At 47.4% G+C, this 123,542-nt stretch overlaps 1 protein-coding gene and 1 pseudogene across 2 annotated transcripts; one reads left to right on the forward strand and one right to left on the reverse strand.

Moving 5' to 3' along the window:
• Positions 1-10,241: 10,241 nt before the first annotated feature.
• Positions 10,242-87,678, reverse strand: BAALC (BAALC binder of MAP3K1 and KLF4). Of its 2 annotated transcripts, XM_024572221.4 has the most exons (3): positions 87,345-87,678; positions 25,243-25,409; positions 10,242-13,059 (listed from the first exon to the last, which is right to left on the reverse strand). In XM_024572221.4, the coding sequence occupies exons 1-3, from the start codon at positions 87,502-87,504 to the stop codon at positions 12,949-12,951; spliced, it is 438 nt and encodes a 145-aa protein (XP_024427989.2). In that variant the 5' UTR covers positions 87,505-87,678; the 3' UTR covers positions 10,242-12,948. The 2 variants fall into 2 exon arrangements, with proteins under 2 accessions (XP_024427989.2, XP_071078322.1); XM_071222221.1 differs by lacking the exons at positions 10,242-13,059; positions 25,243-25,409 and adding an exon at positions 85,524-85,707.
• Positions 49,947-51,076, forward strand: LOC128781508 (CCR4-NOT transcription complex subunit 7-like; annotated as a pseudogene).
• Positions 87,679-123,542: the final 35,864 nt, after the last annotated feature.

The raw sequence follows: 123,542 nt of genomic DNA on the forward strand, positions 1-123,542 counted from the left end.
TTTATTTGCTGCTGCAAGAAATGCAAGCAGCATAGTTTTTTTCCAACTTGAATTTGGAGTAGGAAACTGAGCACAAAGACCCAAACTGTTTTCTCCAGGTTGCCTCGGTAGTAAACAGAGAACTTGGCAGGAGAATAAGAGAATTCTGAGCCTTTTGTGCAATCCCAGAGCCCCTCTGCTTTTACTGCCCGCTGCCTGCTGTGAGCTAGCAGCTTGAGTCCATAGCACCAGGGACAAACACATCTTAAAACTGGGACAAGTCAGAAATTGCTTCCCAGGGACAAGTAGAAAATATCTTCAGCACCCATGTTTCTGAAAGACTTAGTAAAAGCAAAGGAAATGATGCCCCAGCTCGTCACAACCATTTACCGAGAAGGAAGAGAGGACTAACAAGTTCTGTGAACTTCGGATGCATGGAGCTGAAGGCTGGTTGCAGGAGAGCCGTGAATGACTCCTCAGAGGCAGGAAGGTGTGAAGTTTCTCCCATATCATCCTCTTCTTCAGATCTTCCAGAGGTGTCAGGATGTAGGAGTCAACAACCCTACCAACAGCGCTGCAGCGTGGACACATCAGGCAACAAGAGTTTAGATGAGGAATTACTGTGGGGAAAGGGAAGAGAGCCAAGAAGACTCTTTCTGAAGGAGCAGAGAACACTCTGCCAGCATCCGTTTCTCTGATTGCCCTTCACTCTGCAGGTGCCAAGAAGGGACAAAAAGCGTTTAGAAGAGCTTGGTCTTCACGTGGAGTAAAGGCAACGCCCTTCAATTTATGTCTCCTAAACTAAAGAAGTAATCTGAGGAAGGGGAGAGCCTGGCAACAGCAGGCTGGTGAGGAGCAGGGAGGGTCTCCTAATTGTGCTCCAATCATCTAAGTGGGATCACCTGCTTCATTTCCTTGGCTAGCCATGGGTGCTTTCAGAAGCAGGTCCCGGGGCTGCTGCCTTCTCTCTTCTCTGGGTGAAGGACGAACACCCAGGTGGACAAGCTGAGTGAGAGCCATCTTAATGTGCTAGAAAAATGGGCCTCCCCTAACTGAGGTTGTGTTTCCAAATGGTAAGTTGTCCCTGCTCCCAATAGCTCAACATAAAACACGCCAGTGACTCAAAACATCAGCATCTTGATTTCCCCGGGAGAGAAAATTAGTATTTGTAACTGTCAGAAATACAATAGGTCATAAAAGCTAAATAAATTGGGCTATAAACAAACACTTTGAAAGGTATCTTTGTCATTGAAAAAATCCATTGGTTTTAGCTTTTTTGTTTTTAGAAGAGATCATTTAGACTCAACAAAGCAAAGACTATGAGTCCATTTTGGGGAGGGACCTACCTAGTCTTTTCCCACAGTAGTTTCTAGTACCCCATGCCCTCCCCACCCCTCCAGTCAGGCTTTGGAGTTTGAAAGGTGTGATCCTGAGAGGGAGGGGTCAAGAAAACCCTAGGACACATTTGTAGGATTGAAGTGAGACAACCCGGGGACCAGAGGCTCTTTCCCAGGTGAGCCCCCAGAGGGAGGGCAGACAGTGACGGAGAGGGAGCAACAAGGTCCGTCCAGGCTGGAGGGCTGACCGGTCCCCCCACCGTGCTGCTGAGCCCAGCCTGGCACAGAGCGCTGCAATCACCTCACAGGCCCCCAGGCTGCACCAAAGCACGCAGGGTCTTAGCAACACAGTTTCCTGTGCCCAGCATGGCTTACTTAGACACCCCAGAATGTTTCCTGGGCACCCAAGAGTATGAGGAGAACCACTGGGTAAGAAAGGACCTTGCAGACTGGAGTGAAAAATCACGCAGCTCAAAGCCCCTGCACTCTCTCACATGAACTGATGGAGATTACATTTCTTTCACCTGGATGAATGAAGACTAAACTGTAGTCAAAACTAGAACTTGATAAAAAAAAATTGTTACATTTCTCGAATGCCTGAGTGTGCAGATTGATCTTCATACCAGCTGCGGTAACTCAGAATCTGTCTGTGTATACAGTTATTATGATGTCCAGCTAGTCTGGCCGCTTCTCTGCCCCTCCCTGCCATGGAAAACACATGTTTAGTGGAATTTAGAGGTCTTTGGGTAAAGACAGAAAAATACGAAGTCTGCTCTTTACCTCCTTACATTTTTATATACAAATGAGAAAACATTTTCACATCATATCATTTGTTTCTGTCTATTTTATGGTGTAAACATCTGTTTTAGGCATTAGTACGTTTTATTTCCAGAAATTCATCTTCATAATCTTTCCACAGAATCTTAAGAATGCTTTGCTCCTTTTTCCCTTTAAAATCACAGCATGATGCTCCTCTTTATGAGACTCCAAATGGCATCATCCTGAACTTACACTTTCCTTGCATTTCCTTGCCCTAAATAGTTGGATGAAAGCTGAGGTGAGTGGATAAAAATGCAGACCAGGAACAGGCCGAAAGAGGCAGGACTTCAGGGAGGGCACTTTGTGTTCAGACTTCAAAATGGTCCTTTTTCCCTGAGTCATCACCTGGAATATCGTACCTGTCCCGGTTGAATGATTCCTCTAGGTCTTCCTGTCTCCGGGCCAAGTATCTCTGCTTCCTTTGGGGTCTGTCTGGGTCTTCTGGCGCAGAGGCCAATTCCCACAGCTCCACATTAGTAGTTCAAGCTCCTAGGAACCTGTGCAAAGTGCAGGCTACCCGCAGGCCCTCAGGTAGCTTGTTGCTGCCTGGAAAGTTGGGACCATAGGCCAGTTGATAGCGGAGAGTCCTGGGTTTAAAAACTAGCTGAGAACTTCTAATTGTATGACCTCCCCCAAGTTATACAACAACTTTTTAAATATAATTTATTTCCTTTTCAATTTCAATCACAGTTTACATTCAACATTACTTTGTATTGGTTCCAGGTGTATAGCATAGAGATTAGACAATCATCTACTTTGAAAAGTGCTCCCCTGAGATTTCCAGGACCCACCTGGCACCGTTAGGCAACAATGCCAGTGGATCACTGCCAGAAACAAGGCAATCTCAAACATGAGCTTATCTCCCACTTCCCACTGAGAAGATTCAAAAATGATTTTCTCATCTGCCAGAGAAACTGACTAAAGGTGATGGAAGGAGCCCGATTCTGAAGCAGGTATTTAGCAAGCCAGTCTTATTGGAGTCTGTTTTGAGGGTAGCAAGTGCTCTTGAGGCAGGCAGGATAGGAAGGAAGCTAGGAAAATCCCTTGGCTAGTGGAATGGGGAAACTGAGACACGGAGCTGAACGAACTGGCAGAGCAATTTACAGCCAAATACAGGTCACCCAGGCCCTGGGGCGGGGAGCCCCAGGGTGCCTAGCAATTGGCCAAACTGGTGCCAATTTCCTTCACTGGCATATTGCTGAGCATTTGGTTTAGACCCCCTGACCTAACCTCTCTAGAGCAGGGGTGTCAAACTCATTTTCACCAGAGGCCATATCAGCCTCTTGGTTGCCTTCAAAGGGCCAAATGTAATTTTACGACTGTATAAATGTAACTACTCCTTATCAGTTAAGTGAGAGCTCAGTGCTGCCGCCAGGTAGAAACAAGGTGCCGGGCCGGATAAAAGGTGTTTTATCCCTGGGCCTTGTGTTTGCCACCTGTGCTCTTGAGAAAACATCTAGGCTTCTGTTGTATTTCAGCCCCAAGCCCAGAAAATCAGCAAAACCAGGCGGGCAACACCCAGGACCAACTGCTATAAATAATGACCCCCTTGCCCTCACCTGGAAAAGCTGATGAACATTCTATTGAGATCTGCCCAAGACTTCCACATCCCAGGCTGTAAAACCCTCAAGACAGAAGACCTGAGCATGGCCTCTTTCCCATGAGCATGCCTGTGCCTTTCCCTCCCCTCTCTTCTTCCCCACCCCACAGGGATGCATCTCCTAAACTCTAAGGGACCCACGAGACTTGCAACCAGGGGAGCAATGGGCAGCGGCAGCAGATCCTGGGCTAACCCTCCGAGCCTCCCTCCAAGGCCCACTTTTCTCTGACTTTTCACCGAGCTGACAGCAGCCCGCCTTGGCTCACTTCTTTCCCGTAATGCTTCTAGGGAGCCAAAGCAGCCCAGCCTAGGCTGTCTTGTTGCTTCTTCTATCGTAGACCCTTTCTTGTTCCACTGTCCCCAGCTATAATAAACAGGCTCTCAAAATTACCTGGACTCGTATTGTGAAATCTTTCCTACACGAAGTCAAGAACCCACTTACTGCAGGCTGGCCCAAGGCAGACCTGCTCCGGGCCAGTCCCTGTCCAGTAACACTCCGATCAGATTTGCATTTTAGAAAGGCAGTTTTGTCAGCAATGTGGAGTCTGAAGTAGAGGCAGAGTGGGAGGCAGAGAGGTAAGGAGACTTCTGCAGAAATCCAGCCTGAGCGAAGGTGGTGGTTGTGAGACAAGAGCGGAAAAGGCGGGTGTGAGGGACAGCTGGACAGTGTGGGAGGCAGGATTTGATAAGAGAGGGAGACGGAATAGTCAAAGGCAACTCCAGGTTTCTGCTTGGAGCCACTGGGTGGAGAGTGGGCCCTTGACTGTGAGATGCAAGGCATGTTGATGAGAAGAAATTTATACAGCAGGAGGTGGTGGTAGGGAGGGAGAGATAAAGGCAGAGGGTGGGAGAGAAAGGATATGCCGCAGGATCAGCAGAAGTCAGGAGGAGTGGCTGAGGGGGCGGGAGTGGCAGCTGTGCTTGTGGAACTTCACTCTCTCCCGCCCCTCCTGCCGGCGTAGGCTTCAGTGTTGTCTGGAGGGTTGAATGATTCTCTTTGTTGCTCTGATTATCCAGGACAACATGGCAATCACAATTTCCTCTCAGGAAAAGCTGTATCTCCTTAAAAATGAACATATTTCATTGACACGAAAAAAAATCGAACAGAATGAGAACTCTCTTCCTTTGAAGACAAGAATGAACAAAGTCACTGCCTGTGCTTGCTTCCGTCTCAGAGGCCCTCACCAAAGGAGACAACGGCTAGGAGATCGTGGGTCCAGGGGTAAGGTGACCAACTGGTCCTGGTTGCCTGGGAGTTGCGTGGTTTTAGCCCTGAAAGTGCCACATCCCACAGTCCGTCAGTGGTCACCCTCCCCGGGAATGAGACTTGGCTTCTAATCCTGATTCTATTGCTGATTGACTGAAAACTTGGGACACGGTTTTTCTGAGCAGTTTTTTCATCCTTAAAGTGAGGGAAAGAACTCTTTGTCAGTCTCTCCTGAGAGGAGCTCATGTAGCTCCATGAATTTAAATATCATGTACTGCCAATGAGATATCGTGACTTATAATAAAAATATACATTTGGTCTTTGTCAGATTCTTGGCACAGAGCTCTTAAAAGCCCTGGAATTTCCTAAGAGATGACAGCAGGTGTGAAAAGTGTTTTACATTAAGCTAATGAGGTGACATTTAGAAAGTCCCTAGGTAACCTAAGGTTGGGGGCTGGTTCCCAGGGAAACCAACCCTGTGATTAGGGGGTTAAAAGTTTCTGGTTCCACCTAATGACCTCCTAGGAGGAGACAGGGACTGGAGGTTGGGTTTAATCACTAATGGCCAATGATTTAATCCATCAAGCCCACGCAATGAAGCCTCCATAAAAAGTAGGGCTCGGAGAGCTTCCATGTTGATGAACACGTGGGGATGTGGGGAGAGTAGTGCCCCCGAGAGGACATACAAGCTCCATGCCCTTCCCCCATACCGAGCCCGCTACATATCTTCTATCTGGCTATTTTTGAGTTACATCCTTTTATAATAAATCAGCGATCTAGTAAGGAAAATGTTTCCCTGAGCTCTGTGAGCTGCTCTAGCCAATGAATGGAACCCAAAGAGGGGGTGTTGGGAACCTCTGATCTATAACCCTTCAGTCAGAGTCAGAAGCGCACACAGAGCTTCTGTGTCTTGCAACTGGAGTCTGAAGTGGGGGTGGGGGTGGGGTGCAGTGGGGCAGTCTCGTGGGGCTGAACCCTTAACCTGTGAGACCCGGAAAGAGCTGACTTTTATCTGCCAGGCTTTGCCAGTGTCCTGAAGATTTCGGGGCTGGATCACAGTTCAACAACAACAAACAACCTCACGTGTACATGCTGGGCACTGTGCGAAGTGCTTTACATGTACATCCTTACTGAACCTTCCTGCCACTGTGAGGTGCCATTGGCAAACAGGAGCATGGCGAGGTTAAATGCTGCGAAGGCCACAAAGCTAGTAAGTGGTGAAGCCGGGATTCAAACCCAGGGAGTCTGATTTAAGACCCCATCACAGAGTCTTACAGACACTGATTCTGGTGACCTGCTAAGTCAGTGGTTCTCTACCCTGGCTGCACACTAGAGCCTCTGAGGAGTTTTGAAACATCTTGATGTCCAGGCTGCACCCTAGACCAATTAAACTGGCATCTCTGGGGCCAGGCCCCAAGCACGAATAACTTCAACAGCTCCCCAGGTGATTCCAGTGTGCAGCCTTATTGCAAACCATTGTGCTAAACAATCACAATTACTTCCAGCTGCTAATTGTCTTTAACTACAAAACAATTCTATTCCATTTCATTCCTTTCTGCAAGCAGTGGTTGAGGCCACTGTGTGTAAGATGTGGCGCTGCCCCCGCACCGACGTGTCCCTCCTCCTTGGGGACCCAGCCAGCACAGGCCTTCATTTCCCTACTTCATGGAGGAAAGAGTGGTCACTCTGGTAATCACTGCTTACTCACTTAGATTACTGTTACTAAATTACATAATACTTAGGTTTGTAACACATTTCAGAAAGACTCAATATTTTATTAGTATTACCTTCAAAAGGATTGTACCATTGTGGCACAATTCAAAAGACAGCTATTGCCTTTGTGGTTGCTGAGGGGAAAAAGTTAAAAGAAACAAAGGCGAGCCCTGGCAGATCTGTATCAAGGCTGCTGTCACGGGTCCTGCCATTAGCATTGACGACTTGGAAGTGCTGAAACATGGTGCTGTGAAAAGAGCTGTGAAATCACTTGCTACCCATAGCGACAGGAAGGAAATGAACATTTACAGAACACTTAGAGCATGGGTTTTTACAAACAGGCAGACCTGGTTCAAATCCCAGCTCTGCCCTTTAGTAGCTGCGTGGCCTTGGGCCTTTAAGTCTCAGTGTCCTCATCTGTACAGTGGGCCTGACAAGGCTCACCTGGCAGGACTGCTTTACTGACTAGAGACCACGTGTGAGGCACCTAGTACTGTAGCTGGCGGAGGGCCATAATTATTATTATGACGGCAGGCACCATGTTATCTACATTTGATATCTCACTTAATCCTCACAACCTCCTCTCAAAAAAAAAAAAAATGCTGTTATTTCCACCGATAGGAAATGAGCCTCAGAGAGGCCCCTCTATTTGCCCAGGGCACACAGCTATTAGGGGCCGGGTTAGGGTTAGTCTCCTGCACCTGAAGCCTGTGTGCTCTGTCTGTCCTGGCTGTCTGGCTGCCGCCTCCTGTTTCATAGGCCACCCACCACTGACTTATCTAAGAACAGAAGGAAATACACTCTGGATAATGACCTACAATTAAAAAAGCAAACAAAATCTTCGGCTATCTCCCTGGCACATGGCAATGTTATGAAAAGCACTATTTGGATCAGAAAGGGCAAGAGTTACCCTTCCCCTTGTAAGTGGAGTTCTGCCTGGGAAGGCCCAGCCAAGGAACTGAGGCTGCAGAGCTCCCTGTGGCAACGAGTGTTCAGACTTAGCTTTTTGCTGGGTGATCTGCTGTCTGATCATGGCAAAACCTTCTAATATATAGTTCCATATTCCCAAGAGAATTACGTATGCATTCCTCCTGATTCTGGCTTTATGCTCTTCTACTGGGGGGTGCGGGGGGAGGCTCTGGAAACAGTGTGAAGTAACTTAAGGAGAATTAAATATTGATGAAATAGTTCAGGAGCTCACTGCAAGGGAGACTGGGAACTATAGCCCAGCCAGGTGGACCGCCCTCCCCACCAAAAATCACCTTCTCTCACCCCATCTCACCCTGTCTTGCCAAGAACCCTCTTGACCAAACCAAAAACATACAAATCCCACTGATCTCTCCCTTCCCTTCATTTTCCACACCTGATCTATCAGCAAATGTTAATGTTTCCATTTCCAAAATGTACTCAGCACCCGCCCACGTCTATCCATCTTCACAACTGTCACTAAGCCTGCTCCTCGTCACTGACATCTCTCCCCAGTGCCACTGCGGCAGCTTCCTGAATGGTCTCCCGCCAGCCCAATCGCCTGTTCACATTCTTTTCAGCGTTCGTCACCATCTTACAACATTGTCGTAATTTATGTCCCTATGTTGCGCCTATTTCCTCCACGAGGATGCCAACTCCCTGAGGGCAGGGACCAAGTCTGTTTCATTCCTCCCGTTATCCCAACTGTTGACACAATGAAGCTCCTTGAGAAATGTACATGGGGTAAATGAAAGAGGGTGTCAACACATCATTTTAAATATTAAGTTATATCTGAAATTTGCCAGCTCAGAAGTTTCTCCAGAGATTGACTTCCTAGGCCAGTGGGAAAAGACTCCTGGAAAGAACATGAAAACAATACATTGGGAACAGTCTGGAGCAGGGCTTACAAACACAAAGGTCTCAGGGCTCAAGCAGGGAACAGGAACGGGGAGGCTGCCTTGTGTAAGCCACAATGACTGGGGGGAGCTCACAACCTGGAGACCCCCAGCTTCAGCTGATGCAGCTTTATCAGCTCCAGCTGACTGTATGTGAGTGGCAACAGGGCCTAAGGGTGAAAGATGCTCCAAGTTTTGAAAAGAAGATGGAAAGTTTATGTATCAATTAGAATTAGGTTTAGCTATGAGTAATGAAGCAGCTTAAATGAGGTCAAAGTGTATTTCTCTTTCTCAAAAAGATGCCTGGAGTGTGCAGTTCTGGGCTTATAGGGACTCAGTGGAATCAGGGACCCAGGCTTCTTGTAATTTGTTTCTCAGCATGGCATGTCTTCCATTCCAAGAGTCACCTCATGGCCTAGTAGGCTGCTGTGGATCCAGCCATTGCCTTCTCATTCTAGGAAGCAGGAGGGAAAAAAGGAAAAGAGAGAGCCTGATCATTCTTTTATAAGGAGACTTCCTGGAAGCTTTCATGCCTCACTCATTTCATTTCACTGGCCAGAGCTTAATCATGTAGCTACTCTTAGCTGCAGAGGAAGCTGAGAAGCGTACTCTTTATATTAAGTGGGCATGTGTCCAGCTAAGGAAGAAGAGGAGAATGGAGTTCCAAACTAGGAGTCTCTGCCAGAGCAGGCTCTTTCTGTAAATCTGTCAAGTTTTAACACCACTACAGACAAATAAAGCATGTCTGTCATCTGGTTTAGCGGAATGGAGTTTTGGGAACCCTGCTTGCAAGAGCAAATTTAGATGGGGTTAATTTCTACAGCACGTGGTAAGCCAGTGAGTGCAGCTAGTGAGGGTCAGAGACAGGTAAAGGTTAGCAGGGCTCAGACAGGAAGGGCAAACAGTTCAGGGACCCTGGGAGGTAGGGATGAGGTAGGAGTGCTGTGGGGTGGGGGCAGCAGGAAAAGGGTGAGGATACAGTCCTCCTGCGTGTCCATGAAGTGCTTGGGGTGCTGGCAGAACAGGGAGGTCCTGGCTGCTATGGCTCCCCTTGCCTTTAGGCCTTAGCAGCAGGTGCAACTTCAATCTCCTCTGAATTGTGTAGAAGTCTTTCTTCTCTCTGACCTTCACCAAAGGTGCCCTGTCACAGGTCAGAGTCATCCCTCTGGGGGAATGAGCCACACCTAAACCCCCCAAGAGCTCACTGGCCCTTTCTAGTTACTGCCACCACCTTCTTAGACTTGGGCTCAGTGTTGTCTCAGGCTCCAGGACATTCCCCCTCCGAGTGGCTGAGTCTCCCAGCCATGCTAGGCCTTCTTGCCAGGAAAGGTACCACGTTGCTTGGTGGAAAAAGCACTGGATTTGCAGACCAAGTTCCCTCGCTTGGATTGCAGTGCCATCACTTGCTGGTTGAGGGGACCACAAATATAATACTTTTATGACTATAACTTGGTGCTAATAGTGTTCTCCTTACTTATTTGACGAAACTTTTTGGAGAATGCATGGGGTCACTTATGTGAAAGGTCTTTGCTTAAAAGAAAAAAATCTAAGCAGCTCTACATACAAATTTAAGGTCCTAGTAAAGATTCATTGTAACTGTCCGTATGTTTGAAATTGAGAACTTTATTGACATAAATTTTGCAATAGAAAGTGTTATGCTAATAAGAAAGTAAGAATTAATTCCTATATCATATACACATGAAAATTTGTCAGATAAATTTCCGATAACATTGTTTAGCTTCTGGTCACTGTCTTGGTGAAATCCAGGTTGTTCTGCAGAGGTGCAGATCCAATATGCCCTTTATTCCCTTCTCCCCCAGGAGTGAGAAACTATTTCTTTGTATTGGGTTGGCCAAAAAGGTCATTTGGTTTTTCCCTAAGACGGCTCTAGTAGCGCTTAGTTGTCTTTAATTTCATTCAAAATTATTTTGTTAGATTGTATTGTGACAGCTGCCATATCAGTGTACATGTAAAAAAATCAAAATTGGTTAATTTTTGTGTAGCCATTTTAATATTGAAGATGGAAGAAAATATGTAACATTTTTGGCATGTTATGCTTTATTAGTTCAAGAAAGGTAGAGATGCTTTGAAATGCAATGAAAGATTTGTGCAGTGTATGGGAAGGAGCTGTGACTGATCCATCATGTCAAAAGTGGTTTGTGAAGTTTCGTGCCAGAAATTTCTCATTGGATGACGCTCCATGGCTGGGCCAACCAGTTGAAGTTGACAGCGATCAAATTGAGACATTAATGGAGAACACTCAACGTGATACCACACGGGAGATAGCCAACCTACTCAAAACATCCAAATCAATAAAGTTATTGGTGAAAATGAAAAATGTGTCTTTTGTTTTATGGAAAACACCATACTGACTTTTTGGCCAACCCGATAAAACAGAGACACCCTCTCAAGTTGATAAATTCCGAACAGCACGCGGCAGCTAAGTGATGGAAAACAAAGCTGTAAAGAGAAGCGAGGCTTAGCCTGCAGCAACAGCAGTGACCAGGGAAGGAACCGCCCACACAGAAACACAAGCACGCCCCTGGGAGAGTGAGCCCTTGACCTCGCAGGAGCAACGCCAACCTTTGGCAGTGGGGGGCTCCCTCTAAGTAATGCCAGTGGGGACACAGGAGTCACAGGTTTTGCTTTTATGTTATTGTTATTTAAAATTTCCAAACATAAAGTTCCTGGAAAGCCCTTTCTCAAAGAATCAGAAAATGATAGAGGGTTGGGAAAACTGTAGTTTTGTGTATGGGAAAAGCCTTGTACGGTGATTAGGAGGAAACCCAGAAGTTAAGGCAGAAGGCTGCCCTGAATATAAAAGTGAGGTTACGCTGCCGGGCCATGCAAAGCACAGCGTCTCAGTCAGTCTCCTCGTCATGAATGAAGTCCACCATCAGATTCTGGACATACAGAGGTGACCCGCCAGACTCCGAATCTCTCAGCATCCGCATGGTGCCTGACACAGGGCTGGCATTTGATGTTTTATGAATAAATAAACAATCTACTGAAGGCAGGAAGGAGAGGAGGAAGGGAGGGAGGGAGAGAGGGAGGGAGGGAGCAAGGAAGGAAGACACTGCCTACTTGTGTTGAAGGAATAACGGGGCTGGCAGGTAAGGAGACGCAGTATCTGGGTTGTAACCTGCTGATGCCAGTTCTCTGGACTATGTGTACAAGCACACACCATCAGGCTGCCTGTTTCAGCTGCACATGGAGTTTATTGGTATCATTTGGTACAACGTTAGTCCTTCCTTTCCCAAGCCCATGCTACATTACTTCGGAGGAAAATACTTCCACTTTATCATGTTTAAAGAAATGCTAGAAAAATTTAATTCTATTAAAACATATTAAAACATATGGTTGGGTTGTTTTTTTTGGTTTTTTTTTTTGCTGTATCAGCTACCTGACTCCCAACACAGTGCACGTCAATCTAACGTCAGTGTGAATGCACGTCCACCAGGCACTGACTTTCCAAAGCGATTCCTTTGCAGATGCCTAAATGGCATCATCCTGGAACTGCGCACAGAGAGGGTAAGGGAAGCCATGTGTGCAGCCAGCATGTTCTGAATTTCTCTCCCTCTCATGACCAGTGTCCACTCTTTGACTAACAGTTGCAAATGACCTGATCAGAGAGGGCAAATACTCAAGAACACAAGCAAAGGGAACTGGAAAGCTATAAAAAACACAATGTCTGGCTGAGCCGTTGGGAGCGTCCGTGATTGGATGCACTGACCACAACTGCGGTTTTATGGCTCAGCAGCCCACGTGGATGCCAGCATGGGGTGGGGGCTTTACAGGGGAGGAATGGGTGTGACTGCATCCCAGAGACCTCCCAGAGACATGCCATGGGTGTTGGCGGGGTTAGTCTGAGCTCAGGAAACAAGAATAACAGGGAGTTTTCCTGCTTCTTGATTTCTCATATATCTGGGTTTAAAGTTGGGTGAGAGCCAACTTGTAAGGGAACATAGTACACTTTGTGATGGCGGCATTCAAAACGAGAGGATGGAAGAGCAAGCTGGCCTGAAACAGCACGCCCTAAGGTGTCCAGGAGAGCTCAGAGCTGACGCATGACTCTCTCATCCCCGAATCCTCCGCTGCTACTTTCTCTGCATCGTAAATTGGCCTGTGGCTTTAGCTCAGCACTTCTAAGTCAGACCTACGTGCAGATGCTGCAAAGAGGCAAACTGAACGGCTCTTTTTCAGTTTATTACCGTACGTGAGTACATGCCAATACGTTTATGTGAAAAACAGGAGGCTGAGAATGTTCCAGCAGCTCAGGCAGCTGTTGGCTGCTGGGTAAGACAGTCTCTCAAGGCACTCAGCAGCGCTCGTGAACTGCACGGGGCACCTGCTTCTTCAAGGTTCCTTGGTGGGATCCAGTATGTGAGGGGCACCAAAGACGTCCATCTGCCCTTCCAGTTAGACGCTCCGCTAGTCGATACAGTTCTTTGTGATTCTTCGACTTCTGTCCACCTGCCGGATGCTGTCTGTAACATTAATGGTGACTTCTTTTGCAGGCATTCGCTTAGCATCTCTTTTAGCCTGTTGAAAAATTTAATGCAGTGAATTAGTTACTAGGAGGTATTCAAAGGTCCTCACAGTTGCAGTCTCTCGAGATTGTTACACACACGTGGATGGATGCACACACGCACGGAGGCAGGAAGAATGACCCACAAGAGCACATGTACCTGGGCTGCTTTTCATAGGCTTCTCTGTTGAATCTCTAATACCAAAAACCAAGCCTAGCACACAGCCTGGAGTAAGGCATGCTCAGTAAAGCTTTGTCGAATAAGTGGGTGAATGAATGAATGAGCTAAGGTCCATCAACGTGTAACGTGAAAGGTTTCACAGGTGGTTTCAGTAAAGTAGTTAAGGGTTTTTGATCTTTGGAGTCAGACAGACTTTGGTTTAAGCACTGACTATATAATACTATGGGCAAATTTTTTTTAACCTCTCCAACCTTTAGTTTTGTATTCTGTAAAATGGGGAATAATAATAATACTTTCTGCATAATGTTATTATTTAAGGATTAAATAAGGTAATGCATGTAAGGTACTTAGTGCAATCCTGTCACTGAATAAAAATGAAAAAAAAAAGACTTAGTAAGTATAAGTAAAAAATGGAATAGAGTATCCACTCCGAAGTGAAGATACACCAAAGATAAAATTCCAAAATTCATATTAAACCCTAAAGCATTGACTTAACTGTAGGTTCTTCAATCATATGTGTCCCACCCCCCACACTCCCTTAAGGGAAAACAGCTTTAACTAGTGAGGGCCAATTGTGTGCCCCTTCCACTCAATGACCACATGCTTGGCGTGAGCCTGAGAGGTGCCCTGTGAGTTGCCCCCATAGTGGCTGGACAGAGACATGCCACCAACCCCCATTCCAGGAAGGGTGTGCTGCCCAGCCGCCGGGGGTGCAGTCAGCAAAGAGCCTCCAGCTGTCCCTTCAGAGTGGCTTCAGCTGCAGAGAGCCACCTCACCTGGGGCCTTGCCCTTCCCAGGGTGGCCCAATGCGGGTGGTGAATGCAGGGGTACAAAAGCTGGCTACTTGGCCCAAAGCAGACTAGCTCCAACAGGCCATTTCCCTTCGGAGTTCTGCATGGGGTGTGGTCAGCCAAGGCTGTAGTCAGGCCTGCACTGTGGCTCAGCTTCCCCATCTGCTGGCTCCTGCTTCCAGCCCTCCCTCCCGCAGGTGGTGACAGGGCACTTTCAGTGAATATCCCACCTAATGGCATCTCAGAGTCTGCTTCCTGGGAAACACACCCAGGCTCTGATCTGCAGGAGCAGCTCCCAGGGCTTGAGTATCTCCCTATGCTGGCTCTGAGTTTCCTGATGACAAACCCATATTTTTAATATAATACAGCCCCCGAACATAAGGCGACTCCTTCGTCTGCAGTGCATCCAAAGAAATGGTGGGCTGTCGCACCATGGAAAAAAAGAAACTGCTCTGTTGTCTTTATTAACAGATTACAAGTAGGCTTCTCTCATGTCACACAAGCCCTGTGTAGACGCCCCTCACAGATTTCCTTTACTTGGCTGATGCATCCATCCCCCAGCTGCTGGGAGTTCGCTGCTAACTGCTCACAGCAGCACCTTTCTTTTGAGAATTGTCTTCATCTGATTGGAGTCACTTTGCCAGAGATGCCCAAGAGGTTACATCCTAATTCCTGGAGACAGCCCAATATCAATACCTGATTGTAGGGGACACAAAAGGCTGGCCCTTTTGTCTCAAGGGGTTATAAATCTAGGATGCCACTCATGCTCCGGAGTTCCCTTGGGAGCAGGCCGAGGCCCTACTACAGCTGTTCAGCTGGGCTGATGTGTTTGCTCAGCTGGGCCCCTTGCCCCACCCTGCTTCCCGCACTCCTGACAGGTTTCACCTGAGATTCTTTCAATCGCTCACTTGTATGAGAATCCTGATGCAGGCTCTGCCTCTGAGGAAATTGGTCCAATGTAATAGTCTCTAGGTAATTTAAGGATGTTTAAAATAATTTTGAATATATGCAATTTTAGCCTTATTCATTGACTGTATGCAATAGGATTTCCTCTTCGTGTTCCCCCCAGTGCCTAGCACCGTCTGAGACATAGTAGGCTCTCTATTTAACTTCGGCTGAGTAAAGAGATGAATGAACACATAGCACACCGTGTCTGTCCTTGTCCCCTTGCTGTAACAATCTGTGGTCAGTGCTAAGGCATCAGTCTGCCACTCAGCTCTTTCAAACCCGAACTGGCACCAGGGCTAGCAGCGATGTCGATGGGGTTAGCTTTCCCTGAAAGCAGAGAACTCATGAAGTCCCACAACCAATCTTGTTTCCCAAAGAAAAGTGTGGCAGTTGTGAGGCTAATTCCATCCGATTTCAGGTGCTTTGCATACAACCTCTGACTGGGGCTGGAAGAGAGACACAGAGGCCTCATTGAACTAAGCCAGGTTGATGGCGGCATCCCCCTTCAACCTGGGGGCAGCGGAGAGCCTTCCGGAATGGAAATGTAAATTTTCCAAGCTGCCTAAATGCTTTCCTTAGAGTATTGGCAAGCTTTCACAGCGGCTGTTAAAGATTATACACAGAAAATGTTCTGCTCTACATTTCAGTCTGTTTTTCTAAGCTTAAAAACCTGAGCAAATATTCAGCAGTTGGTTGATTCCTAATTTTGCAACCTGCCTAAGTAAAGAATCAAAGGCTATAAAATAGGCATTCCCAGAACAGCCACAGAATACGTATGGTGTGCATCTCAAGTGCAAGGGGGGCAATTTCTTAAATCTGTATAACCGGAGGACAACTTGGGGGCCAGATAGACCTAGATTTGGCACAAGGCTTTGCCACCCACCTGTTTGCTGGCACAAGACCTGTTGCTTTGACTTCTGAATCTCAGTCCCCTTCCCTGAAACTGGGGCAATAATGCCTGTTTCTTGAATTGTACCGAGGTAATGAACATGTCACTTAGTATTGATAGGGTGACCAACTTCTTCCCGGTTTTCCCAAGAATGACCTGGTTTAAAACAAAGTCCTGCATCCTAGGAGCCTCCCCAGGAAGGCTAATCACCCCAAGGATAGCCATTAACATTAATTCTACTCACAAAATGATGTCAGCCCCACACACCAAATTTACAGAGAAAACTCCAATTCTGCTGAAACCGTAACTATTGGTCCTTCTTTTAAACAACGTCACTAATGATAACTCTGTAAGACCTGCACTTGGATAAAGGACAAACTGGACTTCTGTCTTCCAGTGATGGGCACAGGTTTCATGCCACAAGCAAATCCATTTTCAAATAATTAAACTCTATTACATTTAGAAAAGTAAACAATTGGAACAACCGTGTGTGTTCCTGGAAGTGTTTTATAAAAAAGAAGCTTTCGAGTCTGAGGCATCAGTGGGCAGGGGCCCACCCCTTTTTATAGCAGCTCCGATATGCAGGGGGTCAGGGTCACTGCACTATAATTACCACTTGGAAACCTCAGGTTTCGAGCCCAAATGAGAGGGAGAAAGAAGACGAGAGAGAACCATGATGCCAGATTATTTTCTATAGGAGTCCCAGGGAGTCGCTTTGACCTTCGATGAGAAAAGGGCACTACAGACACGCAAGGCAATTACACCATTTTGTTCCTCAGGGTCTATGAATTTTTTTAAAATGTAGAGGTTTTCCCCTCTGATGTGGCTTTCAACCAGCCAAGCTTTTTTATTTAACCCACTCTCTTTATTCAGTGACAGGGAAAATAAACAAACAAAAAGTGTCCTTATTGCAATTACTGGCTTAAAAAAAAAAATCTTATGGTTCTGAACTCCATGATGACGGAGCCTGTTTGGCACCTTTAGCTTTTTTGGCTGCCTGCTAAGTCAATCCTTCTCTCACTTCTAAAATTCTTGTTTTCTGAGTCTTATCACCACTGACTCTTGTTAATGGGCTACCTCTTATTTCTCACCCAGTTTTACAGCTTTTCCATTCTCTCCTTGCCTCATTTTAATTTCTGCAGGTTTGGTACTCTGTGAATCATTGATTTTAATCCTGTTAACGCTGCCTCTTTAATTAGAAGCAATTTATTGGCTGCTATTTCTCAAGGGTAAGCAGATGGACTGTGATATCTTCCTGGCAGCCTCAAACCCAGATGGACTTGTTTCTCTTGGGGTTGAAAGTCAACGCCACAGGTCATTCCCTGCAGAAGCGGGGACAGCCGGCTGCTCCAGGGACGCCCAGACTCAAGAGCGTTGCCAAATCTGCTTGGCCTTTTCTCGCTCTCCCCCCAAAATGGAAACAGATATGTTTCCACAAATACATCTATACCTAACGTAAGGTTGGATGATCCTTTTCACAGTTCCTTGCAAACGACAAAGAAAAAAACAGCTGAGATTATGGTTTATCAGATTTTCCCGTATAACTAGTATTTTAAGTGTACAAGCAGTGCATAATTACAGTAAAAGAAATCCAGAGGAGAGAAGGGCACAGTGGAAAGCGACACTTGCTCCCACGTGCTGGCCATGCCTGTGCTTCTCCCAGCGGTTATGGGTGAATGACTTCTTTTGGAATGTGGCTGGAGTTCCTAAGCACGTTTGAGCAGATGGCTACCTTATCCTCTCTCCCCGCACTAGGTATGTTCTTCCTGGACTTGGACTGTGGCTGGATTATGTATCTATTTGCTTGCTAACTTGCTTCTTTTCCACACCCTCATGAGATTATAAACTTTAAGAAAGTAGGGACCCAGTCTGTGGTGTTCACCACAGAACCCCCCGAGTCTAACTTAGGGCCTGTCACCCAACAGATAATCTGTTGGGGAACACATGGTTGACTATAAATCTTCGGGGGGGGGGGAATCTCTAGAAATAGAACCTGTTTCCATTGCACTGCCTAAACCTCAACTTTCCTACAGGGTTCAATTATGTTCCTAATTGATTGTTCCTTGCACTGTCCCTGAGAGGTGACTGGGGTTGTTACTGTGTTCCCATTCCTGAGAGGTAGCTGAGGTCACTCAGGTCATACGATTTGCCCAAGGCCAATGCCAATATAGGTGGTGTGCTGAACTAAACACGGGGGCCCCAGCTCCCCCAACCGTCACAACTCACTCAAAATCCTCCACCACTTGGTTTCAGGTCATGGGAAGGGAGATCATGGGGTCCTAGGCAGACAGACCTGGGTTTGTATTCCGGCACAGCCCAGTCTCCACTCCATCCGCCATGTTGGCCAAATACCGCCTTTCCAAGCGCGTTTTCCCAGGTGGGGAGTGACGCTTCTTACCTCTTATAGAGTGTGTCTGGCTCCTAGTAGACACTCTGAAAAGGCTAGTTTCCTCCTCTCCTCCTTCCCAGAAGATTAAAGACTGAGACTTGTCAGCTGTAACTGCAGACACTTTTCTTTTCAGTCAAATCCCATTAGAGAGAGACAGACAATAACAAACTTGTATCTGTCCCCAAATTCCATGATTTACTAGCTGCTGCTTCATACATTTTATGGCATTCATTCAAGGTTAGTCAGGAAAAACTTTCATCTCAGCAAGGACACACCTCCAGCCCCACGCTGGAGAACCCCCGGGGCCTGGAGCAAGTCCCCTGCAGTCCCAGCCCCACAGGCACTCCTCATCTATCAGGTATCCCGTGCTAAAAGCAGGTGTGGCTTTGCAACTTGAACCTCAAATAGATCAAACGCTAGGAAGGCAGTAGAACCTGCTCTGGAAAAGCACTGGGCTCCCACGGATAGTCATCAATCACATGACCAGTGGTGCTGGGGCGGGGGCAGGTGGAAGGGAAACCTTTCTCATTTTAGTGAAGTATTAGGCCAGTCTCATTCAATCAGCAGGTAGTTAGTGAATGCTTACAAGGCCCCTAACCCTGAAGTCAGCTCAGGGGGCAAGGGAAGAATACAAAGAAGGTTTCCGCCCCAAGAGGCTGCTAATAGAATTGGCTTTTCTGCAGACCCTTAGATGAATAGTGAGTCTTGCCATTCTTCATCTACATCAGGCGGCAGCCAACAGAAAGATGCCTGGTGGAAATCACTACACGCGCACACACACTCACACACCCTAGACTGCCAGGATCGAACTAGGGAGTACTTCGGTGCCCTTCTAAGAGGCCTCCCTCTCTTCGGTTTCCCCAGTAGTTTATTTGATTCTCTCCCTCCTTTTAATGTCATGTTTTCATTTTTCTGGGAGAACTTCACATTTACTTTGCAAACTCCTCTCAGAAACCTCATATGGCTGCCGTCCAGGAGAAATTCTGGGCGGGCCCGCGCCTCCTTTCTGGGTCAGGCATCGCGCTCTGGCCACAGCCATTTGTGTGACAGGCTACACCCGTCATTCCTGGACTGGACTGAACCTTGCCAACAGTCAGACACGGTGGGGAGGGAGAGTAGAAGGAGGAAGCTGAGCTGAGAATCAGCCCAGACATTGGCTCATTCGCTTAGCGTGGTCTGGTCACTTTGCCAAGAATAATAAAGCACCTCGAAAAGACGCAGCTTCTGAAGACACAAAGCTCCCTGGGAGGCCAGCCACCTGCGTGGAGCTTCAGCGTCCCAGAGCTGTAGCCACAAATGATTTCTTCCTTAGCTGAATGCCTGAGGAGGTAGTTCAGGGAGAGAAAAACACGAGTCCTAAGCCTGAGGAAAGGGCTCGTGGAGGCTGGAGAGAGATTTGGAGGCGGACAGAGGTCCCGAACAACTACTTAGCAGGAGAGAACAAGCAGCTATAGAGCTTCCTTTCGTGTTGTGGGCTGCACTAAGGAAAAGAGCTGGGGAAAACAGACCGAGTCAACAATCTGTCACCGATGTAGCGTCGAAGGGGCCCCAGGTGACTAGAGCGAAGAGGTGCCACAGGAAAAGAGAGCTCCCTACTAAGACAGCCAGTTCCAATTTGTGAAAGATCGCTTTGGTCACATGTTTTTGCCAGTTAGCACCTATTAACACCAGGCAAAGACAGGAGCCAGAGGGAACTGACAGAGGAAGGCCTGCCGGCTTGTTCGATGGAGCAGAACTGAGCCCTTCGGCTCAGAACACGAGACGCTGCTGTTTGCAGGCCTCGCAGCCCCTCCTCACCCTTCAGAAAACAATCTGAACTGTGGTGTGGGGCGATTTTACCTACATGAAATGGAGTGGTTGCTACCACCTTCCAGTGGCCTTTAATTTCTTTCAAAGCACCATTTATTTCATATTATCTGGGTTCCCACTCTCGCCCGCATTCGTGTTGGCAGCTGCTTCAGAGCAAAGGATACACATGCCTCTTCCACTACCGGATGGTTGGAGCCTGGTACCTAGACGGTTCTCAATAAACAAACAGTAGATGAATGAGCCCAAAGACTGCTTCTGGGAACTGGTGAGGAAGTCTCCGGGCCTAGCAAGGGTCAGCTTTAATGCACAAATGTTTTAAATGTCTGAATGGGGATACCACAGTCGGCATGTGTGTGACGATGCATGCTTCGTGAAAGGGTTCTTCTGGGGAAGGGAAGCTTTAAAAAAGGGCCAAAGACCCATCAGCCAGGTGGCCCAATGACATACAGGGGAATACTGTGCCACGCTAATGCTCATCGTGGGGGAGCAAAGGAAGACAGGAAGAGGCGACGAGAGAATGCCCGAGCCAGACACGGAAAATGTGGGGAGCTTTAGCCCAGAGCATGAGAGACAAGCTAGAAAGAAACAGTACATCAAAGCCCTGGGGGGAATAGAAAGAAAACTGACTTCCTTGGACAGGGTCTAGGCAGCTGAGAGCTGGGTCGGTGTGAGTGCTCTGCTGACCAAAACTGAAATCAGAGGGAAGCTTGTGCTGTAAACTGACACCTTGGATAGAAAACCTTTGCCACAGCCTTTCAGGGACGTGGGACATCGATGTCTGGTGGGGTCTCAGCATAGGAAGCCCACTGATGAGCTCCAGCAACAGTCTGAACACTTACAATTAAAGTGATCTGCTTCCTGACCTTATTTTGGAAACAGTTACAATGGAGCCATTGTTCATTGAATTGTGAAAACAAAAGCTGCAGGGGTAGCTTATCAGCATAGACCATCTGCCTGTGGGGCTTTGTTGGTCAGGTGTGGGTGGTCCTCACTGCCTGAGACACAGTGTCCAAGGCTACTGGAGTCTTGGGGTCTGGATCTGCTTTAATTACCACCCAGGACCCCAGAGTGTGTGTTAGTGTGGACTGAGGGGGGTGCCTTCCTTAGCTATCTACAGGTCTCCATTTTCATCTGTGGACCGCAGACAACAATATCAACATTTTAGAGTCATTGGGCGGATTCAGTGAGATGATAGAACAGTGCACTGAGCACCCCACGCTATGCCTAGGACAGGCCCAAGGAAGAAGAACCAAGCACAACTAATTGGCTTGAAATTCTTATGTTCCATAACCAGAACTCATCACCTGCTGGCTAGCGTGTAAACTGCTATAACCACTTTGGAGCACTATTTGTCAGTATCTATTAAAGTTGCATACATCTGCACCCTCTGAGCCAGCAATTTCACTCCTACACATCGAGCCCAAAGAAGTGAATTTCCACAGACGGGCATGCGCAGGAGTGTTCCGTGGAAACAACCTCAGTGTCCTCTGACAGACGATAAGATAAAGAAGATGTGGTGCATACACACAAGGGAATACTACTCAGCCATAAGAAAGATGAAATGCTGCCATTTGTGACAACACGGATGGACCTGCGGAGTGTCAGACAAAGTGAAGTCAGCCAGATGGGAAAAGGCAGGAACAGTATGATTTCACTCATATGCGGGATATAAAACAGAAAGCAGAATGAACGAACAAACTCTAGATACAAACAACAGAACGGTGGTTAGCAGAGGGGAAGGGATGCGGGGCAACGGAGAGGGTGAAGGGGGGGCAAATGTATGGTGATGAGAGGGCACTAGATTTGGGGTGGTGAGCACAATGGAGTACACAGATGGTACGTTACAAAGTTGTATACCTGAAATATAATGGGATTAACCAATGTTGTCCCAATAAATTTAATTTTTTTTAAGTTTAAAACATTTTTTAAAAACACACATACAACCAAAAATCTGTTAGTGGCCGTACTGTTCACAATAGCCCCAAACTGAAAACAACCCAAATGTCCTTCCAATAAAATGAAATATACATGATGAAAATGAGGAAATTCCTGCAACGCACAACAACACGGAGAAGCCTCACCAGCATCATGCTGAGCGAAAGAAGGCAGACACAAAAGGGTACATGCTGTGTAATCCCATTTACGAAAATCTCGAGAATAAACAAAACTGGTGTACAGTGCTGGACGGGCACGCTGTGGGTGACACGTGGTGACCGGGCAGGGGCACAGGGAGGATTTCTGGGGTAGTGATGATGTTCTGTGTCTTCATATAGAAGATGGCTACATGGGCGTGTCACTTATAAAAATTCACTGGACTTAGGACTTGTGCATTTTTCTGTATGTATGTTATGTGTGGTAGATTACATTTTTGCTCCTAGCTATCTCTCCACTGGGAACAGAGTATACTTCCTTGCCCCACTGATGTAGAGCTTGTCCATGTGACTTGCTTTGGCCAATAGGAGGTTGGTTGTTATGATGTGAGCAGAGACAAGGAATGTGCCTTGAATAGTTAGGTTATGGCCCTCTTGGGTTTCTGCTCTCAGGGAGGAAAAAATTTCCCTATGCCCTTCAGAGTTCTGCTGGCTGGTTTAAGAATTAAATTGACGTGAGCCAAATGAACAGGAGACAATCAAGTTTAATTTCATACCTATTGAGGTCTCAAAGATATGAGACCTAAAGAAATGACCTAAATAGGAAGCTTTGATACTTTTCAGACAAAGAAACCATAAATTCTTGAAGAACTGACAAGACTAAGAAACCTAGGCTTAGGTGATTAATTAGTGAGGAATCTAGGCAAAGTTGGTTTGCACAACCTTCCCAGCCCCAAATTTCCTGACTCTGGAGATAAGGGGATCTTTCACACAGGAGATTATTTCCCGCTTTCAGAGAGATAAAAAACAGGGTGTCCTTTTCGCACCAGCTGTTTCTTAAGCCACTTTAACTGAAATTAATCAATATGCTCAAGTGGCATATTTGGGGGCAGCCTGCCTTGAGTCCCAGCACCGTCATAGTCACAAGAAGAAGATACCTCAGAACGCTGCTGCCCTTCTGGCCTGATTCCCAGAATAACACACGTGGGAAAGAAGGTTCCGCTCGACCTGGAGCCGGAGCCCGGAGCCTGAAGTCAGGCCCAGCTCATTTGAGTTGCAGCTGATTATGAAGGGGGAACAAAGATTGATGTTTTAAGTCAGTGAACAGTGATGTGTCTTCCAGCTTTATTATGACAACAGCTGACTAATACACGTAATTCTTCAGTAAAGAAGTACTTTATGATCGGTATGCTCCCCCTTTGAAACAGTCACCTGTTTCATTGTAAAGTTACTGACACCCACCTCCAGCACTTAAACGGCCTATTCATATCATGCAATTAAATGAGCCTCAGTTTCTCTGTTTACATGATGGGATGATGCTTATTTCCCAGTGCTCTTGGGAAGGTTTAATGAGCCAGTAGATCTAAGAGCGCGACTGTAAAGTGACCGATGACAAGGGCCGCAAGTGAGGCGGGAAAGCAACTGTGCGGGCCGCGTCTCATGCCAGGCAAGGCTGCATCCTCCCTCCCACGGTGCACCCTGGCTCAAAGGGTAAGGTCACAGGTGTGGAGAGTGGCTAGGGGACAAATGTCAGGGCCCATACTAGCACTTCTGAGTGTAGTTCTGTGGGGCCCAGTCTGCCTTGGGAGATAGCAATGATTAGGCTTCTAGAAGGCCAGCTTATACACAGGCAAAGTAGGCATTAGGAATCCCAGGGGGGCCACTGAAATCTTCCATCTGCTCTGTACCCATTACCTTCTACAGCATCCATCAGTGTTTCATTTAATTGGGTTATGGCACCGTGTGAGTAACCATCCCTGTGAATTCTTACTGCCTTTCTTTTTCTTCTCCGTGTTTTTAAATCCTTACCCGAGGACATGCTTATTGATTTGGGGGGAAGAGGGGGAGGTGGGAGGGACAGGGAGAGAGAGGGAGAGAAACATTGATGTGATAGAGAAGCATCGATCGGTTGCCATCGATCGTATGTTCCCCAACCAGGGACTGAACCCACAACCTAGGCATGTGCCCTGACTGGGAATCGAAACTGCAGCCTTTCGGTTTACCACATGATGCTCCAAGCAACTGAACCACACTGGCCAGGGTCTCATTGCCTTTCCTATGGCACTACTCAGTTTACAAAGAGCAGGCCCATCTGGTCTCTCATTTTGGTATTATTTCCATTGTGTGGATAAGGAACTTGAGATTCTGAGAGATTAAATAATTCCTGCAGGTCCACTTAGTTAATGAGAGATAGAGCTGAAGTTGCAACAGGTTTTTTCACCAAAACTTTGAGTGGTAACTACTGACACGACCAGGAATCCCATCATTAGATGACCAGTTGTACCCTCAGAAAACCAGTAGCATAGGCCTGAGGGGACAGGACCCATAGGTTTTGACAGGGGAGAAGGGAAAAATGGGTTTGGAGCATCCGGGAAGCAGTGGACTTTGAATGCGGGTGGGGCATGGGCAAGACGAGGAAGAGGGAGGGAGAGATGGAGTGGAAGGAGAAAGCCTGCAGAGCCTGAGCTGGCCTCCTAAGGGTGTTCATTCCCACGGGAGGAGCACTTCCCAACAACAGAAAGGATGCTAGCTACGCCAGGGACACCTCAGTCCTGCTTCCTTTCTAACAGCAACAGTCTGGGGGTGAGGCTGCCACCACGTTCTACAGCGAGAGTCCCCCTTGGGGATTCCCACTGCCCACCTGTTGGAGGGTCTGAGGTAAAATGCTAGGCTTTCTCCCACCACACTGCCCATCTCTCTCTCCTTCCCTGCCTACTCCCCACCCTGCCCACAACCCCTGAGACTGGCCGACTGTCTGGCCTGAGACTGGTTGCTCTAGCCAGCACAGTCCTCATTGTCAAGGCGGCTAGACCTGAGCAAAGCTGTGTTTAAGCAAACCCACTTTCTTTAGAGTGCAAATATCAAGGACCCACTTCAGCTGATTCAACAAACAGCGCAACCCTCAAGGCAGGAGTTGCGTAGGTGTTGGGTCTTGCTATTTTGTTTGCAACAGTTTTCTCATGGGTGAGGCAGAGAATTTCCTTCAGCAAGGTGAGTCTTCTATGTTCCTTCCCTGGGTACAGTCTCAGCGGGGCCCTGCCCTGAAGCTAGCTTCTCTCCCTTTGTCCAGTCCCAGGTTGTTTCTGTGGCTGTGACCTACCTCTGTGGTTCGAAAACCGTTCTGTTTCTGGGTCTGGGTGCCTGAGCTGAGGCTCTGAGGATTCGGGCACTGGGTCCCACAGCTCATCTTCTTCTCTGGGTTGGACACTCCACCTGGGGCTGTAGGTCGGGGCGCACCATTGGAAGGCAGTCCATCTTCCAGCACACCTGCGAAGGGAAGCAGAGAATGGCGCTAGAGTCTTGCACGTGACAATTGCTACGAACAGCCCCCAAGAGCCTGGGTAAAAATACAGCCCAAGAGAAGAAAGAAGAGTCACCAGAAATCCCGCCTTGGCAAGTTTCCCTTTTCTAGAAGAACATGTGTTCATTTTGTTTTGTTTTACAAAAATGAGATTTAAAAAATAATTTTGTAACCTGAAAATTTTACCTACTACCTCAGTGGCATTTTCCCATGCCATGAAATATTGTCATATTATTTTTTATACATAGTTTGCTGTTGTGTGGAAGGGTCACCATTTATTTTGCTAATCCCTTCTAGTTGGACATATGTTTTCACTTTTGCAAAATAAATGTTACTGTGATGAAACTCTTTGTAGTTAAAGCTCTACTCTTAATTACTTCCTTAGGATGAATTCCTAGGAGTGGATTACTGGTTTGAAGGTTATACAGTTTTTTGCCAGAATTCCACTTCAAGGTGTTGACTATGTCTCTCCCATAACAAATTCCAAGAAATGATAAAATAAGGTTTAAATAGCCTGACTGCAACACAAGAGTGGGACTACAGGGAGGGATTCATGCATAAACAGTGTGTGATGGAAAAGAGAAGCATAAAAGCACGAGAGTGAGCATCAAGAGGGAGACAAGAAGCAGGCTGAGGAGGTACAACAGCCACAGGGAGGCCAGGAGCAGCCGGGTACGTGGGCCGCTCCAATCCACCGGATGAGGACGGTCAGCATGGGGCAGCCTGTGAGGGAGGGATACAGTGATATCATAAGAACTATGTATTTGGTCTTCATCCCCAGTTCCTGGCACAGAGCTTCTGAAGCCCTTATAATGTCCTAAGTGATGGGGTGATAGGAGCATCTTTTGTCATGACCTTGGTCTTTGCTCCTGGTACGGGACACAGAGCTCCTACACCCCTTGGGACTTTGTGAGTGACAGGAGAGATAGGAGCACCATTTGTTCTAATGAGGCAACTCACGCCCCTCTTCCCACACCCCAGAGAGCTTCAGGGGGAGGACTGGTTGCCAGGGAAGCTTAACCTTGATGAGAAGCTTGGAATTTTGTCTCAGCTCCTAACCTCTGGAGAGGGGAGAGGAGCAAGAGACTGAGTTAATAGTTGATCATACTACATGATGAAACCTCCATAAAACCCCCTAAACGAGTGTTTAGGAAGCATTAAAGTTGGTGAAAGTGCCCGTGTGCAAGGAGCGTGGTGCCCCCCAACTCCACGAGGACAGAAGCTCCTGCCTTTCAGACTCTTCTGGGCCTTGCCCTACGTACCTGTTCCTCTGGCTACTCATCTGTGTCCTTTGTAACGTCCTTTACAATAAACGTAAGTAAAGTGCTCCTGAGTTCTGTGACTCATTCTAGACAAATCTGGCTTAAGTATTTCTCAGAACAGAAGGATAATGTGAAAGTGAAATATCCTTCCAAGTGCTAAGCAGGATAAATAAAAAGAAAACCAAACCTAGATAGATCTTAGTGAGATTTCAGAATGTCATTGATAACAAGAAAAGCTTCAAAAAAGGGGGGAAATCGAGAATGAGATTGACTTCAGAGCTTTCATCAACAGCCAAAGGACGTAAGAAAACTGAAGCAATGTATTCAAGATTTCAAAGAATGTGCACATTTTAAGGTCTTTTGCAATGTATTGCCCAATTTATCCCTGTACATCTCTCATTACCCTATTGCCCTTTTGCTAACAGTGTGCGAAAGGACAATATTCCCCAAATCCTCACAAACACTGAATATTTCCTTTTTTGTTTCTCATCTTTGCCACTTTAAGAGGCAAAATAAAGTATCTCATTGTTTGGGCTCACACTTCTTGATTTCCTAGAGCCATTACATTATTTGCATGCCTGTTGGCTAATTGTGTATGCTTTTAACTGTCAAGTCGTTTGCCTATCTTTCCTTTCGGGGTGTTTGCCTGGGTTTGCTTTTCATCGAACTTAAGGAACACAAACAAAATCCTTTCCCAGAGTGTTGAGAGATCGTTGGCACGAGGTGCAGCACAGTGCATCTGCTGTGCTGAGGGCGGGAGGGGTGGGTGACTAGGCAGGGCCGATGAGGCTCCAGGCCCAGCACAGCTGAGAGAACAGTGAGCCAAAGGAGGCCTGTCCACAGGTCACCCCCCAACTCTGCAGACGCTGAGAGGCTCTCACCTGGGGCCACAGACAGAAATCAGAACCCAAAACGTTGAAAGTAACAACAGAAAGTGTCTGGTTCTGCATTTCCCGACAGGCAGGCCCTAGTACGTGGGAACACTGTGAATGGCTTCCAGATATGCAGAGAAATGGGCTCCTTCGGCTGGGCTGACCCCAAATCTTTGTGCCCCCTTCCTCCACCAGCTGGGAGCTTGCACCCCTTTTCTTCCCATCTCCCCTCCATCCTACAAGGGCCTCCAATGCATGTGTATGACACCCCAGCACACACTCAATCTTTATCTCCCCTTCTTCCTTCAAACAGCTGCCTCTGGGCCGTGCGCAAAGCTGGAGAACCTGGGAATAGGCATGGTGTAATTTGGGCTGCTGATTCCAGGGTCCTGGCACCCACATAGAGTCTAGAGCAGAGCTTCTCAGTGTGGTCCAGGCTCCACACAGTTGTTACTGGTCTGCTGTGGGGTAAGAATAAAAAACGCAAGCACTCAGAGATTTCTATGGCAACTTGACATTGCTGGAACATCCGAGGGTGAGCTTATTTGGCTGAACTCCTCGGATTAAATAAGGGATAGACCAGTTCCAGAGCTGTCCAACTCACGTGGTGAGTCACAAGTGGTGTTGCTGTGCATTAGTCAGGCCCGTCGCCACGTGCTTATCTGTGATGGATGGGAAGGGAAAGGCAGCTGGCCCTGAAGGAGGGTGCGGGCTTTGGCGGGTGTGTCCCTTGGCCCCTAGATATTCTGCCCTGTGGGGAAGGGTGGGGTCAAGGTGGGGACAGAGAAGGGGACTTCTAACACACAGACCCAGCTTAATTAAGTCTAGGGCACAGCTGCCTCGGTCCTGGGGTTAGCCAGTGCTACCCTGGCCGTTTACCAGTGTGCCATACGCTTGTCACCCTTTCCTTTTCCTTAAAAAACCCTTTAACTTCCTGTTACTGTTATTTATTTGATAAATTAACAGATTTATTTGATATTTGAACCAGGTCAACAAGTTCAGACCCCCAGGTACAGATTGCTCAGGGTTGTCAGAGGCGAATGTCACCATTTTCTATGTGGGCCATGACTTGGAAACCGGGTCAAGGGTGGGTGCAAGCCCTCAGTGAATGCCCCACAGTACTTCCAGCCTGGGTGAGGATGGCTACCACCTTTCCACCCGGAGACACTTCGAGACATGCCCCTGACCCTAACCCTTCCCATGCCCACGGCCAGGCCCCATGGGGGTTAGAGGTCAGAGATCAGAGCTCCCTTTCCCTCCCCACCCCCTCCAATGCAACCGGTTTCGACCCAGGATGAGGGCAGCAAGGCGGGAAGGGGAGGCTGAAGGCACCAGGGGCCAAGAGCAGGCAGCAGAGAACACCTCCCAGGGAGGTGGACAGACAGCAGGGAGTGGGACTGAGCATCACTCAGGGCTGCAAGCCCCAGGCACACGCTCCACTGTTCCACCAGACGTCACTTACCAAACACAAACTCAAGAGTTCAGTTGCTAAGAATTTCAAGATGGTGTCTAGGAGCATTAACTCCTAAGCACTGGGCCCCTTGGAGCCTGGGAGGCAGGCCGTGCACAGCTGCACCAGCTGCAGACCCAGGAAGGCGGCCGACACCAGACAGAGATGGAGGCAGAGCTGCTGTGGTCAGGTCCCAGCGGCCAGTCCTCCCCTCTCAGCGGCAATCCATGCTTGCCCCTCTCGGCTCAGCCTCAGGGCTCCGCACAGTGCGGCTTGACCAACACTTGCTCACTCAGTCCGGTGTTTTCAGTTTTTCATTGGCAGCACGACAAAAATCAGAGCTCTAGTCTCCTCAACCCTGATCCAGGGACCTCTTCATCGGTTATACACGAACAGCCATGACTACTTCATGGGGCTGTTTAGGGATTAAACAAGACGCCCCGTAAAGGTCCTGACCGTGTCTGGCACATACATTGTACTTATTATTATTTATGGCCCAACACCAGCTGCCTTGTCTCCTCATGGAGCCCCATCCATTAGCCACAGTCCTGATTTATGAGTCCCATAGTCAGAGTCCCTTAAGTGCTTCAGGGCTAACGAAGGGCCCACTGAGCCTGATGAACAAGAAGAGAAGCTCTGATGACAAGTGCCATTGCCAAACAGTGAGCAGGGGCCATCTGCCCAGTGTCAGGTGTCAGCAAGAGATCATCGCAGGGGGTCAGGAATGGGGGGTCATTTACTGTTACTCTGCCTGTAATGAACCAGGTGATTTTGGTGCATGGATTTAATTGAATTTGCTTTTTTTCTAATTCCAAAATTAGTAGATGCAATGTTAGAAAACTTGTAAACTACAGAAAAACACCAAGGGAAAATAATTTTTACCTCGTCACCCAGAGAGATATCCTATTAACCAGGAGGTGCATGTCCTGTCCTTCCAGCAGATGCTACCAGAGCCTGCCAAGGTCCACTTACTTGACCCGTTACCCTGCCCCCAGTCCCCTAGCTGCCACACTATTAGTGGCTAATGGCGAGTGTCTGCCCCCTTCTCCCAAGTCTTGCCCTTCCTAAAGGAAGCCCTCTCACCAGGAGAGACTGGCCAGCCATTCCAGGGGCAGCCCATGGCCAATGAGTGACTAGAAGTATGTGTGTGATAGGGGTGGGTGGGGGGTCTGTGTACAACAGCCCAGCCCCCTTGCCTCTGAGCAGCACAATTTCTGTCTCTCCACTCTGAAGTACGCCAGGAGATCAGGCTGAGCCTGGACTAATTCAGAAACCACATCTTTGCCCACTTCCTTCCCCTGGCCCATCCTGCTTCCCTCCCTCCTCCGTCACACAGTTCTCCCAGGACTCTCTCCAGGAGTCATTTGCATAAAATGCCCATCTCAGGCTCTGCTTCCGGAGAACTGCACCTAAGACAGTGTATACAGATACCCCACATTGCTGGAATATTCCTTCTGCACCTCCACACTCACTCTCCCCTCTTCTCTCCCCTGCTCTGTGTCTCAGGACACTGACCTGAATGCACCTTGTCAATGGGCTCCTTGCACTCTGGCTTCTACTTGGGTTTGCCAATGGGCATCACTAGCTATTGAGGGGAGGGGTTGGCAGTAGCAGACTGAGGCCGTCTTTATTGCCCTGGTTCCCTCCCTGCACTGTTGCCATGGGTGCTGTATTCTCCATACACTCCTCCACCAGAAGAGCACACAGAATCAAGAGAGGTTGTGCATTGAGGAGGTTCCTGATGACTTCAGGGAGAGCTCAGAGGAGTGGTGGGAACAGAGGACAGATGGCAAGTTGTGAGTAGGGAGTTACTCGATGCTGTATTGTCAGGGTCTTAGCTGCAAGCAACAGAAGTTGAGTCCAGTGAATTAAAGTAAAAGCAATTCTTTTAAGTGATCTGGGAAGCTCACAGGCTTTCCAGGAGGGCTGGAGGTTGAGGCATGAAGACCATCTATCAGGGAACATTGTCCCAAACCCCTCCATGGAGCCTGGTCCCCCGCCCCTTGACCCTGGAAACTGACCTCAGCATTGCTTCTACGGTTATTCTACAGAAGTTACCGTTGTTTTTCTGAAATTCAAGTTTAATTAGGTGTCCTGATTTTATCTAGCTATCTGTCTGGGGGAACATGGTTGTGAAAGCCACATTGTACCTAGGTGCTGAGCTCCACCTGCCTCTCTACCCCATGCCACCCCTCTCACGCCTGACCCATGGGACAGTGACCTTCAACTTAGGCAGAAGAAACTGCTGTTCAACCCAGGTTCTGTATGTTTCCAAAGCTTGTGGTTGTAGCAAATGTTTACAGTTCCTTAGCAGAAAAACTCCCAAGTAGACAGTTTTCAAATTTTAATGTACCTGAGCCCCACCTGTGATCTCTATTAAAATGCAGATCGCTTCATCCAACCCCCAAAACTTCTGATTCAGTAGGGGCCCCAGAATAGGCATTTTCCCAGTTCCCGCTACCCCATGCTACCCGCTGTGATGCTGAGGCAGGGAATTCTAAAGAGGGTGGTTTGAGGCTCCCAAGCCCTCGGGCAGGTTTTGAGGGTTGTGTGCAAAGTGCCCATCTACATTTCTTCCCACCGTGAATTCAGCAGCAGTAAATCGAGGGACGTTTGTGTGCTGTTAGAGTATGTCTTTCGTTGATACTCCTCACGATATTTTCATTCCATCCAGAAAACAAGCCAAGTCACTGATTTTTCCCAAAAGATAGGAGACAGCTGTGTCCAAAGTATGCTGAGTGTTTTGCTATTTTGGAAGTGGAGCTTGGAGAGGGCGGGGAATGGAAATTAACAATGATAGCTGGAAACCATGCAGAGGGCAGACCAAGGGGCGAGTCCTCCTAACTCTAGTACCTGGCTTTTTCTGATGAAGGTGATCACAGAGTCTGTCCAAAGTCACTGCAACCGCCTGAAAGTCATTCCCCTAATGACTGAAAACCAAAGTACAAGACATTAGCAATCTGTCTGGGAAGAATCTCTTAAAGTCAAACCACAGGAAACTCTGGCTCATCCAACACTGTCTAGGCTCAGGCCCCGAACAAATGGCTGATGGTAATTTTGTCTGAACTGAGGTGTGTATGGAATGAACTGCAACTGCAGCCAACTACTGAGAATTTGTCTCCTTGTTTTTCAGAATGAACTAGGATGGGAAGGTATTTGTCATTTCAATCTGATGAGTAATCTTTGAGCTCACACTGTATAAAATGGTGGTATGTGGCTTTTTGTATGGCTAAAAAAGAAAACCCTTTAAAAATGGTGCATAACCATTACATTTATGCTCAGTTGATTTTGGGCAGAGATGTTAAGACAATTCAACAGGGAAAGAATTGGTTTTTCAACAAGTGTGGAACAACTGGATATCTACATGAAAAATAACGACATTGGACCCCTACCTCACACTCTATACAAAAGTTAATGAAAATGGATCAAAGATCTAAATGTAAGACCTAAAACTATAATACACTTGAGAGAAAACATAGGCATCAACCTTCATGACCTTGGGTGAGTCAATGGTTTTTAAAAAATTACCCCAAAAGCACAAACAACAATAAAAAATAAATAAATTGGACATCATCAAAATTTAAAATTTTTGTACTTCCAAGGACACCATGAAGAAAGTGAAAAGATAATTCACAGACATATAATATATAAATTATATATCTGATAAGGGATTCTTATTCCCAAAGAACTCTTACAGCTGAATAATAAAAAGATAAATAACCAAATTAAAACATGGGCAAAGGATCTAAGGAAACATTTTTCCAAAAAGACATGAAAATGGCCAATAAGCACGTGAAAAAGTGTTCAACATTCTTAGCTGTCAGGGAAATACAAATAAAAACCACAATGAGACACTGCTTCACAGCCACTGGGGTGGCGATAATAAAAAGACAGATAATAACGAGGGCAGGCAAAAATGTGGAGAATCAGAACCCCTCAAACCCTGCTGGTGGAGACATAAAATGGGGCAACCAGTTTAGAAACCAGTCTGGCAATTCCCCCAAAGGTTAAACATAGACAGACCATATTACCCAGAGATCCCACTCCTGGTATCTACTCAAAAGAAATGGACATGAATGTTCACAGCAGCATTACTCATAACAGCCAAGAGGCAGAAACACCCTGAATACCCATCAACTAGAGGATGCATAAGCAAAATGTGGTATATACGTACAATGAGATACTATTTGGCTACAAACAAAATAAAGTTCTGATACTTGCTACAGCATGGCAGGCCTTGAAACATTATGCTAAGTGAAAGAAGCCAGTGACCAAAGGCCACCCATTGTATCATCCCATTTATATAAAATGTCCAGAAATGGGCCAATCTATGGATAGAAAAGTTGATTAATGGTTGCCTGGGACCGAGGTTGTTGGGGAGAAAATAAGGAGTGACTGCTATTGGGTAAGAGATTTTTTTTAAGGTGACGAAAATGTTCTAAAATTGATTGTGGGGATGGCTGCACATTTAATTGTACACTTTAAATAGATCAGGTGTATGACATGTGAATTATAGCTCAATAAAGCTTCAATTTAAAGAATGGTGAGCAACACAGTTTAGAGTGTTAAATTGACTCAAAAAGCACATTTGAACTTGAACAGCAGTAGTTGGGCAGAGAAACTGACTAATGGACCTATACAGTCTATAAGGACAACTGCAGTACTAGCCTAAGTGTCCCCAAAGGCCTTGGGTCCTAACGAGGAGGGATTGTGCTGCCTGAGATGAATGTCAGCCTGTCACTTCTGCGCTTGGCCTTGGGAGTTGGTGGTGGAAAAGGCTTCCCCTGGTACCCAGCAGCGTGCAAGAAAGACACCTGCTGAGACAGCGGCTGGAGCAGAAAGTACGGCAAGAAGAGGCAAGCAGAGTCCTGTCTGTCCTTGGTGAAATCGGACCTGAAGTCTTTTTTTTCCCCAAAGAGACACCCAGGAGGCAACAAACAAGCCCATGAACTGGGAGTCAGCCAAAAAGAAGAGTCAAACTCTCACTTTCCTTTTTCCCACTGATACCCCTAGAATCTGTCTGGGTTCTCGGAGGGCTCACGTACCCTTCCCTGTCCCCTCCCTGTGACGGGCTCAGTGGCACCTTCCTTCCTGGAAGTTTTCACCTGCTCCAAGGTCACCACAGAGCGGGGCAGGTACTGGCCATATGTCTGTGTTAATTTTTGAGGGGCTGCCCTGCTCTGTGGTAAAAATTCAGCTCTCTCCCTCACCAAACATTCTTCCTGGTCTACCGTGTCTGTGGTCGGCAGCACTGCTACGGGGATACCAGTACCTCGTCCTCTGCCAGAGCCTTCCTCCCCAACGGCTCAGATGCTTCCTGTACACTTCAAAAATATTTACCTTGTGTATCAGTGTGTAGGTCTGCTACAAGAAAGTACCACAAACTGGGTGCTTTAAACAACAAAAACGTATTTTCTCACAGTTCTGGAGGCTAGAAGTTCAAGACCAAGGTGTGGAGAAGGTTGGTTTCTTCTGAGGCACAACCTTAGCTTGCTGATGGCATTTCTTCTCCCTGTGTCTTCACACGGCCTTTCCTCTGGGTATCTGTGTCCTTATCAGCAATTCTTACCAGGACGCCAGCCATGTGGGAGTGGGACTCACCCATCTGACCTAGATTTACCTTCATTACGTCTTCAAAGGGCCCATCTCCAAATGCAGTTGCGTGCTGAGTTAGTGGAGGCCAGGGCTTCAGCATCGGAATTGGTGGTGGTTGGGGTGGGGGAGCAGGGGAAAGGAGTTCAGGCCCTACCTTGTTTTTCCTTTTATAAATAATGTTCATGTATTTATTATATAAGAACTAGATGATTCATGCAGGGAACCTGAGTACTGGTAAGAAAACAATTAAGAAATGAAAACGATCCATAATCATACCAACGATGGAAAACTGTTCACTGACACTTTGCCTGTTGTTCCCCTGAACCTTTTCCACAGACACACATGGTTTTTAAACACTGAAGTTATACCACAACACCGTTCCACTTCCCCCTCATCTATCCACATTTCTGCTCGGCTTCTCTCCTCCCTCATCCTCTTCTTCCTCAGCACAGGTCACTCATGCCTTCCTTTAGCATTTGTTTTCCAATCCGTCATCTGAAAAGTGTTCACTCAGCACCTACTAGAGGCCAGGCACTGCGTTGCAGGTGCAGGCTCTCCTTGCACTCACCACCTTTTTCTTCCTGACTGTCCCCATCTTTACCTCCGTCCCCCAATTTCACACCAGAGAGGATACCGGGAGGTGGAGGGCAAAGACTGACTTCTCACTGGAGGGAGGAGGAAGACAAGAACTTGAATGAGCATTGGCAAATGCTCTTTGAGAGAGGGAGAGAGAGGCAAGGCAGAGAACGTTAAGAAGATTGTACATCTTATCTGTCCGTGTATCTGACTTCTCCTTCCCCTTTTTTTTAAAATTTATTTTTATTGATTTTAGAGAGAGAGAAACATTGATTTGTCATTCCACTCACATATGCATTCCCTGGTTCATTCTTGCCTGTGGCCTGACCGGGGACAGAACCCGCCACCGCGGTGTACCCGGATGGCGCTCTAGCAAACTGAGCGGCCCGGCCAGGGCTGTCCTTCCTCTTTCCCGTGACTTAGTTGAGATTCCCCCTCTTCCTCAGGCTGAAACCGCCTCTCCAGAGGACTGTGTACCTGTGCGCTCCGAGGCATTCTGACAAGCGTGCCATTATCATAGGCACTTTCCAAGGGTGATGCATGGCAGGAGAGGGGTTAGGTGGGGGAGAAGGGCCCTGTGGGTCACACTCCTGTGGCTGGCATAATCCACAGCCCAGTCCACCATGGCCCCGTTTCTGCTTGGATGGGCAGGCTTACTTTGATCTTTTCTTATCCCACTTCCTTCTGTGTCCACACCAGGTATCTTGCTTGTGGCCTGGCTGCTTTCCACAAAGTCGGCAGATCTAATCAGTCAGGGATTTATACAGCTCCAAAGTTGCCTGCCCCTGTGCTAGGCTTCATGCCTGCCCTTTAGACTCATTTGCTTAGTCACTGAAACTTTTCCATAGGGAGAGTCTTCCAATGCAATTTTCCTCCCTGTTTTCTTTTATTCCTTGGTTCACTTCCTTTGGGGGTGGTAGCCCTTTAAGAAAGTGGCAGCTGGCATCCTGGTTGTGTTTTCACTCCTTGACATTTTCTGAATTCAGTACAACCAGCTTCTGCAGCAGGCTCTTCCCAAGGGTGGCTGTAGCTGGCACTGGACTGTTCTCTTGGGTGGACATTAGAAATTAGTTGGTATGTCTTTGTTAGATATAAGAAGTCTATTTGGGCCAGTCAGAATTAGGAGAATTAGGTCAATTGAATTGTTTTATTTCTTGAAATTTTAAAAATCATCCAAAGCAAGCAATCAATCAATCCTCTAGCCTCTATCTGCCCTGTGCCTAGCACTGTGTGTTACTAGAAGATACGAAACGCTTACCCAAATTCTTTATGCTTCTGTAATTTAATGGGCCACTGAACAGATTATTTAAGAATTACTGAAAAATGGAGCTATGCAAAATTTCCATAACAAGGGACTTTTTCATCTATCAGAATGGCAAAGTTAAGAAGTCTGATAATATTAAATTTTGAAAGGGTGGGTGGGTTAGTGGGTCCTCTCATCTGTTGCTGGTGGGAGTACACAGAGAACTATCTATCAGCGGGGACAGCGGCAGACTCTATTCAAGCATAAAACGCGCACTCCACAACTCCAGTCCTCAGTGTCTACTGCAGAGAACCTCTCACCTTTGCTCAGAGGCAGGAGGAGCACGCTCTTTATCCCACTAGTAGTGAAAAATGGAATCGATGTAGCCATTCATCAGCTGGATAATTAAATAAGCTGTGGTTTACCTGTGTTATGAAATTCGATTGTCAGAGCCCAAAGCAGGCTACCCCCAAATATCCCGCAGTGGGATCCTGATAACCTCCGTTTAAAGTGACTTCACAAGCAGCCGGAGAGGGCAGGCTGACCCTCCCTTGTCTCCTTGGACGCGGGAAATAAATCTCCCCTGTGAAGGTGCCCTCCTTGCTCCAGGGGCCCAAGGGAGTCACCCTTGTTTCTAGAGTGAAGGAATCCAGGGCCAGAAAGCTGACATAAACAAAGCTTGTTACCCCTTTACTAATTGACTCCCCAAGCCTAAACTTTGTTTAGATTCCTCGCTAGTGAGCGCCCAAGCCCAAGTGTCTCTGTCCTATCGGTTCTCCACAAACCTATCGTTTCTTTGTCTAGAAAGGATATTTCTCTGAGCATGACTATGACCTCCTGTGGGCGTGTACTAAACTGGTTTTCCTTCCGTTAATTTGGTCTGGTGTAAATTTTATTCTTAGTCAAGAAGGGTAGGGGGGGACTTCCCCCTGCCCAACACTATACAACAATCTAAAAGTATAAAGTAGATTTATACAGATGGATGTCTAATGTATCACAATGAGCGAGAAAAGCAAGTAGATGGTAAATATGTGCAAACCACAGCTTTCATATAAGAAAGAAAAACTATGTTACATACTATGCTATAATGGCTATGTATTTTTCACAGGGATACATACGTGTGTGTGTGTATGTGTATAAACACAACAAGTTGACAACAATGTCTCTGGGGAAAAGGCAGGGGACCAAGGTCAGAGGGAGGTTAATGGGGCCTTGTCTATAACTTTCTACTTTTAAAATATTATTACTTATGAGATAAAAATGATTTTTTAAAAATAAAGCTGTCATATTCTGCCTTTTCTCATTAGTAAAGGTTTTGGACCCACCCAGAGTATTTGCCTCTGTAATTTTTAGTTATTGGATCACATTTAATCATCATATACACTATCAAAATTTGTAATCAAATATAATGACATACAAGAACAAGAACATACAATAATGAACACCTGGCTTTTAGCTTATTTTACAAAGGGAGTTCGGTCATTTTAAAATGAAGCGATGCCGGTCTCTCTGCATGGCAGTCAGCAAAGTTCACGGAGACACCCTAATAGGTCAAGGGGATGGGATAAATTATAGTTGTTCCTAAGAACCCAGGGGTCGCCGACATGACTGGAATCAGGCAGGGTTAGTCCTCCCCGAGGAGCAGTGCTTCAAAGGAAAGCCTGGGGGTGGCTGGCATGGAGGCCGATAGAAGGAATGAAGTGAAGGTCACATGTGTGGCTCCTGCTGAGTGCCAGCCCAAGCTCAGGGGTAAGGCCACAAAGGACGACTCCTGCAAAAACGGGCAGCTAAGAGCACAGAGTTGGAAATGGGTTCCCAGCTCCACTGCATCGTCACAGCCCCCTGTCTGGTGATACTGTCCTCCTCCTGCCCCTCCCCTGCTTTCTCAGAAGAGGAAACTGAGGTCCAGACAGGCGAAGTAACCTGCCTGAGCTCCTACAGCTGCCGCCAGAGCCGCTCCCAGCCAGGTCCGCCAGAACCTGAAACCTTCACTTTTACAGGCATTTGTGTTGACTTGCATCATTTAAAAAACAATCTTCAATAAAGCATACTCTCCCTTTTCAGGGCTAGGCAATAATGAGATGTATGATGTCATCAAAACAAATGAAAGTCTTTTGTTTGTTGTTTCAAAGATAATCCGCATCTCAGAGTTTATTCCCCAGGGTGGGGCCGATCTTTACAGTAATTTAGAATCCTTGCCAGCAGGATTGGGTAGGTCGCTCTGAAGTGCAGACAGGGAGATGGGTGCATTTAATTAAACTTCCTTGGTGCGTTTTGTACCCCTCAGTGCCCTGACACTGTCCTCCTGCCAGGTGCTCAGCCCTCTGGGTTACCCCTTGAAGATTCACCACTTGTCCCCTAACCCTCAGAAGCCACTGGCAGGCCTGCTTTCCCTACAGCTCCAGCTCCAGGGGTGCGGCCGGTTGGCCTCTGCTCCAGGCAGGATCACGACCACTGCTCCAGGGTGGAAAATAATTCCAGAGAAGCTCACAAACCCAGCGTGTGCAGGCATCTGGGGATCCAATGCAGGACACAGCGGGAGGCTGCCAAAGCACGAGAAAGGAAGGCAGACGTGACTCCCAGTCTCCCCGGGGCAGTCAGAACAGTCTTTTGGCACTAAGAGTCTGATCCTGGCCCACACCTTCATCAACTTCTCAAAGCTTTGAGGGTAAAATCCCATCTCCCTGTGTGCACTGCACGGCTCTGTGACCACTCCTTCTGCTTCCACCTTCCCAGGTCTGTGGTCCCCGTCTGGTCTCTAAGTCCCAGTCTTACTGGACAGCAAAGGGACCTCACTGCCTTGACAATGCTGTCCCTTCCACTCAGAATGCTCTCCTTAGCCTGGCGAATTCTCTGTCTCCACATAAATATGGCTTCCCTAGGGGCCCTTCCCAGACTCCTCCTCCATGCGAGTTGGGTCCCCTGATCCCCTCCTATAGCACTGGTATGCCTCCTTGGAGCACCCATCACTGTTGCAACATTTGCTTCATGCCCACCCACCCCACTAGCCTGGCTGCTCCATGACGACAAGGAGCCTGTCGTGTTGATTACCATGCCTGGCATACATTAGGCATTCAGGAAATGTCTGGCGAAAGTCTTGAACCATCGAGCAGGTGGCCAGAGCTGCATACAGACCTCTACGTGTGAAGTGTTTTCCCCCTTGAAGTACAAAAGGGCTGGAATGCCAAAGGCAGCCGTGCAAACATGAAAGGAGCTTGCTGTTCTGTTCTCTGGGGTATCAGAGGGTGGAGGGAAGAGCTCACATAAACAGTGACATCTGCCCCCAACAGAGACCTGTCCTGTGCCTCCAGCCACCTGCCCCGTACACCTCTTCAGGTGGCTGTGGCTCCCAAAGGTTCCCAACAAGGCTGGTGTATCTCCAGGACTCAGGGCTGAGTGCAGATGCGCCCATAGCTCTGAGTCTTCCCAGATTTCACTTGCCCTCTGGGGTTTGTGCCGCAGGAAGGAAGGATGGCTTCTCGTCGTGAACATCACAGCCCTCTGGCAAAAGCAGTTCAACAACCTCGGCGCAGTGAAGGTCATCCTGAAGCCATCTACAGAAAGGGCTGGGGACAGTGCTGGGCATTGCTGTCCGTTGGAAATGGGTTTGGCAAGAGGCAGTCATGCTGGGCTTTCCTTTCCTCTGTCCACAGGTGGCTGCATCGCTGATGGGAGGCAGAGGCTGACCACGGGGCCCCAGAACGGTGCTGAGAGCCGGACCCCTGGGCCTTCCATTCCAGGCTGGAAGGGTTACAGAGCAAATGTTGTGTAAAATGCTCCCTCCTTTCCACTGATCTTGAAATTCCTAACTGGGGTACAGTATCTTTACACTATGATTAGCACTAAGGCTAAAATTTAGTTAGGATTCTTGTCCGTGAGGGTGACCCCACAGCTTACTTCTGGGTGGAAGAATCCAGGTAATTAACCACTGGAAAGAAAGTCAAAGAAAAGGGAGAGATTAAGATGATTTACTTTAGAGGGTTTAGGTAGAGAAAGGATGGGAAGGAGAAGTGGGGTATCAGGAAGAGGAAGAGGAAGGACAGCGACTTGAGGGGAGGGAAGTCACAGCCTGGTCTGTGAGAAAGTCTCAGTCACAGGATTTCAGAGAGGTTTCGTGTGTGCCAGAAGTAAACTCCTTCCAAAATCGTGCCGTCTGCAACAGCATGGGTGACCCCGGAGGGCAAAGTAAAGTAAGTCAGACAGATAAAGACAAATACCGCATGGTACCACTTACATGTAGAGTCTTAAACAAAGAGAGAGAGAGAGAGAGAGAGAGAGAGAGAGATTAGAAAAGTGGCTGCCGGGCAGAGTGTGGGGGAATAGGAGAGGTTGGCCAAAGGTAGAAGTCTGAGCTGGGAACAAGGTCTGAGGATCCGTGTATAACCTGGTGACTAGATATAGTTGATCACAGTTATTATATAAAGTTTGTTAAGAGAGTAGAACTTAAACGCTCTCACCTAGAAGGGGTAAAAGTGTGTGGTGGTGGACGAACTGGATTGAGGGGATCCTTTCACAAAGTGTACATATATCAACTCCCAGGGCACACTTTAAATCTCTTACAATTTTATTTGTCATGTAGGTCTCAATAAAGCCCCCAAATAGTGAAATCCTTCCTTTGTGATATTCTCCTTGGGAAAGAGCAGGATTTGAATCACTTTGGATTCTTCATTCACTGTCTCTGAATCTGACTCCACCTTGAGACTGAACCTCTTGGGGCTCTGGTTGTGAGTTGAATGAGTCAAATTCATGTTCACTCCACAAGCATCACCGGTAGCCAGCGTGCTGTGTTGTGCGCCTGGGAGGGCGCTCTGGTGGGGCAGGCGCTGCCCTTGGAGCCAGGCAGGCCTGGGATTCTGTTCCGGCCCCAACCCTTGCAAGCTCTGCGACCTTTCAGAAGTGACTAAATAATAACATTTACTTTTTTTTTTTTTTTTCAGTCTACCATGTGTCAAACTCTCTGCTATGATTGCAACCATTTTACAGACCAGGACACAGTGTCTTAAAAAGGGCAAATGACTTGCTCAAAAGCAACCAGTCAGTGGCGGAGCCAGGACTTGAAAACCCAGATCTGTGTGACTCCAAAGACACCTTGTGCCCACCTACCGTCTCTGTCATTGCCCCACTACTTAGAACAGTCCGCCCCACTTCCCTTCGGTACAGAACAGGAATAATGCTATCCGCATCACAGATGGGTGATCGAAGAAGAAGAGGAGAGCCTGGCTCTGAGCCTGGCACACAGTCGGGGTTAATTTCACAGCTCCCCACGCCAAGCACAGCAACGTGCCAACAACCGACTTCAGATCCTTTCGTGACAGCAAGGGGAGGGCACCAGGTGGGTGAAAGGAAATGGAGAAAACACACAGAAACGAGCAAGTATCAGCAAAGATCAGCTTCGCCAAGTCCACAACTCTGTCCCAGATCTGGTCAGGGTGTAGCCACCCCCGAAGGGCCTAAGACCCAGAGACCAAAGGGCCCCAGGAGGCCGATCAAGAGGTCAGAAGGTTGAGCTGAAGCGGGAGCCCCGGGTGACAGAGCAGATCGCTGCTACCTAGGGTCTGTTCACTGCCTGTCATCCGAGGGCTGACACGTGTCAAGGACAAAAGTCAAGGCATAGTATCTACAAGCTCTCACCTTTGTTAGAAGGACAGATCATTTGGAGCTCAGCCAGCCACGGGGCCTTTGTTGGGCCCAAGAGAAATGGACAGAGCCAGAGAAAACCAGGCCGTGGCGGGACGGTTCATGTGGTCGTGAATATTTATTCATCGCTCAGAGGTGCCCAGCTCTGTTCCAGGGCTGGGGAGGCAGAAGTGAAGAGAGAGACTCCATCCTTGCCATTTGGCAGTGACACCTGGGACGTGGAGCAGCGAGATGTCCAGGAAGCATTGCTGGTGGCAGAGTACAAAACAGGCCAAAGAGAGGCAGAGGCCAAACCATGGGCGGCCGTGCACTTTGTTAAGGAGTTTGGGCCGTGGCCTGTGGGCAGTCGCAGCCTTGGAACAGTGTGGAGGATCCATCTGAAGGGCTCAAACCTGAAGGCAGGGAACCCAGCAAGGAGAGAGCTTCGGCCTTAGGGACCTGCCTCCGTTGAGTTTCCCTCAGCGGTCTGCGTGCACTTTTGAAATGACTGTCTTCCCAGGTGGACCCACCAAACTGGAAACCACACTCAGAAGGCTACAACTGGAAATTGTGTCACTTCAGAAAGGTGGTATTTGCCAAAATACACACCTGATGAGTGCAACAGAGTATTTAGAATGGGCGGGAGAGGGGAGAAAACCAACAGTAAATTAGAATAATACCTATAACCACAATCTAAAAGGTGTTCAGTGACAATTCCAAAAGGACACAGCCAGAATGAATGGGATTAAGCTCACTGTGTAGCTCACTGTTAATGTTTAAGTAGTCATGGTATCCAAAATCCCGTCTGAGGCAGCCACATAGGAGAGAGATGCTGGGGGCTTTCTAGAGGAAGCATAAATAAAACCTTCAGCTAGACTGATTTGATTTTGTGTTTCTGTAATGCAATAATTGGCTCTCAAATCCCCAGTTCCTCTCTTTGCAGCTTTGCCTGGATAGCTTTAAAAGCAGGGTTAGGCTTCCCTTTTTTTTTCTTTTTCTGAGAAGTCAAGTTCAAGTTCCCTCCTTTGACAAGTTCCTGCAAGGTTCTGGGAGTGGGTACATTTGGCTTTGATTTAAATCATATTACTGTTCTTGATATTTGCGAAGGGAGGGGCCTTTCTAATGGAAGAGTTTGGACAACATGCTCCGGAAAGCCAATAGCTTGCCCGTGAGGCCAGACCCCCGCCAAGTGCACAGGTTCCCTCGTGAAGCAGTTCTGCTGGGCGTGGCTTCATAGACCCAGGGGATGGGAAGCCTGAGAAAAGTCAATATCCTTTCTGGGGATTTTGCTCCATGGCAGCTTTTCTTTGGTGCGAAATAATAGCAAAAGTGATTTTCTCCTCAAGTTTCCCATTCTAAATATCTAGATCAGACCTTAGGGGTATATGAGAAGGGAGGTAGCCCTGTGGAAAACTTCATGAGCCCAAGGTCACGCAAGGATTAGATGATGCACATGCTACCGGGCCTTGGCTTTGTAGTTCCTGTCCCGAAAAATCAGGACACGGCGCTCCAACATCGCTGAGGAGAAGGTGGCCACTCAAAAAGTCTTGTTCCCCAGGCTTTGTTCTAATATTGTCCTCCCTCCGAGAACACAACCATCTTCACTCACTAGCTCACAGCTGATACCCACGTCTGTGCTGCTATCCGTTCATCTCACCCAGTATTCGCTGAACCCCAATACACGCCGGACACTGCACCAGGCTCAGGTGACTCACAGCGGCATTAAGGACGGTCTTCGCCCTGCAGGTATCCCATCCAGTGAGAGTCGGGAACAAAGAGCAAGGCAGTCCTTGTAAGTCAAGTCAGCCCTTGGCCCAGGCTCACAAGTGACTTGAGATGGAAGGGAACAAGGTTCAACGCTCATAAACTGTCAGAGAGGAATCTAAACACTTTACATGCTCTTTCCGGAGAAAAAAACAAAGGGAGTTTGACTCATAATCCCCTGCCACACTTTGTAATATCCCCAGATAAATACTGAATTAGTGATCTGGAAAGCAAAATTACGGGCAAAATTAAAATGCAAGGAATGGTTTGAAGACATGGCAAGGGATGGATTGAAGAGGAGCAGATTGGAGGGAGGAAAACGGGTTAGGATGATTCACTACCTGAAGGCAAGAGGCCGTGAGGACCTCAGCTTGAACAGTGGGAGGGAGGCGCATTGAACAGGATGGATTCAAGAGACAGTGCGGGGAGCAGAGAGGGGGAGATTTAGGACAGGCTGCGCACAGTCCTGCAGAAGCAGCTGCAGACTCTTTCTTCCACCTGGAGGCCTCTCAAGTCACTTTGGACCCAATACGTCCAAACGCATCATGTTCCCCTCAGCCCAGTTCCCCTTCCTGCGTTTCCCATACCATGCCAACAATTTTCTAGCCTCTGGCCTTAAAAACTTGGGAGTTGTCATTTCCCTTCCCTGCTCCTTCATGCCCTATAATCATGAGCCTGACAGAGCCCTGAGCTCTGCGCTTCTTCCTTTCACACGTCTTCCCAAAGGGCTCTTCGCCCTCCAGCTAGGTTCTGTAAAGAGGCCCAGGTCACCCTCCCCTCCAGGCCGCTGCAGGGGCCTGCCGCTGGCCTACTTGATCCCCTTTTTCCTTCATCCCAGGTTTCAATGGCCCTAAAAATAAACCCAAGGAGGTTTCTATTTGTAGACAGCCCGGTACCAGTCAGGCACCGGACGGTTGCTCTGTTAGTTAAGCTTTACTACCGGACTGAGACAGGCACTTTTTCCCTTGAAAAGGGATTTTTATTTAAAAGTTATGCTTAGAAACAGTCCTTGCATGTGAAGTTGAAATGTACTTTAAAGTCTACTGGAAATTAAACATACTTCCATTGCCATATATTTTGACTTTTCAGAGAAAATAATGAAACATTGTTTTAGAAGGTTGCCAGTTAAAGAGTGAGGTTTCACAAGCGATGTTTAGGAAAACTCTGACACATGAATAAATTAAGATACAAAAAAACTGTAAGTACTCATCACAGTCGAATATATCTTAGCATACTGTCGAACAAAAATCAAGATGTTGGTAAGTTTCTGGTACTGAAAGGCTGAGGAAGAGGAGGGCGGGCCCCTGGGGAGCCATGGAAACTGTAACCGGGGGAAATGCAGGCAGTGTTTTCTAGTAGAGGTTCTTTTAGAACTCTCTACACTCCCCGGCCCTCCTCCTCCCCACACCATGCAGTTCCGATTTGCTGAAATGCACAATTATCCATCCTTTCTTATTTTGAAAGAATATTTTCCTCGTTAGACACCCCCTTCCTGACCTATCTAATAATGCCACAGGCCATTGTACACAACCTAACATTCTCCAACCATATGCCCCCCACAGTGGAGTGTCTTTTGCCCAGTAATCTGCCCCCCACTTTCAGACCAAGTGGTCTGGGTTGGAGCATGGTACCAAGGGCAGGGCCAGTTCCCACTCTGCATTCTCAGGGACCGTGTAATTGGTTCAGAAGCATCACCAGACACGAGTCACCAAATCTCAGGACCTCTCAGGAGCTACTGGAAAAGAGCCTCTCTCTTTGCCATTAGGACTTGAGCCTGGCAGCTGTGAGGTGGGGCTGTGGCAGTGGTCTGGCCACCGTGAGGGGCAAGCCTCTCTGACAATGGAACCCACCCAGGAAAAAGGGCTTGAGAGATGAAGAAGGGTCAGGGGGTCCTTGACAGCATCTGAGCCTTGAACCCTGCCTCACCCTGAGCCAGCCTCACCCTTGGCCTTTCTGTCCCCTGAGCCAATACAGCCCCTTCTCTCTCTCTCTCTCTTTTTTTGCTGACAGTTTTGTTTTTGTGGCTGTTGATTAGTTCATTACTTACTAACAAGAAAGTCCCAGCTGACACACAGTGCAAACCACAGCTATGTCCTTCAACAGCACTCATCCAAGCTCTCTATTCACAAAAGATTCTCTCTCTCGCTGGAGCTTAAGCTGGGATCTGCCCGGAGTGCAGACATGTCAGGGCGAACGGGTGGGTGCTAGCAGCGTATCTGCATTGGGAACGAAGGAGCCTCCCCAGAAATAACTCGCCTTAAGGGAAGGGAGCCAGGCCCAGCAGGCCTCGCCCAGTAATGAGGAGAGCCAAGCCTCAAGGTCGGAGGCGAGAAACAGCTCTAAAGAGAATCAGTGTCTGTCCCTCAGAGCTGTCTTCTGCCCAAAGCCTGACCCCAAGGAGAGGAGGGGGCCCTAAGCGAAAATCTCAGAAAGCTATTTGCCACAAATGATCTAAGACATGGGAGATAAGCAACACGACTTGGGGGTCCCCTCTAAAATTACCACATAAAACAAAAAGGGGAGAGGTCTTCTCCCTTCTTTATAGGATAACCCTGCTCATTCTGGGCGTGTTGGTTCTACAGCAGGGCTTCTCACCCCCAGCACTATTGACATTTGGGGACGGATAACTCTTCGTTGTGGAGGGCTGTCCTAAGCATCTCTGGATGGGTGGCAGAACCCCTGATCTCTCTCCTCACTAGGTGGCAATAGCGGGCACCCCCAAGTTATGACAACCCAAAATGTTCCCAGACCTTGCCAAATGTCCTCTAGGGGGCAGAGTCGCCTGATTAAGAATCAGCGCTCTAGAGCAGCTGTGTTGATCATGGACAGTGCAGTAATCCAGGGCCCACTGGAAACAGGCAAAATAAATGCTGCAAAAATAAATGTGCGTGGACCACAGGCCAGTGCCCAGAATGTGCGGGGGTGGAGGGCTAGCAAGGGATGGGCAGTTTTTTAAGTAGAAAGTTAAAAACCGAAAAGTAAAAACAGGACCCCATGGCAGCAGAACAGCAGCTGGTGGGACTTATCTGTGAGTCGAGCCCTGAGGACCCATGAAATGCTTTGAGACACCTGCCAAGGGCTCGGGTCCTGAGAGGATAAGTTGTGGCAAGAAACGATGCAACACGCTCTTCACTTTTCAGGTGAGCCCATCTGTACCCAGAGGCCAGTGAGACCCAGCAACACCTGGATTGACTTTGGAACATCCCATAGCCTTGAACAGCACTAAATAGCCTAGTCCTCGATTACCCACTGCTATTCTCTTGGTCACAAGTCAATTTGCCAACGGCTACAGAGTGATAAACTGCATTTCTGGGGCACAGGGGACAGAGGAAGGAGGACGGTGTTACCAGGGCAAATGCAGTCGACAGTCTCCAGGGCAACAGGAAGAGGAGGCATGGAGGCAGACAGAGATTAATTCCTGTGGGCCATGGAAGTGGGGTGTGATGACAAGAGGCAAGCCGTTGGGATTTTTAAGAGGAACTCCATTCATTTAGTCACCACATTTTTTTTTAATTTGGCCTGTTAGGTGTAACACTGAGGTGCTAGAGTATAATGAGAATTGGCTTTGCTGTCAGACAGAGCTGGGGTCCAAGCCCCTCATCCTCTCCTTCTTGTTACGTGATATTGGGCAAGTTGCTTCTTAAAAAGCGGCTAGAGCAGGCCTAACACTTAGTAGGTGCCTTACCATGCTAGCTGACCTTCCACGAAGGGAAGCAGGAGCTGACTCCCAGACATTTGCTGAGTGGACAGTGATCATTTCGTGCTGTTACCTGATGGCCCCTGTGGGGGAGTCACAGACAGATGAGGTTTGGTCCCTGCCCTGACGGGGCCTGGCATTCACACGTCAATCCCATCCATCAAAACTCTAGATTATCTGCAAGTACAGAGCCCGGCACGTGGGCCACACTGAGCCAAACACAATTCCCTGGCAACAGGTAGAGAAGGAAAAAGAGGTCTCCTATGAAAACGAAATGGAAGGCCTCTAGGCATGTACTAAATAGCTGAGGAGACAAAGCAGCGAACCCAAGTTCCCAAATATTCACTCCCACCGTGCAGTGCGTCTCAAGTTCAAAGCCCTTTGCACACTTGTGACTACTTCATTAATGATTTGGTCAATGTTTTCTCTGGGGTTAGAGGACAAGCCCTGTGAAGGCAGGGACTACGTCTGACTTACTCTCCATTACACCCTTAGCAACAGCACCGAGAAGACCCCCAGAAATAGTGCACAGTCACACGCCATGTAAGGCTGTTCCAGTCAAAGACACACTGCATTTGTGGTGATGACTTCATAAAATTGTAACCTCAGTACAACCTTTTATGCCCTATTTTTACTGTGCCTTTCCTATGTTTAGACACACAGATACCTACCGTTGTGTTGGAGGGCCTACACTATTCAGTACAGTAACTGCTCTACAGGTTTGTGCCCAGGAGCAACAGGCGCTACCAGACAGCTTAGGTGTCCCATAGGCTGTGTCATCCAGACCTGTGTGAGTGCGCTCTGTGATGTCCGCATGGTGACGAAATCACCTACTGACACATTTCTCAGAATGTGTCCCCATTGTTAAAGTAGCACATGGCTGTACGCCTTGAATTTCAAACATCACATTTTTGTTTCTGAAATTAGAGCACAGTTTTAAATTGATGTGCCTACTTAACCTTCTCAGTGTCTTTTCTCCTAAAAGCTGTTATTAAAATGATTTCACAGCCTGCAGAGTTCCTGGAATCACAGAAAGGGGTTTTCCAGCTAACTGAGCAAGGGAGGCAGTGCCTGGTCAATTGCCCGGGCTCCTCTGCTCCCATTAGAGGTGAGGGATGGGTTTCCCTTCCACTGCTAGAGCCCAGAAAGTTCAGGGAGCGAGATGCCCCATCATTCAACCATGTCTAAGGAAGACACAGTTTGCCACAGGTGTAACAGGAAGGTTAAAGAAACAAACACAAGTTTAAGGTAGGGGCACCTAATAAAATATACCTCTAGGTGAGCACAGGTACCTATGGAATTGCCGTATAAACTATCCCCCGGAAATGAAGCGTCTTCCATGGAAATGCAGTGAACGGCAGTGAACGGCAGTGAACGGTGCACACCTGGTGCTTGATGGAGGCCACAGTGGTCTCCGTTCTCCCAGACCACCTGTGAGGCAGTGAGGCCGGCTGGCTGCGGAGGCCTCTGCATAGGGTGTAATGCTTTCTCAGGGGAAAAGATAGTCTCTTCAGTAACGGTCTTGGGAACACTGGTTATCCACAAGCAAAAAATGAAACCGGACCTCTCACAAAACTCAAAGTGGAGTAAAGGTCTCAGTGGAAGACCTGAAACTGTGAAACTCCCAGGAGAAAACATAGGGAAAAGCTCTTTGACGTTGGTCTTGATGATGGTTTTTTTGGATTTGACACTGAAATCATGAATAAATAAGCAACAAAAGCAAAAATAAATGAGTGGAAGTATAGCAAACTAAAAAGCCCAGCAAAGGAAAACCATCAACAAAATGAAAAGCAATCTGTGGAATGGGGGAATCGGATATATATTTGCAAATCATATATCTGATAAAGGGTTAATATCCCAAGTATAGAAGGAGCACAGGGCAATAGCAAACAAATAAGCAAGCAAACAAACAAATAACAACAAAGAAACCCAAACAACCCAATTAAAAAGTGGGCAAAGGACCTAAACAGGCATTTTTCCAAATAACATACACAAATGGTTAACAGTTACATAAAAATGTGTTCAACATCACTAATCATCAAGAAAATGCAAACAAAAACTGCAATGAGAGATCACCTCACACCTGTCAGAATGGCTGTCATCAATAAACCCACGAGTAACAAGCGCTGGCGAGAAGGCGGAGAAAGGGAACCCTCGTGCACTGTTTGTTGGTGGGAATGTAAACTGGCGCAGCCACTGTGGGGAACAGTATGGGGGCCTGCAAAACGTTACAACTAGGACTATCACATGACCCATCAATCCCACTTCTGGTGTGTGTCCGAAGAAAATGAAGTCACTATCTCGAAGAGACATCTGCACCCTCATGTTCACTGCAGCAGTATTTGTAATAGCCAGAATGTAGAAACAACCTCAGTGCCCATCAATGAGTAAGTGGATAAAGAAACGTGAGACACACACCCACGGTGGAATGTTGCTTGGCCATAAGAAGAAAGACACCGGGGAAGCCATGGTGCGGCAGGGTGCGGCACAGCTTGGGCTCCTCTGTCCCCTTGGTGGGACGTCTCTGGGGCGTCCGCCTCCACCGCCCCCGCCACCAGGTGGGGGTCTCTAGGGCGAGGAGGAGGAGGAGAAGCGCGAGCTCAGTAACACAAGCACACAAATAAAGAACAAAGTACTTTGTGAAACATCTTCACCAGAGTATAACGTTTCGGTGCTTGGCAGCTAGACTCCTTGTGCCTCCACTATGTGGTAGACCACAGCTAAGGAGTCTGTGAGGTTAGGGCTTGCAGCCTGGATGAGGGATGAAGAAAATTCGTCAAATTATTCGAAAATATAATTACGTTGCTATGAACACCCAGTTGTAGGTGTGGCTGCAGGGCCTAGTGGAAAATGCAGGAGCAATGCTGGCAGTACCAGCTATTGCTGTGTAATGTACACTTGTTCAAGGTAATTCAGCCAGGATGACATTTATGAATGAGCAAGAATACTTCTAGGAACCTCAATTTCTCAGTTTTATTTTATATTTAATTTGACAGGGGACACGTATGCCCAAGATTTTACAGAGCCACTAACAACATCCGGTATCCAGTTGAGAAAAGCAGAGGAGGAAGGAATTGAGACCCAGTTCTTTGCAGAGCGTCTCAGGACATCCGGAGCGGCCCTCTGGGAAGCGGTCAATTCAGTATCATTTCATAGCGATTATGACTTTGGCTACTTAATCAAAACCCTGACCAATTCTAACTTGCCTGAAGAAGAACTTGACTTCTTTGTGATCTTTCCATTATTTTTCCCCCCCCTGTCATTTAGGATGTGAAGTGCCTTAGGAAGAGCTGCCAAAGTCTCACAGGCGGCCTACAGGAAGTTGCTGAACAGTGGGGGCTGGACCAGACAGGACCACAAACGTCAGGCGGGTCTGATCCCTTGCTCCCGGGAATGGCCTTTTTCAAGATGAGAGAAGTGTTCTTTGAAGATGGTGTTTACGTTGTTGATGGTATTGTGGTCATTTGTGCAGCCTTGGGTCTCATTCACCCCACATACAGAACGGCACAGGGAATGCACATGAAGAAAAAGCCAACCAGCTGTCGTGAGGTGAAATAACCTTTTTAGTTCTATTTTATTTGAGCTACACACACACTTGTATACAGGTTTCATCTCTGGTTGAATCCCTTGGACAACAGGCGGTACTTCTTTTTTATTTCATAGCTCATTTTATGTTTGTAGTTCAGTTCTAAATATGACCATTTCTATCTCAGAGATTAAATAGAAAAGCGTTCAGGTTAAATTTGGCCTTAACTTAATATACTGGTTAGCGGGCATGTGTGACGACGAGTGGGAAAGCTGCAGCACATGAACGTGAACGTGAACTTGGTTGATGTTTCCCCTTTCCTAAACTAACTAGCCCTGCCTGTAATGTATTTCCCTGTTGCATGTCTCCCTTCCATTCTGCAGGCGATTCAGGTATTTGAGATTGTGGGCCATCCAGCTGGGACTTTAGAGAGTGATTCTGACTCAGATCCTCTCTTTTAACAGAAAATTTGGTTTTTCTTGCTCTTAGCTGGAAAAAATGACCATCTGCCAACTTTATAAAGGATTTACTCATTTGTGACCCAAGGAATATAGCACATACATTGTGCAGAGGGTTGATTCAGCAAGGCTACAAAAAAACAAAAAGACGAAAAACTACCGAGGACCTTAACAACTGCTGTTTCTGTAGCAATGTTTAGTCTTCCAAGCACATCTAGTGTCTGCCACCTCCTAATTGGCATGTGCAGTCTGCTCTGTGATGAAGAACTTTTTCAAGCCAGCTTTACATCCTTCAGGAAAAATCCCTTGTTTGTGACTGGATGTTTATCATCTGCCGGGAAACTGGTCTCCAAGATGCTGGAGCTGCTGTGGTTTTATGCAGCACCCTTCCCTGTCCTGCTTCTTTTCATTCCATCACTGTTCACCCTTATTTTAATTTTTTGAAAATGTATAGCCATACTTATGAGCTCTTGATTTGTTGATTATATCAATCAATTTCATTAAAGTCCAAAGATAGCAAATCTTTAGATATATTTTGTACCAAGTTAAATTAGAAGAAAAAATGTGCTTTAATAGGTGTTACAAAGATAAAGAATGGAGAGGCTTGGTGCACAACAACAAAATACAAATATATATATATATATTAGCTATATGTGTGTGTACACATATACACACATATAGCTAATATATAGCTAATAAAATTACCTGAGGAGTAGAATGTTTATTTTTTGTATATGTCCTTGCAATCTCTTTATACATATATTGACAAAAGGGACTGTAAAATGTTTAGCCATGCAGAGTATGCGACTAGCCCAGCACACATGGAGGAAGACATTGTGGTAATTGTTCACTCCGCCCGGAAGCGAGGGACTGCAGGTTACGCTGTGTGTTATCTGCGCTTCAGTCAGTGATATTGGCAAGTCTCCAAAAGTTAGCCACCTTGGTTTGCTTTCCTTGTACATGTTTCATTCTTGATGGTACAGGGCTGTAACTGGGTGGTCCTTTTTAAACAAAACATTATTTGCAAAACAGAGGGCATTATGTCTTTAAAGCTTTTGTAAATAGAAGCTTCAGAAATGTTTTCTTATTAAAAAAAAAAAAAAGAAAGAAACTAAGAAACCCTACCATTTGCAACAACGTGGATGAATCTTGGGGGAATTATGCTGAGTGCAGTAAGCCAGACAAGAAAGATAAATACTGTATGATCTCATGTGTGAAATCTTAATAAAACAAAAAACTGAACTTGGGGATTAAGCCCTTAGTCTGCTCTTGCAATTATTCAAACAATTGAAGTTTTAAAAAATTTGCTTTTATAATAATAATAAAAATTGCCACCTACCTTTTTGAAAAAAATAAAATAAAAATAAAAAACTGAATTCACAGAAACAGAGTAGAATGGTGATTGCCAGGGATTGCGGGGTAAAGGTGAAGTGAAGGGGGCCAACTTTCCAGTTGCAGGATGAATAAATTCTGGAAACACACAGCTTGGCGACTAGAGCCAACACTGCTGTGTGGGTACTTGAAAGTTACCAAGAGAGTAGATCATTGAGTTTCTCACCACACACACACACACACACACCACTGAAAGGTGATGGAGGTATTAACTAACCTGATTGTGTTAATCATTTTGCAATATTTTTGTATAACAAATCATCATGTCATACACCTTAAACTTACCCAATATTATATGTCAATTATATCTCAATAAAACTGGGGAAAAGATAAATTATAATGCTTTATTAGTACCATTGGGGTTAAACCCTTAGGTTCAAAAGGTTTAGCAAGCTTTAGGATACACTGTGATTTTTTTTCCACTAATGCATTCGAAAGTATTACTTAGTATAATGGGTTGTGTCCTCCCAAAATTCATATGTTGAGGCCCTAACCCTCAGGACCTCGACAGGACCTTATTTGGAGACAGGGTTGTTACAGATGTAATTAGGTGGGAGGAGGGCATTAGAGTGGGCCCTAATCCAAGAAGACTGGTTTCCTTATAAAAAGGAGAAATCTGAACTCAGACGCAGACACGCAGGGAGAAGCCACATGAAAGCAGATGTCGAGGCCCTGTTCTACAAGCCTAGGAACCCTGAAGTTCGCCAGCAAACCCCCAGGAGCTAGGGGAGATCATGCAACAGAGTCTCCCTCACAACCTCCGAAAGGAACCCCGCCCGCACCATTCATTATCTTGGACATCTAGCCTCCAGAGCTGGTAGAGAATAAATACCTATTGTTTTAAGCCACCCAGTCTGTGATACTTTGTTACAGCAACACTAGGAAACTCATAGTTTAGGAATTAAAGAGAAAGGAGTAGCAGGAACCAGAGGGTGGCAGGTGGCCAAATCCTTTTTCCCCTGAGAATGACGGTGTCTGGGGGAGGAGAGAAGCCTGCTATCACACAGATTCCCCGTCTGCAATCCAGTCCCACCGACTCCCCTAAGGGTTCTTGGGAAGCACTTATCTTTGAGGCTCGGGGCAAAGCCCCTCTGTGTTCCTTGCAGCCACCAGTGTCTTTTTTATAGGAAAGAATTAAAGTAACATAGGAACAAGGAAAGGTATTGATAAACTTTAGACTTTGATAAATTAACTATGTAAGTGAAAACTTTAGGGTAACCACTACAATATGCAAAAATTCCAAACTCGTATAGGGGGAAAATATCAGAAATAAGAAAAAAATCCAAAAGAAGATTAAAACAGAAAAAAAAAAACCCAGAAAAGTTTGAAGGGTAAAGTGGAAGAATTTATGTGTCTGTTTCTGAGCAGAAGGCAGCGGCAGCCCCGAGGAGACAGGGCCAAGGATGGGAGAGAAGGCCTAAGGGGCGGGGAAGGTTCGAATGGTTAAAGAAAGGCAGTGAGGGAAGAGGCCGATCCAGACCGAGTCACATGATCACCTTGCAGTTATCAGGGTCTGGCCGAGGTTTAAAGTCATGATTTTGCAGAAGAGCCAATCAGCTACACATAAAAGACCAAATCAGGCACAAAGTTGCTTAGTGAGTATAGAGTCAGACCAGAAAGAAGTAGAATAGAGGGTTTTGAGGCTGCTCCACCCAGGCTTTGGAGTGGTGACACTGGGGACAGTAAGACTGCTCTGCTACCTGCCATTACACTAGTGCCCTCCCTTCGCACAGGGCTGGACAAGAAACCCAGACCTTCGTACTCAGCTCCCGCTTTGACCAGCCTCCGAAGGTGCCCCTACATCAGGCAAGTTAGAAATCACCTGAGTCAATGAGAGCCGTCTGGGGTTCAGCCCAGATGGGCCTCCTCCGTCTGCACCCAGACGGCCTTCTGTGATCAGCGGCAGGTCGTCTGCCCTCCTGGGAGGGCTCACCACTTCCGGGTGCTGCTCTCCTCTATTTTAAATCGAAGATTCTCCTTGGCTTCAAGTTCAGGAGGCGACTTCTCACTATGTTTTTGTTCCTCGCCCCCGCATACCCTTACAGGAGCATTTTGAAGCCCCTGGGCCTAGCAGGGGAACAGAAGGCGGCATGAACCAGGGGACCACCGACACCGGCTGTGTGACTTTGGGTGAGTCACTAAACCTCTCTGCAGCACTTTCTCACTAGTAAATGAGGGATCAAATGTGAGATTAAATGAGATCATCTCTATAAAGCACCTAGTTTACTGTCTGATACATAGTAGGTGCTCAATAAATGGCAGGTCTCTTCCCCTGCAGCTCTCTACATTGTGTCCACAACTCTTACAGGAGACATCGTGTGGTATGTAGAATAAAGCTCCCCCCAAAACCCAATCTTAACCTCCAGAACCTGTGAATACATTAGGTTACATGGCAAAGGGGAATTAAGGTTGCAGAGGGATTAAGGCTGCTAGTTCCAATTAAGGTTGATATTTTAAACTGACTTTAAAGTGGATAATCCTGGGTTATCCACATGGGTCCAATGCAGTCACAAGAGTCCTTAAAGGTGGAAGAGGGAATCAGAAGAGTGAGAACCCAGAGGCAACGTGACTACTAAAGAAAGACACAGAGATGCAGTGTCGCTGGCTGTGAAGGTGGAGGAAGGGGCCATGAACCATGAAATGTGGGCGGCCTCTAGAAGGCGGGCGGGGCAAGAAAACAGATCCTCCCCTAGTGCCTCCAGAAAGGAGCACAGCCTTGTCTGACACCTCAGCCTGGCAACACTGCACCAAGCTTCTAACCTACAGAGCTGGAAGATAGTGAAGTGTTTAAGCACTAAGTTTGTGGTCATTTGTTATAACAGCAACAGGAAACCAGCACATCTGGCATGATGGGAGTTTTCCTATCCTGCTTTCTGGGATCACGCATGGGAATTCAGTTAGACTTCTATGCCTGGGGTCAATCTGAGTAAACCCATGTAGGATTACTCATAGTTAGTAGGGCAGTATGGAGTAGGGATGGTGGGGCTGCATAGTTATTCATCCCGACCTCTGTTAGAAAAGAACTGACCCTGCTCTTCTGTTGTGGCTGAACTGAAGCCGAAATAGCCATCTGCTGCAGGGGAACATGCCTCGTGACACCTGGGCCAGAGAGGCTCTCCCACAGTCCGAACCACCTGGTCTGCGTCCCTCCCCGGATCCGGTCCTCCCATCTCCTCCTCTCTCACCTACACGTGGTGCGTGGCCATGCCACCTGTGCCGCACGTCTTGAGTCAGCAGAGCCCTTGGATGGTTGTGTCTGTGGGTGAGTCCAAAGGCAAGAGGGCAATGGGCTGGTGACCAAAACCAGGGGAATGAGGACAATGGGATTTGGTGATGGAAGCAGTTTGAACATGTAAGAGAAACAAGACATTCCCTGTTGTCCCCCACTTCCCATCATCTTTGGCCTTCTTGCTTGTCGCCCACCCAGCAGCCATTCCCTTCCTTCCTGAGAGACACCATCTCCAGTGACAGAGGCTGAAATGCCAGCCCGGCTCTCCCAGCTCCTCAGCAGCCCCTCTCCAGCCTGAGGGGACAAAGCACGTCTGGTCTGAGATAGTGATGGTAATATCTTCTCCTCTCCCAGTGATTGTTCTGGGGTGAGCATGTGATTTCGTTCTGTCCCATGAGATGTAAAGGTCATCTTCTACGGGGCTTCTGGAAAGGAGACAAAGGGGGAGACTGCACTCCCTGCCTGTGAGCACTGTAGTGTGAGAACGAGTGAGGGCCTGTCCTCACAGCAAAGGAGACCTGGAAGGCTGACCCTGCCGCGCCGGGCAGTTAACACACCCTGGAGTGGTCCTGCCTCCCAGCTGCTTGCTAGGGGTGATGACAAATTCCTTACTGTCCAGCAGCCCTTGGAGGGGATTCTGTTACTTGCAGCTGAAAGCTCTCTCACAGATAAGCATTTTGGGATTAATGCAGACCTCAGGGATTCCTGGCCACTTAGCTCCTCCTGATGGAGACATATGCACAACCCAATCAATGAGACGGTGTCCCTACACTTAGGACCTCACACTCCAATGCTGTGAGGACAGAAACCCCTTCCCACCCGCTCCACCTCTGGACTCCAGGGTCATGAAAATAGTGTATGAGTCCAGTCGCTTAACTGTCAACCCACAGTTAAGTCTCACTAGACAGCATTGATTTTTGGATGGCAAATTTGTTCTCTTAAAAGCTCAGAAAGTCCATATATATTCACCTGCTTAGCCTCTCTCTCCCTCTTCTCCATAGAGTGCAAGAAAAGCCACTTGGGCACAACAGTGGCTGAGGCAGACCCTTTGCAGAGTTCAGCTCAAAAGTGAGTACCCTTCGAACACTCTGATGTTGTGTGGACCTAGACAATAGCACGCTGGGAAGGGAGCTGGCTGGAGCCTCACGCAATAGCCTCAGAAAATGTAGCTAGAGTGTAGATGTTGTACAATTGCAGATAAAGAAGTGCAGAATTCTCAGACGTGAATTAACTCTACGGCCGACCAGGGTAGGACGTGGGACAGCAAAGGAGGCAGAATGAGGACAAAAGGAGGAAAGGCTCTGGACAAAGTAGAAAGGGAATGTCATGTTCCATTCTCAGCTAAGAGCTCCACTCAAAATCTCTGTGAGAAGAAATCAGGAGCTGGCCCCAGAGGGACACTGGAAAATCCATCTGGTATATCAGGTCTGGTTATACGTATCCATGGCCAGTGAACAGGGGGGTTTACTCTATAAGGCAGCTTCGGAGTTTCTCAGCTTCACTTAGTTGCAAAGTCCCAGGCTCATGGGACACGACTCTAACCTGACACTAACGTGGGCCCGGCCACCAGTGCAGCACAGGGCCACGTCTGAGCAAGACACATCCTGGCCTGGTGGGTCTAACCGCACAGCAGGGGCACAAGCTAGAGGTGACTTCAAGCAGCAGGGGAGTCACGGTTTCTAAGAGTCTGAATTCCCACCTCCTGCAGTTACCCTGTGGGCTTTTGGGCAAGCTGCTCATTCTCACGACCCTTTGCTTGCTGGTCTGTGAAATGAGATGATAGCATCTACCTCACAGGATGGCTGTGAGAATCAAGTGAAATAATCCATGCAGCATGCTTGGCCCATAGAAAGTGCTAAGAGGGGTTATTGTCTGTAATAGCTACTATTAACCAAATTCTCTTTTATTCTGTTAGGGCCATTCGGTCCAAACCCTCTGTAGCCGTGGACTCCCTAGGTTCTGGGGAAATCAGCACACATGGAGACCGACAGGATTCAGCTACAGCTCAGGAGGAATTTCATTAATGGCATCGAGGTACCTCAAACCACTCAGGCTACTCCCAGTCACAGCCGGACTCCCAGGGAACTTTGGCAAAAATTAATGCTCTAAAATTACAACTTCCCACCAACCCGGCCCCCCCTCCCACATCCTTACGACCAGGGGAGTGGTAGGGAGGGACCCTTACGGGAGAGCCAGTGGCTACTGTACCTCCACTCTTTGTCCTGACAATGTCTCTCTTCCTTTAAATATTCCAAAAGGCCCTAAACCCCAGGGGAAACTCCAGGGGCAAACCCCAGGGTGGTTTTCCTCTCTTCATCTTTTATCCCAGGGAGAGGCAAACCACCTCTTTCCCTTTCCTTATCAAGCTTAGTTTGTAGGCATGCTGTCACTGAGGTTAGAGAGTTCTAACCTAATTATCCAGAAAAGAAAGGAGAGCAGAAAAGCCCTAGATTTGGGGTTATCCAGAGTCACCTGCCTTAAAGAAGCTGGACTGATAACAAAATCTGAAGATCTGAAAATCTTTGTCTTGGTTCATTTTTAATATTACCTTTATCTTCACATAATCTTTGCAATTACACCTCAGCATATTTTTCTCCTTTCCAGAAAGGGTTTCCCCAGGAAAGCTTGCTGAACTCCAAGGAACTCCAAGCAGCACCCCACCTTGCCCCCCACTCTCTCCCTTATTTTGTCTGATCCTCCTCTGAAATCCTAACGGTCCGTAGTTTCCATGTTACCTCTCCCTGGCCCCTGCCATGGATCCCAGGAGGGAGGCCAGGGCTTGAAGGATGCTGACGTTGGAAGACTCCTTCCTTAAGCTGCTCCAGTGTGTGAGGTCGATGCTCTGTATATAAAATATCTGGGAGGCAGCTCCTGTGCCAGCCAGGCCTGGACTCACGCTCTGCCAAGATTTTATTTGGAGGTTAGCATCCAAGTCTTGGTTCCAGAGGCCATTTCCTCCCTGGAGCCAAGCACAGGGGCCCTGGTGCAGCCAGCCTGGAAGTCCCAGGTTCAGGTTCCTGTGCAGTCAGTTCCCTGAGAACCTGTAATGACTGGTAGCAACAAGCCACTGGCACCACCCTGCTCTGGTCTCCGCACGTACTGCTTTAACCCACCTGTTTTCTTCTTCCTCCGGCTCCTGCCGTCTTCTGTTCCCTGTCTTGCAGTTACATTCCTCTCACTAGCCCACCTGTCCTAGCGTTGATTTCTTGGCTATCCATCTGCTCCCTTGGCTTTACAGCTCCCCATTTCTGCAGCCCTGTCCCTTGTCATCCTCTCCTGGGCCTGCCAGCAATCTCAGAACCTGGCCGTCACATAAAAGGAAGCTCAGAACCTGGCCGTAATATAGAAGTAATAGTTGTGAGCGAGGTTTTATACATTATAGACTAGTAAAGACAACTTTAGTAGGTAGGAAAGGGATGTGAAGGTTGTTATTTACATATAAATTAAGGCCCAATTTTTCAGAAGCCCTGCACACGAGGAACTGCCCACCTGCCAACACCCTTGGCACACCTGAAATGCAGAGTTTTTGCTTTTGTCATATTATTTCCTCAATCCATTATTACAGTTCTAATTTGGAAAGATGTTCTCAGGAAAGGTTTTAATACAGTTTCTTTTTTCTAAAGACTGTTTTGTTCCTCTTCACAAAGACAATTTTCTTTTCATGCAGGTGAAAAATATATTTATGCTTTGCCCTGGGCCATGAGACTCCCTTCATGAGACTCCCCTATGCCCTGAGGCCATGCTGACCCTCCACCTTTTCCCCCAAACACCACCTTCACACCGCTTCCACTCACTGCTGAATACACATCTCCGGCAATGACCTGCCCACAGCCTCATCTCTCCAGTACGGCTACCAGTTCTTTTGGGACAGAAACCCAGTGTCAGTCATCTTGTAAGCCTGGAACCTAGTATGGTACCTGGCATATAACTGGTGCTCAAAAGTTTTAATGGCTCCAAAATGACTGCCTCAAATCTGTTTTGGAATAAGACAAAGTTTAACTAGCTGTTTGCCTTTGGGGAAGCTGTCCCCCTCCCACCGCTCAGCTGTAAAATGAGGAGTTTGGACCGGGACTAGTGAATCTCTAAGGCTCCTGTACTGCTAAGTCTGTGACTCCTCCTAGGGAGTATGGCGTTTCTGCCCAGCACAGCCACCCTGTAATTGGTAGTTTTATTTGTAAAGAACAATTATCCGAAACTTGGGAATGTTAAAAGATGATTCATGCCATGTCCGGAGCACTTCCTAACAAGCTCACCTGAAAGCCCTCTGCCTCTGTGGGCCCTAGGGTCTAGAATCATGGTTCTCAGCCAGGACGACGTCACCCCAGTAGACATCTGGAGACGCTTTGGTTGTCAACTGGGGGGCAGCTATCGGCATCTAGTGGGGAGGGGCCAGGGATACCATTAAACTCCTATAACGCACGGCACAGTCCCCACTACAGTTTTCTGGGCCACAAATGTCGGTAGTGCCAAGACTGAGAAACTCCAGAGTGTGCGGCGTTGTTTGCGCTTTTGACTAGGGCCCAGCCATTTCACAGTTCTTTGGATGGATGACTGATGACTCTTCCATCTGAGAGAGGAGATAATCCCAAGACCATGGGGTAGTTTTCCCCTCATAGGGTATAACAAGTTTTGTATTTAATTGAGCAATCTTATCTCATATTTCCTTCTTTCTACAGCCTCCTTTAAAAAGTTCCTCATAGTCTCTTTTTCACCTGAGTCCTTTTATTTTTAAATTAAACTTTTTCCTTTGAGATCATGTGAAGATTCACACACACTTGTGAGAAATAACACCAAGAGATCTGTGTGCCCTTTCCCAGTTTCCCCGGACCCCAGCACAAGAACACGTCCAGGATGTTGACATTGGTGCAATCCACCCATCTTATTCAGATTTCCCCAGTTTTACGTGACTCATTTGTGTATTTGTAGTTAGTCCTATACAATTTCTTCACATGTGTGGGTTCATATAGCCACCACCACCAGTCAAGACACAGAACAGTTGCATCAGCACTAAGATCCCTGGTGCTGCCCTTTAATAACCACACCCTCATATTCTCTTCTGACCTGGCTGTATCATCCTGCTGTGACCCTCACTAATGAGTTAGCAGACAGTTGCACCTGCTGACTCTTTGTATGAGAGTTTTTAATATTTAATATTTTAAATATTTTATATTTTATTAAATATTATTAATTTAACATTTTGAATATTTAGTATTTTAATATACGTTTTTAACATTTTGAGAAACATACATTGATATATTCCTTCGGCTTTAATGAAGTTATCCGATGGGGTAGCAGCTCCGGGCTGAGCTCTGATGACAAGGGTGGACTGGATGGTTCCTAATTTCTCCACCAGAAACTATATCAGTGAAAATCGTCACCCTATGTGCCTGGAACACGGGTGACCTTCATAAAGCTACTCATTTTCTTTGTGATTCAGTTTCTTCTTCTGTAAAATAAAGACAATAACAACTCCTATTTCAAGGAGTTCACGGAGAAGTCAACTACAGATGCTTCTCAACTTACAATGAGGTTACATCCTTGTAAATCCATAGTAAGCTGAAAATGTGATTAATAGACCTAACCTACAGGACATCATAATGTAGCTTAACCTACTTTAAATGTGATCAGAACACTCACATTAGCCTACAGTCAGGTAAAATCATTTAACACAAAGCCTATTTTCTAATAAAGTTTTGAATCTCTTATGCCATTTATTATGTGTATCCTATTATGTGTATCATGGTACTTTGGTACTATTATAAAGTCAAAAAAATCTAAGTGAAGCCACCGTAAGTTGGGAGCCATCTGTAGTTAACACACAGAAAGCACTTAGGGTAGTGTGGTTTGGTCTCTCATTTAACACCCTTAACAACCCTATCATGTAAGGACTCTTATTATCCCAATAAACAGATAAGAAAAACAGGGTTAAGGAAGTTCAAGTAACTTTCCCAAAGTCTTGATTTAGTAATAGGCAGAGTCAGAATTATAACTCTGGACTCTGTGGTTTCAAGTATTGCCTTTGCCCTACTCACTTCACGAGGACATTGGGCAGCTGTACTCAATAAAAACCAGAAACTCAGGTTCCAGAGGAATCAGGCTGCTGAGAAGTTGGGGGATTTTGCGTGGAATAGGTAGCTAGCAGAGAAACAAATTCTGAGATTCGAGTACCCCCACCATCTTATTTCTGGAATTTGAGAAATATCCCTCTGAACAACAAATTCAACAACAAAAAAATACAAAGGAAAAACCTGGGTAAATTGAGTGAAAGAATGTTTTGCCTACATCTTCTTCCCACCCAAAGCTGGAAACACATGGGGAAAAGAAACCAGGACTCATCAGCTCCAACTCATTTAGCAAAGAGAAAAGCAGAATAGTAGAGAGGCAGGCTGGGAGGCCCCAGAGCCTCCACCCTCAAAAAGCCGAAATGTTTGATTCATAGTTCTTCCTTAGAAATATTAATTTAAATTGAGGCACAATGAAAAACCTCCTGGATCATGTCTGAGGCAAGATAAAACTTCAGCCAGACAATAGCCCAGGAATTGAAAGCTCACAGTTGGAAAAGGCTGGGACAAAACCAACCAAAGGCAGACCTTGAACTATCCTCCCTGGTCCTTCGCATCTCAGCTTCTATGGAGCTAGGATCACACGGGGCGAGGGCTACAAATGATGGGCCACAGAGAGGAGTGGGTACAGGGCTGGGACAGTGAGAAAAATGAGTTAGTACTGTGGGCATGTCTGGGTGCTAAGATTGTCCAAGTCCTTTCTTAGCAAGATCAGCGCACTCTTCCACCTTTTTCAGCAGCGGCCGCTTCCTCCACGCACTCATATCCCTCTCCCCTGCCCCGTTTTTCCTATAGCACTCATTGCTAACATACCAGATACTTTTCTTTCTTTATTTTTAATTAATCCATTATGCCTTATTTAGGATTTAAGTATGAGGGCGGGGATTTTTGTTTATTTTGTCACTATTATATTCTGCAGTGCCTGGAACAGTGAATGCCTGACATATAACAGGTGTTCCACAAATACCTGTGGAATTAATTTAGAAGTGATTTTTCTCATGTGTGTGAAATATCCTTTCCAATGAAATGGGCTTGTTCATGCCCTGATGGCAAAATTAAAAATTAGCAAATCTATATTAGCCTGTGCATATACATATTTATTCCATTTTAATTTTACACAATTTTTTAAAAAGTTTACTGATCCACCCTGGCTGGTTGTCTCAGTGGATTGAGTGCCAGCCTGCGAACCAAAGAGTCACCAGTTCGATTCCCAGTCAGGGCACATGCCTGGGTTGCGGGCGTGGTTAGGACCCCAGTAAGGGGTGTGCGAGAGGTAACCACACATTGATGTTTCTCTCCCTCTCTTTCTCCTTCCCTTCCCCTCTCTCTAAAAATAAATAAATAAAATACATATTTTTTAAGTTTGCTGGCCCATGAATTCTAAAGAGCCTGGGACTCTGGTGTCAGGGAAAGGTTTTGGAGTAAGGCAAGCTTGGTTTGAATCTGGCTCTACCAGCTGTGTGATCTTGGGAAAGTTCTTTTGTATCTGTAAGCTTTAATTTCCTCACATACAGAACAGGACTAGCAATTGAGAGGGTGACTTAGAGAAAGCAGGGACCTGGTATGAAGTGTAGTTCGACGAGTAAGGGTCTGTCTCACAGCACTTGCGGCTCAGCTGCGGCACCGGCAGGCCTCCACCAAGGCCTTGTCTCAAAGGCCCTCTTGGGGTTTGCACTGTTTATTTCTGCGGCACTGCCAACAGCTGGGGCCAAGCCAGACCAGGGAGACCCAAAGGCAGTTTCCCGGCATTCACAGGAGTTAACCTCAGTTCACCATTCAGCTCCTTTACTATAAATATGAATGATTAACCCAAAAGGTTTCAAGAAACAACTTCCAAATTGCTGAACTCCATTTGCCTGGGGAGGGTGACTTCTAAGACCCTTAATAAATGAAGAAGTTGATAAATGAACTCCTCCCCGCAGCATGACCAGGGAAGAGAGGAATCAGGCCAGGAACTATTTATTGCCAGAAGGACATCCCTCAGAAATGACAACAAAGCGATCCTGAAATGAGAACGTAAGTAAGCAAGAAAACAAGCAGCATTTCATAGCAATTTGATTTGCACACGTTTTCAATTTTATATTTTTTGCTTTTCTTCAAGCACAACCTTGCCTCACGTGAACTCCAGTTCATAAAATTGGAGAGTGATGTTAATAAAGGAAAATAGAGTTGTGGAGACAGGGAGAGTGAGGACAGAGGTGAGGTCTCTGCTGCTTCGCCTTGGGAAAAATAGAGCTGAATCAAAGCAGACAGAGGAGTCTCTGGGCCTGCAACTGTTCATTTGTTTGTTTGGGGGGTTTTTTGGTGGGGGTGGGGGAGTGGGTTGCAGATACCTGAGTAAGTGAGGAGGGTAAGGCAGTCTGTGGCCTTCAGACAGGCTCTGTCCCGGAGTTATGTTGGGTGGAGACCAACCTGCATAATTCCATGCAACGAAGATGGAAGGGGGAAGTTTCCTACTTTAGAATTCTTGGCTTACAGACCCTGATGGTTTTTCCCTGTTGAAGGTGTCCATTCTAACCTATTTAGAGTGCTCTGCCCCTTAAGGATTCCCCTGGGACACTGTCTTTGGTGAGACCTAGCAGCATTCACCCATGGGGACTGGAATGGAGTGGAGGGAAGGCACCTTTGCGGTGCAGACAGGGAGCACAGAAAGTGGGCTGGCTGGCGTCCCTGCAGCAGAAGCCCGAGGACGTGGAAGAGCAGCGCCTGTGCTATGAGGGTCGGGGAGGAAGCCTGTCCTGGGCCTTGGCACCAAGTTGCTTTGCCCAGAGCTGCAGCCTTGACACAGTCTGTTCTCACCAAACACACAAATGACTTTCTCCTTAATTCCCAGAACACACAGGCTCTTTTTTTTTTTTTAATGCTGGAGGGGTTTCCCTGACAACCAAATTGGAATTTTCGTATTGGTCCTTTCTTGCAAGAAGTCCATGTTGATGCAGGAGGCTGGAGGAGAGGATGCAGGGCCCAGCCCCGTTTCCGCATCTAATGAGCCATCAGTTTCTGGGGCTTGAACCCTCCAAAAGCAGTGCTGTGTCCTGGTTGCGTAATTTCCATTTTCAGGATTGTGGCTGGATCAAGGCCACCCGTATTCTCTGCAAGGACAGCTCTCGCTCATTGTGAGAATGGTGTCTTTTTTGTAGCCTCTTCCTTCTTTGTGTGATAGCTTTTTAAAAGCAATTTCCCAAGGGCCTTTGGTTCCTACGAAAGCTGCAGGAATGGGGCTCCAGGACCATAACTACTTTTGCATTCTGCAGGTTAGTTTCCTCACTTCTGGCACCACGGTTACTAGTTACTTACATTCAAATTCAACTTTGTCAAGATCTCTAAATTGAGTAATATTTTTCCTAATCCCTTTTTAATGCGTTGAAACATGAGATCATTGATATCTAGTCGATTTAACTTTAAACATATGGGTTAGAAATCTCTGGGTTTTGTAAATAGTTTTGACACACATTTCATAAAACCTCTCCTTACCAGGTGCCTACTACATGCCGGGCGCTTGCCTACACTGCGATCAATGTGTCTAGAAGTGCAGGCTCAGCAGCTCCTGGGGGGACTGAGGATATCCCCTCATGCTTCCATTTGGATGGTTGTGCTCATCCGCTTCATAGAATCCCATGATTTGATGCCCATGTTCGTGTTGTTTTGAAGGCTGTATTGGCACCAACTCCTTTAATAGTCCTCAGAAGTCAGAAGAAAAGACTATATAAACAAGACCTCTGTCCTGTGTAAGGGAAGGGAAAATGCCATCACGATGAACACTTCTGAGTTATTGAAATAGAGAAAAGGGAGGGGGACTTGAATAGTCACCCAGCACGAGAAACTACAGGAGGGCTGAGCTGGAGACGATGGCATCACCACTGCAAGCAGATGGGCACACAGTCCCCATCCTTAGAGGGACCAACTTGCAGTAAATGAGGGACGGCAAAAGATGCATCGCGGTGAAAATGAAAAGTAACTGTGATGATGATGACGGGTCCAGGGACGGTCCACTGTGCTCCCAAATCAAAAGCATTGAGTGGGCGAAAGTGAAATGGAAAATCAGCAAGCATATCTTTCTAGTATGAAAGCCAACAGGCTGCCACTCAGTTTTTACAAAATTATCTATCAAATTAATGCTATTGTTCAGAATGTCACTGGCTTCCTAGTTTCTGGGTTTCTCCTTTGTAAATTGTTTTTTGTTTAATGAGCTGCAAATTGTTTTTCATTTAATGAGCCTAATGAGCTGTAAATTGTTTTTTGTTTAATGAGCTGTCTGCTTATGAGCTGTCACTGTAAGAAATAGCCTTATCTAATTTAATGTGTACATTTTAAAGTAGATTATAATTTAAAAAACAACCCACCCTGGCTGGTGTAGCTCAGTGGATTGAGCGTGGGCCTCCGAACCAAAAGGTCGCCAGTTCGATTCCCAGTCAGGGCACATGCCTGGGTTGCTGGCCAGGTACCAAGTAGGGGGTGTGTGAGACACAACCACACATTGATGTTTCTCTTCCTTTCTTTCTCTCTCCCTTGCCCGCTCTGTAAAAATAAATAAAATCTTTAAAAAATAAAAATAAAAAACAAACCCTGTTTAAGTTATCTCTGGGATCTATTAACCTTTGCACCCGGGAAGTTGGCGTTAATAGCCCCGTCTCATTATTTATTTATTTATTTAATCCTCACTTGAGGATATATTTATTGATGAAAGAGAGAGAGAGGCATGGATCGGTGGCCTCCCATTTGCGCCCCATCCAGGGATGGAGCCCACAAGCGAGGTATGTGCCCTGGCCGGAATGGAACCCACAACCTTTTGGTGTACAGGATGATGCTCCAATCAATGAGGCCAGAGCAAGAGCCCCATGTTACAGGGAAACTAGAGATTAGGAGATGTAGAAATTTGCCTCGGCAAATAAGAAGCAAGCCAGAAAAGAATTCAGAGTACCTAATCCTCCCAACCTTCTACTGCTTTCCTAAAGTAAAAGATGCTCCCTTTCATGGGTTGTTTGGCCTCCATGTCACTTTGTCAAAAAGTAGTTCACCCAAAACCAATTCCCTGAAAGAGCAATTTGCCAAAAGCTAATTAGTCAAATACTCCTTTCACTGAAAAGAAAAAGAGCCACACGATCAGTCGCCGCCCTAAGCACTATCAAACCATTATCTCCGGAGTAGTCTAGAAAAGTGTGCTCTGACTGTCCGGGGGCGGGGGGGGGGGGGGGGGGGGGGGGCGGTGCTGGAGCAGACCAGGACCAGGAACAAAGTGGAAGTCCAAAGAGGAAGTGAGGACAGCAAAACTTCTTGTGAAGGGAAGCCCAGTCACTCCCACCTAAGAGAATCCTGCATTAACATGCTGAGATAAAGCAGCGGCAGCAAAGTTGAGGTAGCACCAAAGCTGGGTGTGTGTGGTGGATTCCCTAACAAGCAAATTAATTTGTGGAGAGTCTGCCTTTGGACTGATAGAGAAGCAACTCTTCTCTCGTGTAAGTCTCGATTTTCAGTGGGACGCCCATCTTGCCTGGGCCTCCTGAGTTCACTCAGGTTTACCCTCTGACCTGAGAGGTAAACAGCAATGGGGGAGATGGAGTCTCCTAGTGAATCTTTCCTCGAGGCTCCCTCCTCCTCACCTTGCTCTCTCCTCTCCACATGTACGTGTGGTCACCCGGCACTTATTTATGTGCCCTTTAGAATTTCAGTTGTGCTCCTAGCACAATTGAAAAACCCTAGAGATGGCCACCAGGCCAGGTGAGGAAGGGACTTGGAAGAATCCCTACAAGGGGATGAGAATCTGGATTGCACAGGAGACTTTGGGGGGCTCAAATTGTATTCGGGGGGCCCAGTAACCCCAGAAGGAAGAGGCAGTGGGAGATAGAGAAGGAAGTCCTATTGGCTTGTTGTTGGTTTCATTGTTGCTGGAAGATTTTCCAGAGTTTTGGTCTAAACGAATGAAGATATATTTGGATTCTCTCTCTCTCTCTCTCTCTCTCTCCTTTTAAAGATTTTATTTATTTACTTATTTTCAGAGGGAGGAGTAGGGAGGGAGAAAGAGAGGGAGAGAGACACCAATGTGAGAGAGAAACATTGGCTGCCTCTCGCATGCCCCCAACCAGGGACCTGACCCACAACCCAGACAAGTGCCCTCACTGGGAATTGAACCCGGGACCTTTCTGTTCACGGGCCGGTGCTCAATCCACTGAGCCACCAGGGCTCACTCTTTTCCTGCTCTCTCCTCTGCTCTCCTCCTTTTTCCCCCTCTCCTCCCCTCTCCCTCCCTCCTTCTCTTTTTTAAAATTCCCTGACTGGTTTTCCTAAACTTTAGCTAGCTCTGTTTGGCTTGATGGTTTTCCAAAGCTATCAGATAGGCATTTTAAAAGCTAGCCAGAAAAACAGGACACCTAACAGACATGTGCTGCACTGTGACAATTTTTAGTATTTGAGAAAACTTAAGACAAATACTCAATGAAACTGCCAGATAAATGATACAAGAAAAAAATCCCTGTTTCAGAAAAAATCACCTTCCATTTCTTAAAGCACATTCAACTTCTAAGGAAACCGAAAACTTCTCAAAGCACTTCCCATTTCCAAGAACATTAAACACATAATTTGATATCCATCTGTATTACTTTCCTGGAGCTGCTATAACAAAGAACTGTGAACTGGGTGGCTTAAAACAAGAGAAATTTATTGCCTCACATTTTGGAGGCTGGAAGGGAAGTCTGATCAAAACGCTGGCAGAGTTGATTTCTTCCGGAGGCCCTGAGAGAAAGCATGCCCCGTGCCCCTCTCCTAGCTTCCGGTGGTTGCCGGCAATCCACCACGTTCCTGCCTTGTAGATGCATCGCTGTAATCTCTGCCTCTGTGTTCACACAGCGTTCTCCTCTCTGTGCCTGTGTCCAAATTTCCTTCTTCTTAGAAGGACATTAACGATTGGACTAGAGCTCATCTCCACCTGGTATAATCTCATCTTAACTTGTTTACTCCTGCAAAGACTCTTTGTTCTCCTAAGGTCACACTCACAGGTACTGAACTTGAACATATCTTGCTGGGGAACAAAATTCTATCCACCACTTCGTTCAGTAAAAATCACCCAAACCATCAAATCAATTTTCCACACCATAGCCTAGGTGCTTTTTAAAACACAAACAAAAACCAAAACAGCCTCATTGAATTCCAATTTTTAAAAGAAAAATTGTATAATTGCATTGCAATTAACTCTGTTCCACTCCCAAGTCCCACCAAAACACACGTAAGTGATCTTTAAAGGATATAAACCTTCAAGGACAAAGAGAAGGAGAGAGAAGACAAGCTACAAACTTTTGGAAGCCTGAAAGGTTCCTGTCGTAGAAGTCCAAGAAAGATGAGTAGTAGGCAGACGAAGGGAAAGTTAAGAAGCGACACGGTTCCTGCATCTCTATCCCCAAACAACACAGGGATTGGACACTTTCCCAAGTGGAAGAAAAGGGGTTTGTGGAAAATCAGCGTAAGAAGCAGTGAGAACCCCAGATTCTCTCCCCTACAAAGTATACAGGGGTGGGCAAAAGCAGGTAAGAACTCTGTGCCAAAGTGGGCTTGAGTGTAGCAAGTAGACTCCCAGAAGGTGAAAACAATGGAGGCCAGCACTTTGGGAACGTATGAGATTGCACCTACGTGCACTGTGCCACTGTGCCATGGGGTAATAAAGTAACCATAATGCCTGTCTTTTCCCATAGGACTTGTAAACCTGCATTTGCCCACCCCTGTATTTGAATGACAGCCTTCTCTCCAATCTGAAAGAGGGTGTAGTTTTATTTTCTGGTTCAAGTTTCTGGGCTAAGGACCACTAAGAACAATGGAGGTCAGGGCTACTGTACTGAAAAAGGAGCATGTAGATACAAGACTTCTTCCCCTACTCAGACACAAAAATGTCCTCCAAGTAGGAAATTTGAAGAATCTGTTCAGTGGAATGTAGTCACCCCCTCCCTCCCAGGAAAGGCCTAAAAAATACAAACATCAAGAGTTCTTCAAAGGAATGACCCAGCCAGATACTCTACAGTGAAGAGCATTATCCTCAACCTCGTGTGTAGAGCTTCCAACCCACATCTTAGTTCCCTCTCCTCATACATGAGCAAACAGCCAAGGGCCACCAGACATTTGAGGGAAACCTCCAAAAGAGAGTCAGGAAGAAAAATAAACAGGGGAAAAATAAACCTGAAGTAATGAAGGTTACACAGGGGAAACAACCTAATTAAAATCACCATCAGAGAGCTACTGCATCTAAAAACTGAGAACAGGATGCTATAAAAAGGAACGTTCTGAGAAACAAAGGAGAGATCTTAGAAATTAAAAACAAGGTAGGAGAAAAAAAAAAAAAAAAACCTCAGCAGAAAAGTTGGAAGATAATGCTGAGGAAACCTCTCAAAAAGTAGAGCAAAAAACCAAAGAGGTAGAAACCAGGAGAGAAAAGACAAAAACGTTAGAGGACCAGTCTAAGAGAAAAACAAGCTTTTGAGAAAATGTTTCCATAACTGAAGGCTCTTAGGTTCCAGATGAAGAAAGGCCCACAGGAGGGAGGAAGGAGGTTAGGGTGAGAGGCACCAGCTGGGGTGTGGAAGGGGGTGGATTTCATACAAAGGATCAGGAATCACAGTGACATCAACTTTCTAGACAGCAACACTGGAATCTAGGAGACATAGAGCAATATCTTCAAAACTCTAAGAGAATGTGATTTCCATCCTAGACTTTTACACCCAGCCAAACTATCAACTAAATAGAGAAGGCATAAAGAAGTTTTTGAAAAGCAAAGACTCAAAAAAATATCACTTCCTACGCAGGAAGCTACTTGAGGCTGTTCTTGGCCAAATAAAAGGAACAACCAAGCAAGTGGAAGACCCAGGAATCAGGAAATATGGGGTCAATTCAACACAAGGGAGAGGCCGGGGTCTCCAGGTTGATGGTGAAGACAGACATTGAGGTAAAGAGCTGTGGAGCCAGCCTGGAGAGCGACTGGCCCGGTCAGAAAGCTCCTGGGCAATTCTTCACAATGAAAAAAACCGATACCATTCCTAATGTGTTTAAACGTGTTGAAAGGAGGATTACACAACAATAGCATCGTTTAATGTGAGTTAGTGATGAGTTCAAATTTTTAAAAAATTCTTAGTGCAGCAAAGATAAAACTACTGTGTGAAAGGAAAACAATGGTATATATCACATGGTTCAGGTGTGAATAGTGTTTACAAAGTCATAAAAACACAAACGTGAACACCGATCTAACCAAATTAGGGTGCAACCACATTGGGAGTCAAATCCCTACCTTCCCTGTGGGTCATCAACAGACCAGGCCTTAAACTTGAAACATCAAGAGGGAGTAAGAATTGCATATTATTTAGAAACATGGATGTGAAGACCGAGAGAATTGGCTGGAAGAGTTGAAAGGGGTTACCTCTAAGGAACTGGAAAACTAGGGAACATAACAGAGGACTGTTGATTTGCATAGCAAGCCTTTTAGAAATGACTTGTATTTGACTCTAAAGTCTGTGCATGTATAACTGAAAAGTACTTATATATTTTTTAACATAATTGGATCAAGTTACTTTCCTGCTCAAAAACCTTCCAAGGCCTCCCTTTGCCATTAGGGGAATGTCGAAGATCCTTAGTAGGACTTGTAGGGGCCTGTGTGATCCAGCACCCCCCCACCCCGGGCTGCCTCCTCTCACTCCCGCTCTCAGGGTGCTCCCACCACATCCACTATCTTTGACTATGTTTCCCACTTTGTAAGTGCTCTCTAAGTAACTGTGGAGTAAATAACTTCATTCATTCATTTAGTGCAGCGATTTTCAGCCGGTGTGCCGTCACAAGAAATTTTAAAACACCCAATACCTGACTATTTAGTCAGGGGCACTGACTTTCTTTCCCTTTAAAAAATGACAGCAGTCAACACAATAGCCATCTGGTGTGAATAAATCAAAATTGTACCTATTTTTTGTCAGATGGCAAAAAATGTATATTTTTCGTGTGCTGCAGAATTTTAGTAATTAGTTCATGTGTGTCATGAGATGAAAAAGGTTGAAAAATCACTGATTTAGGGTAAAGAGTAAGGTCACTTCCCGGAGTGGGAGGAGACTAACATTTGGTCTCTCTCAGTCTCAAGCCCTTTAATAACATCTATTTCTCTGTCATCCCAAGAGTAAAACCTGCATTACAGAAAATTAAAAGTTAGGTAACAAAATAAATAAATACTCATGGCACTACTTGGGGTATAAGCCTCATTAAGGCAAAAGGATCACATTTCACCTCAGTAACTACGCATAGAGTTAGATTCTCGTTGTCCTGTGAACCAATCATTAGAAATAACCTGTGAAACGTGTATTTTCAGAGTCCATTTAGACTGAAAACATCCTGATGTGTCCAGTGACTCTGGCAAACTAAGTCACTTTGGGCATCGTGGAGTAAAAATCCAGTTTAGATGCTGTATTTAGCATTACACACAAAGAAAGAGATTAGATAGGTAAGATTTCCTTTTAAGAGGATTATTACCAGGCTTTCAAAGAGGCACAAGCACCTCATTCATTGTTAATGTGTTCATTGGGTTTGAACAAATTCAACAGCCCAGACTCACACTCAAACACATTTATTTAAGCGCTCTGGAGATTTTTTTTCTTTGTTTGTTTGTTTGTTTTTAATAAAATCAGGTCTTCCAGGATGACAGTAAATCACTATCCCTCTCCCCAATGTGCTGGCTATGGGAGAACCTCCTTACCAGAGTCCTGGCCCATCCCAAAAAATGGTACCTGCCCTCAAGCCCCGCCCTCTCCCTACCCTCACATCTGTTCACTTTCAAGCCCTGGTTTAAGGAGGTCCCTGGCAACAAAGGAAGTATTATTGAGCCTGGGGGGAAAATAACAGTTTGGGGAGGCAGGGCTCTGTCCTGCTCTCTCTCTCTCTCTCTTTCTTTTTTAAACATTAACAATTATAGTGTTCGATTTCTTTATAAAAATCAAACTATCAAAAGTAGTTTGAACAGTGCTTGCTTTCTTCTCATAACATAATTTACCATATGGAGTGAGCACCTTTTCTATCTGGCAAATCGTCACACTCCTTTCAAGGTTGGACCAGCTTCCGACATGTATCCTTCGTGCTTTCAATGGCATGAAGAACCTCTGAGAGTTCCTCTAACGTGACGTTTTGCCACGTGCATCACTTCCTGAGATGCGGCCATCCTTCACAACACAGTCACAACTACATACATATGTTCGCCTTCACTAAGTTCTTCTGGCTGTATACCCAAAGGCACTTCTTGAACAGAGGCGGTGTCCACATTTCCACGGTCACCCACCTCTTCTATAACTCCATCTACATTCCACCTCAATCCTGCAAAGTGTTTGGCACAGTTCAGTCTTTCACTACTGTGCAAAGCCAGGAATGCCTGTAATTCTTAGAACCTGAGTGCCGATTTCACCGCAGCCTCCTTGCCTGAGCCTGCAGTTTCACCAGCTGGTCTGACATTAATCAGGTCATGCAGACTTGTGAAACCAGGAAACCAGAAAGCCCCCGCCTCACTCTGGGTGGTGCCGTGATACTGCTTTCTTCCCAAATCCCACTCAGCTCAAGGGCATGATCTGCATAATAAAATATCTAATGCCTTCATGACCTAATGTTATCAGCGGTGCTTTAAGAACTTAAAAATTAACTTCAAAATGAGAAATGTGCTTAATCCCAGTTACTTGTTCATTGAATATTATAATACTGTTTGAGGGCTCTGTGTGCTGAACTATTTACAGGTGCGTTTGAGGGCTGGGACTAGTACCTGCATGTCCTGTGCTTTCCTCTCTTCTACACTTCCTTCCTGGATAAAGACTCCTTAACCTGCCTCTCCTTTAGAATCGCCGAGGCCGGGAGCAAGCACTGGCACACAACCATACTCATTCATTGCTGTATCGCCTGTGGCTGCTTTGGAGCGAATGGCAGCAAAGTTGAGAAGTTGCAACCAGGAGCATGTGGTCCGCAGAGCCTCAGATGCTTACCATCTGGCCCTTTGCAGAAAAGGCTCACCAGCCTCCGATCTAGGAGAGGTCTCTGGGCGAGGAGCATCGGCATCACTTAGGGGCTTGTTAGAAGAGCAGACTCCTGGGCCCTGTCCTAGAACTATGAAATTCTACTCTGTACTGACCTTGAGGACCTGTTAAACAGGGAGGTGTTTGGGACTCACCCCACGCTACCATCAGAGGTGGCCAGAAAGGGGCCTTTATGTTCCCCGAGTGCATCTGACAGATGAATAAGAAGCTTGGGCCCAGCCTGCTGAGGTTGCTGTGGTGCCTCTTGAGATCTCCCTGCAAGGCTGACAGCAGACCCTCCAGCTGCCAGGAGAGGTGAGCACCGCTCTGGGGATTGTCATCTCTGGAAGGAGTGGCCCCACCCAAGGTCACTTCCCCTTGCTAGGCAGTCTGCATCTCACACCTGGTTGATTTGGGGAAAACACCTCTCAATGCAATAGCTCTAGAGCTCCCCAGGTGATCAGCTGAGACCCTTGGCAACAGCAATTCAACTTCTCCCTCTGCACCCTCCTGCCTCCCTCAACCCTCACAGGTGTTCCCTAAACCTCTCCCCAATAAAAGTCGTCTCAGAGTCTTCCCTGACACTGCCTTTGGAAGTAGAGTGTTGCTGCCGAGATAAGCTGTGTCCATAAACAAGAAAATTCAAAACACAATGAGCTTCCTAGAAGGTGAGTGCTGGAGGGGAACAGGTGACTGAGATGGATGTGCAGGGCTGTAGGACTCTCAGAAGGGGGAGTGCGGGGGATGGGGGGACCGTGGGATAAGGCACTTCAGACAAAGGGCAGCCCCAGTCAGGCTGAGTGGAGCAGACTTGCAGTCAGCTAGTGGAAGACGAGGCTAGAGAGAAAGCCTTAAATGCCAGGCTAAGACATTTGCATTCCGTGGGCAAAGGGAAATCATGAAAGGCACTGAGCAGAGTAACAGGATAACGATACCAGCTATGCCGCAGGAACCTTCCTGGCGATGGTTTGAAAGGGATTGCAGTGGCAATGACCGGAAGTAGGGGACCCCTGAGAAAGCTGTTGAAAGGCAGTGAGGAGAGAAGTTAGTGATATTCTCAGGGGCTGGCTTAGAATAAAGACCACGGGGCTCAGAATAATCCAGACCTGCCTTCCAAACCCCACTCAGCCACTTCCAATCAGCATGCCCTTGGGCAAGGACCTCACCTCTCTGACTTCCCCCAGCTGTAAAATGGGATAACAGAATCAGGTGCTGCATCTGTAATGCCTGGCCCGTGCTGGGCTTGCAATGAATGGAATCACTCTCGGAGGCAGGGCTGTCTCATCTGTGTCTGCACACACATCACTCATCGCCCCAGCGAGCAAATCTGAGCCTGGCTGCTCTGCAGACTGCCCTTGAAAAGTGATTATTCTTGGACATAATGATTTAATGAGGCCTCCATTTCAAACGCGTCCGTCGTTTATTGAGGTGCTTAAACCTGAATCGTCCCTCTTGAGGTGCGAGGGCGATCTCCACTTCTACTGTAAGGCTGCCTGCCCTGTTGTTATGACGACCGGTTTCCCAAACAGCCCTGCTATGTTCAACAAACCCTTTAGGATTCCTCGTGCCCAAAAGTCCATAAGCCCTTGAGACAATAGCAGGGTGATACTTTTAAGCTTCCATGGGAAATACTGTCAACTCTTTAAATTAGCCAGTTGGCTATCTGCTGCTTCTCCAACAAAAGCGCCAGCCCGAGCATCAGCGTGACCCTGCACAGGGAACCCCATAAACGTCCCCACTATGTGGAAATTGGTGCCACAGTGTATCAGCTGTCAGGTCAGCTCCCCACTGACGTTCACCATGGGAAAGTGAAGCAGAAAACGATGGAATGTGTGCCCTGTATCCCATGTCAGAGTCTGACAAGTCAACAGGCCGTTCTAAAGATTTAAGTTTAGGGTACTGTTGCATTATCTCTAAAACTAGTTCAATCCTAGTACATGCATTTTCCAGCAAATAGTCACCTTTATGAAGTCACTTAACACACGGGAATGTTAGAAACACAGTTATTATCATTAATATTGCAAAACCTTAACACCACTCATTACGTCCCTGTGGTTTCTGGCAGATCACCTCTCCCTCCTCACTTACCTACTTCCTCTCCTCCTCCCTTCTCCTAATCTCCTCTCCTCTCTGACATAGCCCCAGGGTGAAAGGTGCGGCCACCCTGCTCGCAGCCTACCCAGTATCTGTTCTTTTTTTTTTAATTATTCTATTGTTGTTCAATTACAGTTGTCTGCATTTCCCCCCACCACCACTTCCTACCACCCCAGCCAAACCCACCTCCCTCCCTCCCTTCCACCCTCCCCCTTGGTTTTGTCCATGTGTGCTTTATAGTAGTTCCTGAAAACCCTTCTCCCCACTGTCCCCTCCCCCCTCCCCCCTCCCTTCTGGCTATTGTTAGATTGTCCTTAATTTCAATGTCTCTGGGTAGATTTTGTTTGTTTTTTTCTTCTGTTGATTACGTTCCAGTTAAAGGTGAGATCTCTTTTTTTTCCCTGTCGAAAGGACTCAATACTTTAAGGGTGGTGTGTGTCCAGCTAATGTGGTGGTGTCCTTCACTCTTGCAGCCAGGTAGCCATATAACATAGTCCTGGCCAAGAAGACTCAAGCAAAGCTTGCTGAATTTGGGAAAGCTATTGTTTTACAGATTAGAAACATAAAAACAACAGATATATGGCTCTTCTCTGCATTTCCTCATCTTCCTATCTAAAATAAGACGCTGTAGCCCTGGCAGGGTAGCTCAGTTGGTTAGAGTGTTGCCCTGATAGGCCTAGGTCGTGGGTTCGATCCCCAGTCACGGTACATACAGGAAGCAATCAATGAATGCATAGATAAGGGGAACGACAAATCGATGTTTCTCTCTATCTCTCTCTCTCTCTCTCTCTCTCTCTCAAATCAATAAATTTTAAAAATAAAATAAAAAGATGCTGCAGCATCTTCCAGCTGTGAGGAATAAATCTACGTACCAAGGATGGAAAGCAATAAACTGGAAGAGCCCGGATCCTTGACAGCATTCTTGAGCAGCGCAGCTGCCTACCTACCTGCCTAAACCCTCTATTGCTAAGCCACTTATGTCTGCTTTCTGCTCATTGCCACCAAACACAATTCCTACCTGAAGCAAAAGGTGAGGAGGGTTCCCTTCATTCAACAAATACCCACTGAGTGCTTACTCTGTGCGGGGCACCATGCTGAATAAGGAGATAAGCAATGAATGAACAAGACAAGGACAGGCTGTGGTATTAGAGAGGAGATAACCAGACAGTAACAGGGCAAGGCTGGTCTCTCTCAGGAGGTGACATCTGACCCACAGCTGAAGGGTGAGGTGGAGTCAACACTGTAATGAGTGGGAAGAAGGAGAGCAACATTCCAGCAAACACAGAACCCTGGTGATGGGCCAGTGGGAGTGGGGGTGGGGGTGGGGGTGGGGGGTTGTTCAAAGAACAGAGAGGGAGCCAGTGAGGGAGGGAGGGAAGGAAGGAGGGAGGGAGGTACTGGGTCAAGGTTGGAATTTTATTCTATGAATAACAGAATGGAAAGCCACCAGAAGCATTAAACAAGAGAATGACAGGACCTCGTATATGTTTTTAAAAAATTACTCTCCCTGTGACATGATGAATGACCTCTCAGGGCAAGAGACGTCCCCGTAAAGAAAAGGGTGGCCTGGGCTCAAGCGGGCCAGTGGAGATGCAGAGCAGTCCCCCCACAGTGGAACTGCCCCTGCTGTCCTCACCTGGGGTGACAAGGAGCAACTTGGTCAGTGCACTTAGAATCCAAACAGGCTGATTTGCAGAGGGATGGAGAAAGGTGTTTTTAGAATGCTGAGGGGGCAGGGAAGGAAACACAATTATAAGGTAATTGGAAGAAAAGATGGACAAATTCACAGTGAATGTTTTGGTCTTTTTAGTATTCAGAGGGAAAGAACAGGATAACGTTGGGAGCTATTACATGGGGACTGTCACCGCATATTAATGAGGAACTAATAGAATTTCCAAGAGGTGGTAAGAACACTGAGGTCCTAGATCACCCACGTCACGACTTTCCCCAGCAATGCTGGGCAGCTGAGAGACCAGATGTAAGCGGGGGCAGGGGTGACCCAGGCTTGTGATTGGGATGATGAGCCCAGTGCAAGACTGAGGAGGGGGATCCTGGGTGCGTGCTGGGCAGCACTGAAACCCTTCACATTTGTGAATACACCGATTCTTCTGTGACTGCCATCCTATACTGTAGAAACTGAAACCCAGAGAAGCTAAGAAACTTGCACACTTTCGCACAGTAGGTACATGTCTGTTGTTAAAGTTTAATTCCTTAACCACTGAACTATGCTATCTCCAAGCAAAATAACAAGGAAGATGGTGCTGGAACAATCAGGAAAATGCCTAGGAGGTCAGGATGCGCGTGAAAATCTTGCCGAGGAAGGTCTCACTGCCCGACGCACACAGAAGCCAATATGGTGTAGCACTGGCTTTGAAGGGGAAAAAACAGCTTTTAATGCGAGGTCACCCAGCAAGGAGACAGAAGTCAAGGCTCAAATCTGCTGCCCCCGATCTAGGGTTCGAGGTGAGATTTAAGGGATTTCGGCACCAGATCATCCAGGACAACAGACCCTCCACTTGTGAAAGGGTCCCAGCACTCGGGTACCGGTCCTATCCCAGTCCCTTGGTCCCACGGAGGGAGGGGAGCAGTTAAGATTTCACAAGTACTACTCATGAGTGGTGGTCACAAGTGTTACTCATAAACTTTGGTTCTGGATCTTGTTAGAAACAGCATGGGACCAGTTTGAACTGGTTCTATGGTTGCAAAGCTGGCCTGCTGGAGGAAGTATATGAAGTTATGAACTGAGAGCCCAGATCTGGCCAGTGGGCCCCATGGTGTGGCTGTACCACAGGGGGCTGCGTGACTTGGAGGAGAAGATCACAAGGCTCTGGGCTGAACTTCCGGGCTGAAGGGCGTGTGGCTAGCAGCCACTGACTCGGCCTTGCCCAGCTGCCCACTAAAATGCCCATGAAGTCAGAAGACCAAGCCCCACAACATCACCCAACACAAAGACTTATTAATAGACAACCTAGTCCCAGATTCTGGAAGAAACTGGCACCACTTGTGAAGCAGATGGATCTAGATTAAGAAAAGCCTACCCAGGCTTCTGGCTTTGCTTCATTACTCAGAAACCACATGGCAAGATGTAGGCAGACACTCCGTACTTGCCCCACGTGACACAGACCCAGAGCGGGAAGCATCCATGCTGGCAGTCATCCAGCATGACCTCAGGGGCACCTGAGACTCAGATGGAGAGCTGGTCCCCAAAAACACGGACACATGGACACCATACACATTCACATCCCATACACACACTCATGTACCACAGATGTCACACTCAATTCACACTCACACTACATTCATGTCACCACACACTCCTTACACAACCCTACACACACCCACACACAATTCATACATTACACACCATACACCACACACATACATTCACACACTATATTCAGATCACCACACACTCACCCCACACACACACACCACGCCCACTCATCCCACACATTCACACATACACATACCATAGGCCAGGTTTCTACATCCATAAAGTGACTGTAAATTCCGGAAAACAGCTGGGCAGAATATACAATAAACAGCATCCTCAGCCGAGCCAGCTGTGGAGGGGGGAAGGAAGAGGGGGTCATGGGGAAATTATATACAGCGGAGTCACAACCTGCACTCACCTAGTATGTAATTCACCTGAATTCGGCTAACAATGTCAGTCTTGAAAGAGGAAAGGGAGAAAAATCCTTTACTTCTCATGGCCTTTCCCCCTGCTCTTCCTCCATTCAAACTAGACTTTAGCTTTGAGAGCCTCCAAATATTTTCCTAAACACAAAGAGAAACAAAAAAGTGTTTTCCTTCAGCTTTGAACTTTCAAGCAGTTAAAGAGATTCTCCCAGACCCCTCCACGCCTGAACAGGGCCCCCAGTGAAGATGCGACACACACCCTAAATGGGACCCAAAGGAAGGACGTAAGTGCTGACAGAGGCATTGTTTTCCCCGTGTGCTTCTCCACACACTAAACTTTCTATAGCGAACATGCGTTACCTTGGAAGCCAGAACACAGCATTATTCTGCTCAGACAGTTCACCTTTAAGGAGCTCATCAGGTGCCCGGGATGCAGGTGATGTGCTGAGCACCCCCTGCAGCCCCACTCAGGCACTCGGCACAGGGAGGGGCTGCGTGAGCCCAGGGGTGTCTCCTCAAGGACTCGAGTCCTCAGCCTTGTAAACGCTGGCAGTTTACTGTAAACGCTGACTCCAAGTGGTCCATATTTTCAAGAAAGCGTAAGGTGGTGGGGTGGAGGAGGGCACTACACTTGTGCTCAGCAGTTACAGTAAAGCGAGTGGACACTGCCCGGGGTTTAGAAACAAGAGACCTGAATTCTGAGGTGGGCTCTTCACTGCTTAGCTGAGTGACCTTGCCCAAGCACTTCACCGCACCAAACGTGTTTCCTCATCTGGTACATGGTGATAATAATGGTTTTGGGGTTATTTTAGGGTTCTGTAAACTAATGTCCAAAAGAAGAAAAGACGTCACCTATAGCAGATGTTCAGTAAGTGCTGTTTGAATTCAAATGATGAAGAAATAGACCCAGTCCCAGAAAAAAGGGTGAGGCAGTGACCACAGAAATCCTCTCGTTATTTCCAAATGTTCACGGTGTTTGTGCTCATCAGCACATCTGTATTAGTTTTCTAGGCTGCTGGAAGAAACCACCAGACACTGGGGAGCTCAAACAACAGAAATGTACTGTCCCGCAGTTCTGGAGGCAGAAGTCAGAGGTCAGGGGGTCAGCAGGATGGGTTCGGAGAGCTGAAAGGGAGGATCTGTCCCAGGCCTCTCTCCTAGCTCCTGGTGGCAACCTCTGGCCTTCCTCGGCTTGTGGAAGCATCATTCTGATCTCCTGATCTCTGCTTCCGTCTTCACGTGGCATTCTACCTGTGTGTCTGTGTCCAAACTTCCCTTTTTATAAGGTCACCAGCCCACTCGAATGACCACATTGAACTGATTATCTCTGAAAAGACCTTCTCTCTCCAAACGAGGTCACATTCTGATCTACTGGGGGTTAGGACTTCAACACATAAATTTGGAGGGGACACAGTTCATCCCATAACAATATTGTAAAAAAGTTTTATCTCCAGAGCCATGGAGGGGTTGGGCGGGGGAGTGTGGGAGGAGAGCATGTGAGGAAGCAAATGCCATTAGTAGCTAAGCTGGAAGGAGCTAGACCACAACGCGGCTCAGGGCCCACCCCTCCAGTCTCCTCTACAGATGGAAGCAAAGATGGCATTCAGACCGGCCAGAGAACCTCTGTAGGAATCCCACTGGAAAATGATTTTCAACAGGAGCCAAATGGTCTTGTGAGAGTGGCAAGAGGCCATGGAAAAGCCCAGGCACCATTGATAGGCCCCGACCAACAGGTTCAGACACCAAACTTCACTAAGGACAGCACAACCTTCTCTGCGGGAAGGTGCTGTGGATGTAGGTGCACAGGTCAAGGGTGAAGAAGGGGCCTCCAAGGGTCCAAGCCAGAGGGATTGCTGAGTACAGGATAAGCCAGGAAAACACACTTCTTGCTGACTGAGAGGGGACCAAGCCTGGGACCCTAAATTCATCTGACAGCCTGGTTAGAGTCAGAATAACTTTATCTTTTGTCCAACAAACAATGGTTCAGTGGACTAAGGTCTAAGACAAAATCACCTAAGATAAGACTTAGGAAAGAGGGTGCAAGACAGACATAGAGAACTGCATTTGCATAGTTGGGCCATTCATCCACTTCTTCAATTTTACAGTCATCGATCGAACGTGTGGTCGATGGCAGGCATGCAAATGTCAAGCATGTGCTCCCCAATGTGGCAGGACTCACAGACTGACTAGAAAGCAAGAGGCATGAACAAGCCCCAGCAACGCAAAATGTGACCAGTGGTGAGCCTGTGGCCGGACGTGGCCCTGGTCTGTCCAGGAGACAAGGGACATGAGACCATGAGACTTCCTGAACTTTATAAACTGCCTAGGTTTGCTACCACCTGTTTCTGTAGTGATTTTTGCAAAACCCTTGTAACAAAGAGGCTTGTGTTTGACAAAACAGGCTGTAGAGAGGCGGGCATGTTTTCTCACCCTGCAACCCATCAGGTAGACAAGAACCCAAAAAGGAGAAACGGGTGGAACTTCTGAGGAAAGAAAATGTCATCCCTGGGGACTACAGGAAGACAATGACAGACACCCAGAGGTTTTAGGAGATTCATTCGCTCGAGAGACAGCACGCGACGTCCCGCTGTAACTAGCACAGCATTAGGATAGGAATGCAGTGGTGAGCGGAAAGACCCCTACCTAACAGGGCTTGTCCTTCCTGGGGTGGTGGGGCCGACATTAGTCAGTAAGTATCTGAAACTATAACCACAAGTGTAAGAGGTGTGTACGGAGAGCTGGGGAGAAGGAGGAGGCTTTGCCATCAGGAAGCCTCAGGTGGCTCTCCGCAGGTACCATCATCTCAGGGAAGGAATCCAGGTGACCTTCCTTCACCCCTTCCAGTGACCTGCAGGAACAGTACTGCTTCCTCAGGCTGGTGCCCGCAGGGGTCTGTGCGCACACTCCGCAGACACAGACTGCTTGGTCCCCTGCACTGCCCCTCCACCCCCGAGTCCTTCCCTCCTGCTGTGCCTTTATGTCTCTCTCCCCTGTATTATTAACTTACTCGTCTTTGCACCAAATGTATACTGAAGGGACAAGAGCAAATGTCTTTTATCTTCAGTCTGTCAACACAGGGCAATTAAGACCCAGAACTTTTTTCCCACAGCACTATCAAAATGAATCAGGGTCAACAAGTTTAAACATTAAACTGAAACCCACAAAAATAATTTAACAAGAATAAATACCAAAACCCCAAATTTGGGTTACTGCAATTAGTAGTATAAATGCAGGATTCATGGGCGGGGGGAGGGGGCAGCAATTCATTCAACAAACATTTACTGAACGCCACCTACATTCCAGTCACTGTGCCAGGAGCTGGGGTCACCCAGTCACTGTGCCAGGAGCTGGGTATATAGCAGTGAAAACACAATGTCCCTGATGTCACAGAACTCACATTTGACTGGAAAGAAAGATCGAAGGGCTTTAACTAATCCCATGTGAGTCATTGGTATGTAGCGTGGAGCCAGCCCTGGGTCCCCTCGTATCGAGAAGGACTTTGACGAACCAGACAGTGTTTGGAGGAGTTTGGCGAAGCCACGGAGGTCTGAGAACTGACTGGAGGACCGACGGTGAGAGGAGATGCAATGGCGGTTTGCAAATATCGAGGGAGTTGTCTCTGCACCCTTGGTTCCAAGGGCCCAGGGTTCCCCAGGTAGAGATTATCAGGCAGCAGGAATAGTTTCTCACGAGGGAAACTGCTCCACAAAGGTGTGGGGCAGCCTTTGTCCCTAGGGAGAGGCGTCCCATTTTCAAGGCTGCTGCAGGAAAAAACTGTGCTGTCTGAGACCAGACCAGAATATCAAGAGATCAGACTAGTCTCTGAGTCCCATCATCCATAATATCAAGAATTCTTAGTTAACCCCCCCCTTTAATCAGGAAGGCAGTGGTTAGGAGAATAGGCCTTGGATTCTGGCCCTGCACTGGGGCAGATCACTGCACAGTCTAAGCCTCATTCCCTCTCTTGTAAAAGCAGGATAGTAACAGTTCCCACCTATTCCAGCTGTGAGGAGGAACCCAGGTGATTTACGTAAGTGCCGCTGATATAGGCCTGGCCCTCGGCAAGTCATCAACATGTGTTAGCTAACGATGCTCTTAAGCGCTGGCATTTTATTTGACGTTTCCATTTATTTAGGGAAATCATTTTGCTGTGAGTCTCTATTTTTGCAATCTTTTACATCACATCCACTAAATCAATTATTATAGCAATTTAAAACTATAAAGTAGAAGCACTTTAGAGAAATTTGAAACGTTTTATTCTCTAGAGAAATCAGAAAAATAGCCGTGCAAAAGGGAATATTTAAGGATGTAATTGAAGGGACTTGCGATTAAATCAAAGGGAAGCTGGGAAGCTATGAATGTATGGAATGGCTGAGCGAGGCTGGGGCGTGACAACCTGTCTCCCTTCTTCTTTGGGAGACCCCCATCAGACGGTGGAAGTAAAAATCAATCCAGCAAGCTGATTTTATGAGGACTAAATCTTGCCAAACCAATTTAATTTCCTCCTGTGACAGAGAGACAGGCTTCGGTGACAGGGAGAAGCAATGGGTATCAGATACTGTGGTTTCAGCTAAGTCTTTAATTCCAGCCTACATAATAGCTGAATCTAAAAACTTAATTGAATTCTGCTGGCTAGTGAAAATGACCTCCAGAAATGGGAACCAGAGGCTCACTCAGAATCCCTTTTTGAGTAAGGAGGAGGCAGGAAGTGCTTTCCTTGGTGGGACTGACAGGAAAACATGCACCCTCCATATTTACTGAACACCTGTCAGGTGACACGCCCTCCATTGGAAGACATGCTCCCTACGGTGCCAGCACAGGAGACATAGAGATGATAGAGATGATGAGTCCGCTCCGTCCTCATAGCTCCTGAGGTTGGGGTGGCCAGCAGAGAGTAACTACAACTTGACACTAAAGGAGTGACCAGTGGCTCAGAAAGAAAGGACCTTTGAAGACAGAGGGAACTGGGGGATAAGTAAGAGCTATGAAAGGGTTGAGAGAATGTGTAGACCAGGGCAATGTAACTGAGTCCCATCTACTTTGAATAGACAACCTCCAAAGGCCCTCTCTAGCTTTAGAATTCTAGTGATGAAGCCATGCTTGTGGTTTTTACAATCTGGACTCGCCCGAATCCAGCCTTTCCTTTTGTCCCCGTCAGAAAAGGGTTGATGGAAACAGGGAAAGATGGCATTCCGGCTTCCTATCACAACACGTTCACTGTGGGCAGTAGGTGCCCCCAGAAGCCTGGGACTGAGTTCATAGGCGGGGCACTGGTGGGGGTGGGGGAGATGGGGGAGCGGGGAAGAAGAGGATAAAGAACCCTGGCTAATCTCCCAGGGTGGCTGAAACCCAGGACATTTGTAGTTTTCTCAAATGACCATGCTAACAAAAGATGTCCAGTTCCCAGTGTGAAATATCCACAGGAGTCAGGCCACTTGTCTAAAGGCTGAGGGACTGCCAGTCCACCTCCAGGGGGGCCCTGATCCTATCTTGATTTCAGAAATCTCACTCTCCCCTGAGACTGATGGAAATTTCTAGGGCATTGAAATGACCCTGCCCACCTAAGAGTCTTGCCAATTTTAAGTGACTTGCTGTCCTGGGACTGGAGCTGAGCTCTTCCTGTGAGGGATGCAGGCCTTCAGAAGCACCTGCCTGGCAGGGCTGTCCACGCTCGACAGGGCACCACAAAAGCGCGGGCTTGTCCCAGGCCCCACCTGTTGCAGGGACCAGCTCTCATGATGATTGATGGGATCTGACTCAGGATGGCAGAGTCATAAATAACAAGCACTGGAAATGAATAAATATGTACATATTTAGCCAGCACATAATTACTCTCTCACACCCATAAATATGAACACAGGCAACACACACACACACACACCATATACTCCCAGTCACCTAGGCAACCACTGCCTGATGCTGTACTTTGTTCTTTTTCACACTAGATCTTTTTAACCTTCTTTCCTCTGAGTGCAGCTCTGGCCCTTGACACTGCAGAGGAGAGGCTGTTACGTATAACACTAATCAGGTCCACTTTAAAGGCTTACGTCTGATCCTCATTCTGACACTGAATTCAGCCAACACATCATTTGGAAAGTTGCTGAAAGCATCAGCAACACAAAATCACTGCTCTGATTGCTACTGTGAGTCAGAAAAATTAGAGACGAACATAGTGTTATGCCTCGAACTGTTCTCACTGACAGACAGTTCTCACTTTTTTAAAAAAGGGAATCAAAAGCTCATTCGAAAAGAGAGCAGATTTGGTCCCCAAAGATGGAGAGACCGATTCTCAAGATTAAAGTGACAGCTTTTATTTAGGAGGCATGGATTGAGGGTTATTGATCTTTTAGGAGTAGTTCACCTTTTCCCCCTCCCTACACTGTACATTATACTTCAAATTAACCTCGCTTTCTATTTTAGATTTCATTATTCAAAAATGCCAATAACATTAAGGAGTCAGGATGGAGTTAAAAACATTGTAATCCAAATAGTGACCTGGTTTTTGACATGATCACTATTAATAAGTAGTGAGATTTTGCCTTTTCACCTCACCAACAGGTCTCACATCACCAAAGGCCAGCCTGTGGCAACAGTCTAATTTCATCTCTGTCCTACAATTATCAGTGTCTGCTAAGACATAATAATAATAAACCTGATATTGTGGCTGGGCCAGACAGTTCTTTGCAAAGCCTTCCCCCAGAATTCTGCTGAGGGGAAGGACCTAGGTAGGAGGATGGAATGTGTGGTCCTCACCAGCCCCCAGCCTCGCCTCATGCTGAGGCACTGGGGTGGAGAAGGAAGCCCTTCCCTGTCTTTTCAGACACAACTGCCGGAAAAGGGAGCTTCAGTGCAGGAGTGATGGAGCCAGAGGGTGTTTATTTTGCCCTGAACTAGGGTTCTGGTTTCGGAAGCTGTTGAGGGGACACCTTCTGAGCAAGGAGAAAAGGGGAGGCGACCAGGAGGACTGAACCCAGACAATCTGGGTTAGGTGCAGCCTCTCTAAGTCCAGGGAGAGAAGGGCCAGGTGGCCAATGTATGAAGTGACCCGGCTGGGAACACAGGAGGCCAGACAGGGACATGGACCAAAGTGGGGGCGGAGGCGAACCCGGGTGGGCCAGGAGCGTGGGTGGACTGAAGGGTAGGTGGGCGTGCCAGGTGGGCTGTCCTCCCACCCCAACCAGCCCCAGCAATGAGCCTGCCCTGGCGGAGCCAAAGAAGTGCTGGTTTCCCCAAGGCGCGGGGGGGTTGGCTCAGCCTCTCTAAGGGTCGCTCTTGGACCCTGCTCCCTGGGCCTGGGTCTGTCAGCCTGTGCAGGCACTTACACTCCTGTCTGTCTGTCTCCCTCCTCCCCTCGCCCCACCAGCTTCCCGCTGTTGACCCGGCCTCTCAGCACCTGGGGGGCTGCAGGAGCTGGGCTCACTCACCCGCGTGCAGGCCGCCCACCTCGGGGCCGCTGTCCGGGACGGCGTTGCTGGGCGGCGCGTCCGAGTCGGTGTAGGTGAGCCAGGTGGACTCGGTCTCCCGAGTCCAGCTCTCGTAGTAGCGGGGCTCAATGGCATCGGCCCTGCTCCCACCGCAGCCCATCCTCCCGGGTGGCGGGCTCACCGGGCAGCCGCTCGGCTCGCGGCTGGGGCTGCGGCTCAGCCCCGGCGGCGCCGCCCGGGTGGTCGAGACGGCGGCATCGCGTCCCAGAACCCTCCAGCACGTCAGCTAGGCGCCCGCGGAGCCCTCTCCTCGTGCGCCCCTCCCTGTGCACCCCTCCCCTCCACCGCCAAGGCCCTCCCCTTCCCCACCTCCGCTCGTCCTTGCCGCTCCCCACCCCACCCCTAGTCCCCTCTCCCCGCACCCGCTCTCTCTGCGCCAGAGCCGGCGGGGGGCGCAGACGCAGCGGCCGGGGATGGGGGGTGGGGGAGTAGGGGATTCCACCCGGGGTTTGGCCCCGCAGGCCGGAGGTAGGACTCTCAGGCTCTTGCGCATTCACCCATTCGCCCATTCGCCCATTCACGCATTCACCCAGTCACCCATCCTTCCACTCACCCATCCTTCCATCCTTCCATCCCTCCATCCACCCACCCTCCCTTCCTCTCTCCCTTCCTCTCTCCCTTCCTCTCTCCCTTCCTCCCTCCCTCCCTCCCTTCCTCCCTCCCTCCCTTCCTTCCTTCCTTCCTTCCTTCCTTCCTTCCTTCCTTCCTTCCTTCCTTCCTTCCTTCCTTCTTGGGTCCATTCATCCATCCAGGGGAGAGCTGAAGTACTTAGGAAGGGACCCCAAGCTTTCTTCCTCTTCTTTCAATAACAGCGGCTATAGCTCACCTCATTTCCAAGTTCAAACAGAAAGAGTGCCTGAGCTGGGGGGAGTGGGGTGCCAGGCAGTTCTAGAAAATGAAAGAAGGCCCCCGGGGCTGGTTTCAACTCTGGACAACTTGGGGGAGTTATTGCCGCTGAGAATTCAGGAGTGCTCCACCCGCCCCCCCCCCCATGTCTTAGCTGGTTTGGGGAGTAGGGAGTGGGACCTATGTCTTCTGAAAGAGTTGGACCAGACTCCATCACTGACGCCCTTTCCAGTTCTGCCACTTCCAGGTCCGAACTTTGTTCTCAAGAAAGCAAAAGACCAGGAACCGTGTGACCTCCGGACACCCCTCTGGACAGGGCTGGGGGTCAGCGCTGGCTTTGCTGCCGTGGTTCCAGGGTACACTGCCCGGTTCTCAGCCTTTTGTCCCCCGGTGCACACCTGGCTCAGACTCGGATGGGCAAAGGAATTTACGGGGTAAAAGAGCAGGCCAAGAAAGGAGAAGGGTTAGAAGAATAAATCCGCAATGATCAGGCACTGCCAGAGTACAGGGTGTTGAGTGTTTTCCCTCATTCAACACTCACTAAATACTTGTATGACAAACCACAGATAGTAGATATAATACCCACATAGTATACTGTGTGTATTCCCCATTGTCTATAGAATGTAGTGTGTAGTGTTTAACACCTCTTATAAAAGATACAAAATATAGGGGTGCTATTCATTATATCCTATATAATTATAGAACGCAGGCTAAAACACATTGTCTGTAACATTCAGTATGTAGCATCCAGTAGATAGGCCAAGTCTAGGGCATTGCCTGGCACACAGTAGGCCCTCAAAAAATGTCCATTGAATAAATATTCTTTTGTAGTAACTCAATTCACTTTAATGATTACAATTTAAGCTAAAGAAGATCCCGTTTAGGGCAGAGCTGTTAGAGGTCCCTCTGGCAGGCACTGATCAGAATGTGTAAGGCAGAAGTGAGTCAAGACTGGGGACCCTGCTCCAGAGGCTGAGCCTGCTCCCTCCCCTCCTGCTCTCACCCCAGAACCCAGGCTGGTCTTTGCCCTGCAGGCTTTGCCTCTGCTTTTAAGATGGCCCCAGCAGGTAAGCTCCTTTCGGCTGTGTGAGCTGGTGGTGGTGCAGTCATCCAGATGTCATTGTTGCCCAGCCCAGTGGAATTCAGGTGTCCCATGCCCGTTTTTCTTTCTGCCTGAATATTTTGGTTTAAGAAGAACCAGATTTCTGGGACAGCATTCTCAAGATTTCTAAAGGAGCCTCTGCTTCCCTTGGTTTTAGGGTGAAGTGCTCCTTTCATAACTGGCTACTTTGTGATGTCACCACCTGCACAGTAGTCCAAACACAAAGAGAGCCTGAGTCGGGAGGTGCCAGGCAGGCAGTTCTAGAAAATGAAAGAAGGCCCCCGAAGCTGGAACATGGTGAGCAAGGGAAATGAGGAGAGCATGAGAGGAGGTAGAAGAGGAGGCTGGGCCAGCCCATGCCTGGAAACAACCATGACAAGGGATTTGGCTGTTGTCCTAAGAGCAGTGGAAACACAGGAGGGCTTGAAGCCACATTCTGCAAGCCTCAGATCTGCTTTAGCAAACTGTCACATTTGGGGCAGGTGCAGAACAGGTGGGCAGAGGCCAGAGGGGTTCTGGGAAAGAGAGGCAATGATGGTGGAGGATTCGAGGAGCTGGGTCGATGGGATTGCCAATTATGAGGCGAGGAATATTAGAGGCAAACCGGTATTATATCAGCAGGGGGAGGTCTGGCGATGACAGGCCAATGAGGAATACTGTTCTGATTGAATTTGAGATGCCTGTGAAGTCTGAGTTTACATTTGTAAAGCAATTAACTTTGTTACCGAATATAGTAAAAGTAGCTTTATAAACGCTAGTTTTCATGATCACATGGCTCCAAATCCAGAACTCAAGAGAGAGGTCTCAGCTAGAAAAACACATTTGGGAGGCATCAGCATATGAAAGATACGTGAAGAAATATCTCTTTTCCCAAATATCTTGGCCTTTCCCAGTTGGTCTACTAAAGCTCAATCTTCCCAATTCCTGCTGCCCCATTTCCAGCTCAATCTCTTCTGTCCTCAGTCTGGCTCCCTTTCTTAGGAAAGGCAACTATTCTCTGTCCCAGCATCTGACTCCAAGTTTGATATTCCAATCACTGCTTAACACTTTCTTCCGATACACCAAAGACTCAATGGATGAAGATACTGTCAGCTCTGAAAGATCCTCTAGGTCCCCGTGCCTCGGTTTTCTTGTCTGTGAGTGGGGATAATCAATTGTGTAAGGGTGTGTAAAGTGCTTGGAAGAGGGCCAGGCACACAGAAAGCCTCAGTCAGTGATGGCTGTTGCTGCAATTTTGGAGCAAGGAGCAACCATGGCATCTGTCTCTCTTAAGGAAGAAATATCTGAAATTAGAGTTTTCACATGTCTGTGAATCTGCTTAGCACACAGCAGGCGCTGGGTAAATAGCAGTCTTTTTCTTTTTCCCTCCTTCCTCTTTCCTTCCTTTATGATGTTACTACTGACAGCCTTTCTGCAAACAAAATTTCTCACCACCATTGCCACATAATCATTATTGATGGAACAACCATCTGGGTTTTTTTTCATGGAATCTCTTCTTGCTATCACATAACACCATAAATTCAGTGAAATTTTAAACCCCAGAAAACTTAGAGATCGGTTGACCCAGTCCTTTGATTTTACCAGGTAGGAAATCACAGCTCAGAGAGGCCTGTGGACTCACCCAAAGTCACAGAGCCTCTGGCTGATGGCTCAGCATTCTTTTAATTACAACTTTTGGTGTTGAATTTTCTCCCAAAACTTCAGGGATAAATGTAATAAATTATCTTAAACCATCTCTTCAGACTCTATATCTCAACTGGCATGAATTGGTCATCTTTTTCCATCAATTTTTAAAGCAACAAGAAAAATGAATTATTCTAAAGGGGGGAAGGTCATAACAGGGAATTGAAAAGCCTTAGCCAAAGCCACCAGAGCAATACAGTAGATTATGTCTTTAAAAGCTATTGTTGAGTAGTATTTGTCACCTGATAGGATTCCCAAAATTATGTATCTGTGACTTTAAGACCCTTTGTGGTGAGTACCACCCCTGGCTCATTGCTATGGAAACCGAAGCAGTGGGCTACAGGACCCAAAGCCATTCCACCTCCAGGTCTTATTTCTGTGTCTCTGCACAACTATAGTAAGCAGAGAAAGGAGCCCTTCATTGAGGCAATTGGGATCCAGGACAAAACGGAAGCCCCACAGGACCCTAAACCTGCTGTCTGGATCAGTCATCTGAAAAAGAGTAAATATAGATTCACTATATTTTTCCAAGTGAAAAAGTAATACAAATGAGCAGTAGCAGCAATAATTCTGGCCAACAGGTACAGACCCCAGGTAAGTCCAGACTGCCACACCTCTGCAAGTACCCCCCACAGACGTGTTTCACATAGTTTCCACTGAGCACCGCACCCCACCACCGCCTCAGTTCCCAGGCCTGGCCAGCCGACACATCCTCATTGATCTACAAATTGTAATTTTGTGGTAAAGGATGAGAGCTCAAAGTTAGCACCCCAAGGCACAAAATGTGATTCCACTCCCCACACCTGGGTAAGAAAGCCAGCAAGTGTCATTTGACACAAGCCCATTCCTGCATCTCTGGCCTTTGAAGAAGGACTCCACGCCCTGGGGGAAACGTATGGAGCACCTGGAATTCAGGTGTTACAGGCAGACGGGTACACAAGGGAAACTGAAATATTAGTGGGGCAAGAGGATGAATGGCTTTTGACTTGGTTTAAGAAGGTAGAAAAGGTGAAAGACAAAATTTATAATAAAAAAAGAAAGTAATTGGATATGTTACCACAAAATAGTTATATAGGAAATGAAATTTAAGTGTGAAACTAAAGACTATAAATTCTCCCTCCATTAATCTTTAAACCAAGTAATTCTCTTGAGAAGGGAGGTCTGTTCCTTTGGGTTAATTCTAAAGAGACTCAACAAGTTCTTCCAATGTCTTCAGAACTTGTCTCAGGGCCTGAATTAATGTCCTGTGGCACTTTATCCCGCCCCAGATGGGAACCCAGGACAAAGCAGCTGCTGCCGTTTCCAAGTTTCTGACTTCATTATAGTTCCTTTCATTACAAGGTGTAATGAATAACTGGTTTGTTCTCTCACGAGGGAATATGAGCCACATTCTACTGGAAAGGGCCTGGAGAGAAAAGTCTGGTGTTGATGAGGTGGATGGGTAATTTTTTTAAGTGACAGAACAATTGCAGGTTGTGGATAGTAATAGGAGAAAAGGGGACTGAATTAGAGGTGAGAATAGAAAGCCATATTCCCACAGGACTAATTCCAAAGGAAACTCTGAAAACCCAGAGAAATTTTGATAACACATCCCACATAGCATTACATATTCGTAAGGATCTTTAGAGCCATTGTATGACTTCTATCATCACACTGGGTGAATTAATAACATTGTCCTCTGCACTTCCTTCTCACTCGGAACAAGGAAAGTTTGCGAAATTTGCCAGAAGTTACTCTAAACGTCAGGGAGAGAATGATGAAAGCCCAGATCTCCTATTCCACATGCGTGGAGCCTTACTTCTATTTAGAAAAAAGGGAAGGGCAGATTGTTACTTCTTCCCAAGTCTGGAGAAAGAGGGCTTTCTATAGTTTGAATAATGCCTTCTATAATATTATGACAAATGATCCCATTCCCACGCATCTGCTTTCTCTGATTACACCTTCACCTTGAACCCGTGAAGATTTTGACAACACGTGAGGCTAAAGAGGAGTTTGAGAATCAGCAGGCACCTGTAAGAATTTATTCTGATAGGAAGAACTGAAATAGATGAAGTAGATTCGGGCTGACACTTTTGGCAGAAGATAGCTGGTTTACAACGCCAGGAGCCCGGGCGCGCAAGACTTGGGTTTCTAAGGCAAAGCTCAAGCTGTGGCACAGAACGTTCTTACCCCTGACCATGAGCATGGAGACAGTCTGTCTGTTGGGGCTTTTGAAGGTTCTCAGAAATGTTCGCATAGAACAAAGTAGGCCCGGTAATTGAGATTCTTTCCCAGAAAGAAAAGAAAGCACTTTCGGACCATTTTGATTTGCTGTTTGCTTAATTATACAACAGTTAACCTGAACCTCCACTCATTAAAGAGATGTGATACATCTTATTAATTTCCTTTTGCAAAGAGTTGTTTTGCATATAAAAATGAGTCCCAGGCAAGTGGGAAAAAAGTACACATCTATTTTCATGTTTATTATACAGCTCCTAGGGAGGGGCTGGCTGTTAACTGTATGTAGGTATAAAGGTAGGCCACACTACAGCGAAGCTCAGGGGAACAGATGGTGACTTCTATTCACCTTTCCCAGAGCAGGGGGAAAGGAGCATAGCCACTTACACTGTCAATGCCATTTGGCTGTGTGACTGATGTTGTGACTGATGCCGTCATCAGATAAGGTGTAGATGTGAGGACAGGTTTAGAGACCTGGGGAGCCAGCCTCTCCCTCAATCCCGTCTCGGTAAATTACTGTGGAAATGAGGCTCAGTCTGCTTTCTGCTAGTCTTCAGTCGACAGAGAAGTAATTGCCTTATTCTAAATGAAAAACATGATTTCCTGATTATAGTAAATAGGGGGAAGGAAAAAACATGAGCAGAGCAGACAACCAGGTCTTTCATTTGTAATTACCCAGTGACAATGCCGCTTCTGGAGGGAGCTGGCAGCTCCGAGGCGGATGGAAAGGAAGACGAGGCCCCCATGGCGCCCTGGGAAGTCAGACACAGTGTGTGCGCGGAGCACCCTGCCCACTGCCCAGTGCAGGGGTTGGCCTGGCACTGCCTGTGTATGAGGGTAATTAAAGCAAGGGTTTAGACGGTTTTTTGCATTGTTTTTTCCCCTCAAACAAACCTGTGCTCACATTCTGGCTCTGATGCTTACCAGCTGTGAGGCCATAGGCACTTTTCTGTCTTTCAGTCCCATCTATGAAATGGAAGTGAGCAGGGTACCTGCTCCACAGTGTTGTCGGGAAGTCGGGGCAGTTCAAGTTAAGTTCTGAACATGATATTATTTTAATCTTTTAAAATGCTTTATTCTTGTCATGTGATTCCTTGGCCGACTGGGACACCGGGTCTAATTTCTGTGCTGCTTTTGACATTGCATGACTGTCCTTACCTGCTGTCTCACAATGTCCTTAAAGGCCCGGTGTCCTCAGAGCAAGACTGAGAGTTAACCCCCCATGGGGCTTTGAAGTGTGGAGGCAGCTCTCCCCTTCTTTGTGTCCCCACCTGTGACCAGAGAAGCAGAGGTCACAGACAGGACCAGGTTTCTGCAGACATGCAGCTGCATTTCGTACCCAGAGTCAACCATGGAAACCAAGTGGAAGCGCTGGAGGGAACACATCCCTGCAAGGTCACCCATTCTGATAAACAGTGAATCAGCTGCCCCCTTGGTGCACACAGACAGGCTTCCCAGGCTGAGCAGGTACATGCAGAGGGAGGCACGGTTCTCCACCCAGCTTGATAACTAATAACAGCTAACCTTTATGGAGAACTTATATGTCTCAGTCTCTGTATAATAAGTACTTCGAACACAGACTAGCCAGCTCATTTAATCTTCACAGCAACGCTAGGAGAAAGGTGCTATTAAAAGCCCATTTTCGTAATGAGAACACTGAGACTTAGGGAGGTTAAGTGACTTGTGATTTGTCCACTGCCAACCATAACACCAAAGCCAGGATTTAAGCCCAGGTCTGTAAGACACCAAAGTCCAGGCATGGATCACAATGCCCATCTCCCATTTGAGAGCTGTCCCCGTGGGGCTACAAAACCTCTAAATCACTGTGCATGTCACTGACTCAGGGCGGGAGCCCATGAGGTCTTTTCCAAGGGCAGCCTCGCTGCAGGGGGCACCATGCGCTCTCCTGCTCTTCCAGCCAGGAAAAATGAAAAATATAAGGGCCTTGGAGAAATTTTCCAGTTCCAAGCAGTGTCTATGCTGTAAGTAATCCTGTTCTGAATTGAGAAAAATGAAACAGTTACTGGCAATAGGGTGAAAAATACTCCCTCCACAGTTTAGAACTCCCTCATAAACACACGACCAAATCCGTGACTGTAAGAGCGACGTTTGATTGTGTTTATTATCTGTGTTGCGTGGGGTGTTAGCCTGGCAGTGCTGGGGGAAAATGAGCCTAGTAAAAATCATATGGGTTGGTAGAGCACTTGAATTATCTGCATTGTTGATTTTACCTCCAGAGAGATAATTTCATGAGGCTGAATTAGCTGATTGATGTGCATTTCAAGTTCTCAGTTACCAGCAAGAAACAACAACAACAAAAGGACCTTACTAAATAAGCCCGATCCAGAAAACAACAGTGTACCTCTTTTGGACCCTCGAGAATATATGCAGATACTCAAGAGAGCAAATGGTGGTAATTAGAGAATTTTTTAAAAGTAGGTGGTGGTATCCACCTACCTAGGCAAAGGTTCTGGTGGGCCATAATAGCCTGAGAGACTGAGAAGCCTCTTGGAAGGAAGATTTGGGGAAAGCAGGCTTGCTCCAAAAGCCAGGTCTTGGCTGTCAGAAAGAGGGATGGTTCTTAGCGCCACACAGTGCTGTTACTCAGGTTCACATCCTACCCCACTTAGGCCCCCAGCCCCCCGAACTCCCCTGCTCTGTGAACTTGCGCCCCAATCCTATAGAAAGGAGGAGGCTATAAGCAAAACTAGAAAATAGTTGCACTCCGAGCTGTTTGCTATGAGGGCATCAGCTTCACTCCCTTGGCACTCTACTACCAGGTGAAGCATTTACAGAAACAGGAGAGATCTGAGCTTTGGCGCCCCTAGGGCTCCATGTCCTAGCAGGAGACCGTGGTGCCCAGAAGAAGTGGTGGCACCCAGGGAGACAACAGGGTGCCCAGTAGAAAAGCCATGGTGCCTGGTGTAGATCATGGTAACAAGTTTGGATTTTAGGAACAATTAAAACATTTTTATCAGAAAAGAGAATAATCCGGTTTTGGCGTTTTTAAAAGATCACTTGTGTGGGGAACAGGTTTTAGGGATCCAAAAGAAAAAGTAGAGAGAGCAGTTTGGAGATGGTTGCATTAGTCAAGGCAAGAGATGATAGTGGTTTATTGACTGAGGTAATGGTGGTGAAGGTGGAGAAAATGGATGGAGGGGGACGCAATACAGAGACGGAGGCAAGAAGGCTGGCTGGCGTTTTGGATGTCGGGGTAAGGAAGGGGGAGAAAACAAGAATGACTCTCTGATTTCTGTTTGTACATCTGCATAGGTGAGGAAGACTTGATGAGGAATAAGTTTAAAGAAAAAAATCAGGAGTTCTGTTTTGCCAATTAGCAAAATTATAAATGCAAAAGGAGACATTGCAACTGATGCCACAGTTCATAAGAGGCTACTAGATACAACTAGATGCCAACAAATTCCTGGACAACCTAGAAGAAATGGGAAAATTCTTAGAAACATAAAACCTACCAAGACTGAATCAGGAAGAAACAGAAAATCTGAATAGACTGATCACTAGTAAGGAGATTGAATCAGTAATCAAAAGTCTCCCAACAAAGGAGTTCCGTTCTGGATACTTTGAAGTTAAACTTGCCTGGCAGATTAGCATAGGCAATTGGATGGGAAAGACGGGAAAGCAAAGGAAAGGCAGTGTTGGTGCCACGAGCAGAAGTGAGAGATGCCATAAAGAGAAAGTGTTGAGTGTGGGAGGGAGAGAAGAGAGGATGGCTTGGGGTAAGGCCCTGAGGAAATCACTCTGTAGAGAATGAGTAGAGGAAAATGAACTTGAGAAGAAAATGGAGAAGGGGAAATCAGAAAACCGGGAAGAAAACCAAACAGATGTGTTGTTCCAGAAGCCAAGAGAGGAGAACCTGCCAAGAAGAGAGTATTCGGTTATAACTAAGGCGGCTGAGAGTCTGTGTAAGTCAAGGCTGAAACACAGCCCGCTGGATTTGCGAACGTGGCGGTCACAGGTGACTCAGCGGGTGGGAGTGAGAACAGTGGAGGGGCAGAGTCAGAGACGGAGTAAGTGAGTTAATGAGTAAGCACGTGCATCTAATTTTATTCTGTCTTGAAATCCATCAGAAACAGCAATAAAGTGATTGTCTTTAATATAAACCCATGAGAATGGTGAGATGGGGAGAGAATAAAACAACCACAAAATTTTGAGAGCTGGACACCATTTAGATCAGTTTTAACTGATTTAGCAGCCTGAAGAAAGCTGAATCCTAAGTCGGTAATGAGCAAACTAAAAACCAACACTATTCACACTTTGGAAGTCTCAGAAATTGGTAGCACCAGGAAACTTGAAAAGTGGAGGTGAGGCAAAGAGGCCAAGAATTGGCATTAAGACCAGGAAAATTGGTTGAAAGCAGTTTAGAAAGAAATTATATCTGCAGAATCCCTACCATACTCTGAGTATGGAAGAGTCTTTCAATGGTTCTTCCTTGTCTGGCAGAAGGTTCGATTTGTTATCTGCAAAACACACACACACACTGAGGCCCTAGATGGGGGTACCAAGTGGGAAGACTAAGAAACTGTAAGCTTATCTGGACTGCGAGTCCTCAAGGGTTCTTCCCTGTCTCACCTTCCAGACCACAAGCAGAGGAGTCTCTTGGGAAGCTAATCAGTCCAGAGGAAAAACACTTACCCCAGGGTTGCCCAAGCCAGACTGCCTTCCTGTGAAGCTCACAGTGGATAAGCTCCACTCGTGTTAACAAAGCTTCAGACCGGCTTTCTGGTCACCACTTCAAGCATAAACACAAAGCAACTATTGCAATGTATCTAAAAATACATTTAATATGAAAGAGCTACTTGGACATAACAAGAGAAAGAAAACTTCCAGAAAATTATTTATATTTAATATCCTCAGAGAGATTAAAGAAGATATTGCAACCACAAAAAACCAAAAGAACAGAATGCAAGTAAGAGAGGCCCTTCAGAGGAAAAAAAGCACCAGCAACAACCAAACACCCTTAGGAATTAAATATTTGATGGCAGAAATTAAAAAGAAAAAACTCAGTAGATGGGCTGGAAAAATAAAACTGAGGCCAAAATGCCAAAAAGACGGAATATGGGAGGAAGAAAACATAAGAAAATTAGAGGATCAGTCTGGTCTAGAGGTCCCGTACCCAAATGATAGGAGCTCCAGAAAGAGACAAGAAACACAGAGGGGAGGAAACTGTCAAAGAAATAATTCAAGAATAATTTCTAGAATGGAACTTTCAAAATGGACGGAGGTAAATCTATACCAGAGCACATCACTGTAACATTGCAGAGCACCAGGGACACAGAATAGATTCCACAAGCTTCTAAACAGAAAAATAAGCTTCTAAAGACAAAACATACAGAGAATTAATCAGAATGTTTCTGGACTTTTCAATCACAACACTGGAAGGGAGAACACAGTGGAACATTGCCTTCAAAATCCTGACATTATTTTCCATCTAGATTTTTCTTATTTCCAATCCAACCACCAATTAAGTAAGAGGTTTGAATGAAAGCAATTTCACTGGCAAGGTCCCCGTAAATCGACCTTCCATACACTTTATTCAAGAAGTAACTAGATGTGTTCCACCACAACAGGAAAGAAGGAGAAGAGTTTGGAGTCAGGGCCCAGAAAAAAGATATAGAGAATCCCCAGGAAGATGGCAAAGGAACCCCCTAAGAGACCGTACCACACGGGGGCTGGAGAGCAGACTGGAGAAGACCTCAGGTGGAAAAGATCGGGGGCTCAGGAAGATATTTCTTCAAGAGGATGAAATTGATGGCTAAGTCAAAACATTTCCAGAGGAGAGTTACTAATCACAGTTGAAGATGCACTGGTGATAAGTACACAGAAAATTAAGCAAAGAAAATAAAACATTATTCCCAAGAAAAATTACAAGCTGTATAAGAAAGAAGTTGTCATCTTGATTTACTGCATGGCTCAGCTCTCAATATCACTACATAATCACAATGAAGTAAACACTGACTTTTGCACTATGCAAAAGGGTGATGTCACCGTACCCTTCCTGGGATGTAAGGACGGTGAAGCAACAGGGAGGGTATGCTCAGTGCTGTAGCAAGGGGACCTGCTAAGAGAGGCTTCCCCTCATCCTCTCTAAGGGGAAGCTCATAGACACTGCTTAAAACCGAGGGGTCAAGGAGTAGCATAACACTAGTGTTTTATGTAAAAACACAGAGTTAAATGCCCCCAAATTAGCAACAAGGGTTGTAAGTAGCTGTCTGATGGGGGAAGCGGCACAGGGACAGCTGTTTTCACAAGTCTCTGGAATTACTTGAGTCTTTACAGTGTGTGTGAATCACCTCTCTGAAAATAGAAACCAAATAAAAGCAGCTGAAGAAGAGAAGGTGGCATGCACAGACAAAAGTTTTGAGATATTTGGTTCTAAAGGGGACTAGAAAAGTGAGTTTGGGTAGCTTGGGTCAAGGGTGGGCTTTTTCAAAGACGGAAAATAGAGCACATTTGGGATGAAAATTGTCTCCCTGGTGCAGCGCAAAGGGGTGCGGGGGGGTGGGGGTGGTACCAACAAGGGCACAGTCTATGAGATTAGACAATGGACTTAAACCCACAGGGTGGGAAAGGACTTGATATGGGAAGAATCCCACCTTCGCTGGAACAAGAGGGAAGAAGGAGACAGGTGCAGACGCAGACAGAACTGTAGGATTTGTTGCGACCCCACTCCTTGCCTCACAAGCCTCAACAAGACACACACAGCAGAACACACTGGCCACGCTGGCCGAAGTAACACACTATAGCCAGGCTCCTTCCGCCCTCCTGCTGTGTGGGACGCCAGCCCGTGCTGCCTGATGAGTCACTCCCGCACCGTGGAGGTACTCCCCTCTATCTCCCAGAAATAAGGACATCCACACTGGAAAACTAAAGGACTTCCCCTGGTAACACATTGGATTCAGTATTCCGGTGGACCCTCTCCTGCTGCAAAACAACTATATCCCAGGTAAAGGACACTTATGGGCATGATGTTGGGCATTTAGGAAATGAGGGGATTTTCGATGGACCACAAAAAGGAGCAAACTGCCCAGGTAGCCGTGGCACCGTCTAGGAACTCTCCGGGGCCAGCAGGAAGGAACGGAGACCAACCTGAGACTCTTCCATTAAACCAGAACCCTGGAAGACGTTGAAGTGGTCCCAGGTTGGCAGTTCCCCCAGCTCTTGGGAGAGGCAGAGGCAAATCTTCCCTGAGCACCGCTGTTGAGGCCTGGAAGATGCTCACAGATGAAGATCTAGCAGATACGAACATACACTCAGAAGTCCAGGAGGGCAATGCCACCATGAGTGAGTCCGCAGACGAATTTTAAAGAACAGATAAAGGAAAGGAGATAAACCCTGGGTGTTGCTTTCCCCAGTCTGGCCTTTGGAGCACATGTACCACCATCCCCTGAGTGCTTACTAAAATGCACATTCCTGGGTCCCATTCCAGACCTACTGAGCCTGGGCTCCGGGGGTTGAACCTAAGAATCTGTATTAATGCCCTGTCCCCACAGAGGGAAAACCAGACACCCAGACCCAGCTTTCCTCTCCACCATCACATTCCTGTAGCTTTTATTGTCCATTCATTGCGATATGAACACAGCCGACCCATCCTAAAAAGGCTAAAGCAAAACTAAGAAAATAGCTAGAAAGATAGCACCCCCTAGTGCCAGCAAGACACGGGAACTGAGCTGGCTTGGGTGCTGCGTCTACTTGGAGAACACAGCCTGCCCAGTCCAGACCCTGAGCGCTGGCCACGCTGCTGTGCTGGAATCCCGTTCCCGGTTCAGTAACGGCAGTGCACACAACACTGTGACTGGAGATGGCGGGAGGTGGGGACATAAAATAGCTGATATCTCAATAACTTCACGTGCACTGCGTTCAGCGGGGGCTCAGAAGCGCTGAGCGAATGCACGCTGGGCTGCCTGGAGACTCTGCAGCAGCAACCCCAGCGGGGCTGGGGGAAGAGCTCACTCAAAGCAAGAGAGTCAGGCAAAGAAAACGAGCCTGTTTCAAACAGAAAGCTACTTTTGAGTGCAGCAGAGGCTGATTCTAATTTTCTTTGCCCACCCCCCATGGCCCTTATCCTACAAAGAATATTGGGCAAAAACAAACAAACAAAAAAGGAGCAAAAATTCAAACAAATGATATCACAGCTTTGAAGTTTCTTAGCTTAAGGAGCCTGTGCCAGGCTAAAAGGGAAACAGAAAGCGCCTTGTGGGAAAACAGGCAGTGACCGCAACGGCCCATCAAAGTTGAGTGGGCACCGCCTGCTGGGCAGGGCGGAGTAGTACAGCGGCCCCACCAGACAGGCCACCCTGCAGCCATTCTACAGTGAGGAAGCAGGGCTCAGAGAGGCCGAGGAACTTGTTCAATGCTACCCAGCAATCAATGAGGGAACCGGACAAACTCAGGACTGCTCAACTGTAAAGGCTACATTCTTAAGATTTTTTCCCCCCTGATTGGATCAAGTAGTAGGTGATTTAATTTCACAGTTTAAGGTTTAGAAAAGCTCTTATAGGATGTTCAGTGAAAACTCCTTCTCTCACCCCTGCTGCAGCCACCGGGCCCCACTCGGTATAGACAACCAGTGTCGCCAGACTGTGTGTGATAGTCCACAGAGTTCATGGATTTCACTCTGCCACACAGTGGTAGCCACACACCGTCCTGAACCCCACGCTTCCCACGTAGGGGAGTGTCCTGCAGATACTCCGCATCAGCTCGTGCGCAGCTTCGGCTTCACTGTTGCGTGGAGGTTGTGGTCCTGTGTCCAGTCCCGCGTCGGTGGGCTTCACCGCGTTTCCACTCTTCCAGCCGCCCACGCGCTTTACTCAGAGCAAACTTCACCCTGTCCAGAGGGACCTTGAGACTCTCCCATGATAATTAGACTCCTCTCAGCTGCAAGACAGGGCAACACGCTCAGGTTACCTTGCCCGTGGACGTTGATGGTGAAGGCGCTGAAAGAAAGGAAGCTGCAGAGAGCTGGAGGGCAGCCGCAGGCGGCGCAGCTCCGCCCTGGCACCAGGCTCCTTTGCTCGGCTGGCTGCGAGGCGCACCACCAGCTGCCCCCACCCTGTCCCCCAGGCTGCCGCCCCACCAGTGAGTGGTACGCCTGAGGGCAAACTTCCCCCAGGAGGGGGGCAGGGGCTCCAGGGCATGGTCCCCTTGGGCAGGGCCCACCCCTCCTCCCAACAGGTGTAGCCAGGGGGGTGGGGTCAAGCAGGAGAGCATGGGACAAACTATGCCTAAGGGTCCCCTTCCTCAGAAAGGGCTCGGGGACCCTTGCTCAGAGCAAAGTACCATAGCTCCCCCTGACCCACGGTTCCATGTTTCACAGTTTTAGTTACCCACTGCCAACTACAGTCCGAAAATATTAAATAGAAAATTTTGTAAAAAGACAAGTCACAAGCTTTGGGTTCTGAGTGGTGTGATGGAATCTCCCAAGTCCTGCTCCATCCTGCCCTGGATGTGGGTCATCCCTATGTCCAGTGTATCCACACTGCACACCCTCCCTGTCCCTTAGTCACTTAGTAGCCAGCTTGGACAGATCAACTGTCACCGCATCACAGTGACTGTGTTCAAGGAACTGTTATTTTACTGGATACTTAACAGTGGCCCCAAAGTACAAGAGCAGTGATACTGGCAACTCAGGTATGCCTAGGAGAAGCTGGGAAAGTGCTTGCTCTAAGTGGCAAGGTGTGCATTTACAGGAAAAAACAGTGCATCTAGGGTTCAGTACCATCCGCAGTTTCAAGCATCAGCTGGTGGTCTTGGAACTTATCCCCCACAGGTAAGAAGGGACTACCATAAAATCCTTTGTGCTACCGCCTGCCCAGGAATCCCAGAACTGCCTGGGAGGGGTTTGACTGTGCTTGAATTTCTGCCAAGCAAGTGATGCCAAGAGTCACAGAGTCCCTCTTAAAGTTGCCTTGTTTTCAGGTCCAGGCTGATTCAGTCTTGGGGAAATGACCATATGAACCACTTATGAGCCTTTCTGGCTTTAAAAATAATGTTGCATACCTTAGCTCACCGAAGTCTCCTGAAGTAGGCATCAGCAGTAGCACTCCCATTTTGCAGATGAGAAAACTGAGACTTAGGGAGACTACACACATCACCCAGGACCACGCAGCCAGTAAGTGAGGGAGCTGAGACCACACCCAGGTCTTTTGACCTCAGTTTGCATCTCCTCTTGATTTCTCATCACTAGAAGCCCTTTTGCATGTTCCCCTTCCACTGCCCAGCCCTCCGTTTGTCTCCCTGGCCCTACTCTCCCTGGTCTGTCTCATTGACTTCCTTGCCTTGCTCTGATTCCAAAAGGTTGGTGGGCCCTGGTTTCTCTCCCTAGCCCAGGTTTTTCTCCTGAGTTCCATACCCATATATCTAATACCCTACTGAACACCTGCCCGTGGCTGCCCAAGACTCCTCAAGTGCGACATCTCTGAAATGAAACTCGCCATCTTTCTCCTGAACTGCCTCTCCTCCCACGTCTCTATCTCAGCAGCAGCAGCTCTTCTGCTTCTTAAGCCCAGACCCTGTGCCGGCCATGTTATACCCACAAGACAGGGGGTATTACCATCCCATTTTATAGTTGAAAAAAACAAGGCTCTGAGATGCTAACTTGCTTGCATGGGGCTATGATAGTAAGTAGCTGACAGAGCTGGATTCAAACTGAGCTCCAGTCCGCACTTCTCCTATGGTACCATGCTGTCTGGATACCCTAGGGCCACAGCTCTTCACTCTGTTGAACCAACCAGGAGGTGTTTCATCCTTGACTCCACCCCAAACACACCCCCACTTCCCACTCCACAGCAGCTCCAGAGCCAAGTCAACCAATTCTAAGTGCTACCACCTAAGTGCTTCTTGGGTGGTACCTCCTCTCCATGCTGTGGCCGCTCCCTTAGTTCAGCCCCTAAATTATCTCACTTCCATTACTGAATAGCTTCTTAACTAGTTTCTTTGTCTCCAGCAACAACCCCCACTCTAAATCCTCTCTCCATGAATGAACTTTCTAAAATACCCCTGATGACTGCACTCCCCTGTTAAGAGCCTCCAAAGGATGAAACCGCAACTCCCTGTTCCCGGCACCGCCTGCCCGTCCAGGTGATCTCCTGCTGGGCCTCCACAAATCCTGCGGCCTCATTAATAAAAATGGGCTCCTGTCTTGGAGGTTCCCGCTAACTGAGCCAATATGCACATGCTCTCGTTGCACGTGGCACTTGTCCAGGACATCTATATTGGACACCAGTGAGAGCCAGTCACATGCAGACCAGACAAAGGCTGCAGGAACTATTGACGAGTCAACTAATCCATCTTGCTGTTGTCTACCCAATAGATTGTGTTTGTATTGTCTTTGGTACCAAGTATTAATAATTCGATTTTACGACAGTGAAGCTAATGAGACCCCAGATGGCAGGATGCGTTTCTGAATGATTTATTACTCCACACCTCATAGAAAAGGGCTCAGCATAACTCTCCGAAACCATCCCATAGAGAGAGCGTGGTCTGCACTCTGCAGACGAAGGAGTCTGTTGGTGGATGCACATGCCTCTGTTCCAGGGCTCTGAGAACACCAGCGATGCAGAAAGTAGAGCAGTTTTGTTCTCAGGAGGTTTGTTCCCTGTTTTCTCTCTCTTCATCACTCCAGTAACATCTTCTGAAAGAGTTTGCCTTCAAAAGATGTTTGGGGAAGCACTGGAATAAAGAACATTGGCCCTAAGGCTTCTGGAATTTTGCCTCCTCTGAAGTCAGGATGCAAGCACAGACCTGCCGCTCTCTGCCTGGAACATCTTTGGTTACTCCTACTGGTCAAGGTCTGGTTCATGTGTCACTCCCTCCTTGAAGCCATCAGACACACACACACACACACACACACACATTCTGACGTGTAACCCTATATGATCATCTAACACTCCTCTCTTGTAATACCTCACTGTATTTTCTACTGGTTGATAGAAAGTTCTGCTCAGACTGACTAGAGCCGAAGAAGAATTTGTAGGCTCTGGCACTGGGGGCATGTTGCCACAGCAGGTCCTGCCTTACTCCCTCCCAGGTTCAAGTTCAGCTGGAAGCAGGCACCCAGCTCAGGTAGCAGACCCCTCTCATTGGTCACATGCCTAATCACTGTCGCTGAGGGAATGAGTGCAGGATGGTTAATACCTGTGGCCTGGACGACAGGGGCCACCTCTGAAGTTGGGAGGAGGCAGACTCTCAGGTATGGTGTGGCCTCCAAGAGAAAAGGGGAGGGGACGGAAACAGGATGGCCCCAAACCATCACAGTGCATAGCCCAGAGCAAACACAGCCAACCTCTTCTGTTTATTTACCTACCTCCCCAGGCAGATCACGAACTCCCTGAAGTTGGACCAGGTCTCTAACCTCCATATCCAGCCCCTAGCACCTTACCTGACATACCTTGTTTTGGATAAACAATAAATGGGGACAGGAACTGCTCAAAGCAAGACTCCTACTTTGTAGGAGTTTATGGACGAGCCCAAGAGTTAGTACTTATCCAGTAAGAACCAAAATAACACGATATCAGTGCTAAATGAGTAACTGGAATAGTACTGTCAAAGGAATTCAAAGAAGGGGCAGTTGAGGAAGGGGGTCTAGGACACCTGCAGCCACAACCCTGCTAGAGGTGCCATGCAAACTTCCCCCACCGCCCCACGTGAGAATTCCACCCAGCGTGTGGCTCCTGCTAAACTCCTGGGAAGCAGGTCTTGCTGTCTCTGTCCCTGAGAGTCTTGGCCTTGACATCCGAGATCCCAGGCTTTTCCTTCCTTCCTCTACCCCTCTCTTCTTCCTCTCCCAGCCCCTGGGTGCTGAGGCCCTCGGCTGGGGCCTTACCTCCCTCTGCCCAGCCCTCCCTGTGTCGCTGTGTGGCCAACTCTCTGGACCCACCACCCACATCCCAGCCCGACACAGCTCTTCCCCATTTTATTTTCACAGCTGTGAAAATTAAAAATTTTTAGTATTTTCTTTCTTTCTTTCCCTGAGCATTTGAAAGCTGTCCGAGTCACTTAAGTCTTGCCCAGAGAAGCATGCTGGTGGTGGTGGCGGCAGGCCCTCTGCCAGGAGACCACCCAGCCAGGCATACTGAGACCACGGAGTAACTGCGACAGTGTTGGGAAGCTTTCCTCACCCTGGCAGGCCACTTTGCCCCTTTGATTTTCCCTCTGGGATTTGAACAACTTTGGTTTTAAAGGGAGAGTCTTCAACTTGTAGGATTTAGACAAAAATTCGGCTCGGCAGACGTTGGCAGAAGTGAGGCAGGAGACTGGCAATGAGCAATTTCTCAGAGGCCCCTGAAGACCCTCCGGTGGTTCTGCGTTGCCCAGAGGACAAAGTTCAGACTTGGTAATGACTCCAGGCCCGGCTCATTGCCCAGCACAGCCTGACCTGCTCTTCAGCCTCCAGTGTGGCAGACAGAATTGCTCCGCCCCCACACACCATCCTGGGCCGTCCCTCATGTTGTTCCACCTCCCGTTTGCCTGGTTAGCTGCTGTCTTTGAAGCCTCTGCTCTACCGTCACCTCTTCCCAGAAACTTTCCACGGTTTCTCTGCCCATGGAGGGGTGAGTGTTCCTATAATACACTGAATGCTTCTCATTCCTATGAACCACGTAAGTGTAGGAAACACCCACCCTCAGCCTTTAATGCAGGGCCTGGCATGTTGTGGACATTCTATACGGTTTTTAAATGACAATGAATGAATAAATACACTTATACATGAGTGAATGTTTGCCTCAACTTCCTATGAACCCTTTTCCTTCTGAGTGTCTGTTCCACATTGCCACTGTTTTCTTTTCTCCTTTCCCTTCCTTCTTCCTTCCCTCCCCTTTCTTTTTAATCTCCTTCCTCTACCCCCAGCTGCCATTAAAATCTGCCATTAAAAACAGGAAAGCTTCCTATAAACTCATCCTAAGTAAAGACGACTAATATAATATAACATGCCTCCACCCACCTTCACCACCACCTGGGAATTTTAAGAAACACAGTACACAGTCTTGAAGTTAAAGGAAAACAACGACAACAGTGGATTTCAGGGATTGGCTGCAAATGATCATCTGGGATCCGGGAAGCCCTGCTGACCCCTCCTCTGCTCACTCACTACACTTCTCTGCTGCTGGGGGCGGAGCCATAGGTGAGCAGGGGTCAAAGGACACACTGTTACCTAGCAGAAGAGTCGTGAACGAGGGGCATGCTGCAGGTGGAAGGTCTTAGGAGCCAAGTGCTTGGAGCCTGGATATGACTGGATTGCAATCCCAGATTCGCTGTTGTGTGACCTTGGACAGATCACTTAACTTCTCTACAGCAAGTAAAAATGCCTGTCTCATGGGGACAGTCAGGATTCAAGGGGGTGATCCCTATGCAGCACTTAGCATAGTGCTTCACTCATAGTACTTGCCAAATATTAAATATTGTTAGTCATTGTGACATAACAAATCACCTCAAAATGTAGTGGCTTAAAACAATAACAATTATTTATTACTATCCCATGGATCTGGGGGTTCTCCCATCTGATCTTAGTCCGATGGCGGGCGGGGCTAGACTCATCTGAAGGTTCACTTCTGGGTCTGGCATCCGGGTGGGAGGACTCAGACAGCTGATGTTTGAGTAGCAGGGCTCCAAGCATCATTCTCTATCTCGATGTCACTTTGCTCTGTGGACTCTTCAGCATGGTGGCTTCAGATAGACACGTCTTCCATGGAGGCTCAGGGCTCCAAAGAAAGTGTAGGTGGCAGAAAGAGAGAAAAGAGAGAGAGGGAGAGACAGAGAGATCTTTATGACCTAGCTCAGAAGTCTCAGAGCATCACTTCCTCCATCCTCTGTTGGTCAAGGCAGTCAGAAAGCCCAACCAGTTTAAGGGGAGGGAACATAGACTGCTTCCTGATGGGGAGTGGCATCAGGGTTCTAAAAGAATATATGGGCCCTGGCTGGTGTGGCTCAGTGGATTGAGTATCAGCCTGCAAGCCAAAGGGTCACTGGTTGTATTCCCAGTCAGAGCACATGCTGGGTTGCAGGCCAGGTCCCCAGTAGGGAATGCATGAGAGGTAACCACACACTGATGTTTCTCTCCCTCTCTTCACTGTCCCTTCCCCTCTCTCTAAAAATAAATAAATAAAATCTTTTTTTAAAAAAAGAATGTACGGGGTAGAAAATGTTTTATGACCGTTTTTGGAAAAAACAATTTGATGAAGTATTATTACAGTTTCCATTTACTGAGCACCTGCCACACACACACACACACATGCACACACGCCTTGTAACTTCCATCGTGTATTGTCTTGAAATACCTTAAAGCACTGGGTTGGCTGATTAAACTAGGCTTAGGAGCTAGGCATGGAAATATACATAATATGAGGGATCTGAAAGAATCAAAGAAAATAAAATCCTTTTCCACAGAAAGGGGGATTAGAGAGAGTTGTTTAATATCAAATATACAAGAGTTACACACAAACCATAACTCAAATTGCATTCAATTATTCAAAGCAAAGCTTAGCAAATTTTGTTTAAACTGACTAGTTGAGAAAATTAACTAATTGATCTATACAAGTTAAAGGTGACTGGCTGTATTTCTAACAAATAGCATCTCTGAGGTTCTGGCAGCCTCCCTTGGCCTCACTGTGCAGTGTCAGAACATATGAGTCTGCTTTCACTCTCATTCATGGGTTTCTTTAACCCTCCCCCGGCCCAGGAGGGACGGTGTCGAAGGAAGAAGGAACATCCAAGCACCCCCATGTTGTCTTAAGCGTGGACAGGGTGTACCAGATGGCTGTGTCTATGTGCGTGGAAACCAAAGGTTAACCACTGGGCCTGAGATGCTCTCCACTCTGACATTCCCTACAGGCCTTCTGAAGAAGCATGTTTATCTAAACCAAGGAAATAGGTTATCTGGGAGGGAAATGTTCGAACTTCATTGCATCCTAAGGGACTAGTTTATCTTACCAAAGTCCGAGACTGCCTATCAGAGGGAGTTCCCTGAGGGTGCAGGTGATGGAAAGGAAAGTGTCTACGGCTGGCAGGGTGGCATGGCGGCCGGGGCACTGCGTGGCAGCAGCGAGTGTCTGGGAGTCAGAGCCCTGAGAGGAGGTGTCCTGGATCCAAGAACAAACTTCATCTTTACGCCTTTTTTCCACGGCCTGCCCTACACGTGATGATCAGTCTCCCAGGAATGTGGACAGTTGGGGGCCAGTCAGGAAAACAAAAACCACATGAGCTGTTCTAACACTAAAGCAAGTGTTAAAAGGCTTAAAATTTCAAAAGAAAAACTGAGGTCACACAGAGATAGTAAATGCAGGAAGCAGCTGTCACCCCTAAGGCTAGGAGAATGAAGGAAAGAGTTTGGGGTTATCAGAAATTAAATGCCTAAAAGAGGACCCCCCAAGAGCTGGAACAACAGTCCTCTAAGAAAGAGACACTGCCCAGCTGGTGTCTGTGCGGGGAAGTGTTGAAAGAAGTTGAAGACCAGAAATTGCAACTGCCAAGTGAAAGGGCCTGGGAGAATGCTGGAATGGTGAGCAAGCAGAAATGAAGTCCCTTGTCCACCCTCCAGCCTCCCCATCTCCCTCTTGTGCTTCCTAGAGGCAGAACCTAACAAGAATCCAGCCAGCAGAAAGGAAATGCAGTTTGCAGGGCACCCACCTCAGCGTCACCGAGCAAAGCAGGGAAGGGCGCTGGAGCTGAGAGACAATGGGCTAGTAACTGGCACCAGGTGAGTTTCAGGGCGTGCAGGGGCTGACTCCGAGAGCCTCCTGCAACATAACGTGACTCTTCAGGCAGGTGATTCCGTTGACAACGTTTGGTTTCCCTTTCTGCTTTGGTTGGCAACCAACTTAGGTTAAACTTTGTTAAGTAGAAGTAATCATCTTCAAATTCACAAACTCTTCCCTCTTTCATCTCCACTTCGCTGTTAAGCCCACCACTGAATTTATTTACTCCAGTGAAGCACCCACCCTCATTCCTCCAACGGCTCTCACTCTAAACAGCTCTCTGCCTACCGCTGTGTCCCCAGCCCCTTCTTATGTAGTCCCCAGGTACCTACCACAGGTCTCAGAACTGATTTCATCATCCTGCATAGACCAGCAGTTCTCGTTTTGGGGTCTCTGCTGAGACCTTCACACCCTGGCACGTAGGATCCACCACAGGCTTCCCAACGGTGTTCTCTGCTCCACGTGAGCACAGAGAAAAGCAGCGTCATGATCCTCCTCCGTGTCACAGGTGAGGACAGTGAAAACGCCAGTTACACAGCTGCAAGCCAAGGGAGGGAGAGGCCGGACCCAGCTCCTGGGACTCACTCTGAATGCTCTTTCCAGGGCAAGTTATAGCATGGGGCTGCGAGTGTCCCCCGATGGGCACATGGGGGCAGCTGCCAGAAGGCTGGTCACGGCGGCCCACAGCCCGGCCAGCCATCCAGGTCAGCCATCCAGGTCCCAGAGGCCCTCTTCTCAGCATCACCTCCGGCCACACGGGCCTTCTGACCTTCCTCCAGGCACAGCGAGCGCTTTCTCCTGCTAGCACTTCCGCATCAGACTCCTGGGGCCACCGGAACCAAGCAGCACAGGCTGGGTCTGAACAGCTGCCCCGGATTCTCTCTCAGCTCCGGGGGCTGCAAGCCTGGAATCAAGGTGGCGTCAGGGTCGGTTGGTGCTGAGGGCGAAGCTGTTCCGGGCCTCTCTGCCGGCCTCAGATGACATCCAGAAATCCCTGGTGCTCCCCGGTTCACTTCAATCTCTGCTCTGTCCCTTTCTTCCCCAAGCCTTCAAGACAGCCCACGCTTAAGGTGGATGGAAATCTGATGAAGGTACAAAGGTCTCGAAAAATCACTCTAGGATCCTGTTCTGATTACTGCTGACTTCATGACATCCATTTTCAAACACTGAATGACAACTCAGGCCCATCTTCCCCTGCCTGGCCCTTTACTGAGGGCAGGAAACCCGGAAGAAGCACAAAGTCACTGCCTTTTTCTCACCAAGCAGCAGAGAATGCTCCTACAGACGCAGGGGATTTTCCTGCACCCTACGCTGTCTTGCTCTGAGGAAGGTTTTCTTAAGCAAATGCAAAACCTGACAGATATGTCTCCCAAATGAATCAATGGGGAGGAGCTGAAGTGACATTTTTTTTAAAAAAGAATTGTAATATTTAAAAACAGAGTTCTCCCCTCCTGCCCCCAGCCCCCGCCACCTTGGGGAAGGGAGCCCTTAATATTCCCATCAACGTTGACACGTGCGAATCCCAGCCCTTTCGTGCCTGCAAAAGCACCGTGATTCATCACAAGCCCCACCAGCTGTGGGCAGCACGGTATCCTCCTGCCGAGCAGACTTTCCCCAGAGAAGGGCTCGGAGCGCACCACGCCCAGCTGCGGGTCATCACAAGCCTGCCTGCTGTTTGCTTCTTTTCTGGCGTTGGGGATGGCCTGGGGTAACCTCAAGGCTGCTTTAAGTCTGCGACAGATGCAGAGGGCTCTGCAGAAGGGCCTCATCATGTGAACCAGGTAGCCTCGGCTGAGAAAGCAAACTGCATTTTGGTTTCTATTTCAGATTTTGTGCATAAAAAACCAATGTATTATTTTTTGAACAAACTTTACTAAAGTATAATTTTCACACAGTCAGCTACTCCCATTTTATGTATAGTTTGAGTTTGGAGAAATGGATACACCTGTATCTCCATCACCCTAATCAAAACATAGGACATTTCCACCCCCCCGCAAAGCTCTGCCATGCCTGTTTGCAGTCAACTTCTCCCGCTTCCACCCCACATGACCACCGAGCCGCCTTCTACCACTATAGGTCCCTTTTGCTTATTATAGAATCTCATGTAAGTGAAATCATACAGTGTGTATTCTTTTGCGTCTGGCTTCTTTAGCTCAGTGTACTGTTTCTGAGATTCACGAATGTCATTGCATGTATCCACAGTTTATTGCTTTTAGTGGCTCAGTGGTATTCTGTGGTGTGCAAATATCACAACTGATGTATCCACTCACCTGCTGACAGGCCTTCGAGTTGTTTCCAGGTTCGGGCTATCACGAAGAACACTGCTGTGAACAGTAATGTGTAAGTCTTTCTGTGGAACTATGCACTCACTTTTTCTCTTGCACACCTACCTAGAAGTGGAACAAACTGCATTTTTAAGAATTCATCCAATGTGATGATGCAGACCGTGACCGGAAATTTGGAGGAAATGTGATTTCAAATCACACTGCAAGTAATTAGAAAATTATACTATTCTAACACAGCGACAATGCAATGGTGGGGTTTCCTGTGGGCCGAGGGACAGCACAGAGTCCTGGAGGACAGGGATTTGGCCATTCCTGGCTTTTTTCCAGTCTGCATGAGCTTGGACAAGCCCATACCTTCTGGGACCACCGTTAAATGAAAGTACAGCAGGTCCTCAAATAGCATCCTTTCATTCAATGTCATTTTGATATGTTAATGAGATACCATGGAAACCTAACTCATTTATATCAATTAATCACATTGGTTCCTTATACATGTTTCACTTAAAGTTGTAGAACCTACCAATGATGTTCATGAGGACTTACTGTAATCAAAGCTGATCCTTCCTTCACTGTGCTTGAAGATCATCTCTTAGAAAACTTTGGATCCTTTAAGAGAACTTGAGCTATGAGAAGCCAGGTGGCATACACTGTACTTACAAATACAGAGTGTGGGAGGCCAGGCACAGAACAGCCAGGTGGTGGGTACTGTGGGGAAATATAACTAAAGCCAAAATCTTCTCCCAACCCAGAAATCCTCTCCACAAAATCAGTTTTCTTACTAACGGGGTTGTTATTTGTGCCGGACCCTGTATGCCCTTCAAAGAGGGGAGAAGGCATTAACAACAGCAAGTGTTCCAAAGTCAGTGTGCAAAGAGAAAGGGGAGGAGGGAAATAAATCTCTTCCCGTATTTTTGACAGGGGAAGTAAACCTTTTCTTAATTTGCATTTGTCCTGATAGGTCACAATGAGTGTTCCTTAAAGTAATGCACAAAACATAAACCATTTGGGGGCCCAGATCCCAATCTGGAGCCTCGGCTTTGGGATGAGCGGAGGGGAGGGATGGGAATGAGCTCCAACCCCTGCAACCTTGGGCTCATGCAATGGACTCTGTGCTCAGCCTCCTTCTGCCAGCCCAACCCTTCCCATGTCCAGCTTGTTCTTATTCATGAGGCAGCTGCTTCTAGGAAACCACCCTCCTCTCTCCTCCCACTGCCAGCTCAAAGGCTTTGAGTTTTGCTTGAGTGCCTGCAGTCCTTCAGAAGCCCCAGCGAAGCCCTGAATAGACCCCTCACCCCTGGTGGCAACTGGGGTCAAGGATGACACAGGACTCACAGGGTGGCCGGGCACAACCTGTGCGCCAGTCACAGGAAAACGCTTTAGATTCCAACCAGGCCATGACCCGCGCCCTCTTTCTCAGCCGCGTCCCCCACTGTTCCGTCTGAAAAGAGACCTCTGTAAGCTGCCCCGTCCAGTGACTGGGGTTTCTCTCTAAAACGCTACCAACTTCTTTCTAAGTGTTTTTAATTGAAATTGGGTTGCTTCCCTTTCTAATGAACTCAAGTGGCCTCTTCATCGATGGTGGCAGCTATAATTATGTCCCACTTAACTCAAAGAGGACTTTGAAATTGGGGGATGTACAAGGTGACCTTTCTGTCACCCCTTGTTTATCTGGGCTTGGTTTCTGGGGAAGAGACGAGGCTCGACAGATGGGTTGTGTTCTTCTCATTGGCTCAGGGGGATGCACTGCGATGCACATGTGACGTTCCCTTCATTTCAGCCCTGAGAGCAGCTGACTCAGAGGGTGCTGGCCGAGTGTGTGTTCAGTGACGTGTGACTCTGCGGGAGGAGGAAGCAGTTGATACTGTCATTATGTAAAATCCCTTCCACCCACTGGGCTGAGTCACTGGAACGTCACTGCCTGGGGGGTTGCATCAGTCTCAAAAATACACCTCAGTGGAGCTTTCCACTCTCAGCCACGTGCCAGCTCCCTCACTCGGCCCCTTGGAAGGAAGGCTGCGGGGATCGTACACACAGCTTCTCCCTCGGTGCCTGCATGTCCCTCTGTGGCTTCCTGACGACAGCGATGCCCACGCTTATGCAGCACCTGATGTGGCCAACCTGAGCTCTGGGGGAGGCAGTGTGACCCCACGTCACACAAGAAAACTGAGATTTGAGGAGGTTGAGGGACTCGACCCAAGGCAGCCAGAGGGGCAGCCTGGCCAGAACCCAGGCCTCCTGCCTCCTAGCCTAACCCTGGACCAGCAAGAGAAGAAAAGAGGCCTTTGGGTCTGAAAGCACAGACCCCTGTTCTCAACTGCACCTGCAGCAGGCCAGGCGAAAAGAGACAAAAATCCACTTTGGCTGAAATGATTTTAATACCTGCCAGACTTCAGAACAAATAAGACCATTTCCTTATTTTCCTTATACCTCAGGTGATGATAAATACTCTCTCCCTGCCCCTCGAAGTCCAAAACAAGAATATACCTGTAAAAGACTTGGCTGGTTTCCAGAACACTCCACGACAATCCAAAAGGAAAAGAACAATTTCCCAAGCAGTGGGTTCTACTGGCTCTAGGAAGACAGCTGTGGGCCAGGCAGGCTTGGGGAAGAGCCCTGTGTGACTTTGGGCAGGTGATCGTGTCAGATGCCTTAGTGATGTGACCTCGTCTGATCCAGTGAGGCACAGAGGAGCACCGCTTGCTACTCAGGAACAAAGGGGCCATGTGCCAACGACACAATCCTCCGGAGTGACTCAGTCAGGATTCAGCGCACAGTAAACGACTTCCTGGAGCCCATGTTCTTTCCACCATGTCACACTCAGCAGGGGAAGGAGAAGCCCCAAATCAGCTAAAGACAGCACAGCCACCAAACCAGAGACACACCATCCCACCGTGGGCCGAGGACACAGAGAGAGGCAGGAAGAGAGAAAACTCTCTATAGAAAGAGACAGGGCCTTTGAGCTGGTCTGCAAGGATAAGGGACTTCCTAGAAGAGGAGGAAACTCAGAGATGAGAAGGGGGTGGGAGCCGTGAACCCTTCAGAGAGAGAGAGCGAGGGAGAGTGTGTTGTGGGGAGGTGGGTGAGCAGACAGAGCAGGTTGACAGCCAGCCAGCTTGGAAAACCAGATTTGAATCATATTTCCAAAGAGTTTTGTAGGCCACACTGCAGAGTCGAAGTTAACTGCATGTTCAGTGGGGATGTGTGAAGATTCCCATGCAGAGCAACCTGGCCAGGCTGGGTTTTGGAGGCTCCTTCCGCAGAGGTGCCGACCTAGGGCTGGGCACAGAGATGGAAGCGGGAAGAGGACAGCTGCAGCAGTCTGGGGCAGAGACTATCAGGCCTGTAAAGGGAGCTGGGATTTGTCGAGTTCCCCATTAGTGTCAGAGGAAAATGCTCAGTGCTTCTAACTTCTAATCCTCACGGTGACCCTGCAGAGGAGCTCCGACCTTCTGCAGATGGGAGAAACGGAGACTCAGAGAGGTTAGTTAGCTTGCCTAAGGTCACATAGTTGCTAAATGGCCAATTTGGGATTTTAAATTGCACTCCTCTCAAGGAGCCAGATTTAAAAACCTGTGCTTTTAACTATACTATGTGTAATGCAGAGGAGGGAGCAGAATTAGGAGCTATTTTAGGAATCAATGGATGGGGTTTGGTGACCCGTTAAAAGTGAGGGAGGTTGAGTAGGAGGGAGAGGCTGCTGCTGGATTGACTTCACGTGTCCCAGGGTGGGGTGGGGTGGGGGGACTGGATGGGAGAATCCAGTGCTTCTCAACCAGAGGCAACGCCACAGTGCTGGGCATTAGAAATGGGGGGAGGGGACGGTTGTTTGTTTCCGTTGTTCCACTGAGCAGGCAGGGCCAAACATCCTTCAAGGCACAGGGACAGCACTCACCAGAGAACTGTCAAGTCCAAAACGCCAAAAGTGCCCCTTCTGAGAGACGCAGAACACAATCTCAAAGGACATCTACCTGCCAGACTGGAGAGATGTGGGAATGAGTGACAAAACCTCAGAAAACAGATGATACCAGACAGGATGACTCGAAGGAGAGCTCACAGCACAGAACATTCTGAAAATCCAGCAACACCAATGTCAGTGTCAAAGTGGGGTCTCTGCAGCAGCTGCACGGGGGTCCATCAGCATCACCTGGGACAGGTCAGATGCAAAACTGTGGGCCCCTAGACCAGCTGCACCAGAAGCAACAGGGTGGGGCCAACAGCCCGCGGTGCCACAGCCCTCCGGGTGATTCTGCCCAGCAGTGGAGTGTGAGAAGCACGGGTGGAAGGTCGGACGGGACGTGGAGGGAAGCAGTGCAAGAAAGGAGAAGAAATGAGTGTTTCTGGAAAAAAGGAGTGCTAAAAGTGGCAAATGCTATGGAGTCAAGCAAGAGCAGCCACGGCATTTCATTCAACAGGATGCTTTGGATGACTTTCCCAAGACTTAGTTTCGGTGGATGGACTGACAGAGGCTTTCAGCAGGCTGAGGGCTTATATGGAGTTGGAAAGAATAAAGAATGCAGAGTAAAAGCGACGCAGGAGTCAGTAATAGCTCGAGAGGAACACAGGGTCCAGGGAGAGTTTTTAGGATGACAGAACAGACTCATGCATATATAATACAAAAAAGAAGAGGAATAATAAACAGGAAAGGAGAGAATTATAGGAGTAACAGCAGTGCCAGAGACCTGCGCACCAAGAGGTGGGTGCAGGCTGGATGGAGCAGAGCAGCGCAAGCGGAAGGGGCAGGGAAACAGTGACTGGGGCAGGACATGCCTCCCCTGAAACGGGGGGACAGAGGCACAGAGCGGTCTGGAGGTGCTGCAAAACACTTGGCCCGAGCCCCCAGTGGGATCCCAGAACTAACAAGCCTGACTGCTCCCAGTCTCAGTTTCTCCCACCTATGGAAGAAGAGGGCTGATCTTGAGGGGAGGGCCAGGGGGCAGGAGTTGGAACGGGACCTTGAGAAATGGGGAAATTTGAAACAATGCCTGTGGGGAATGGGAGACGGTTGATCAGAGACCAGCAGAAAGAGCACACACAGAACATGGTAAAGGGTGCAGGACCAGAGTGCAGAACCAGAGTGATGTAAACCAGAGTGATGTGCCCCTAACCCAGGATGGTGTGGTTACTGAGAAAGCAAGAGCTGCCTGTGATGGGTTAATTCGATGTGGCAACTTGACTGGGCCAGGGAGTGCCCAAATAGGTGGTCAAACACTATTGTGGGCGTTTCGGGGAGGGGTTTCAGGAGGAGATTAATCTTTAAATTGGTGGACTTGAGTAAGCAGATTGCCCTCCCTCGTGTGGGTGGGTCTCAACCAAACAGTTGGAGGCCTGACTAGACCAAAAATCTGACTTCCCCCAAGTAAGAGACCTCCTGCCTGATGGCTTTCAGCCTTGGACATAAACCCTTCCTGGTTCTATAGAAGCTTCTGGCCTTTGGAGTTGAGCCAGGACATTGGCTCCTGAGATTTTAGGCTTTCCATCCTCCATAACCCTGTGAGTCAATTCATTATAAAAATACACACACACACACACACACACACATGTATACACACATGCCTATATGCATACATATATTTACATGCATGTATACGTGTGGGTAGTCTTCTATTGGTTCTCTTCCTCTGGAGAACCCCAACTGCTACACTCCCTAATCGCAGGATTTGTTATTCTTCCTGTCAACTACAGAAAAGATTTAAAATGGCTTCCTAGCAACATGAAGTTTCAGGCAAGTGGGCTTTCTTTTAAACAGCAACCCTTACAGGAGAAAAAGCAGATTTGTTGGGGGGGGGGGTTCTGAAATGAAGGGGGGGAAATAAGCAGAAGAAATTACCCAGGTGAAGAAGTCAAAAGGGTATCAGAATGTTAAAAAAAATTTTTTTTGACCATATACAATTAAGAAGCAAAAAATAGGGAGGAAACTAGAAAACCAGAAAGGCAAGAAAAATAAATTAATAAATAAATAAGCAATAGCATTAAAGAAGGAGGAAAAAAAGGAGTGTAGTCACTATTACTGCTGCTTCACAACTTCAACGTGGGCTTTAATGGGTTTCGGAGGGGATTAAACCAGGACGACGCCGGATGCCGCATCACCGCAGGAGAGTTCACTTTCCCAGGCAGGAGGCACTGAAGCTGGACGCCTGGGTGTAAAGATAAGAGCCTTCCAAATCATTTATTTCAGAAAAGAGATTCTGATGCAAAGGCAAGCAGCCAATTAAAATCTGGAAAGCCATGACTATGGAAAACTTGACACTTCCTGTCAACGTAAGTACCGAATTACACAAGTCCCGTTCCAGAGCCAAACACGTGCCAAGCGATCAATTCATGCATCCCGACACTATTTCCTCTGGAAGAACGTCAGGGATCCGTTAGAGCTGAAACAAATGAATACCTTAAACGACTTTAGAGGCAGAGGCAACAGAGAAGTTAGAGCAGCAACAATTTATGTGATAGATTTTACACTTCTTATATTAGTGAGCAGAAAGGGATGCAACGGTTTGAAGCAAAAAGGCAACTCTCCTCTCTAAGAAATGTGGAAGAGGGAAATGCAGACACACTGGAAAAACGAGAAGGAAACCAGTGGCCCCCACCCCCAAAACCCATTGTCTTCTGTTAGTTACTATCAAGGGACCACTGTGTGACGAGTACTGGGCTGCAGTTAGCTGGCGATGTGGTGAATCTGATGAAAACTGCCAACTAATTTTATAAACGCACGATGGCTATGATTTGGAAGAAATCAGGGCAGCTGCAAGAAAATCAGAAATAAAGTTTACAAATTCCTACACGCTGCCCAGATCTTCACGGGCATTTGGAGGAGAGCACAGGGTGGAGGGCTTTCGGGTGCAGAGCCGGGCACACTTCCCGGCATAGAATACACTCAGTAAACCCGTCCATGGCTGGCTTCTATTGGAATGTCCTGATGCGATGTAAGAAGTGGGGGTTACAAACTCATGAGTGAGACCACTGCTGGGGTGCTCCTTGAGAAGTGTAAATTAGACCACACGATGGTTCCCATACGACCCTGCCTCCCTTGATTGGCTGCGCTTTCTACACGCCCCGACTCACTAAGCTACTGCTGACCTCCTGCAGCCAACTCAGGGCTAGTTCCCTCTTGGGGCCCCTTGCATGGGCTGTTTCTTCAGCCAGGGATGTTTCGGGTACGTGGCTGACATCTTGGGCAACTAACCACCCCCCTGGAGTAGCTCTCATCTCCTTTCCTGGACCAGGTCACATGCTATCAGAAGTTCAGAGGTGAAAGGTCTTGTTTATCATGAGTTTGTTGCCTCTCAACCTCTAGCAGGTAAGCTCCAGGAGGGAAAGAGCCTTTTCCTCACTTCACTACTCTTGCCCCACCACCCCATGTTCAGTAACTACTAAATATTTGCTTAGTGGGTAAATATTCCCCTCAAGGAACTTGTAGGCGCTCAGTAAATGGTTGTTGAGTCAATGAACTAGGGATACTCTGACCTAGACAAGTTGTCAATGACAGAGATACTAACGCATCAGAATGATGGACCAGTAACGTCCCAATTGATCTCTTCCTCAGAGAATGCTGGGAATGCGTGCTGACCTCTGACATGACAACCAGTGACTTCAGAGTTTGAGGGAAGTGGGACCTGGCCCGGGAAGTGCAGGCGGGGGTCCCTGACCACTGCAGCTGCATCTAACTGGGATGCGAAGGAGCGCAAAGGAAAACCCAAAAGATAAAAAGGAACTGACAAAATAGACCATAAAACCTCAGAGTAAACAGCAAGAGCATTGAAAGGAGTAAAATCCCACAGTGCAGACTGCTTATCTTTCATAAAAGAATTCAAATTAATTTTTAAAAACTACAGTAGACATATGAGCAAAGAACTGACAGAGTATGTAGAAAATCTGAGATAATTCTGGTAGATTTTTTAATTGTGAAATAACATATATCATAAAACTCACCCCTTCAAGTAGAATTTCGCAATGTTGTGTGACCACCACCCTTATCGAATCCCAGAACACTCTATCACCCCCAAAATAAAGTCCCAAGCCCCTCCGTCTCCCTGGGCCCTGCCAACCACTGCGCTCTTTCTATGTTTTTGGATTTGCCTATTCCTGACATTTCTTATAAAAGGAATCATCAGACAATACGGGCCTTTCGTGTCTGGCTTCCTTCCCTGAGCCTGGTGTTTCCATGGCACGGATGGGGACTTCATTCCCTCTGAGGGCTGAACGACACCCCACTGTGCGGACACGCCGCACTGTGTTCACTGTTCATTCGTCCTAAGTAGATGGGCACTTGGGTTGTTTCCAAATTCCGGCTGTTACGATAATGCAGCTACCAACCTGTGTGTGCAAGTTTTTGTGTGGATGTGTTTTCAATTCTCTTTGAATTCACATAAAGTATCGAAGGCAAGAAGCAACAAAGAAACAAAAACCAAGTAGTATAAAAAAAGGATAATACTAACAAGAAAATAGTTAACAGGGTGGGGCAAAAGTAGGTTTACAGTTGTGTGTTATTCTCGTATTATTAATGACTAATTATTGTATAATAACTGTAAACCTACTTTTGCCCCACGCTGGATGTTGGACCCCTTCCCTGTGCCATGTACCTCGCTAGAGATTCATGTGTACCATGAGGTTTAATCCTCACAATAATTCCTTTTTGTAATTATCCTTTTTCTACAAGTGGAGAAGCTGGTGCAGAACCCAGGAGGTCAGGCTGCCCGAGAACCTGCTCAGAGAGCGCACAGAACCGCCCCCGAAGATGCGGCAACTCCAAGGGGCGGGAGGGAAAAGCAGACCAACCAGCGGAGCACTCACAACAAACACCCCCGTGGTCGAATTCCCCCATCAGAGACTCTGGTTAAAATAAAAAACAAACAAACGAACATTAAACAATATTCTACTTTCAGCAAAGAGAGGCAAATTAAAAGTAGAAAGAAAAAATTCCGACGTGAACAAAGGGACTTTATTCTGTGAGTGAATGCGGTGCCCTTCAGGACTTGTGAGCAGTGACTTGCCACCCCTCTGGCGCTGGTGCTCCGGTTGGTAGCAGGCGGCTAGTTAGTCGTTAACAGAAGAGAAAGGAGCTAAACTGGTTAAGCCTGATGGACTAGGAAACGACTGCTTCCAGACCCTCCAGGGTATAGGGCCATTGCCCCCTCGGGGGATTACCATCCCTCCCTCCCTCCCTCCCTCCGAGTAGAGAAGGACCTAGAGAAGGGCAGAGTAGAGAGGAAGGACAGGATTTCCAATCTCCCTGGGGACTGGGGGGGCGGTGGGTGGGGGAGGAGGGGACTGCAGGAGATTGTAAGAGGGAAATTCCTTTGCTGAGAGATGTGCGGAAGCCAAGACAGCACAGGGAGAGGGCCCAGCACAAGCCCTCGAAGAGCCAGGAAAAGGAATGGGTAGTTTGAAAGGAAGCTTACTTCTTCCCAAACCCAAGGAGATATAATCAAAGCTTAACAAAGGCCCAGGGTTTGCTTGTTCCTTTGCTCATTCTCTCCCCTTTAGCAGCTGCAGGGTCACGACCCCAGTGCCATGAAGCCTCGGCAGCAGACGTGCATATAAGGGAGATGAGACACAGGCAAGCGCAGCCAGGAATAGACTAAGCTAGACCACGGAAGCTGCGGATGCCGATGCCAGGGTAATGGCACAGCATCTCTGGGCCCTGGCTGTTCTCCTGGGATGGGTGAGGACAAGTGTGGGCCTGTGGCTCCAGGGGCTGGGCTTTTTTCTCAGCAAGACAGAGCTGAGCCATCTGGTCTTGGAAGAGATATCGGGCACCTGGGGACAGTCCTTTGTTTTCGCTCCAATAAATCTTGCCACAATACCGCCCCTCCTCCTATGCATGTATCCTTGAAATGCGTTTCCTGCGATACCATGAAGGAATCCTGTTTCCACCAGCAACAGGGTGAACTGAAGGTGAGCAAAGAGGGGGACCAGAAGGTCACTTGGACGCTGTCAATAGACTGGAGAAAGGAGGGAGGGGAATGGTGGAAGGGATGGAGGGGAATGGTGGAAGGGATGGAGGGCCCCTGAATGCCTGAGGGCCTGAATGCAAAGCGTGAGAGACAAACAATGAGCAAAAAGCAGAGGTGGGAGCAACAGCTAGAAGGGAGGAGCTTGAGCACGGAGTATACTACTTCCTCCCTCCGCTGGTGGTCTTGTAGTGCTGCTAATGGACTCAAGAAAGGGGTGAGATCCATGCTGACACTCACTGATGAGAACCGCAGACAAGGTGCTGTCCCTTTTGTATACAACTTGCCTCTTCCCAAGGGCTCCCTGTAAGTTACTAGACTCCTTGCTAGAGACCTGAACTGTTCACGATTTTATGAACCTCTTAAATCCCTAACAGGGTCAATAGAGACAAATACTGTTCAAGAACACGTGCTGAGTGTCTCCTTGCTGTCTCCCTACAGAGCCTGGCATAGCAAATGCCCTGCACACAATGAGCTCTGAGGGAGCGATGACTGACAGCAGAAATTATATTCCTGTCAGAACCACACAGCTGTTTTCGATGCAGTATTTCCTATCAGAAACAGCTTTTGCGCTTTCAATATTGCAACCGGTTTGCCCTCACACACATAACAGCACGATGTGTTGTCTTTTGTGATCAAAGAGAAAGAAAACTGTCTGTCTAGCAATCTGAGGCACATCAACAGTTATTCAGAAAGCAATCCTTCCCTTGTTTCTCAGATTCATGGGGAAATGAAATCTGGCAGTCCAAGGGAACACAAGATAGACTGGCTCTTCCAGTTACAGGAACGAAAAAAAGCCAAAGGATATGGGGCATATTGGAAACTTAGGAGCAAATTGGCTCATCACTCAGATGTAACCAACCACACCTGCACTGTCCAATGCAGCGTCCCCTAGCCACATGTAGCTACTTACATTAATGCAAGTTAGAATGTAAAGTGTAGTTCTTAGACCTGCCACATTGCAAGGGACCTACAGCCACAGGTGACAGAAGCTACCACATTGGGTGACAGAGATATACAATGTCCGCCATCGCAGGAAAGTCTTCTGGGCAGTGCCCAACCAGAGCAACTGTGCAGTCAGATTTGGGGGAAAAAGGGTCTATTCTGTACCCACTGACTGGTATTATAGGTTGGCCTCTCAAGACAAATATGCTTAAGTACGTTTTCAGACTTTAGAGTTCACAGATCAGTAAAACACTCTAATTTTGGGTTGCCAAGTTTGTATTTTGTCAAGTAAGGCTGCCACCAGATTACTAGGCTTCACGGCCCATCAAGGCAGGCAGGCACTGTGCCTTCTTACTGCTCAGCGTCATAACCCAAAGCCTGGCTCACAGCATGTGCTCAGTAAGTAT

Source organism: Desmodus rotundus, chromosome 8, assembly GCF_022682495.2.
Source record: "Desmodus rotundus isolate HL8 chromosome 8, HLdesRot8A.1, whole genome shotgun sequence".
Taxonomy (NCBI): Eukaryota; Metazoa; Chordata; class Mammalia; order Chiroptera; family Phyllostomidae; genus Desmodus; species Desmodus rotundus.

What these genes read in the sequence shown, in the direction of transcription:
- BAALC (XM_024572221.4), bottom strand. Translation starts at nt 87,504, where the DNA reads ATGGGCTGCGGTGGGAGCAGGGCCGATGCCATTGAGCCCCGCTACTAC. An exon ending in GGTGGGCGGCCTGCACGCGG is followed by an intron (nt 25,410 to 87,344) that starts GTGAGTGAGCCC and finishes TTCCCTTCGCAG; the next exon opens with GTGTGCTGGAAGATGGACTG. An exon ending in ACGGTTTTCGAACCACAGAG is followed by an intron (nt 13,060 to 25,242) that starts GTAGGTCACAGC and finishes ATTTTTCAACAG; the next exon opens with GCTAAAAGAGATGCTAAGCG.